General features: G+C 37.6%; 2 protein-coding genes and 1 long non-coding RNA gene across 8 annotated transcripts; 1 reads left to right on the forward strand and 2 right to left on the reverse strand.

The window, feature by feature from the left end:
* Positions 1–47,052: 47,052 nt before the first annotated feature.
* Positions 47,053–50,952, reverse strand: pax1a (paired box 1a). Its single transcript, XM_047345497.1, has 5 exons — positions 50,711–50,952; positions 49,573–50,202; positions 48,514–48,647; positions 47,981–48,194; positions 47,053–47,670 (listed from the first exon to the last, which is right to left on the reverse strand). The coding sequence occupies exons 1-5, from the start codon at positions 50,712–50,714 to the stop codon at positions 47,570–47,572; spliced, it is 1,083 nt and encodes a 360-aa protein (XP_047201453.1). The 5' UTR covers positions 50,715–50,952; the 3' UTR covers positions 47,053–47,569.
* A 126-nt stretch (positions 50,953–51,078) lies between these two features.
* Positions 51,079–108,996, forward strand: nkx2.2a (NK2 homeobox 2a). 6 transcript variants are annotated; one of them, XM_047345499.1, is made up of 7 exons: positions 51,079–51,181; positions 76,295–77,677; positions 80,171–80,263; positions 85,197–85,288; positions 87,201–87,306; positions 106,988–107,338; positions 107,973–108,996. In XM_047345499.1, the coding sequence occupies exons 6-7, from the start codon at positions 107,074–107,076 to the stop codon at positions 108,527–108,529; spliced, it is 822 nt and encodes a 273-aa protein (XP_047201455.1). In that variant the 5' UTR covers positions 51,079–51,181; positions 76,295–77,677; positions 80,171–80,263; positions 85,197–85,288; positions 87,201–87,306; positions 106,988–107,073; the 3' UTR covers positions 108,530–108,996. The 6 variants fall into 6 exon arrangements, with proteins under 6 accessions (XP_047201455.1, XP_047201456.1, XP_047201459.1 ...); XM_047345500.1 differs by lacking the exons at positions 51,079–51,181; positions 76,295–77,677; positions 80,171–80,263; positions 85,197–85,288; positions 87,201–87,306 and adding an exon at positions 97,831–97,945; XM_047345503.1 differs by lacking the exons at positions 51,079–51,181; positions 76,295–77,677; positions 80,171–80,263; positions 85,197–85,288; positions 87,201–87,306 and adding an exon at positions 101,586–101,601.
* Positions 51,722–54,549, reverse strand: LOC124855548. Its single transcript, XR_007035106.1, has 3 exons — positions 54,430–54,549; positions 52,446–52,566; positions 51,722–52,173 (listed from the first exon to the last, which is right to left on the reverse strand). It is a non-coding gene; the product is annotated as an uncharacterized LOC124855548 (long non-coding RNA).
* Positions 108,997–125,597: the final 16,601 nt, after the last annotated feature.

The following is a 125,597-nucleotide window of genomic DNA, read 5'->3' on the forward strand; positions in this document are numbered from 1 at the left end:
AGGTGGGGCAGAGTTAAATAAAACATCCTCTGCTATGACCTTAACTTTCCAATTTGCTTTGCTAATCGCATGTTGTGTAGCTTTTTGATATGTTTTGGTTTTCTTCATTTTGTCAGAGAAGTTGCATTTAATTCATTTTAAAATAATTTAAAATAATTAATATACATGGTTTGGACAGCTTTTTCCTCCTAATAAATGAAATAATCATTTGAAAACTACAGTTTATATTTACTTTACTATTTACAAAGTCATTTTGTTTTACAGTAAAATTAAAAAATACATATAATTTATTTTTTGAGATTTCTGATAAAAAAAACAACAAAACTTTACAAAAATAACATTTCATTATTATGGAAAGAAAAAAGATATTTGCTCTCCAACAACAAAGTTTAAAAAAATCCTTTTTCCATTGGTGTCATTCAGTTGTAGAAATTATAAGCAGATATTTCGTGGAAACACACCAAAACTACAAAAGCAATACTTTTTTTATTTTTTCTCAGCAGTGGGACCAAGTCATTACTTTGCAAGTTACAAGTCTTAAGTCCCCCCCCCCCCAAGTCTTGAGTCAAGTCCCAAGTAAAGACATGGAAGACCTAGTTGAGTCCATAGTCAAGGCAGAACAACAAGCAAGAGGCAGTGAATTTTGAACTCGTTACAAAAGCTGTGCTGAGGTTGCCTTTTACAGTATATATTTACTGAAACAAACAAAAAAAAACATCCAGTGAATTTAGAAAATAAGGAGAACACTGATTAAATAATAATGATTTAAAAAACAATTTCTATTCAAAAAATGTATAAGTCCGCACCATCAGGAACGGACCTAGGGGGGAAGACGTCTTTAATTCGAACCCTAAAATGTTAATTGAAGCGCAAGTCATTCTCAGCATTCACGTCTTCCACTGGGGTCCGAGCGCCAAAGAAATAAACATTCACTAATAAACTTTTCTAATTGCATCCCTGTCTTCTCTTTGTGAGTCTATCCAGGTTGAAATCTCCTTGCAAACCGACTGCAACAGAACAAATCTGCTTTTACAACATAACACGATTAACATCAGATTATTAGAATAACAAGTCAAATTATTTATTTAACCGTATGGAAATAAATTTTGCAATAAAATGTAATTGTATAAGATATTGTAATGGTGCTGCTGTCTGTCAGTTTGGATTACTGACTTTGTTTGTGGTTGAAGTTTAACGCAAAGAGGCTTACCATGTACACATTTGAACCTGTGTCATTTCAAGCTCCAGGATTAAATTATTGAGCATAAAAATCTTATTGCTGGCTGGAAATGAATAAATCTAACTTTAACCCATTCAAGAAATGTAGAAGTAACATTTAATAAAATACTGAGGGTAATCTAAATAATAATAAAGAACATTTATTCTAACCAGGACATTTGCATCTTTGCATGTGGAAAAATAAATAATTACAAATATTAAACTTTTTTTTTAGCATAATAGTGTTATTAACCTAACACTGAAGCTTTCCAAACGTTGCATTTGTGAAATATTCATTAAACCTAAATAAAGAGAAAGAACACATTTTCAGTGGACATCAGGGTTGCTGTCTGTCTTGGAGGATTTTGCGTTGAGTCCATTTCCTAACACAACAGTCACACGTTTATGGCAGCTAGATGTCGATACAGCCACTGGCAGCACTAGAGTCCAGTGTCGGTCTGAGACACTTGCCCCTGCCTGAATTTAAAACCTTACTGAAACTCACTTAACAATATAGTGAAGAGTTTTGCATTGTAGCCTAGATGCTGTTTGAGTGATTCTGTCCACAGCTTATTTTTTCTTTTTCCAACTTTGCTTACACCTCTCTGATAACACTGAGAGGCAGGGACCTCTCTATCATCGCCAGAGTCTTTGCTGTCCTTGTAGAATGCAGAAGAAAAGTAGGTAAACAACACAGTAGATGAAGCATGCTTGTTGTAGCAACAAGAAGAAAAAATTTAGCAAAAAGTGGAGGGGTTGCAGCTGACTGGATTGTGTGCCTAGCATGATTTTATCACTGCGAGCTCCGCATTTTTCCTTTGAAAAACAATTTTTGCTTAATGCAAGACATCAAGTCTCTTTAAGTCAAGGCTTCAAGTCCAAGTGAAGTTATAAGTGGTTGGTGTGAAAGTCCAAGTGAAGTCCAAAGTCTTTTATGAAATCATCAAGTTGAGTCCAACTCTGCTCATTTCTATGTCACTTAGAAAATTATTAAGATCTACTCTGGAGGACCTGAAGAACCACAAGCTGCTTCAGAGCCACAGGTTACAGACCGCTGGTATGCTGTTCCACAATGGAGGCATGGTGGGGCTAACTGATTCGACTTGACCCATTGTAGTGGCAGTTCTTGCACAAATGAGGAGCCCCTCCTTCTGCCACTACCCAACCAAATAGATTAAAAAAATGGCTCTGTTATCAAAAAATGCTGTGCAGTCCAGCGCATAAGCAGGTAAGCTAGTGTCAATACTCTCAGTAACAAGCAGGGGACGCCTACTCAACACATGGTGATGCTCCTCATTGACTGAACATGCATAAAAGCAACAGAAAACTTGTTCAGGATAAAACTGACCGATAAGCTATATTTTTTATCTGATGCTTATGCACCTCATTCTAAGTATTTCTTCCAAGGGTTTTTGTGGCCAAATTATCTACCTATGCATAGTTGTCAGATATTGCTGGGGGATTTTGCTGCAGCCATGCAGACTACAAATTAAACCTCACTGACAAAACACTCAGAAAAACACACAGAGTCGTGCTTTGAGCCATTTGATCAGTCATACTTAAATTGAAATACTCCATTCAGTAAACTATTACCTACTATGGTGTCTATGATTGACGTAATGCGTAAATTTATTTGTGGCAAGGCTTTTATTTAGTTATGATTTATTGCAAAATTGCATAACAAATTCAAGAGACGGCAAACTTTATTTACGGTGAGGTTGATTGATTTTGAAGAAAACTTTTAAAAGAAGAAAAATGTAGAGCCAATTTGGACAAATGTTATGTTTATTATTTATAACAGCTACATGGGTTAAGCTTATTGAGAAGAATTGTTCCTATTCCTTTCAAATTTTGTGTTGATTTTATTTAACAAATTGGTTGCAGCATTTGTCTTCACCAGTAAGGCCTTACAACTAAAATATCTTCTGTCCCAGTCTGGAGCAATCAGGGTGTATTCTGTTTGGCACGCTTGAGTGCTCATTAAGTCCACTGGGTGAAGGGGAACTACGCTGGATGTCAGCTGAGCTGGAAAACTGTCCTGTGTGCAGCTCTTCAGCTGTGAAATGGACAGCCTGCTCTCCTTGCAGCCAGTGTAAGACAAGTGGAAATTTTATGAGTTTAAAGTTAAAATAATTAAAGTGAAGTGTTGTTATATGTTTGTTTACACAGCGATCAGTTGGTTGCAAAAGTAACAGTCAGCTACAAATTATGTGTGAGCATGAGCGCTCAACAAGCCGCACTCACACTCAGGTGGTTTTGATGCAAGGAAGGGATCATGGGACAGCTCTTGGATGACTCTGAAAGGGCTGTGGACTGTGGCGATTTGCTGCAATGCTCTGTGGGTGGGAATGCATACCAGTGTCCTCAACAACTCCAAAAACAGGACTAGCAAACTGGAACATGTAGGTTCGACCCCGTGGCCTGTGACGCAGTGGGCCAATGGCGCCTGCCGGCCGAGCCCAGGACGCCATTTCTACAGCAGATGTATTTCTAAGATTTGGTAGTACAACGACATCAAAGTCAGACCTGATTGTTTTTGATTGTATGATTATTCAATGTTGCCGTCTTTTTCTTTATTTCTGGGGGGAAAAGATATTATCATTCAACCACACTTATTTAATTGCAGCAATTGGAGCCACTCTAATTGGGCCTGGCCTTTCATCTGTAATGGTAATGATTATGAGATTGTGCTTGTGCTGAGCAGTCTAGTCTGTTGAGCAAGACCTGGATGATATGACCACTTTAACTGAGATTTAGCTTTTAAATATTGCATTTAAGTTCCCAATACTTTCATTTTTTTATGTTTCTTTTCTGTAGCTATATATTCTGCTTCTTGCACACATCAAACACATCCTGCGTGCACTCACGATGTTTCCCGACTTGATGTTTGTTGCTGATTTGATCTTCGTAATGGAGGCCTTGAATAAGTAAACAGTAAAGGCCTGTTCAAAATGTCAGCCTGCTTTGTCAGAGCAATGCAGACATTTAAGGACCATGTTATCATGTTGATTTAAGCAATTAAACATGAAGTTGCCCTCTGCAAGCTCTGACTGACTGTATCGTCTTAATTATTATCTACAGAACCTCAAAGCATTTTCTGTGACTCGATAAAGGGGAACTTATCACAGTCATTACGTGGTTAAATGTCTGGATGCTTGAAGAAAAAGTTTGAATTTGGGGAAATGTTTGGCTGTGCTTTTAATGTGTTTAGATATATAGAGGTTTGCAAATGTTTCTGGCTGCATGCATGTTAAACAAAGTAATTATTCCTTAAATGATACCCTGTACTCTGAAGCTTTGTGTCACAAGCTTGCCTCGATTATAAAGTATAAACAGACTGTTCTGTGACCCAGTAAATTGTTAGTGGGCCCTGAAAAGATGTTAAATAGACTGATAGCTTTTACCTTTTATGATGCATGGTTCGAGAGTTCATATGAATAAATCACAAAGTGAAATTCCCAAAAATCTGAAATGATCAGTTTATTTTTAGATTGATAGAGAAGATTCAGATTTTACCCACTAATACGCATTCATCACATGTCACTGCAGCCATTTGCCCCCAAGTCAACCACAACTAGATCATGATCTAGTCAAATGTGACAAAGCTTTGCAGGCAAAGATGGCCAGTGATCTGGACTCTACTCATGCCAGTATGGCAGTTGTTTTGACAAGGATTATCACTTTCATCAAAAGGTAATTTATAACAACCCCTAGCTTGCACAGACCTCATATATCTCCTGAAAAACTGTGCTTACCAATATGAGGGGGATGCTGGTAGCTCGCTTTCTCACCTTTCCTGAAGTAGGAGACGAAAGCAAAAAAGAAAAAGCAAAACATTCAAATATTATGTTATCTCTGGGCCGTATTGCAGGCCTACTCTTGCACAAAAGGCCTGGATGTGAGTGTCTTGGCAGAACAATCGCCTGCATGGTGATGCAAAAGCGAAGGAATTTTGTCCAGATGTCTTCATAAATCATCTCTTTATGTTAAAATAAACTCATGCTGACGTGACAGGTAGAAACGAGGTCGCGGTGAGCAACAGGTTTCTCAATCCCGATCTTGCTTAATTATTAACACAAACCACTGTGTGTGACACTTTCACGAAATGTTCAGATTACTTGAGATTTTTTTTTCGGTTATCTAAACAGCAATGTACAGGTAGCCACAGTGGCAGAGACACGTGACGTGCAGAGGGAAATTACACCAAACGACACATTACACGGCATTTCAGAGCAAGCCCAATCTTGAAAAAAAAAAGAAAATTCAGTTGGATGAACACTATCAGCTTTCAGAACAGCAAAATCTTGTCAAAGTTGACATTTTCCGTACCAGTTAGTTAGGATGAACTGTACTGGCAGACAAGAACATGGAGATTGTTTATAAAAGTAAGAATAGCGTCTATTTACCTTTCATTCACGCACACATTTTCTTAGTTGAATGTTATGCCAAGAATGAAATAATCACTGCCAGTCCTTCATTAACAACAGCTTTGCTAAGGCACCAGTGATCTAAAATGTATTGTATAAAAATTATACAATGTGAAAATAATTTGGTACAATAAATTGCTGCAGAATCTGAATCCTGAGTGCAGACTTTGACTTGGCCACTTCAGAACCTTAATATTTGCGTTTTTATTTTCTAAGACATTTAGTGGTGGACTTTGGATCAAGGTCCTGCTGCACAACCAAAGTCTGAGCTTAAGTTTCATAAACTGATGGCAGGACATTCTCTTGAGGATATTTTAGGTAGAAAGGAGAATTCATGGTTCCTTCATATCTAGCAAGACACCCAGGTTCTAAAGAAGCAAAGCACAAATATGCAGATGGACCTTTTAAGAATTTTTTTTCACAGGACAGCTGTGTAAATGACTAAAGCCACCTTACATGGGTTGCACACTTTACCCCTTAGACCACCAGCGCTGCGCCCTGTGTAGGTGGACTTTATGTTCTTTTTGCTGTCACTTTTTTATTGTTATATCTTGAGTGACTATTCTTGTGACTTTCTAGATGAGTCATTGATGTTTTCTTGGGGTAATTTTGATAGTCCACTCACTTTTAGGAGGGTTCTCCACTGTTCCACGTTTTCTCCATTAGTGGACAATGGCTCTCACTGTGGTTCACAGGGGTCGGTAGATATCTCCAACTATGGCACTAGCAGTTTCAACTTGGGAACATTTTACAACTAAACTAAAAATGCCGTGTTGATGGATAACACATTTCTGTACACCAAACGTTATACACCTGGGAGGTGATTGTAACACCGGAATACGTTTATTTGGTGGTGTGACCCAATAATTTTGGCAATATATTGTACCTTTTAACATTTAACTATTGTCTGCCCCCGTCGTTTCTGTCCTCACAAACTGCATCTAACGTCAAAGATTTGTGCACCCTCTGACGGGAGTAGGCATATCTTGCCGTTTTAGAGAAACATGCCCAGTTTTTGAACAGTTCATGGGTAGCACAAGTGGAGCTTGCCCAACAGGAAGAGCAGGAAGCTAGTTGGAATGCGTGTTTTTGTTAAACCAGCATATGCATATTTAAATATAAAAACAGAGGGTATAATTACTGCTAATAGTTACATATATGGTCAGTGTAGCTAGAGTTGTATTAAGAATGCACTTCCACAATAGACTCTTCTGCTACCAGTTGATGAATACAAGTGGATTTGAACAGCAGTGACATTAAGTGTTTAAAACAGGAACTGCACTGAATGCCGTGCAAATCAAGCGAGGCATTCTTCTCAGCCAAATTCTCTTGAGACATCTGGCGTGAGACGCACTGCATACCTGAAGCCTTAGTGTTTACTGAGGAGGTACTTGTTATAAGTTCGAGAATCATTGCTCAACATACAATCTAAATGCACCTACATTTGGTCAGAACATTATTTGCTGAATTTATGTAAAAAGAGAGGCATACTGGTCACAATAATTATCTCTATGCTCAGGTGAGTGAAACTTCACCATTTCAGTCAGAACATCTGCATATTTTAGCATGAGATTAAGTAACATTGTAATAAGGTCATAGCTTTGATACTTGCATGGCATTACAAACATTTCGGAGCTTTGAAGCATAGGATATAGTGATGTCTGAAAAGTCATGCCACCAAATTTTTCAGCATGCCCATTAAATCTGCTGTAGCCTGGATTGCTGGAAAACACATTACATATGCTTTCATATAATAAGGTGATGCTGAAATGATACTTGACTAGAAATGACATAGTCACAAGCCATAGAAATGCAAGCTAGGATGCAACTAGTAGACTGGGGTTTGAATATCTGGCTTGCATGAGGCCAGTTGGTCATTTTGTGCTATTGCCCTGCATGTGCGACATACAAACTGGTTAACAGAGACCCAATGTGGTCATTCTGTGCAGGATGACATGTATCTGTGTCAGTACCTTTGTGTACCAAAGAGTTACACGTTAGGGTCACTGTGACATCTGTGTTCACCATTTGCATACTGATCACTGGGACAATGTGGAATAATTTGGGACAATGTGACCCAACACAGCAGACAATTCATCCTTAGTGTCAAACCTAAGCAAACCTAATGTTTAACAGTTTTTTGTTAGAGAGTGCATGTATTTGTATTTGCAAAAAATACTACCAACAATGTCTGTCATGTCAGTTAAAATGTTAACATTTGCATGATATTGACCCAAATCTGCTAAACACTGAACAATGAAACTCTTTGGAAAGGAATCCTTGTAGGAATACATGTTGACAGAAAATACCAAAAAGCCATAACGCATGGAACAAAAAAAGGCTCATTCACTACTAGATCAGACTACTAATATATAATAGTATTAAAATGCTAATATATCACAGGGTAAATTACCAGGGTTTGGATTATTACAGATAATTTGGAAAGTGGTGATGAGAAAATAAAGTGAAATGATTCTACAACCTTTAATATGGCCACACAACATGTTCCTCAGTGCATTTTTCAAAATATAGTCCTAAAAAGCCACCCACAGTTCACCACGTTGGGATAACCGAGTCTCAAACTGGCACCTATTTATGGTCTTGGCTACTGCCAGAAAGAAATTCCTTCTTCAAAGAAAAAAAAAAGAACTGGTTACTGTGTAGCTCATCCATCATTCAAAATCCTTTACAACAGAAGCAGCAAGGCTATGATTTGGTGACATACTGCTTTGATTGGTTCCCCACTTATGTTTTTGACATCCCTTTTAAGTTTTCTTCTCTTCAATATAAGCCTGTAGCTCTGTGGTTTATGAACATTTTCATCAGCTAAAGAATCCTAGTGTATATTTCAGTAGTCCTCCTGGCTTGGTCAGGTCTCTTTCAGATACCCTAATACATATAAATGTTGTGGCTTGTTTCGTGTCTTGCAAACTCTTCATCAGTGTGACAGGTTGAGCAGCTAACGTCATGAACTCTGCTTCACCTTTACAGGCCTGCAGCTGAGGTTCCTTTTTTGATGCTAATTAACCAATAGTTTCACAGAGTGAACCAGGTATGCAAACACTGTCTTGCTATCAGTGTGAAAATCAGCCCAATCATCAAAATGATGTCTCTTTAGTGTGCTCATAGGCAAAACAGAGGAGACATTGCTCACTATCTCTTTGTGAGATGTGAATACCACCTTTATGTATATTCAACCCAGTAACGTATTATTAATCAAGCAGTCATTGTTGAATCTGTAAACATGTTATGACTTTAGCATTGATGTTGTCGTTATAACTAATTATTCAATTTAAAAAAAGTAAATAAACTAACCTAACCTGTGCAAGTATACCTGCCAGAAGTTACTCCTTAGTTGGACTTAAAAAAATGTGAGGAACTTTGCTTTGCAAGCCCAGGAAGCAGGAAATTGTGCACACAGACAAAATTTGCAGAAGGAGCTCATTGCTCGGCTGCATCTGCTGTGAATTTTCCAGAAATCCTTTCCGTCACACAAGGTGGCCAAAGCATTTACCTGCAGAGATGACAAAGCAACTCTCATACTTTATTGCAGTCTCAAAGATATACCTACAGACAGTGGAGATAATGGAGATAATGGACACAAAAGAAAGCTGGGCAAAGTGGAACATACAGAGTACAACCAGCAAAAAATATGTTTACTTCTATTTCAGCACTATGTATTTAACAGTAATTTCCTGCACAACTTGTTTTAGATACAGTCTGAAATACAGTTTTTGCAAATAAATCTACTCTTTCCTCAGCAGCTACTTTCAAGCCTAATGGTTTGCTTACTTCCAAGAAAGCTGTACCCTGTGGGAAGCAATGCCCACAACTGACATGATGTACGCTGACCACAAGGCAATAGGAATATAAGACAAGGCAAGTAGAAAGTTTTCAGTCTTACAAGACTTGCAAGAGTAATAATTTGTCTTGTTTATGTTGGTAAATCTTCAATGAGGGAAAGAAATATCTATATAGGGGCATTTTTTGTCATTCAGAAAGCTTGTGAGAAAAAAGTAAAGAACGGCAGCCAAAACCTTGGTCTTGTTAAACCCATTTCCACCTAGTTTTCAAAACATGAAACAAATGACAGTGACAAATGGGGTAGCTGTGTTTTTAGAGTGCAGATATATGCAAGAACCAATGGTCGGACGGAATAAATAGAAGTCTCCTTCCTCTGTTTCGCAACTTTAATAAGGCTGATCTGTATTGACCTGGGGACAAAGTTTAATGGCTCGTTCTTGACTGTGTTTCAGCTCTGTGTGGGTGGGTGGTCTGGCACTACTGGGCAGGGGCGGTATACTCTGATGTACAGTGCAGCAAATGAATGTTTGAGCAGAACAACAAACACTTTGCTTTTCACAGTTTCAGGGAAGTTCCAGATTAGGTCATGTTGTGTATTTTTACAACAATTCTAAGTAGTTTGTTTTTTTGAAGGCAATTAGTTCAGTGATTTCCCACAGATAATACTCTCGCCCCTGGATGTCTGTAAAACTTTGAGATACCTGTGGACTTCCACAACAGCATTGCTAAAGATGCATTTCTTAAGCTTTCCTTTCTCTGGTTTTACAGATTCCTCTTGAATTTTCCAAAATGGACAAAAAGTCATCAGAAGAAAATGTAAAACATTTAGTTTTTCTTTTACCTAGTTGCACTGATATTGTGTGTGACTCGAGGCAAAACAGACACAATGTAAACATTCACAAGAAAGCACTCACTGAAAATAATGTGTAGTTTTGCACCCTTATTATTGGCTCCTTGGTTTCAGGAAGAAAGTCCTAGTCTAGAGCACTTTGCCACAAAAATGATCAAAGGCACCCGATGGAGTAGGTAAATAATATTTAAAATGCTTTTATTTTACATGGCAATTGGAATAAAACAAATATACTGGCTAGCATGTTATGTTTAATGTTGGTCTTCATCAGTGTCGTGGTCTGCTGTGGCATTCTATTAGATTTACCTTAACTTGTCTTGCACACGTCTTTACAGATGTTCCAACATATCTTCTATGGGGCCGAGCTCAGGGCTTTTTGAGAGCAAGTCCATAACATGAACTTTGTTGTATTCAAGTAATTTTGTAACTAAGTTGGCAGTATGCTTTGGGTCATTATGTGGAAGACTAATTGGTACATAGCCTTTCCTGGCTAATACATTGAGATGTTTTTTCCCCACATTATGTTCTTTCCTCATGATGGCATAAATTTTGTGAAGTGCACCAGACCCTCCTGTAGCAAAACTCTCAATATGATGTTGCCACCTTCTTACCTTGAATTGCGTTCTAAGGCTTTCAAGCTTCCCCCTTTACCTTTCAAATGTAACACTGGTTATCATGCCCAAGTACCTAAATTTGGTTTCAGTAGACTACTGCACATTGAGTGCATTTGGAAACTGTAATCTCGCTTTTTATACCACTTTTAGGGTAATGGCTTCTTCCTCTCTGATTAGCCTTTCAGCCCTTGTAAGTGCAGGATTAATTTCACTGTGGATAATGACACTCTCTCATAAGCTTTAATCAACATCTTCACAAGGTGTTTTGGTTTTGTTGTTTTGAACAGATGAACATAGCACCTTCAGGCATCTGGAAATTGTACTAAATGATGGACCAGTTTTGTTGAGGTCCCAATTGTCTACCTCTTGGTCTATTTCTTTAAATATTTCCACGATGTTATCCACAAGTGTGTCTCGATTTAACTCAGGTGTTGTGAAAAAAAGATGCTTACAAAGTCATGTCATCATTATCAGGGGCCTCAGCTGCACGTGGCGCTTGGACCCCACCCACAAATACATATGCAAAGTAGTATAAATAACTGGAAGGCACCTGCCATGTGTCCAAATAACCATGGCAACGGTGACAGTCAAAACACCAAACCGGTTCCTTTTGTTGGAAAAAGCTAAGAAAGACTGCATCTACACACAATGAAGGAGTTTTGTAGTGAATTTCAGCAAACCAACAACTACATGAATGACATCAGCAACTCAAACATGACTGAAAATAAAACGTTTGTTGACTCGAACCCATCTGTTCTACAATGTCTGGATGCATCAAATCCACACAGTGCTGTCCAGCTGCTGCACTAAGCTCAAGACTGTCATCACACACTATGTGAAAAATTTGAAATACAACTATTCAGGATGTCACATAAAAAATAGAAAAATACCTAAAAGCCACCTATCGTGCACGGAGGTTTGTTCCCAACACAACTATTATAATTAGAATTATTGTTATAGTATAAAGGAATCATGGGTTGAGGAGGCCAATTCGATTCAATTCAGTTTATTTATATAGCGCCAATTCACAACACATGTTGTCTCAAGGCACTTCACAAAAATCAGGGTCATACATTCCAATTAATCCTAATCATTGAACAGTGCAGTCGGATTCAGTTATTTATTCAAATTGGATACAAAGTTTTTCTATTTAAGGAAACCCAGCAGATTGCATCGAGTCAGAGATTTGTAACATTCACTCCTCCTGGATGAGCATGTAGCGACAGTGGACAGTCACTGGCGTTGACTTTGCAGCAATCCCTCATACTGAGCATGCATGTAGCGACAGTGGAGAGGAAAAACTCCCTTTTAACAGGAAGAAACCTCCAGCAGAACCAGGCTCAGTGTGAGCGGCCATCTGCCACGACCGACTGGGGGTTTGAGAGAACAGAGCAGAGACACACAAAGAACACAGAAGCACTGATCCAGGAGTCCTTTCTATGGGAAGGAAAAGTAAGTGTTAGTGGATGTAGCTCCTTTAGTCGATTCAGTATAGCTCCTGTCTCACACATGCAATGGTGCATGTGTGAGACAAAGTTGTGCATCACAAATAGGTTGCACATATATTGAATTAAATTTCATTTCATAAAAGGATATTCACGTACAGATGGTGCCCTTATAGCAGTATCAGTGTACTCCATAGATCTGATTACATTCAGAAATCGGCTTCTTGCTACAAATGAGAGCCACAGTTTAGGGGAACTTTATATCTGAGCAACATACAGATGAGGCTGTCCCATATGGCTGGCATGGCCATGCTCAGGGATGACTGTTAAATACCCAACCTGTCAGCCAGCTACCTCTGAAAAGCTCCGGTTGAAAGGAGCACAGCATAGGGAGAACTTCAACTGGCACGGTGATGTACGGTTCCTGCTGGTTTCCCTCTGTAACACTGAGACCGGCTCCATGCAGAGCTGGTTTCAGTGCAATCTAAACCGGCTAACAAGGCATGCATCATCATGCACCTGCAGGTCAATACGATATCTGAAAAAAAAAAAAAAATGCTCCTTTTTGACATTTTGGTGATGTCCTCCACCTGTGCCAAAGTTGCCATTGTTCCACAATTAAGTGCAACTTTCCGCAGCTATTTATGGACATGTGTGATTGTCTCCAGCTACTCCACTGTAGGAATCATCAAACCGGACTTGTTTGGAATTAATCTGCTGATCCGACACCTTTTTCTTTTTCAGTGACAATGAAAGTGTCCATTTGATAATTCAAATGCATTTTATGCTCCTCAGCGCACAGACTGATGCACATTTCCATCTACAGCTGACAACTAAAGAGGATGTTTCACAGTTTGACTGAGGTTGTTTCCATCAGTTTCTGAGTAACTCTGTTATGTTATTGTATGAGGCCAAATGTGATTTAGTTTCATCTTTCATGTTTAAACCATAAACTAAAACTCATGAAAAAACATCAGGTTTGATGCTCCATGAATTAAATAAAGCTGAATGGAGTCAAATTTCAATGTATTTAGGTGTCTTAGTTCTCTGTAGTCTATTATTGTGGACTGAAAAGGTTTGCATGGCTACACATTTTCACGGCAGGTCAAAAATGTATGTGGATTTCCACACAGTTTTACGCAATGTTCATTTTAGTACATGCCGAGTTATGTGTAAAACATTGTGCCACAAGGTTTTTGTACGTACGTATGGTTCGTACATGAGGACCCATGGCTTTACCAAATTGATTAAAGGCACAGTAAGCTTTTGCATGTAATCCTCAGAATTTGAATAAAGTAATAACAAATGTTTTGGCATTTAGGAAACCAAAATAATTGTGGTAATCCAAACTGGCCTTAAACAGAAACTGCTTATTCTGATTTATTGTCAAGACAGTAAAGAAAAAATAAAGATTATGTATTTTTCTACAGTGTAAGTGAATATCTGTTTCGAGTTATATGCTGTATGGCTCGTCTTGTCAGGGATTATCTGTACTTTTCAAAACTAGGAGCACACTGACCACTGTCTACAAGATACTGTTTACTTGTAAGTTTTTCACACTATCAAACTTAAAAAAAAAACTAAAAAAAAACTGAAAAATCCTTTTAATAACCATCAAAGACATTTACAGGGGGCCTGGCGCCAGCCATGCTCATTGCAAACTTTTTTGTGTCATTGGTTTCATCTGCAATTAATCAACCGTCATTTTGTTATGAGTTTGTTAGGTTTGCCTCCTCATCCGTCCCCACAGCTCCTGCTAGGTTTATGGACAACACAGAGCCGTCGCCAGAATTTAAGACTTCTTGCTTTTCAAGTTTTTACACTCTTGTAACACTCTATAAACGGATGACTGAGTAAAACAACATGCCACAAGTATTTTAGAGTGGAATGAATTTATTATATGTATGTCTGCCTGCAAAAATATTTTTTGATTTTTTTTTCAAATCTTCATAAATATTCTACTGAGGTTGACCTTTAGGTGGGGCAGACTAAAAGTAAGATGTAGGTAAATTTTACATTACACCAGGATATGAATAACAACCCCCCCCCCCCCCCCCCTGCAAAGAGAGAAACTTGCCAATAAACCAAAAACTTTCAACTAAAAATACTGGCATACTAAAAATTCGAATAACATTAGAGGAGGGAAGAAAATGTGCATCAACCTCTCAACCAAAGCCATGCTAATTTATTTTTACTTCCCTAATGGAAAAATATTCCCCTAATTACAGTAAACAGAAAGTTGCTATTTCATATGGAATCATTCATGTTTGATGCCTGACCCTGATAAGACACTTTTGAAGTCCCACTGTATATGTTGCAAATTGTTTCTTTGAGCTTACTCAAGTACCAAAATCACCCCTGCCTCTCCCGTGGGACCGCAGAGTGGAGTGGGTACCACTCCAGCACTTGGAATCTGAGCCAGAGGTTTCCAAACATATTTTCCTGGTGCCTAAAATTAGCAGTCTAATGAGGTAGTGGCTTCCTTTTTCTCTAAACTAATACGCCATCCCTGTGGGACGGCATGATGTGGACTAACACTCGAGATCAACAGAAAAATCTTGCACCAACACTTAAAGCTTCAAGACTAAACATTTCCATCTGAACAGAAAGGCTTTTATTTTATCTCAAGAATCTTAAAGGGAAAATATAAAAAAAAAGGTTCAGTTAATTTTGAATAGTGAAAAAGATATTTTTTCAAATGTTTCAAATGCTTTAAAAATTCTATTTTTCTTTAAAGGAGTTAAAATTGTACTTTGCCTAAGTAGATTCTGCTCCACTATTAGGACTATAGGTCACATTTAATTGCACTTGCATTAATCTGTTTTATTTCGGCTAATGAGACCTGCCATAAACTTAACTGAAAGTGAGGAATTTTTATGACCTTCAGCAAACTTTTGATCTGAAGCTGTTCAGAGGGAAGGGAGTTAGAGAATCTTTACTGTGTACAGTACAGTGTCCGATTACACGAGCGTCTGATTTTCAGCTCTCATTAGGGCTTCACCTTTACACATAATAGATCTCTGTTGTGTTTAGGTGGGTGTTTTTCTTTGACGGCTTAGCCTAGAATGAGACAGGTAATCCTACCGAGACAGACTGACTGCCATTATGTCTTATGTGTGCCAGAAATAATAAAAATAAATCTACTAAAAAGTACAGGATTGATATGAATATCTATGTGAATTTAATTTTAAAGAGCTATAATTATTTTTAACATTGACAATGTGATGTTTGACTTTTATTCACAGTGCTTTTCATAGAATTTCATGTGATAAACCAACACGTAGTAGAACATAGTTGTGAAGTGGAATGAAACTGACACATGGTTTTCACAAATAAGAACACAGCAAAGAACACAGCAAATGGCTAGGTGTGGAGAAGTTTAAAGCAGGGTTAGGTTATAAAACAATGTTCCAAACTATGAAGATGTTTAGCACTGTTCAATCCAACATCCATAAATGAAAACAGTAAATCTCCCTAAACTCACAGGTAGAGCAAAGAGAGCATTAATCAGCAAAGCAGCAAAGAGGCTCAAGGTAACTCTGGAGGAACAGCTGAGATTTACAGCTCAGGTGGAAAAATCTGTGGACATGACAACTGCCTTGAAGTTGTCAGATGAGACAAAAAATGAACCTTCCAGCCAACATAGAGACTTTTGTTGCACATCATCCTGAACACAGAATCCATGTTGAAACATGCTTGTGGCAGCTTTATGTTGTGGGAACACCTTTCTGTAGCAGGGATAGGTGGCCTGATGGATGGAGCTAAATACAGAGCAGCTGTGAAAGAGAACCCGTAGAGGCTGCACAAGTACCAAGACTGGAGTGAAGGTTCAACTTCCAGCAGGTCAACAACCCATAACACATCAACCTCTTCCTGAGACTGTCCTACAACAACAGAGTGTCTTCAGTCAGAGGCTTCTTCAGATCTGCTGTAAGACGGAGCGCTACAGGAGATCCTTCCTGCCCACAGCCATCAGCATCTACAACGGCTCTTTGAAGAAACCTTCATAATGAGCTACAACAACATTTAATTTCCCTGTGGGATTAATAAAGTATTTTTGAATTGAATTTGAATTGAATATAACCAGAGCTACAATAGAATGGCTTAGATCAAAGCCCATTTGTACGTTAGAATGGCACAGTCAAGGTCTGGATATAACTGCAACTGATAATCTCAAGTATCTGAGATGTTCAGATATGCTATTCATCCAGTCTAACTGAGCTCAAGTTATTTTTCAAAGAAGGGGAAAAAATCAGATGCTAAATGAACAAACCTGGAAGAGTTATAGCTGCTTAAAACCATTGATTGAAACAGTCAACCTAATGAAGTGCCTTAATTAGTAATTCTTATGTATGCTTCTGTAGGTTCTAGTTGAAAAAAATTACACCAGAAAAAACAATTTCCTATAAATGTTTCTGATGATCCAAAAATACTGTTTTCTGTTTACTGAATGATACATTTACGCAGAGATCACATTTCTCTGTCCTTAGCCTGTCTACATTGGCTGTTGGTGGCACAATTGTTGTCTCATTTATTGTGTGATCATGGAAAAACCAAATGCAGACAGCTGTTTGTAAGCAGACTGGCCAAACAACTAAACTTTAAATAGAACAAAAGACAACAGCAATGCACAAGCAGGGGCTTCCGGTAAATTCAATGGTCAGACAAGAAGCACCAGAAAAACGTATCAACAAGGGAATAAATATAGAATGTAACAAAGATAGATGCTGATTATGACATGAAACCGGAGTAATGCAACAAAAGTCAAAATGGTGAAATATCCCTTATAAAGGTGCAGATATGTCTATGCAATTCAGTCTGTTTTTCTATGTTTTCAGCCAACATGCCATCAAAAAAAAGGGGTATACCTTTCAGCTGGCTGTAAAGAAATGTGCACCTATCAGGGTTTTTGAAGTAGCAAAACTGCTTTAAATGATAGACTCTCTTTTAACTAAAACAGACTTTACAATTTAAGAAACAACTTGAGTTTTATCATTTTTAAACAATAATAATAGTCTACTGAATAGAACTGGGGTTATGTAACTTTACTAAATACTACATACCTTTAGAAAATCACTTGGAGTTCTTTCGGTTTGATGAAAACCAAGCAAAAACTCTATGTGTGGTGGAAAACTAACACATCACTCATCATTAAGACACCATCCCCATGGAGAAGGAAATGATGACAGTAAAAATCAAAAAAGCAAGGTATCAATTATTTACTATATTTTGTAGGGCTGTCACATAAAATGTCCAAACAATAAAATAGTTGTAATGTGATAAAATGTGAAAAGTTTGAGGGGTAAGATCATCTTTGCAAGGCACTGCAGTTGGTTAAGAACATGAGGCACAACAAGGTACATTCACATGTCCAATGCTTGGGGACCAAATTGGCAAGTGATGCCAACTAAAAAAAGGAGCACACTTCCATATATGGATAATGACGTAGCATCTTTAACAACAAATCTGGAAATCTCCCAGGGTAGTCGTGGAATTAATTATTTTGTTTTCAAAACCAGTCTTTCTAACAAGAATATGTGCAATCGATCAGTGGCTGCCTCTTGACAACTAGGTAAAAGGATGTAAGAAGCCCAGAGCTACAAAGTCCATCCATGCAGGAAACATGGTTGAGCTCCATATAGGTAAACAAGGGAAGGGGGAAGGATTTCTCTTCCATCTCAAAAAACAGTTTTTCTGTTGGAAATGCTTTTTGCTCCAGAATTATAAAACATATGGAATCGTTTATTCAAAGGAAGGAACAGGTCAAAGGAAAGAGAACAAAGAACACAGCAAGGACAGATAGCTGGAACAGTGAGTCAGCAGCCAGGCCCCTGAAGGGACCAAGGTGTTGTTTGTAAGTATAAGTTTAACACATAACAAAATACCTTCTTTTACAGCGATTTTTACTTTTTATATGTGCTCTGTCAGTACAAAATATTTGCTGATAATACCATTACTAATACAAAGTAGCTATTCCGGTGGCACAATCGTTGGGAAGAACATGCTAACATATGTCTGTAAACAAAAGAGTAACAATGCTGGTCAGAAGTGGAGCAGAAATTATATTGTGTCTAAGTACTGCCAAAAATGTAGTGTTTTAAATTATAATTTGTCAGTATGGTGAATTACTGGCGACTTGGCTTGCCTCTATACACTTATTATATAGGTCACCAAGCCACTGTTCTCAGACATGTGTTCTGGCTATCTCCATATCACTGAATAGTCAGTCAGTCAGTCATTTTCTACCGCTTATTCCATAGTGGGTCACGGGGGAGCTGGTGCCTATCTCCAGCAGTCTATGGGCAAGAGGCAGGGTACACCCTGGACAGGTCGCCAGTCCATCGCAGGGCAACATACAAACAACCATGCACACACTCATTCATACACCTAAGGGCAATTTAGAGAGACCAATTAACCTAACAGGCATGTCTTTAATATATTAACATAAATCTTTACAAATGTGATGTCATCCTTCATGGGAAACTTTCAACAACATACCTAGCTACCTTGTGCAGTCTTAATTTCATTTTAACACATTTATCAATTTCATTTCAGTGAAGAATTATCGCAATTTAAAACATCAGAAGAAAATTGAAAAAAAAAGTTAGGGTAAAGATGATATATGCCATTTCATATTCCCTTTTAGCTTTTTTACTGAAACTATTATTTACATAAACCCACTAGAACTCAAATTTATAGCATCTCTCTCTTTCTTTAGCCTTCCTCCAGCTCACTGACTCCAGGATGTCATGTCAAGAATCAAGCATTTTCTCAAAACAAACAAAACAACCTGTACAGGACTTTAGGCTTGGACTTAAAGAGCCAGACACTGGGGTTGCTTCTGACAGCTGTTTCCTGTTATGTAACTACACGCAGCTGCTATTTCTAAGAGAGGGCATCTTGGTGCTGTAGACGTTTCTAAGGGTCAATAGGAAGAAAAATAATGCAACTTTAATGGCAACCAACAAAGGACCACCAAGGTTTCCCCATTTTGACCTGCAATGCTCTGAATCACCAAGTACGTCAAGAATTTTTACAGGCATTTTTAGGAGTTTTTAATGAAGTTGTTAACCATTACATAATATGGAGACAGTTTTTTACTTCTTGTAGTGTAAATCAACTCAAATCACATTAAACATTTGCTTTTCCCCAAAATGTGAAAATATTGTGACACTATTTAGATATGATGTAGGCTTTCTGGGTTCCCAGAAAGCAAAATACATTAAGGAGATTATTTTTAAGAGCTTCTGTGAAAATCTTAAAATAACACAGAGAAAATGTTCATACACATTAGTTTCCTTGTCTACATTTTGCTCAAGAGAATAGAAGACAAATGAGGGAGCAGTAACGTCTGGGAAAGAGGCTGAATATTTGGCTGCAATTCTCTCCGTAAATATTGCTCTAGTTTTTTAGGTCGCTCTACAAAACAAACATTTTAACATATTGGATAGATTATCGTGCCATATTCAACCTGGACACTGCATGATGGTATGTGAACATGTCTTTAATCTCATGCATGGCCAGAGAAGAAAAAGAGAGAAGTGGAAGTCACTTCATGTAGACGTTTGTGTCCTTTGAAATGCTTCATTTGCTGCAGTTATCAGATGCAGTTCAGTGAGCATCGCAATCCATCCTTCACTAAGGACTTCCCAGTGACCCTGTCATGCATATATCTGGCTGCTGGCTTCAAACGTGCTCCTGGATCAAAGAATTAATAAACTGATAGGTTTGATTACAGAATTATTATCTATCATCCAACTAAAAGAGTATGAGAAACACAAGACTACAATTAGTAGAGGATTGATGGGCAAATTATGTTAAAATCAAGCCTTGTATGTGTGACAGTGGACCAAAAAGCAAATTTTTGTTTAGTTTTAATTAAGTTTAGTTCACTTTAACATACACATAATTATACACATAATTATAACATACATCTTTTAATTTCCAGAACACAAAATATTTAAAAGATGTATGAAAAACATGTTTACAACATGTATGAAAAAGAGTGCGATGAAGTATAATGGAATAGAACAGAATCATTATTTACTTTATATTGTTTAGTCATTTATTAAAAAATAAAAAATAAAAAATGTAAATATATATATATATATATATATATATATATATATATATATATATATATATATATATATAATAAGCACTTCCAGTTTTCCCAGTGACGCGCCTATTTAGACCCTTGCCAAAAGTGTTTCTGGTGGTCCTCATTCTTTGAACTTCAACATCCCTTACCTCTTAAGACATCTGGGGGCCCAAAAATGATGAGGTGTATTATTTTGAGATCAGATTGTAACAATTTATTTCTAAAATACTAAGTGTTACCTTTATATAGAAACCAGGTTTTTGGGTACCTGTACCATTTGGGCCGATGTTTTTTTAGTCATTTTAAGGGGGAAGTTAAGGGATTAAGCCTCTCACAGTGTACAATCCCTGCTCATCAACAAATAAGCTACCAATTCATGATGTTAATTTGTACATTATTTTAATTGTATTAAAGTGAACTATAGTGTCACATTTCAGAACTCCTGAGTATGAAGGTTTTGCATGATTCTTGTATCAAACCCCATCTAATTAGTGCCCAGTCCTTTTAACAAAATGCTAACCTTTGAATGGGCTTTTCCTGACCATCTTCAAAAGTTTAGGTTTATCTCTTTTGCTTGAGTACATTTTTCTTGTTCACTTTTTCTTGTTCACTCAGCTTTTCATTCATTTGCTTGGATAAAACGTTCTTCATTTAACCAGCTTCTTTTAAAATGACCTTTTGTAACTTACCATTCCTATGTATATTAGCAATCTTCCCCATAATTGAATAGGCCTAACAGTATAATAATCCAACAGCTGCCACTCTATGCTGCAACAATTAAATGCTTGAAATGTATAATTCTGTAATTAATCCATACAAGTAATGTGTTTCCTTTTTTAATGGAAATAAATAAACACTTTTATGATTTTCTAACTTTTGGAGATACAATTGTAGTTCTAGTTGTGTTTCAGTCCTAGTTTTGTTAGTCAAATACCATAAGTTTGTTTTTAACTCATAGTTTCTTTCTGTCAAGGCTTTCTGTCAAATTTTGCTTTTCCTATGTCTTATTCTCAAGTAGACTCTTAAAATAGCCATTAATTGTTGTACACCTTCCAATGATCCATCTTGAACCTGTCCTGCTTTTAAAGACAAACAAAAAAACAAAAAACAATGGGCATGCTGCAGTGAATCACAGGACATGTAAATCTCTACTTATACATGTTTGTTGAAAGATTAAAATGGATAGGCGACACATCATAACTTAGTAGCAGACCTTGTAACAAGAGGCAGGTTGTAGCAACTCTCACACAGCTCCCGGGGGAGCTGGCAGTGTGTGCAAGCTAAGCTGCTCCTTTACCATGTGAGGAACAACTTTCACTGTTTCTCAAACATGTATTCCCAGGATTACACAAAAAACCTTGCAGTTTGGTCAGGTGTTGACCAGCTAGGAAAGCCAGTCTATGACGATACACAAAAAAGGTCTCGATCACATGCAGGAATGCCTCCATGGGTCAGGGGTATTTATTGATAACATCTGTTTTAGGTTAAATGGCCACAAAAGGAACAAGTACATATGGAAGTCTCTTTTCGCAGTAGAGGGGCTTTTTCTTCCATAGCTGCAGATGCACAGAGAGTTTGTTGCCCTTTTGCCACAAACCTGATCAGGTCTCAGTCTCTCCACATGTAAAGGGACAACCATCCACTGAGATTTATCAAAGCAAGATTTATGCTTTTTCAACAGCAGGTAGCCCTTTGCTTCTCAGCAGCCATACTCGCTGCAGGGAGTGTTTTTCTTCCTCTAAATTCCTATTAGTTCAGTTTATTACAGCAGCACGTCTGGTGAGGTCATTTATGGCCAACCACGGTGGAATGACAAACTCATTTATAACTTGGAGACTTCAGCAACTCGGATGAGCATACTTGTTCAGCTATAGCTACATAGCTGATGAAATCACTTGTTTATCTGTATGTTTGTGCAGCAATAAAGCTGACTGGGGATCACTGGCTTGGGAACAATGTCACACACTGCTGACTTTCTTCTCTCACAGGTGCCGAACTCTGTTTAGACAATAGGAAAGTGGCAACAGGTTTTCACCACATGGTGGATTGCAATAAGAAGATGAAAATGAGCAGTAAATGCAGAATCTGTTTGATTTTTTGCATGTTTCTTTTTTACTGTCATGTTTCTGAATTCATAGAAATCATCAAATCTTGGGTAGATGCACACAATTAACCAAGGCACATGTTCATGATATTGAAAATACTAATTACAGTTGTGTTACATAAAAGAAAAGGAGATGTTGAAAGCCAATGATCAGCTCAATGCCACATGTTTGTTTAAGTGCAAGCCTCCTGCTGGTATTGAACTTATGACCCTGATCCCCAAGAGAGACGCTCAGACAAAGACGGAGGACAGTACAGACATTTAGACAGGCTTATGGAACCTGTGTGGTCTCCAAAAATGCAACAAGCAGTCCAACACACACACAGCAGACTTGGCTGAAACTTAGCGCGATTCATACTGAGTATCCATCTGTTAGAATACCCAGCAGTCTTGTGTACCCAACGTCCTGCAGGAAATGGCGCACACCCCGACTAGAGTACAAATAGCAAACTTGTCCAAATATTCAGGACTTGAATGTAAACAATGTCTCATAATCATTTGTTAATATGTGTTTGTTGCAGAATAACTCGATAAAGGGCCTGTTTAATCGTTTTTACAATTACTTTTTCAAATGTATTAAGGCTTGGAGCTCATTCATTTCCATGTCCAAACGCGGGCATCAATGCATAGTCCAGTGGCCACCCAAGACAAAAGATATGATAGCAAAGTCTTCAGCTTTAATTTGAGTTCTTAAAGTGAAGATTTACATGGTGATTTATCCAATGAGGAGAAGGAAGTCAGGAGAAATGTTGTCAGTAGCACAAACTGGCACTCTACACAGGGTTGTAAAAGCAGTCCTTGGTGACCCCAGCCTACCTGTGATTCCTAACAATGAAGAATGACTGCTTGTAACTAAAACTGTATTTCAAAACACTCTCGGCCAATTCAGTTAAGCATAATTTTTGCTGCTATTCAGACTAGGAATGTTACTCTGATCACCACTGGCTCTGGAACAAACTGCATAAAAAACCTGAGATAAACAGAAAAGTTTGGCTCTTTTAAATCAGGAATAAAAACATTGGTGTTTATTGTAACTGACCACTAAAGTCCAATGATTGCTTTATGATTCCCATCATGTCTCAGCTTTTCATTTGCTTATGTCAGGATGTGGTTTTTGGACCTAAGTGCAGGTAGGCAGGCAGGCAGAGGCTTGGTGAGTAAAAAAGGTTTAATAAATAACAGAAAATGAAACTCGCAGCAGGCAGGAGGTAGCAGATGCAGGCAAGAATATGGGATGGACATGGCATAAGCAAAAACATTCGAGGTTATGGACATGCATGGCTTGGCTTGGCTTGGCTTGGCATGGCATAACAGGAACAACATGGCAAACAGTATACTCCCGCAAGGAGAGTATACTGTCAACAGAACAGAAGCATTTAAATGGAGCATGCCACAGTTGAAAACAAGGAGAAACCAAATTAATTAAAAAACTAAACCAAAAAGAAAGAAATTATAAAGTACCACCTGGAGAGCATAATCAATAACAATCAGAGACAAGACCAAAAACAAAACCAAAGCAAAGAGAAGTACAAATCATGACAGCTTAAATGTTTTAATTTTAAAGTTTTTTTCTCTTTATGGGTTAATATCTCTGTTTTTAAACTTTTATGTGATACCTAATTGACGTTTCCCATATATTTTGTTTCTTTTATCTCTGTCCTTTTGCTTTTCATCCAAAGCACTTGGTATTACCTTAGGTATGAATGGTGCAACCCAAATAAATTTGCCTTGCCTTACAGGCAATGATTGTGCAAATCTCACTTTTCTCCATATAACCATCCTGTGTTTTAGCCGTGATGGTTTATCTGCACTATAGTAATGAAGCTTTCAAAACCTTATTCTGAGGACACCACCTGTCACACAACTCAAACAATATAAATCCATCTGCACTTATTTTTCTCATCACAACATGTAATTTCTCACCAAATCAGAAAAAATGCTTTTAAAAATAATCTCCTTTCATAAACAGTTGAAAGGCAATTTATTCATGCTTCATACTTTCAAGACTTTTAGGTTTTCACGCTCTAAAATATGATACATCCCCCGATAAAAAGAATGGAAATTCTGAAATCAAGATATTTACTCATGGAGTCTTTCCTGTTGCTCTCCTTTGATCACAGATTTTAATGGTAGTCATATCTTTGGAAAACAACTTGTTGCAGAGTGGCGAGCAACAATAAGGAAATGTTAATCATCATTTCATTAAAGTGGATAATACCCCAGAGCCTTAACAGATATTTATGTTTTATGAAAAACAGCCTTGCAGGCTTCTTTTACCATTTCTGAGTGAAGGCAGCTGAGGTGGATTAGGCAAAATGTCCTTGGGAAAAAAGAGCTCACCACAAGAGTAAAGGAAAGAATTCACAGCAAAACACTGACAACTTGGTGTGTTCCAACATATTCGAGCAGCCTGTTTGGTAATAGGTATTATTATCATTATAGTACTTGCTTGTACCATCAAAATGAATGTATTACATCAGTGAAGTCATGCTTTTCTTGAGCGTGTTTGCCTTTCTCTTTTCAGAAGATAACTGCGAGTGACTTAAAACAAAGTCTTAGTCTCACCCCTCTCACTGACTCTCTAGCATTTTGAGTCAGTGAATCAGTTCTTGCAAGCTTAATCAGGTTATGTATCTTGAGAAAAATCCCTCGCTTGGACAAGGAAGATGATATCAGGCGGACAGATAAGCACTAACAAGGCTTCTTAATCTGCCACCTCTGGAGGGGCAGCGGTTAAAAGCAGACACTTTCCATCTGCTTCAACCTGGCAGCAAGGGTCACTGGTTGAAAATAGGCTGACTGTTGTGCTTTCCTCACAGACACAGATGTCAAGGTTAGCGCTGATGCCCAGCTGCATTATCTGGAAGACAGATGAAGCACAACCATGATGTCGCTACATTAAAGGAAATATTTTTTGCACAAGGAATTATTGGTGATGAGTTGACAAGAAATAATTTCTGACATGACACAAAACTCTCCACTTGCTTGTTTGACTCATTGCAAGCAAAGAAAAAACGGATAGCATTTTAATCTCTCTCTTTTACCACCCATGTGGATGTCTGCTAGATTAAGATACCTCCCTCCACTGCACACATTCAATGTGCCCTCATGTAGGACAGTCTTTGCACAATCAGCTGGAAGAGAGCCCATACAGATTTGCTGAGATTGGAGAAAGCACATTTGGCAGTTATTTTGTACTGGTCAAGAGGAAGAATGTTCTCTCTTGGGTGGCTTTTCCTCCAGCAGTTTTAATTTGTAATCCAACACAATATATACCTTTCAATCTCTTCACGTAATCACTGATAGCCTTTGAAGGGCTCTGAAATGAAGTTTTCTACCTGCTGTTGCCATAAACAAGTCATGCACATGACAGATCATGTTAAACAACCTTTTGTGGAAGAATTTCAGAAAATCATCAGCAATCATGTTCACTGTAGCCATCCCAACCAGTGGAAAATAAGTGATATAAAGACTTGCTGACATGTTGAAGTTTGCTCTAAATCTCATGTTGGCTAATGTTCCATTGTGGTAGCCACAGAAGAGAATCTTCATTCCCATCTGGCTCACTGAGCATTACTGAGGTGCAGGCCAGCAGTAATTACTCAATGGATAATATTAGAGTAAATTGTGTTGCACGATTTAGGAGGTTTAAAAGCCGGTTCTAAAACCTAATTAGTGAAAAGAAAATCATGCCCTCCTATATTTCTATAAAGTAACGTTAACTAATATAGGCATGCCCGCTAAAGATTTGTACAAGAACCTTAACGTAAGTTGTTATTATGAAGACTAGTTAACCCCAAGCTGCCACACTATGCTGCAGTTTATTAATTTATTGAATTTATTTTGTAGGGACAGATACAAAATAAGAGACAAACTGAGAAAGTAACAGTCTCATACATGCATCATGGTGCCTATACTGTGAGCTAATTTGCAGCATTTGTCCTTCGAAGTGCTTTTATGCACAATGTATCTAAAATACTACAGTAAATAAAATAAAATAAAAATATAGGAGTTGACAGTGATACTAACAACATATTCAAAAAACATGTAAAACATGTTTCACCCAATAACAATACTGATTTGACACAGTCAGGATTTGGTTTGTTTTTTTAAAACGCTGAATTTGTTCACAGACTTTAAATTGACAGGGAATGAGTTCCAAAGTCCAGCACATCTCACAGAGAGAGTACTTTGAGCAAAAAAAGGATTTATGGAAAGGAACCTTACAGTCGTCATCTGAGGCTGCTAGAGGCTGGTAGATTTGCTTTTGACATGCAGTTCATTTACACAGTCACTTATAGTCACTTAGAGGACCGGAAACAAATCTACTGTGACGTTTGAAAATCAGTTTTAAAAAGTAGAAATTAATAAATTTTGCAAAATCTTAAATACTGAACCTAGCTAAAATATTACTTTGTTGGAATCTGATTGGCCTTTGGTTTTAACTTTCAAGGCCTGATTGTAAACACTTTCCAGTGGTTTGAGAGTAGTTTGGTGAGTTTGTGACCAGACAGAAACTCTATAAGACAGGTGTTAAAGAATCATTAATTTTAAGAACAGGTTTGCTAATGTTTATAACATGACTTTTGAAATTTACCGGGGACTCTAAAATTATTCCTAAACTGTTTTCCTCTGATACTTGTTCCTGTTAATCTAAACTTGTAAGGAATTTAAAGAAACTTTTTCTGATTGAAAAGCAAATTTTCTTTGTATTCAGGGCTAAGCAGGAGTCATTAAACCATTCTGATATTTTCTGTAAGCTGTTGTTCAGTTTTTTACTGACTGTTGCAACTTTTTTTCCAGACATGTAAACAAAGGTGTCATCAGCGTACATTTAAAAACAGACTGTGGGACAGATTTCAGGAAGGCTATTAATATACAAGCCGAAGAGGATGGGATCTAAGATAGTTACTCGAGGAATTCCTGTTTCAATTTTGTGAACCGACTTCCTCCCACAGTCCGAAGATATGCCAGTTAGGTTAATTGGTCTCTCTAAATTGCCCTTAGGTGTATGAATGAGTGTGTGCTTGGTTTTTTGTGTGTTGCCCTGCGATGGACTGGCGACCTGTCCAGGGCGTACCTCGCCTCTCGCCCATAGGCTGCTGGAGTAGGCACCAGCTCCCCCGTGACCCACTGTGGAATAAGCGGTAGAAAATGACTGACTGACTGACTGAATTTTGTGAACAGAGGACTTACTATTGCTAATGATGGCATACTGTTTCTGATCTTTAAAATATGACTGAAACCAATACACTGATCGTTCTGACAAATTAAAAAATGAAAGCTTTGAAATTAGTAACTTATGATTCACTGTATCAAAGGCTTTTTTTAAATTGAGGAGCACGGCACCTCATTTCTCTGTCAAGAGATTGTTTAACCTGTTCTGACAACAAACATATGGGTATCTCTGTTGAGCGATTGTATCTGAAGCCAAATTGGCGAGGATGTAAAAGGTATTTAGTTTTTAAATATATTAGCAGTTGTTCTAAGACAATTTTCTGTAACACCTTTGACATGACAGGAAGGTGACTTATTGGCCTCTAGATGCCAACTTAAAATTCCCTGATTCAAAAATAGGCTTTCAGGAAATCACCCTGTTCTGATGGAAATATTAATCACTTAAGCTAAAGGCTCTGCTAAAACACCTCATTTTGGTTGCATACATCCTTAGAAAAAGAGTTGTTCAAATTGTTAATAGCTTTTAAGACAGTAACAGGATCAACCTCTCTAATCTCAAACAAATCTGTTTGAACTTGTTTAAACTGTGATGGGTATTTCTTAATTTGGGATTTTTCCCTATTGGATAAATGGGTTCAATCTAATGGTTGCAAACAAACATTAATCTACTATTTTTAATGCATCTTTACTAGGGATACCAATACTTGGGCGCAGTATATTAAAGCAAGAAGATTTGACCAATCTTAACACTTAGCTAAAGCATTCTGCAAGGTTTTTTTTTTTACTTTAAACATATTAGCCATTGTTACTTGCTTAGATATGAATGTTTTTAAAATGATGTATATAATCTCGTTCCAAACAGTAAAAGGTACTGAGAATTTCTTTGTCTTTCTAAGCAGTTTTATTCCCCCCACCTGCAAGGAGTGTTGATCTCTTAATCCCTTAGATCTGAAGGTAAACACACAGATCTTCTCTCAAAAGAGGGACCCTCACAATATTTAGCTAAGAGATTTCAGACTGGAGGAGGGTAACTCACCTGAGCACCCGGGAAAGGCTTTTAGTGTGGCTGGACAGGTCAACAGATCCATTTTCACTAGCGGATGAGAATGTGTTTGCTCAGGTCTATCTCCGGTCACATGGGAGCTCAAGGAGTTCCTTTCTGAATGAATAATTTGTCTGTGATCATACCTCATGCTACCGTTTTAGATCCATTAAACCAAAATAGATCCCAATCCCAATGATCTGGAAGGTTTTCATGTAGAAAACCTCTTCTGTAAGCTAAGAACCATCAGTCAAACATAGATCTATGAATTCAACTTGATCACACAACCTGTAGGCTGATGTGAGATAACCTATAGAGCAGGCAGTTGTCTTTTTTGTCTTTTTCTACTGCCTGGTATAGTGACAGGTGATATCCGTATCCAAACTCTTTATCTTTTCTTGACACCAATAAGCCAATTTTAGAATAAAGTTATATTCTCAATATTTATTTAGTATAGGGTAAAATATCAGAAATGAAATACTAAATAGAGAAAGTATTTCAAGAAAATCAAAATACAAAATACATGGTCTCAAATTTTAAAAAAATGTAACTTTTTACATGGACAGTTTATGTCGATCTAACTTTACAGCAATTAAGTTTATATTTTGTTTTCTGTTGAACACAATTTAAATTGGTAAATACAGTACTAATCACACTGAATCATCTTAATTTTATTATTAAAGTTTTGTTATTCTTATTATGCTCTATAATCTTCGATGTTTCATGATAATATATGAAAAAATAACCCTCCTGTCCTAATTTGTCCTGTAATCTCAGGCTCAGATTTGTCCATGTGAGTCAGACTGATATGTCTCTGCAACAACATTGTAAATAGGCATGGCGTTTAATACAAATATAAACGGACTGGGGTTGTAACTTTAGAGCTCAAAACTCATATTTGAGAACATTTTTGGTTGTAGTTACATTAGGGGAAACAACAAAAAAGTGCACAAAAGTAAATTTTTTCAGCTTTATTCAACAGTAAACAAAGCACAGAACAGAAGAAATTCCTTGCCAAATATAGACCTCTTATGACCTTTCTGTTTCTGTTTTCTTCATTTCCCTGTTGTTTATATTGCTTTAGTATCACCATGTTGGTGTATTCCCTTGGTTACTTATTTCTGTTCATTCTTGCATTTTTTGCAGATTTAGATTTGGGTTTAATTTCTTTCCATTTAGTTGCTCTGTGTTATTTAGTCTTCTCCCCTCAGCTACTCTGCCTTCTTCTGCTTCAGCTATTATAGGAAAACTGCTATCCAAACATATCAGGCCATCAAAACGTACTTTTTCAGAAATACTGAATTAACTGTGATTAAATATTTTTTTGGACACCAGAGTTTAACTTAAGTAACCACACATAGATCTACTGCCAGACTTGTAGAATCAAAAAAATACTTAAATAGAACCTGTCTGATATCATGAAGTAGACTAAAAGATCTCAAAAATCAATTCAAGAAACAGTGATTGTCGTCTATCAGTCTCGAAAGGATTACAAAATACTTCCTATTTCTTTGGGACTCCTGCAAACCACAATGAGAGCCAATATCCAAATATGGAGAAAACAGGGAACAGTGCTGAACATTCCTATGAGTGTCCAGCCTACAGAAAATACTCTAAGAGGGCATTAAGAGCTCATCCAGGAGGTCATTAAAGGGCCCAGAACAACTTCCAAAGCACCACGAGCCTCACCTGCTTCAGTTGGGCTCATGATTTCACAATAAGAAAAAGAGTTAAAAGGTGGAAGCCACTGCTGACCAAAACCGAACACAAAGGGGTCTCTCGCATTTGCAAAAAAACATCTCATAGATCCCCAAAACATTTGTGAAAATGCTCTGTGGACTGACGAGACAAAAGTGGAACTGTGCGTTTTTTTACACCTGATATAAAACTAACTTGAGTCATGAGGTTGTGTCCGACCTTAATCTATAAAACCAACTGACCAACCTTACTATCGTGAAAGCACCGGTGTGTCTCTGAGCTTTTTAGATTGTTTATAGATTCTCTGCCCATTGCAGTGGAGCTGAAAAAACAGCTAACTATGTTACTATTTGTAATTAAATGTCAGTTCTTCTGAGGTTCCTACCAGTCATTAAGAGATAAAGGTGCAGCTACGATTATTTTTGTTGATGTTTGCACATGCACATCTGTATTTGCTCTGTAAGAGACCAAATGCTCAAATGTAATATAGTTTGTCTCCTACCACAAATATCCTTGCAGCCTAATCTGTTAATTTCACTTGTTTTAACATCAGGCACAAGGGCAGATCCTCCTAAAATTATAGAAGCTTAAGATAGATTTGCTGACAAGATTTATTGCTGTGGTGACAGAACAATCCATGATTACAACAATAACTCAACCAATTACTACATCTTTTTGCAGGTTGGGTTAGAAATAAGCGAACAGTGCCCTGGGTGTTACAACATGCCATATTTGGGCTGACAGTGTGTCAGACTCATCCTTGACTAATTATAGCCCTCATCTACCCCGCAGGGACAAGATAAAACAAACCAGTTTGCTTGTGCTGTTCATGTTTAATTGCTTTGTCAGTACAGAATGAGTAACCCCACAAATATCAGTCAAGTATGACAGCAGACAACCTCTGTCTGATGGTGCAATTTATTTCCTCTGCATATCCCTGTGTGTGTGTTTTTTAAGACTACTAGTTATCAAAGCTTACAAATGTACATTATAAAGCAGAACAGGGCCCCAACAGCTATTAAACCTCATTAGCAGTATCAGCATAGTATTTTGCTAATTATACACAGTCTACTCTGGAATATTGCAGGCGATAAGGAGTCTCCCCTGGGAATGGGGAAATGGCTCAATTTGGGCCTTTCAGACGTACTCACAGGGAGCTGTGCTTGTGCCTTCATTTACCAGCCTCCTTGTGGAGCGCTTAGCTGTGCTGTATCTGCTCCTGAGATCAGACAGCGTCAAAAAAGTCAGCGTTCACATCAGCACATAGTTTCTTGAGCTGGGTTTGCCAGGGGGGATGGGGGCGGTATTACAGTTTTAACACTTGGAGCTGCTGTTGAGTTGGGCAAGAATGCCTTACCAGTGCCAAGTTTTATTTTGGTGTAGGTCCACTGCAAGAACAATCTCAGAGTGTGTGGCATTATGGAGGACATCCAAATGTTCAAGATGGAATTTCCTGATTGCTATTGAGACCTGAACCCCAGCGAAATGATCTCTATCAACCAGCACTCCACACAGCTATTCATTAGAGATGGTAATCGGTGGTCCTGAGGTGAGAACTGGGTTTTTGGGAACAAAAGAGATCATCAGGTAACATCTAAGATATGGCTCTGCTGAACTCCAAGTTCTTTTGCTTTCAAACAGTTTCATATGTATTATTATCTCCCTAAGTGTTACACTGAAAAAATAAAGGCACTAATGAATTTGCATTTATAGGGCATGCCCACAAGCATATGCATTTGCCCCGTCCAAAAACAAATAAACATCAAATATCTTGCAGACGCAACAAACGACCAAGAATGATCTTTACAGGATTTGTCATGATCTACTCCACATGGACGTCTTGTTGCCTAAAGCAACTACATATGCAAGGTTTACATTTTAAAAAGCCAAAATGCACACCGTACAGTGCCTTTGAAAAGTATTCACAACCCTTGAATTTTGTCTTATAAACACCACCAGCTGTAGGATTTATTATCAAACTGTTCGGTGAAATATTCTGAGTTTTGTTAGGACATTCATGAACAAGCAGCATCATGAAGACCAAGGAATACAGCAGACTGGTTGTGGACAACGTTGTGGAGACGTTTAAGGAAGGTTTCGCTATAAAACGATATCACAAACTCATCCCTCGCATGTGCTTGCAAGGGATACAGTAAACATGTGGAAGAAGCTGCTCTGGTCACATCTGACCAAAATTTTACTTTTTGGTTGACATGGAAGATGCTTTGTGAGTTGGAAAACTAACACTGTGAAAAGACCATCCTCACCATAAAATATGGTGGTGGCAGCATCATGCTGTAGGGAGGCTTTTCTTCAGCAAGACAGGGAAGCTGGCTGTGATGAAATGTGTAAAACGTTACGGTTTATTAATACTTTTGCAAGACACTGTAACTAAAACAGACTAAATGTATTCATACATCAGATTGGCTTATATGTAATATTTTGATTCCTCATTGTTTGGTTAAGTGAATACCTATTCAAGGAAGTTGATTAATCACCTACATGGATGTTTGATCAGTACAATCTGATCTGTCAGATCTGTCTTCTTAAAAGCATAGATTGATTTAAATTATGTCTGTCTACAAGCTCTATCTTTTGAAATGCTACACTGATTTAAATTTTTGTTTCATCAAAGGTCTGGAACAGCTTAAACCCAAACTGTCGCATTGAAGTGTTGGTGTTTAGTGCAGTTTGCTGGCTGAACTCAGCAGCAGAGGGCTCTCTTTTCCCTCTCACCATATTTGATATTGAAGTCACTTTTAAGAATAGTTCAAATACCAACACTCTCATAGATCACATAATATTTAAATGCAATAGTAATTAATTTTACATTTCTTTGAAAATGTTTTTCACTTTTAACACTGGATGAACATAAGTTAATGTATAATGCATCATATTTCATTGCTGGTCTCTAAATCCATAAAGAAGTAATGTGCACATCAGATCGGAGTTTGAGAACTGCTTCTCAAACTTACGTTTCTGTTTTAATTGCACGGGATGTTTGCCAGATAAGTGTTTCCCCCACCATTAATCTTATGGACATTCTGAGTGACAGACCAGATTATCAACTAAAACTTTCAGCCACTTGAGACGGCTACCTGTGTTTTGCTTTTAAGAAGAAGAAAGAGTGAGGAGCCATTCTTCAGGTAGAAAGAGAACAGAAGGCTGGTGTAACCTAAGCAATGCGACAACCCTCTGCAGCCCGTAGCATTATCTGGACAAACTAATATTTACTCCATGACAGTGCAAACACACACATTTACTCTGGCTTTATTCAATGGTCTGGCATTGTTGATGGATTAACTCTAACGATGAAATCTAACCTACCTCCTCGGTTTGATCTGAAGGCTTTACTTCTAAGAGTCCTCTGCATCAATCACTCGCAAGTGAAATTACTAGAAGTTCTGAACCGAACGATTAAAGGTCTCAGAAAAAAAACTAAAGATAATTGATGATTAAAGTTACTGAATTGTTAATGCTCTAAAAATCTTTGCTTTTGAATGACCAGTCAGTTGCAGAGCCGAAAATGTGCACCAATGTTTAGAAGAGTCTCTTAAAAAAATTTAAATAAAATCAACAAGCATCTGTTTCTTTTTTATTCTGCTCTGCTTAGAGGGACTGAAGATTTGCAGCAGGCTGAACATGAAAAAAGGCAAGTAATGACTTTGTTTGAAGTCTGACCGCACTGCGGTGAATCTCTGTTTTAGTCAGGGCTGCTTTCAATAAAAAATGATTTGCCTCCCCCACCGAATGTAGTCTTCAAAATTACACACTCTTCAGAGCATTGTTGGAATGCATGAAACATAAATGTCCTCTCACCAGAGAGTTATAAACTACCTGCAGAGGACACTGGTCATGAAGTCACACACCTGCAACGATGAGACCATAGCAGTTAACCTTCCCTTCATCCAGCCCATCAACACCAAGTGAAGAAACCGGATTCCCATGACCTATCTGTTAGCTCCAGGTAAAGAGAACAAGAATGACTGCTTTGCAGCATCAATTCGAAGGAAGGATGGAATGGATAAACTTAAATCAAAACATCTTTTGCTATAAAGAAATGGACTAAACAATTTAATCTAAATTGGTTTTATTTGTGAGCTTTACATTTATTGGCCTGGAGGATAATCTTATATTAAATTAATTATTACTAAATTAAAATTATGAACAAAATACAAATGAAGAGCAGGGGCGGTTCTTGCACAAATGGTGCCCTGGATAAGCTCCTACTTTTGTGCCCCTACCATGCCCAGGCATATATAGATATATGCCTGGATAAATACAGACAGATCTATATATTAATCTCAGGTGAATTTAATAACGTTCCAATAATATATATATATATATATATATATATATATATATATATATATATATATATCTAGATAGATAGATAGATAGATAGATAGATAGATAGATAGATAGATAGATAGATAGATAGATAGATAGATAGATAGATAGATAGATAGATAGATAGATAGATAGATAGATAGATAGATAGATAGATAGATAGATAGATAGATAGATAGATAGATAGATAAAGGGGTTGGACAATGGGGAGGTTTCATGGTTAAATTGGACCAGCCTGGTAGCCAGTCTTCATTGATTGCACATTGCACCAGTAAGAGCAGAGTTTGAAGGTTCAATTAGCAGGGTAAGAGCACAGTTTTGCTCAAAATATTGAAATGCACACATTATCGGTGACATACCAGAGTTCAAAAGAGGACAAATTGTTGGTGCACTTCTTGCTGGCGCATCTGTGACCAAGACAGCAAGTCTTTGTGATGTATCAAGAGCCACGGTATCCAGGGTAATGTCAGCATACCACCAAGAAGGACAAACCACATCCAACAGGATTAACTGTGGACGCAAGAGGAAGCTGTCTGAAAGGGATGTTCGGGTGCTAACCCGGATTGTATCCAAAAAACATAAAACCACGGCTGCCCAAATCACGGCAAAATTAAATGTGCATCTCAACTCTCCTGTTTCCACCAGAACTGTCCATCGGGAGCTCCACAGGGTCAATATACACGGCCGGGCTGCTATACACGAATCTTTGGTCACTCGTGCCAATGCCAAACGCCGGTTTCAATGGTGCAAGGAGCACAAATCTTGGGCTGTGGACAATGTGAAACATGTATTGTTCTCTGATGAGTCCACCTTTACTGTTTTCCCCACATCCGGGGGAGGTACGGTGTGGAGAAGCCCCAAAGAAGCGTACCACCCAGACTGTTGCATGCCCAGAGTGAAGCATGGGGGTGGATCAGTGATGGTTTGGGCTGCCATATCATGGCATTCCCTTGGCCCAATACTTGTGCAAGATGGACAACCGAACCATTCTTGAGGACCATGTGCATCCAATGGTTCAAACATTGTATCCTGAAGGCGGTGCCGTGTATCAGGATGACAATGCACCAATACACACAGCAAGACTGGTGAAAGATTGGTTTGATGAACAAGAAAGTGAAGTTGAACATCTCTCATGGCCTGCACAGTCACCAGATCTAAATATTATTGAGCCACTTTGGGGTGTTTTGGAGGAGCGAGTCAGGAAATGCTTTCCTCCACCAGTATCACGTAGCAGGACTTGTATATGTCATTCCCAAGACGAATTGACGCTGTATTGGAGGCACTACACCATACTAATAAATTATTGTGGTCTAAAACCAGGTGTTTCAGTTTTATTGTCCAACCCCTATATAAATATATAGTGTTTTCACAAAAAAATAAATGTCAAGGTCAAAATAATTATCAGTCTAAGTATTTCAGATTTTGTCTATAAGTATAAAAAAAAATTCTCTACATGAGTTAATGCTGTTGAGCTGCCATAAATGAATACTGTAGAATAGCCCTTTAATTTAGCACTGCAAATCAGAGCTTCATTTTTAAGCTGCAACCTGAGGACATACTGCCAAATTGGGTTGGGTATCTCGAAAACACTGCCAACTATTCATTACATTAAAGATACATCAGAAAAATCACCAATTTCATGCAATTTGATTAACCACTCCACCTCAATTTAGTCCAATATATTTGATTCACCTGAATGTGATGCAACTCAGTTTGAAGTGATACATTAAAATTAATTAAGAAAATGCAGGGCAGTGATCATATATATATATATATATATATATACATTTGCACTATACACTTGCACTTGTGTCATATAAATGCAGTACATGAATTGGTATAGATTGGTTAATCTTAAAATCTATAGTGTATACTATACAAAACAGAGGCGGCCACTAACTCCCCAATGACTGGACTTGCAAATAAGTGCAAGAAAAATCTTGTTAGGGGTGTTACTAACAGATAATATTTTTTGTTTTACCACACCACAAGTTTTGGTGCCCTGGTCAGTGAGCCATATTGCCTATAACAAAGATTGCCACTCAGTCATCCAAGTGACAACATGATGTTTTCACAAGTGCTTGTTGTGTTTAATGTAGAATGTAAGTTGTTAGAGTTTCTCTGCTTGCATTAGCAAGTGGAGGCACAATCGTGCTTCCGTCCAGCATCATGTCTTTTAATGGAGAGAAGCTAACTGTCTTTCGCACACATTGGCCCCTGAACAACACCCTGACCAACTCATAAGCTTGTTTATTTGTTTTTTCTTCAATGTGACAGACAGACAGCTTTAGATTTCACTTGTAGACTGGCTGAAGCTGTCTAAATTCAGTAACAGATATCCCTAATGTCCACAGAGACATTGGCCTATTCATGCTTGGAGCGCTGAAAACAGTTGGAGAAGACAAACACTTCCTCTGTCATCCTGACACTCTGCTTTTGTCTGTCTCAGGTAGCACTCCAGAAAGAGCTGTGTGGAAGTTAAAGGCTTTTCGTTTCCATTTTCCCATGAAGAAAGGCATTAAAAAAGAGATGTGTTGCTTTCTTTTTAGATATTCTTGTTGGATAAGATCACCAAAAATAGACATGTGTTATTGGTAATAATAGGATAAATGTTGACCTGGTAAAAGTTGAAAGTAATTAGACAGCTGAAAAATGTAACAGACAATTTTTTATTTAGTAAGCAAAATAATAATTCATAAATTTTTTTCTTCTGAAGGGACTAAAATAATCTTGTTCAGCTATTATAAATTTTGCCTCAGCAGAATTTTCGTCTCGTTTCACTACATGACATCTGTATGACTGTCTGACTGGTTGCGGTTTTTTTGTGTATGTGTCTTGTAGAAGAGACCCACAGGCTCATCATCTGTCCTCGGATGAGATAACACAAAGTAGAGTGAACCATTTCCTGCAAGGGTACAGGTCTGTTGCATGCAGAACCTGTTGCTCTGTTGAATACTTTATGTGTACATGCAGTCCAGGAACAAAACCTGTCACCGTGCAGTGAGACTGAGAGATAATGCAACAAAGGGTGAAATGTAAACAACAATGACAGTCATTAATCAACCTTTTGACCTTGCGTTGTTGCTGCCACTCCCTAGGCTTTTGCGCCAGCGGCGCCACCAAGAGCTTCCAACCCCTATCACTTGTCAGATTTTAAGGAACTTGTTTGGTGATCACCAGGACAGGCTGCTGTCTACATCAACATAAATCTACGTTGCCCTCTGAACTTGTGCAATATCCGGAAATAAATAAAATGCGTGTTATAGCTGTCCAACTTTTCCCATATTGACAGTGTCAGTAGGTTTGAACAACCAACAGCTGTTTGTGGCATTCAAGAACATGGAGTCCCAGGAAGCTCAGCGTTTTGTGCAGCTCTAAAACAAAGTACAATGGAGGGGGGGAGGGAGGCCCTTTGAAGAACACGAAGTGCAGCCAGTTGTGGAGAACCATGCATGTTGCTGTTATTGGCGCTTCTCACTCAAATGTGCCTCACCTATTTCAGCACTCGCACGCAGCACAGACCCAAAGGGTGGTTGTTAATTTGGCATGGCGACAACACTAATCTGAAACTGAACCAAGGGTCAGATGCAGCCCCTCCACTGGGAGGAACATGCAGCGACACAAAGCGGACCAAATGACATATAGGGTTAATTTGAAAATAAACAAATATGACTGGTCGTGCGTTCAAGAGGAAGAGGAAACTGCAGAAACGTAATAACGACAGCAGAAATGTACAGTTTAATATGAGGCAGATTCACTTTTTTAACCGTGGGAGACAAATAAATTACACAACAACAGAAAGGTCTCTTTCATCTTGCTAGAGCAGCGCATTTAAAAATTCTACATTCCCATGTTAAAATGCCTGTTCTCTATAGTGTAAATAAATGATATCAAGATAAATAATTTCAGAGCCTTTTCACTTTTCATGTGATACATAACCTGTACAACTGTGTTGAAAAACAAACTAAATTCCTATAAGAAAAAAAAAAAGAAAAATACTGTGGTCCATCTGCGTTCAGTTCCAGCTGAAGAAAAAAGCAACGAAGCATGATGCTGCCATCACCATGCTTCAGTGTGGGTGTTCTTTGGATGATGTGTAGTGGATATCTTTGTGCCAAATATATCTTTTGAAATTATGGCCAGAAGGTTCAACCATGGCTTTATCAGACCATGTCAAATTTTCTTAGATGAGTTTGGAAAACTTTAAATGTGTATTTTGGAAAATGTTGCCAAGTTTGGTGTTTTTGTTCGTAAAATGAAAGTTCTTCGGTCTTTTCACTCTACCCCATAGCTCAGACATGTAAGGAATACGTTGTTGCCAGATGCTGTACACAGCCAATATTTGCCTCTTGGCAGCCCCCCTGACCAGTTTTCTTTTTGTCTTTTCAGCATTTTAATGGGATGTCCGGTTATTGGTATTTGGACAGTGCCATATTGTCGCCACTTGACAGTGACTCCCTTCACTGTGTTTCATGGTATGTCAAATGCTTTGGAAATGCAATGAATCCCTCTGATGCTTTGGAAGCTCTCTGCGTACCATCGTTGTACTGTAAGATCGGACAAAGAAAATATCAGAAAAAGGCAACTAGAACAGCTGATCTTTATCTGAGATTATTAGAGGCACCTTAAATTAGGGCTGTTTAAATTATCTAATTATTTTAGTTATTTTTTTCCTACTAAATCATTTCAGATTGTTTTTAATGGGAGAAGAAAAAATGAACTGATCAAACACATATTTCTATAATAACTGTGATTGCTTAAGCAAAAATATTATTAACACAAAACAAATGACCAACACTGTGAAAGATTTTATTATATATTCTATTTCTGTTGTGCTTTGCTTTGAATCTGTTTACAGCATCTTAATGCCATAAATACTCACTGGGTCTCAAACTTAGTATTCATCCTCCACAGCTGAAAATAGACCTTAACAAGTGCAGTATTTGCTTTTCCATGGAAAAATATTTGCTTAAAGCTTCAGTTCCCAGATGATGTGGGAAATTAATTAACTTTTTGTTAGAAAAAGTGAACTATATAGAAGGTTTTGGTTTTTAAATGGAATGAATGGCAGCAAACAAGCAAAGGATATCACAGAGTACTGAAAGATGGACTCCCTCAGTGCTTTAAATACTTGAAATACATTTATCTTGTGGTCTCATATGCGTCGCTTTACAGGATTTGTTGACAGAAGTGACGCAAGCCTGATTATTTAGACTTAAATATTTCAATAACAATTTTATATGTAACTGATAGTAGTAAAGTAAAGTAAAGCCTTCAGTAAACTTTAATTCTGTCTGAACACACAAACATCTAGCTTCTGAGTTGAGAAACCTAGCTGCCAGTGATGATTTTCCTCCTCCTCCTGGGATAGTTTATCATGTGCACTTTTTACAGAAATGTCATTCTCATATTATCACCTACTAATAGTTTAAACCTAGAACTAATTTTCTTGGAGGTAGAACTTATATGTGGGTGGCATATGTTTTGGTACACTTTAAATGAGTCCCACATGGAGGTTCTGGTTGAACATTAAATCTATAATTTCTATTTCTTTTTATAGGATTATTATATAACAATGACTCTTGTCCCTTCTACTAAGTAAAACATTCTTCTAATGTAAATTTGCTCATTATTTTTCCATGATAAAAACTGTATTTTGATAATGAAAAATTGCATGCTACAACTGCAAAGGCACTTAAGTGCAAAAACATACTTTAAACATTTCAATTTTCCAAAAACCTGCCTCCTTTCATTGCAGAGATTTCAAACAGTGAAATTTATTGTGTTTGCAAACATAATTTTATGCTCTTTTAGTCATCTGTGTATAATAATCAAAACTGGGCTCTACAATTCAACTTGATCCTGCGGTTGTGCTCTGCATTGCTGTGCTGCTGTTATACTCAGAGGACCAAAAACAGCGGCAGGATCTCCTGAGAGCAAATGTTAAATGATACGTTTTCATTTAGAAAGCCAAATGCCATCATCATGTCTCTGTCCCTTTTGCTTTTAGAGCATCTGGTTGATGTGGTGAGCTGGCAGAGCAAGTAAGAACATGGGAAGAAGACATTTATCATCCTCTAGACTTCAGAGCTGTAACTCTGCCTACTTGGAAATCCTGTGGACAGTCTATGGAATAAAAGTAGTGCTGATTGAATTACAAGAGTTGCAGAGCCACTGCATTGGTGTTTCAATAATGGGTGGCTAAAACTTGGAAGCAAAATTTCCAAACTAATCTATAAATTGGTGTAACTCTCATGATTTTCTCTTTTAATATTTTTTTATCAAAAACCTCTGATCCTTTCTTGGTTTAAATTTTTCTTACTAGGATTAGTTTTATTGTGTTACATAGTTGATATAGTTGATATCGGGCCAAGACAATCCAACATGTTGGATGATTCGAGCTCGGAGAAGTCCCGGTGTCCATCCAAGCAGACTAGATCATTCTTAACACACCACACACAGCAGGAATATCTTAAGAACCATATCAATTTTGAGGCATATTGGAAAAAGAAGAACGAGGCAAATATTTCAAGTGAATAGAGAGTGGGTATATATATATATATATATATATATATATAGCTCAAGAAGCTGATAAAGAAGGTTTGCTCTGCAGTCTGACCTGATACCTCAGTAGATAATTGGGCAAAGAAGGAAATCGTCATAAAAGTATGGACAGCCTTGAGCATTCACTTCATGAGGCTGCCATACAACAACAGATTATTTTCAATCGGAGGTTTATTTAGATCCACTGTAAGACAAACCGCTACAGGAGATGCTTCCTGCTCACAGCCAAGAACTGCTACTGCTATGTCAGCAGTAAAAAAATCAAGTTTCCATGACAAGTAAATTTATTTCTAATTTCAGACTGAGGTAGAAGTGCTGATATTGGCTTTTTTCTCTAGACTTGAGACTTTGCCAGCCTACCACTCTCTTTTTCTGCTGAATCTTTTTTTTCTCAGACCTGTCTGGTTTTCTGTGTTGCCTATCCTGAGATGCTCTCTTGTTGACTTTGAGGCATATAAAAGCAGTGATGAGTGAGTGAATGACTCGTGAACAGCCTGGGGTAGCGTCTTCCTTTTAAGGGAAAGCTTAGAGATAATACAAATTGCACTAAATCATACTGTACCCAACAAAGTGTCAGCTACATTATTGGTACTTTGGTCCTTTAAGAACACTCAATCCCTCCTGCATACATGGCAGACATTGATGGATTGTCACGGATGAATAACAGAAAATCTGTTTTTGCGTTTTAGGTAGCCTCTGTCATCATTCAGAGCATCACAGATTATTAGTTGTGCTTAATATAATAGCCATTAGCATCAAGAAGGACAATTCTCAAATCTTTCTTTCCATGTAACTGTGGAAGCTTGTGTTATCTGAAATTCCCTTTAGGTTTAAGTTTCCATTGCAATGCTCTCCAAACCATGTAAATGATAGAACAGCAGGGTTTAAATCAAGGATTCCTACACATTTGTGCTGAATTGTTTGTCCTTAAAGATTTGTTCATTTACAGTGGAAACAACTGTGTCACCAGACTCATTTTATTGGCTACATCTGCTTTGCGCCTGCATAATACATAAAATTTCAACAAAAGTTTTACCTAATAAGCAACAAAAGAACTAATAATAATTCTTAAAGAATTATGTAAAAGTTGGACTGTGTGAAAGGACAATATAAAGGAAAGACTAAAGAAGTAAGCACAATTTTGAAAATGAGCTGGCACTGTAAAGACATTTAATTGAAGAAATATTTGCATATACGTGACCAACCTTGGAAAGCACACAGGAAGCCAAAATGTTTATTTCACCTGTGAAAAGGAATAATGTTTTACAAAAACATCATGTGATTTTAACACCATAAACTCACAGCAGGTAACACATTTTTTATTTTGTTTTTAAATATTGTTCCCATTTCCATGTCTATTGTGCTTCTGTATTTGTTTGAAGCACATTATTAAAAAGCCAAACTACCAGAATAAACTCAAATGTAAATAAAAACATAAAACAATAATTATTTCCCTGCCAGAAAATTCATTTTATTAGGGTAGACAAGCTTTGCAAACTAACTTTGCCCTGTGAGAAAAAGTATTTGGCAGTTAAACCTAATACCTATTTTCACCACCTTTGATTAAATCAACTGCCATCAAACATTCACGAAATTTGACAATACATATTTACATCACCAATTTTGGCCCCAATGGTCTTTGCAGAATTGCTTCAAATCAGCCAAATTTGAGGTTTTTTGATCATAAAGGACCTGTTTAAGATCATACCAAAGTCTCAATCAGATTTAGATCCATGTTTTGACTAGGACACTCCAAAACCGTATTTATGTTTTGCTATTGAGACCTTGGTGCATAACTCAAATGCGTTTGAGCTTAAAATCATAAACGAATGTCCCGAAATTCTTCGACAGGATATTCTGATAGAGAGCAGAAATTATAGTTTGATAAATCACAGCAAGTTGTCCAGCTTCTGACCATGACCATGACCCTGCCATCACCATGTTTCACTGTAAGTATGATGTCTTTTTTTTCTGAAATGCTGTGCTAGTTTTACATAAGACACACACCTTGCAAAAAACATCCACTTTTGTCTCTTCAGTCCACAAAATATATTCCCAAAAGTCTAGAAGGTTCAATAAAATGTTTTTTTTTTCATAATATAGGACTTTGTGTTGTTCTTGGTCAGCAGTAGTTTTCACTTCACAACTCTCTCTTATGTGTCATTTTGTCCAGTCTGTTTCTTTTGTTGAATATATATGCTTTTTTAGTACAAAGGTTTACGCTTTGTACTTTTTAGTACGAAGTTCAAGACATATTTATATCAACTCATAAAAGGAAATAGCATCAACAAATAGCTCTCTGTTGCATAGAAAAAATATGAATGCAAATTCTGATATTGACAAACAACTCAAACAAATGAATTCACTGGCACCTGATGTTTCAGTCGTTCCAAAGGATGTTTCTGCGCTTCGTGTCAGTCCCTAAAAACATCTGAAACTAGACCACCTGCTGCCCTCTGAACGGGGAACGTCTGTTGGAGACGCCATGGGGGGTATCACTTGCTCCCCTGATTGATGATCGTGAGTCCCACAGGAAGTAACCCCACCACCATGAAGGAGTGTTTTCCGAACCCCAAGTGGTATCCGGGAAAACATGAATGATTCCAGTCAGGGAGCATGTGTACTCAAAGGCCATCTTAATGTTTGGATATGCTCAGCCAGTTGGGATTTTGAGTAAAAAACGGGAAAAGGATTGGACTGACTTCTGCAAAACAGAGTTCATAGCACCCAGATTGTTTCCAGTGAGCTTAAACCTCAGTTGTAAAATTATGTTATGGCCTTTATGTTGGGATACAATGCTAAAAGCCAACGTTCTAATAAACTACTACCATTCCAGGGGGATCTGTTTTCCTCATAAACATAAATTATATTCTAGATTGGTTTAAGCAATACTCAGTCTGAACTAACAGTAATACTATGTTATACTCCTGGTATATGGAGCCTGATAACAGTAATTATAAAACATTAATGTAATAATTATATTTTAACGACACAAATGGATTAACATTACAGGCACCCAGAAAATCTTCATGTCTGCTTTTTCTTGAGTTATTCAGCTTTTCAAATGTATATATTTGCCTGATCAGAAAACTCACTGGAAAACTGAGGCTCTGCCAAACAGATTCTTCTTCAATGAAGCATTTCATGAAATCTACTTCTATTTCTACAAAATCTCTATATAAAACTAATGTAGCTCTTTTTAAATAAGTAAACATACAATACAAAATTCATAATACAAATTGAACCTTTTCTATTTTCTCTTTCAAGCCAAGGCTTATTTAATGTTTATAATGTTCTTGCTAGAAAATACCAACCCTGGTCTTTTTTTCCCTCCATGATAAATGAAAAAAGATTATGTGTAAAACAGGTTTCATTCATAATCTTATTAATAACCCTGACTCCACTTCACTCAAAAATGTTTCTGCCTCTTCCTGAAACTTATAGCATTGTAAGCCAAAAGATTATTTGTATTGCTTTTTGAATGCTTTCATTTCTAAAAATGAAAGAGATGGTCTCATCCTAAAGAAACTTATGAGGGAGAGTATTCAAGCTTTACAGAAATATTGCTGTAAGAAACAAAATGACTACAAATAAACTTTAGCATCAAACGAACACTCGATAATAAGCTCTGATCTGTGTTCTGCAGGTGAAGTACAAACAAATCTGATTGTTTTCCTTCTTTTCCTTAATATATTTATAACTTCCATCATTTTCAGTCTATAAATGCATCAATCAAAAGCATGTGCATTTATGCACTATTCTGAGTTCAGAATAAATAATCAGATAGCGGTTACAATTTTGTGCTGGAATCCACACCTGCTATTACTGTCAAAGAACTTGCAGCACATATTTCTTCTTTTATGTGTCACAGATCTCAGAAAAAGTCATTTTAAATCATAATTAGCAGATCACACCTAAAAAAGTCAAACTGGTGCTAGCTGCCAAATGTTTGATCAGTGCGTCTATAGATTCAGCAAACCAACATTTTGCAGGAATCCTCCCTCATCTACCATTCTCATTTTAGCAACAGAAGGACCTTGCACTACTTATTTGTCTGACAGTAAATGTTGTTCGTAAAATGGTTGAGACGAAGAGGATTAAAAGCGTCTAAAGAAAACAGTTTATTTTAGTAGCAAAGATGCTTTTTTTGTTTGTTGGGCTGCTAAAACAAAAAAGTTAGAAAGAAAATAAATTTGCAAGGACCTGAGCCTGTACTCAGTTAACTTTTTTTTTTAAGTTTAATTAAAAATCAGATGAAGCACATAGTTTCATGTATAATTGGGATATTTATGTATAAGTCCTTCATTGTTGATTGGATTCAAAATTGCTTCCCGTGTAAAAGGCACTGCAGCACCTTTTCTTCAGTCTTATGTGTTATAGTCCATGAAACAAACTCGGTCAAATTTGAATCAGCAGTTCAGACCTAAAGAAAAATGGAAATGTCTACGGACCAGGAAAAGTCTGATCGGTCTGTCTACAGATTCCTAATAATTTTCCACATAAAATGATGTTAAGCATCACGAACAGCTGTTTTGCATGGATTCTCTATCACGACTCTAACCTGCATTTATTTATAGAAGAAACAATGTAACCTTCCATCTGTTCACTGATTTAGCTGGATTAAATACATGTCTAATTTAAAACATGACAAAACATGGCAATACATGATATAAGAAAAGGGAATTCATTGTATTCTAATTGCAATAAAAGATGCTGTTTTATTTGTTGGGCTGCTAAAATAAAATAAAATAATCACAGAGTAAATTATTTTGAAATCAAAATCGAAGTGTATAGAGAAAAACTATTTTATAATGAAATCTGAAATTAACAATCTCAAACATTATCAAAAAAGAGAAAAAGATAAGAAAATCAATTAATACTAAGGCTGTTTATAAACCTGATCCAAAATCAAGAAGCTCTTTCTAGTAAAAAAAATAGTTTTTTCCTGACAAGTCATGTTTTGCAACCACTTTTCAGTGGAACACAGTGTAACCTGTGAGGAAGAGCATGCAATGAGAAGTCTTTTCGTTGGAGTTGACAGAAAACAAACAGGTTACAGAAATAAACAGTTTACAGAGCAGGATAGAGAGGGCAGAGTCTCATAGGCCTGTATTGGGAAAACCTCCGACTTTATACGGATAAAACGTATTTTGGGGGCTATAGGTGCATATAGAGCCTAAGATTTCTGTTTGCTCTCCAGCACAGCCCTGCTGATGAAGGTGTGCGATCAGCCCTCAGATTTCCATCATGGCGGGTATCAATTACAAGCCAGATAGCATCAGCGGAGGCGCCCAGCCTGCAGATAGCTCCATGGCTGAGTAAACAAAATTCCCACTAAATAGTTGTCTAATCGTTATCGACATTAGGGTCCAATTCCAAATAAAAAATGCTTTCATATGAAGTAAGCCCAAACTTCTTTTTTTTGTTTTTTATTTTGTTTACCCCGCATATTTAAAGCTGCTAGGAAAAGCAAAACGCCGCTCTTAAACTAAAACTTCTGTACCCTGAAATGTCATTTTATTTTCCTAAAATAAAATAAAAACAAACAAAATTGTATGAATATATAAAAAAAATTTAATTTTTGGGATTTTCACTTAACATTAGGCGATCAGCGACCCCTTCTTCAATAAACAATTAATATAGGCTCGAACAACACATGGCATTGAAGACCGCCTTTATTTTTGATATTCACAATGAAATTATAAAAATATATAATTAAAGCTTTGCCATATACTTTACATTTAGACAATTTATAACTTTTGTTCGCATCGTCAAGTCACTCATGGCCACAATTTCGGATAATAATAAACGGCGAATTACAGAATAGATCTTGTCTTTTAATAAACATCGAGCGGATTTACATGTATTCTTTTTATCCTGTAGCCTCAATTAAATACAGCCTATAGCAACATGAAATACCTCAACAACAAAAAGTAAATAAACTATCCACCAGGGAGGGGAAACATCGATACATCCATGCAAGCTTACATTCAAGTGGCCATGAAGGCCGACAGAGCTGCTGTGCGCACTCGTTACTCATGTGGACGGGGCCTGCGTTTTTGTTTTTGACTGTCAGTCACAAACAAGCCGTTGCAGTGATCTCACTTACTGTTGGAGCTGTTGAAATGAGTTCAGTTAAATGTGTCTGGTAATTGGGGTGTGTTTGAGTTCCGGTTAGGAGGATGAGGTAACGAGGCTGAGTCCGTGCACACTGTTCAAGCCTTCGTGTTGCTGCTGTGACTGCTTGCTGAGGGGACTGGGAGGCTTTCTGTCTCCTGAGAGGCACAAGGAAGAAACAAAGGAAAAATATTCTCAACTTAATTAAAAAGATATGAATTGTAAGTTACAGATAGGGTTTTCTATTAGCACCTAAAATTTGCCGCGCAGCACCTTTCGATTTAGATGGTTATGATAAAATTTATCAAATTTAAAATGTAAAATTTAATCTCTAACAAGACTTGATAAGACTTTTTTATAGCCTATTTACAAGCATGATAAACAAATACGCTCATAAAATACATTTTTAATGAAGTGTCCGCATTTAAGAAAAAGATGCAATAATAATAATGATAATAATAATAATACCTTCTCGGACTTGATGCTTGAAGGCCATAGGCGAGTGGATCTCCCCTGCGTGCATTGCCATCCCGCTGCCTGGGTGGGACAAGACCGGGCTCTGGGGTTGCCAGTGGTGATGGCCCGGGGCCACGTAGCCGCCTGCAGGGCCACTGTACACCCCGTACTGGTTGCTTGGAGAATAGGCGCACGCCGAGACGTAACTGGACAGAGTCGAGGAAGGCTGCGGGCGGAAAGATTAGACGTAATTGAGTGCGACTGTGACATTTAGCCTCCAACATGTTCGTGTGGCTATTTTTTACATCGAATAGGCCAAAAGGTGTCTGTTGAATGTTGCTTTCAAAACACATGATGCACATTTAATGACTGCACTTGGAAAATATAGCGAAACAACACTTTTCTTTCACTTTCAAGTGTGTGATCTACAATCTTACCAATAAAATCTAAATCAACACAAAGAACATCACAGTGCAAAAGTTGCACAAAGGCCTAATTTTAGTATGGATATATTTCTTATTATGTCAGGCTGCTTTTTATTTTACCTGAGCATATTTTATGTCAGCGTCGATGGCTGGCTTGTCGATTCCGTTCACCGTGTGCGGAGCAGGGAAAGCTGCTCTGTTCACGGTGCTCCAGTCCTCCATTTTAGTCGGATATCCCTCCGTCCCAGCAATTGCTGAATTGAAAACATTCAAAATAGTTTGAAAGCAGTAGTTTTAGTTGATGCAAGCGCAGTGAAATTTAGCTCAGCTATTATTTTTTATTATAAAAATATTTTGTACCGAAGCCACCGTCTAATTTCAATTCAAACATATAATATATAAAAAAAAAAACAATACATAATACCAGAGGAAATAAAATAAAATAGATAAAAATTGTATATATTATAAAATATTTACCATTTTCATATAGTGAAAATATGCTGTTATTTAACATTAATAAAAGAGATAAATTACACACAAAATATTGTTTTACCCAAAAATTGACAAAAGGTAGACCTTTTTCAGAAATCAACAATACATTATATATCTCCTCTGATTAAAAAACAATTTTAGCTTTTAGGGGAAGCCTATTTCTAATTTATACGAATTCTGTAGTAAATTATCCTAATAGGTATAAATCATATAAATTGGATTTTTCATTTGCAATCCTACTAATGTAAATTATAATAATATATTTATAATAATTCATTTCTTCAGTGCATGTTGAAAATATTCCAAGACGTGACAGTGAAAACACGACTTAAAGAGAAAGAAAAGGAAGAGAAAATGCGTCTAGCCACCATTAAAGGATCAGAGTGGATGTATAACAGGTGAGGAAAGTGTTTGCAAATGCATCATCCCATGAAAAGGCCTATTGAGATTGGCCTTACTGCGTTCTGGCTGAATGGTGAAATGGAGGACTGGCATGACTTTTAATGGATTCTCTGTCCTTCCTGATGCCAAAACAGATTGCACTAGGGTATATGGCAATTAATCATGCAGAATTAAAGAACAATGTGAATCTGCTTGAGTTTGCAGAGCTCTTGATTGGCGACAGTTCAGGTAATCTGTTAAGGTACAAGTTTTGTTAGTCTTAAAAAGGTTGGGTTTTCCCCTCACCTGTAGGATCCATGAATGCTCGTATTCCCAGTATGTTGCTGACGGTGTGCGGGGAAGGCCAGGCCCTGGATATACTCACATGCCCAGCAGTCACTGGTACCCCAGGTGGGGTGCCCATTTTAGTGCCTGTTGGAGACATTGTGTTGGGGTAGGAGTAAGGGTATATGTGGTTGTAAGGGAGCCCGGCCTGCGCGGAGGCTTGCTTGCTGCTCTCATACTGGTTAGGCTGGGAGAGATTTCCGATCTTGTTGCGTAAAATCCTACTGATCGAGCTCACGGACGGGACGTTGTACTTGTCGCAGACGCCATCGGCTAGAAGCCTGTCCCTGATCTCCCAGGCAAAGATCCCGGGGTCGCTCTGTTTGTATTCCCTGATGCTCTTCACCACGTTTGGCGTCGTGACGCGCGGCTTGCTCCCACCGATGGCACCGGGCAAGATGGAGCCCGTCTCGTTGTACCTCGCTAAAATCTTGCTCACGCAGCCATGGGAGACTCGCAGCTGCCGGCTTATGTCGCACGGTCTGATCCCCAGTTGGGCCAGCTCGACGATTCTCAACCTTATGGCGTTTGGCAGGGGTCTCCCGTTCACAAAAACGCCGCCTAGCTGGTTCACCTCTCCATAGGTTTGCTCTGCAGGGAGAAAGGGAATTAAATTTTAACTTTTGTAAAAGTTCGCATCTTCTGCGCGTAGAAGCAAAACATTTATTCAAATGTGCATTAGAATGCTCAGCTTGCATCCGAACTGAGTTTAAAAAGCTGTTACTGATGACCTTTGGTTTCTTTCCGCTATTTTACAGCCGTGCAAAAGCATGCAGATCTTTTGATTAGCTCATCCTTGTGCGCACACAAGAAAACAACATTAAATATGGCGAGCTTCAATTATAGACATCAGAGAGCCCTTTAAAGAACTTCTCTCCTTGTAACTGGTTGATGTGGTTCCATTTACGAGTTAAAGCTCCAAACAGGCATTCAGGGAAAAATCCAATATGAAATAAAGTTGGCAAACTCTCGCGAACGATCTCTCTTCTAGTGCTCTTTGTCTAATGCAAAATTTTTTTTAATTTTTGGTCTTTACTCTGCTGTGGCGAGTTTGTAACGCTTCCACAACATCACTGGAGCATGCATAGTATGGGCTTACCCATTTGCCTATACTGGTGTGAGATGCTGTGAAGTAAACGGTGTCCCTCCAGATGGCTGAAAGCGTCCTACAGCGAATCCAGACGAGGAAGGGGGAGCGAGAGGAATTAACCCAAAGAAGCAGGGGAAAAAATGAACCTCTCTCAGCCTCTCCCCGACTGCAGCGCGCTCCCCTTCTTATATTTGAAAACCTGTTGAGCGCAACGGCACCAAAGTGATCTTCCTTCGATAAATGCAAATTGGAGTTATCCCGGGAAGTCCAGAGTCTGCTGGAATTAATTTGACGCGTCCTCCACGTCAATCTTCGCAGCTATACGCCAAGCCTCCTCTCTGGTCTCATTGGTCGCCCAGCCATCGAGAGGCTGCCAGCCAATACGAATCCCATCCGGTCGGAGCTGTGCAGCCTCCCGTCATGATTTTGCATAGGGGAAGTGGCAGAGAGGGAAACGTTTCGTCCAACATGCAGCCCATGGTAAGAACTTACACATGATATATTTTGGTTTTTGTGGAAGGGAACACATTGCTGGAATTGTGGCCAACATTTTAAAGTAATGTGCTGTGCTCTTTCAGGTCGATTTATTTTGCCTAATTTAAATGTCTTAAGAAATGTGATTTTAAATTGTGATATTTCTTAGATTTGGCTTTTTGATCAAACATACATTTCCAGCCATGCATGTTGGATAAATCCATTCTGTTTTCAAACGTTTTATTGTACAAAATATTAACATTTATTACATGCACGAAGAATGTGTTTTATATATTATATATAGCCTATAAAGTGAAATGTAAATATAAGTCATTCGTTTATTTATTCAGGAAAAATGTTTTTTCTAAACTATATATATATATCTATATATATATAGATATATATATATATCTATATATAGATATATAGATATATAGATATATACTCGTACTCGTACTTTTTCTAAGCTATATATATATATATATATATATATATATATATATATATATATATATGTGTGTGTATATATAATTATTGTTATTATTATTTACATCTCAATGAAATACTTTACTATTAGAGCTATAGGGAGGGAGAACCTTGCACACTTTATAGGCAAGCTTTAGGTCATCAAAGATGGGAATGGTCCTTATGTAATCGATACCTCTGTAGATCGCTGAATATTCCAGACTATAGGATATCGGCTGGATTCCACAGAGGAATATTATCTCAGCGTGCTTTCCGAGTTTCCTGTGCGAGTTTAGAAAGTATCGTTTATAAGCTCACAAAACGTTACTTGTAAAACTTAACAGTCGACCCAATGGTATCAAGGTGCAGTATCCCCACCTCCCCCCCACTCCTGTTTCTTTTCTTCCACATGCTCCCACCCGTTTCCACCCGTCGTCCTGACTGTCTGCTGTAGCCCATCATACAGATCATAGAGCAGGACACATGGAAAGTATCAGGCTGGCTTAGAATTGGCGAGGTTCTCAGAGAAAATCCTTAGAAACATGGAGAAATATGGTATATATTTATATATATATCCCCACCTATATACATATATATATATATATATATATATATATAATATATATTGCGTCATATATATATATATATGACGCAAAATAGACAACGTTTGCTGTATCATGCAAAAGAAATACATGTTATTCTCAATTATAATGATATATGAATGTGAAGTTTTGAGTGTGTGTATATACATATGCAATTGTATACAAATGTCTGTTCTTTCAATCTTTCACCGTCTCCCACTCACTTTCTCATCTGCCTCTATTTTCTCCATCACTTGATTTGTAGACCTCCCTCTTCTGGACAACTATTGAACTGCAGGATTTTAGCAGCTCGCTCCCGTCTCTCCTCAGATTAATGCATTTATTCTGCAGGTTTTTGTGGAAAAGATTGGGTATAAAAATGAGTTGCTTACCGAAGACCAGCTTAAGTCCTTCTAAATTCTCATTTAGTTTCTTGCAGGTTTGAAACAACTATCTCAAATCTGTTTTGATAATTAAGTTTCTGTGTTATGGTCACCTTTTACGGCCTTTTAGTTTCTGTTTCCTTAAGGTGAGGTCTGATTATTTATCGTGGGAGCCGTTTCATGATAGCCTACAATGATATATGTGTGGCACATAAACAACTCTACACTCTATCTCCAAAAACATGTAAGTGCGCACGCATTTTTCTAACCTCGCTCTTAGTTTATTTCATCATTTAAAAACTTCTTTCTAATGATCTGTTATTAAACTGCGCAATTTAGAAGTTACGTTTTGTTAATTTCCGAGATGCAAAACATATTTAAGGCCAGAATAAAGAGCAAATTTTTGTAAATTGTGACAAAGTTACCCCAGCTGCATAGCTGGAATTTTAAACCTTTTACAAAGTGTCTTTCTCGTGTTTGAAACCATTTAGAAAACCTTGCAAATAAAGTAGTTAGAGAAATAAAAGCTATGTTCTAAACTAAATGTAAATTAGGCAAAAAAACCAAAACAAAAAACAATAATAATAATAATAAAATAATAAAATCTGGGTGTCAGAGGCCGTTGGTGCAGGTTTGCGCTCTTCACAACTGCCTGATGTTGCTTCTCAGGCGTGACAAAACAAAAGCAGGACTTGAACGGCTTCTGTCCTTTTTTTCCAGGACAACGGTGTATTCCCACAATACATTCCCCCATAAACACGGCAGCAGAAACATAAATACCAAGATACAGTCCTCAATATTTGATTTGAAGTTTCTAATCTTTTTCACCTATAAGCCAGAGCTCTGGAAAGATTCCCGTTATGTTGTTGATGTTCAAATGTCTCCCTTTGAAACGAGCTTCTTAACTATACATATAAAAAAAAAACTCCTACAAAAGAATGCGCTTTAAAAGCGATAGGAATAGAAACTGAAATAACACTCAGTAAACTTCCAACAATGGCTGATAGATTTGTAATGATACTTGACGCGTGTTGGGATATTTAACAATTAAAAATAGTTTGTGCGCATTTCTTTCATACGTGAATTCATAACCTATTAGTGCTGCCAGATTGATGTGTTTATAAAAAAAAAATTTTTCCTCATAAGATATAATGAAACTATACTTCCAAATGGTGATTATATCATATGGATGGATCACTTATAATTTTATTACTTCACTTTCTTGTGAAGCGAATAGAGCGCTGAGATCTTAGAAAAGCCTTAAATCTTCACTGACAGACAAAACTACTAGAATTTAACCAATAAAATTAGTCTAACAAATTATAAACCTTTTGTTAGTTAGGACTTAATCTCTATTTAAGTTGTGTATTTTTTTCGAGATTTAAAGAGATTTAAATATATATATATATATGTATATATTTCAACCCGTTTTGAAAATGCGCCTGCTCAGCTAAACTAGGCAAAATAAATGTTAAGAACATTTTTGTTCATCTAGTTTGTCCTGTCATGCTAAAAGAAACAAAACAATGTGATTAAGGCAAAAAAATAAATAAAAAAAATGCAATTGTAATTGCTATGCATGTTTTAAATCGTGTCTAAGAGCATTTAAACGTCTTCTCTGACAACCTTAGAGATAATGTTTAATTCTTAATAACTGCAGGGTTAGGAAACTTAGCTTAAGCTGGCAAGTTTGACTTTTTGTATTAGCGCAGTTGCTAAATTATTTAGGCCTAAAATAATGCTGAAATAGTAATAAATCGTTTAAATATACTCTAACAAAACGGCACCTTCTCACTGACATCCAGAGCTAAGATGTGATGCTCACCAATTGCCTCAGGGTTGCTAATAATCCAACCAGGTTTGACTTCAGCATTGGTGCTGTGTCTAAACTAGTTAATGCATAACATGTCACTAAAATAGTAAAAACATTTTTAAATGTATTTTAAAAAGTTAACACGTAAATTGTTTCCCTGACAACCACAACTTAGATGTGATGCGAAAAAGTAACGTCTGCCTCAAGACTAAGAATCTAAGCTTGGCAGCAGGTTTGACTTTAGCATTAGTGCATATACTAAACTAGTTAACGCTGTATACAAACTTCAACTTTTGCTCCAACACAGAAACTTCCCCAACCTCAAGTCTTATGACAGCTCTAAACATTTACTAAGCGGACATATTTAACCCCTGTATAAAGATCAGTGCTACCATTCTCTGATGAACACTGCCCACAAGGAATGGGAACGATGGCTTATTGACCAAAAATGTCAGTTAAATTCTTATGAAAATGTTTAGGTAGGTGGTAACCAAAACAGAAGGTAATCTGTATAGAATAAAACCGTTATTGAACAATACACAAACTAATATACTTGATTAGAATCAAAATAAGTTTAATGACTAATGTTAACCACACTTTAAACCTCGTTTTTATAGTACATAAAAAGCTCAGCCTGAACATTAAGGCCTGTGTAAACACTAATACACTAATTTTGTTCCGAAAGTAATTCATTTATTACATCGAGTTGTTTGCTGTCTTGAAAAGGCGAAACAGAAGTCTTGTGGAAGTAAAAACAAATGTCCCCCCCAAACTCATCCGACCGACACCTGACACTAGCATGGTGCAACGACCCCAGTCAGTAAATATTGATGTTGGTCTTAAGTGTCATCAAAGGATAAACGTCCTCAAGTGTGCTTTGTCTTTAAAGACTAATTTAAACTCCTATTTTCCCTCTTCTCTGCTGGACGGAGAAAGCGTTAAAGTCTGATGGTAGAAATTTTTTTAGTAATTATTCGGTTGCAATTATACTGATGTCATATAGCTCTGCTCATGCCCACAGAAACCCCAAATCTTTCGAGGACGGTGAAATTAAACGGTGAAAATATTAGGGTTCAGCTTGCATCATTTAACACATACAAGAGCGAATTTAAAAGTATAATGGTTCATGTTTTCAAGGTTGTCTATTCCTTCATTTTGGTGCTATGGAAGGTTAACTTTGCCTTCTTTGGAGACCTCAAATCTTGTGGTGTAAACACTTTATTATAAATTGAAAGTTTTATATGGTTTTACTTGAAGTCCATTTTGCTCATTATTTATAAGGAGAGGGTGAAAATCTGTTTTAATCCCCTCAAAGTCAACCATTCCTGACCTGTAAAGAACCACACAGACCCTCCCACCGATAATCATAGTAAAGAAGGTTTGTCCGATCCTATCAGAGGTGGTGTTATGTAGTTTCTTTGTGCTCCTGCTGGGTAGACCTGCATCAGACGGCAGCGAGCTGACTTCTTTTATAGCCATGAGACCCACTCTGAGCTGCAGAACAAGCCTAATGAGGGCGCGCAGTGGTGCCATGTGAGACATGCCAGCTTTTTTTGTTTTGTTTTACCAGGCTGGTAATTGCTTGTGACCTTCCCAAAACATGTCTCGTGTTTCTTTGTGTTTTAAGCGTACTTCTAATTATGACTCAGATCTGTTGTCTGAGGATTGGTGCTTTGGAGAGAAGCAGCGGAAATGGCAAATTATTTACCCCTTTTAAAGTGGGTACACAAAGTACACAGGGTGCATTGGTCGGCCAAGTTTACAGTATTTATATCTTAATAAAAATAAAAGAAACTTCTGGGGAAAGTCTGTGCTTGTGCTTCATGTAATGCTGAGTAAAATCTGATATAATATCTGTCAAAACCTTTTAGGTATAAAAGGTATAAGAGATATGTGCAGTTATGCCTTAAAGTATTTACCTCTAAAACATAGGGTGGATTTTTGTCAATTAATATACTGCAGTGCAAGGTTGGTAAGCAACAATAATTTGGCCCAGGCATTTTTGGTCCAGTTTGTCCACCATGATTTGTCTACATGACCTCTTCAGATGATCCTTATGTGTGCTTACATCGGTATGAGGATGGTAAACAATTTCGCAAAAGAAGTAAGATGTAAGAAGACCCAACTATACACACACTTTATAAAATTGTTAAAACTAAAACATAAATATAAAAACTTTCATGTATGCATACAGTTTTAGGTTTAACAAATGGTATTTGGTGACTTCATCAACTTTCTTGGTGCTGCTAACTATATGGATTTAAAGTTGGCTGTGTAACGGATAAATGCTGATGCTAAATACCACACAGAAATATTTTTATGTTTACATTAATGTTAATAATAAGGTATTGTTAGTAAACAATGTACTTAATTTGACTCACAGTTTATGTCTCTGTTACATGACGGTCTATGATTAATTGCATCCGGTCCATTTAAAAACGTTTCCAGTCGCCAGGCCTTACTACATTTATGCAGAAATTTTAGCCAAATAAGGTTGTGGCAGCCAGTTTCCACTACTTAATTGAAATAACCTTGTTTATTTGAAAACAATTGAAGCACTATAGTTTTCATTTTAAACAGTACATGCAGACAAAATTGCATGTATTCAACCACTGGTAGCAAAAGAGTAAGGGGAGAAGGTGCATTCATATGGTTAACTATGAAGTCTGGCCTCATACGTTTGACCTATAAGCTTATTTTTACAAGGCTATCAAACAGTTAGGAATGATTATTTAATATGTTTTTTTATTTAACCATGTATATGACTGTAAAAAATGGACAGGACTTCAGATACTATCTTGCTCTTCTTCCTGTTTGGCAAATGTCCCTTGCACTAGGCGCGGATCATTAATATACCTATCAATAGCGCAAACTGCTACAAAAAATGGGTATGTGCGCAGTTGACTGAGGTGACTGGCGACACCTCCCCAAAACAGCCCATGCAAGTGTGCTTGTGGCACTAGTTGCCAGAAACAGCGAGTATGAAGCAGGTGTAAATGATGTGATTGGGCCTCTCAAAGTTAGAAACCAATCGAATGAGATGTTTCATATTGGCCAGAAAGTACACCAGCCCACCCAGTCAAACGACAACGATGGTTGAATTCAAACGACAAGGAATCCTTGCTTTTTTTGTAGCATCCGAAAACCAATCCTAGACATGATCATATTTCAACTGTAGAAGTTGATTTGATTAGCTATTTTTGTCATTTGTATCCTCCTTTGTGTCCACCGGAGAATAAGTCTGGTATTTTGACATGTTTTGCATTATGAAGGAATATATCAACTTAGTAAGAGTTCTAAACTCTCAATTGAATTCACTTATGATTAACATATTGTGTGTGTTAGAACAAGAATTTCCATTAGTTTCGAGCTGTTACTAGTTTAGTGACAATGCTAATGCTAAAGTCACACTTGCTACCAAACTGAGCTTCTGTGAGACAGGCGTTTCAAGTGAAGAGCTTATTTTGGCTGCAGGGGAAAGGTTTACTTACCATATTTTCAGAATAAATGTTCAAATGTTTTTTACTATTTCAGTAACATTTTATGCCTTAACTAGTTTAGGAGCATCGTTAATGCTAAATTCAAACTTGCTAGTAAGGTGACCTTCTTGACCCTGAGGCAGTTGCTGCTAATGAATGGTTGTGGTTGTCATGGAATAGTTTTTACATGCTACAATGTTAGACATATTTAAAAAGTTTGAAGCTATTTGAATAACATTTTAACTAGTATAGCGACAGCGCTAACGCTAAATTCCAAATTGCTAGCAAGCTGAACATCTCCCAGATTTTTGTTGCTAATCAATAGCACAGCTTAGCTGTGACTGTCGGGTAAAAGGTTTACATACCACCTTTTTAGAATAAATCTAGTATTTCAGTAATGTGTTATGCCTGTATTTAATAAAAATAAATATTTTTAACATGAAGCAGACTTGGATGACTTAATGAAAGAACTCAGAGAAGATGTTTGTTAATCCTGATTCTGCTACCAAGAAGACCCAACAGAGGTGCTCTGCTACCAAAACATGTTCATGTGCACATGACTGCAGCTGTGAAGGTGTACCCTTATTATACAGGAGTGTTTTGTACAGATTAGTCTGAACATGTTGGGGTGTAAATAAATATTAAGAAAGATTTTTATGAATTAAGACATTTTGCAGACATGGTGCAAATATTTTACATTTACATTTGGTTCACAATACAAATTTAAAAATGAAAGAAAGTTTACAACCTGGTTGAGTATGCAATCAATAACTTTAGGCAAAGGTATCCCAAACATTGCCTAGAAATATATAAATTTTGTAAGTAGATTGTAAAGACAGGATGATATTAAATAATTTGTGTGTGTTTTTAGCAGTGAAAAGTAATTTCCACAATGACATGTTGATTAAAATCTACCCGAAAAAAATGTCTGCAAATTGTTACAACAATTGTTTTGGTTAAATAAAAAAAAACTTCTGTTTTAAAGGCTGCATGGTAACAAACAAAGCATATTTAATTTAAGTCCTTCCGCATATGTACTAATATCAGCAATAACTGTCTACAACAACCACCACCATAAGTGCAGAAAGTTGCTAGACTGGTTAGGGTAATTGCTTTATAGCAGATGTATAAAAATGTTTTTTTTACATTTGGTTTGTCAGTTCCAGAGAAAGAAAACAATTCATATGTATTGTAGCCTGATCTAAGAGCTTTTTTATTCACTTGTTCATTCATTTGCAAGATTACAGCAGAAAAGTTGGCACTAAAATACAACACACAGATAAGAATTACACATAAAATGTGTGCATAATAGGAAGAAATTAGAATGATATGTGTCCTAATCCTTGACAAAATTAATTTAATTTAAACATTTACATCCAGATGTTTGGGCATTAAGTAAAGTTCAAGATTTTCAGTGGTCAGATGTTAGAGATATTTTCCAATTTTTTGAATCGGAAATATAAAGATCTTTTGTATGATCATGAAATGCTTAGTTGTTTCAGTAAGACATAAATAAAGAAAACAGTTTAAATGTACTGTTTCTAGATCAATAAAAGGATAAAGCTGAATTCAAGATGGAGATGTTGCTGAGTCTCTATTGCACCTCTGTCTAATTTGTTAATTCAGTTCAAACTCTGCTAATAAAGAACAAATAAAAACAAACTCAGTAAGTGAAACAATGATACTTTAAGTTCGTTCGTTCGTTCGTCGTCTTCCGCTTATCCAGGACCGGGTCGCGGGGGCAGCAGACTTAACAGAGACGCCCAGACGTCCCTCTCTCCAGACACCTCCTCCAGCTCCTCCAGGGGGAGCCCAAGGCGTTCCCAGGCCAGCCGAGAGACATAGTCCCTCCATCGTGTCCTGGGCCGTCCCCTGGGCCTCCTCCCGGTGGGACGTGCCTGGAACACCTCCCGAGGAAGGCGTCCAGGAGGCATCCGGTATAGATGCCCGAGCCACCTCAACTGGCTCCTCTCAATGTGGAGGAGCAGCGGCTCTACTCCGAGCTCCTCCTGGATGGCCGAGCTCCTCACCCTATCTCTAAGGGAGTGCCCGGCCACCCTACGGAGGAAGCTCATTTCAGCCGCTTGTATCCGTGATCTCGTTCTTTCGGTCATGACCCAAAGTTCATGGCCATAGGTGAGGGTAGGAACGTAGACCGACCAGTAAATTGAGAGCTTTGCTTTTCGGCTCAGCTCTCGCTTCACCACAATGGACTGGCACAGCGCCCCCATTACTGTGGCAGCCGCACCGATCCGTCTGTTGATCTCCCGCTCCATTCTTCCCTCACTCGTGAACAAGACCCCGAGATACTTAAACTCCTCCACTTGAGGCAGGAACTCCCCTCCAACCTGAAGAGGACAAGCCACCCTTTTCCGGTCGAGTACCATGGCCTCGGACTTGGAGGAGCTGATCCCCATCCCAGCCGCTTCACACTCGGCTGCGAACCGCCACAGCGCATGCTGTAGGTCTTGGCTAGAGGGGGCCAGCAGGACCACGTCATCCGCAAAAAGAAGAGACGAAATCCACTGGTCCCCAAACCAGACCCCCTCTGGCCCTTGGCTGCAGCTAGAAATCCTGTCCATAAAAGTTATGAACAGGACCGGCGACAAAGGGCAGCTCTGCCGGAGTCCAACATGCACCGGGAACAGGTCCGACTTAGTGCCGGCAATGCGGACCAAACTCCTGCTCCGCTCGTACAGGGACCGGATGGCCCCTAATAAAGGGCCCCCGATTCCATACTCCTGGAGCACCCCCCACAGGGCATCACGAGGGACACAGTCGAATGCCTTCTCCAAGTCCACAAAACACATGTGAACCGGTTGGGCAAACTCCCATGAACCCTCGAGCACCCTGTAGAGGGTATAGAGCTGGTCCAGTGATACTTTAAGTCTTTTCATCAATTCCTTGAAAACAAGTAAAGAAAATTTTGAATCACACAATAAGAACCTAATAAGCAGAAATGAACTGTAAAGGGAGGAACTTTTTGTTTAAAGCTAATTGTCCAGAACATGGGACCCTTGTGTTTTTCTATCTGTTGGTACCAAATTACCAGAATCTACATCTAGGTTTTTGAATTGTAAGCCTCTTACTTCCTCTTTAACAACATTTCCTTTTACCAGGTGCAAAGCTGCTACCTGTTGAAAGACTGTAATTCAAATGCCTAATAGCAATTCTCTTTATATATACAGCAGGTGCTGTTAATCTCAATGCTTTTGATTCAGTTGATGCATAGAAGAGGCAAACCAGTATTTAATAAAAAAAACAAATCACTGTTTTGGTGTAGAGAGCCTTAAATAATAACCACCTTCTATCAGGATAATAAAGTGTTATGCTGGATAAATCAGACATCAGTTTAAAAGATTAAGGATATTAAATTTTGCACTTATGTCACTGAGGTGAAGGAGAATTTTGTTTTACTTAATACATATCAAAAAATTGAAACTCATACTTTACCATAGAGCAAACATGTTTTAGCATTTTACACCCTTGACTATACATAACTGTTGTTTGTTTGTTTTTTTTGCTTTACTTTTGTTTTTGTTACAGGTTGCATTTTATCTGTATACATCTTCACTAGAGCCCATAGTCTGCACCATATACCCATTTTACTGGGTAATGTTATCTACGGTGCCCCAGTAGAATTCACACCCATATTTTAACATAACATTGTGATTGTTAGAGCTACAGTGCCTAAAGATCCTCCTCAGAAGATTACCAGAAATTCAGAAAGAAAACATAATGGAGAGACTAAAGAATTATACACATGCATATGCATGTTTAAATCTGGTTGTAATGAAAGTTGTGTGGAAAGCAGGTAAATGTCTAGTTTTTTATGCATTTAGAGTATGTTGAAAAAAATGCCAGGCTACTAGAGTAAATGTTTGTGTTAAAATATTGCTAAAAAAGTATTTGCCCTGTGATTAACCATGTTTTTTGATTTTTGTTGTGTTCCAAGAACAAAACCATTGCTCCATCTTTATGATCACAAAGACATTTAGACAAAATATTCCGTGGACTGACAAGATTTTTTAGAAGATGTGCGTCCCTTTACATCTGGTGTAAAACTCACAGCATTTTAAGAAAGGAACATCAAACAAACAGACACACATGGTGATAGTATTGGCAGTGGGATGATCTGGTGCACTTTCACTGCTTCAGGACATGGATGACTCGCTGCAATTGATAGAACCATGAAATTTACTCTCCAGCAGAAAATCCTAAAGGAGAAGGTCCAGCCATCTGTTTGTAACCCTTAAGCTCAAGCTCACTCTGGTTATGTAGGAGGGCAATAATTCAAAGCACACCAACAAGTCCGCCTTTTAATTGCACAGAAAAAATAATTATAAAGGTTTCAGAAAGGTCTAGTTAAAGCCTGGACTTAAAGCCAATTGTAATGGTGTGGCATATGTCTTTAAAATTGCTATTCATGGTTTAAAATCCTCTAATGTGGCTGAATTAAAATATTATTATCATTTGAAAACAGGAGGGGATGGATATATTATCAAAGCTCTATTTTTATAAATTGAGACATCAATCCTGATTTTTCTCATATTCGGATTTTGTGCCCCAGTAGGACCTTCTGTGTAATATCACCACTAAGGTGTTTAATGTCACAAGGCAGTCAACACATGATGAAGAGCTCCCTCTGTGGCCACTGGTAGAACACACCTGCGTGCTGAAAACTTGGAAAAAACATTTGACTTTATCATTTTACAGAAGTGAGGAAAGCCCTCAACATAGAACAAAATGGCTAAGCGGATGTAAAAAATTATGAAGTGTGATACAGTTCATTCATCAAGTTATTTCAAGTAAATCTCACAAAATCCACAAAAAGGAGAAAAATAACCATTTTAATGTCTGTTTATAGAGCATGTTTTCTTGCTACATGGTTAACCCTCTCAGCTAATGGTCTCTACAAAGAGCTATTCCTAGTATTGTTATCTCTGTATACTCTCAAGGTTTTTTTTTTGGCACTCAGGCTTTGCTTGTCTGGATCTGTTGTCAATTAAGAGGACGGCCCTTAATTAATTTCGGAGCACTTCAGACTAATTCATGGCTGCCATAGTTGGAAGTCAGCCCGAGGAGCTGAAAATAGTAGGTCACATGTGGAAATTGATAAAAACACTGCATTTGCAGCTCATTATTCTACAACCTTCATGAAGAACTTTGGATTTTTACCTTTTGAAGATCTTTTTTTTTATTTTAGGAGTATTTTCTCTGAGAAGTAAATGTCTTCCTTTCAAGGCGCCTGTGATAACATGAGAAGTTAGTCTTTCCTTAACTGACCTCTTTTTTTGAGCAGCAAATCCAGCCTTGTGTCCTGTATTATTCAGATCACTGTTGTTGCATGATTCTGTTCTTCATTGCTTAAGTATGCCAGATCCACAAAGGAAAATTGTGCAAGAGGACATTGAAGGCCTTTTGTCAGGCGCAGTGTGATATTGTTTACCGCCAAACCAGAAATCATGGCCTTGGAGAGGCCTTTTCTATGTCAGGGATAGAGATACTATATGTCTTCTGACAGCTCCTCCTTTTAAGATTAATGAGCTAATGAAAACCGTGTGTCTTCTTTCGAGCGCCAGGCTCGATATCAGTCAACATTACCGGCATAATCTTGTTCTTCAAAGATGGATTGGACATTGTTGACATAGCACTGTAGAAACAAAATCTGGGTTTTTTGTCTCTGAGAAGGCGTAGGATCCTGGGAATAAAATATGATTTTTTTTTATTCTAGTCAAAAAATGTCTGTTTATAGTTGTTGTATAGGAAAGAAAAGGTTTAAATTGTGTAGTTCTTTTTTTACATCAATAAACAGGGGTGCAGCAATAATTTCTTGAATGATATCAGCACATTGACATTACTGTACCAGAGCCAAGCCCCCATAAATACATTCCCTTATTTTCACCCTGGTGTGGATGCCAGTTGGGGCGAGAAGTGGGTTTGTTTAGGGTGTTCTCAGTAGCTTATATTCCAGCATGACTTGTGCTTTTCACGTTTCTAAAAAGACAGCTGAGCCAGTTTCCTGAAATGCACCTGAATTCCTGCTTGTGGTAGTCTGTAATGTTGGTGATTCGTTGAAAGCCGTTGAATCACAGGCCAGTGTCCATATAAGGAGACTTGTTTGTCCCCCCCACCACATGTGTGGATTGATCAGCTGGACGTCTCTCTCTCCTTGTTGAGTTGCTGTAGCTTTGGATGCAGGTTCAAGAAAACAAATCCGAAAAACCTGACCTGGGCTTTGGTAAAGCAGACGGTAAATCTGAATCAAGCCTACCTAAACTCAATTTAAGTTTTTAAATATACAAGAGATTTTTTAGTTCAATAAAAAAAGAAAGCAGATGCATTTAATGTCATTAAGCAGACATTAGTCTTAGAGCATATGATACAGACACTTAAACCTTTAGCAGAGGAATGAGTGAACTTCGCTCCATCATACTGGTGCTGAAATGTCTGACATGTTTGCGCTGAGTAGGGACAGACAGGCCTGCAACCAAGCCTGGACTTGCTGGCCAAGAAAAAGTCCCTTAGCTCCCCCATTTTCTCCAACATGCCGCTTCCTGAATGAATGTGCTGCCTATAGAACTGCACACCCAAGCTTTGGAATCATAATATTGTGACAGTGTAGTAATATTTCCAAGTACATATTCTGACTTTTTCTCTTCCATTAAACATGCGTTCACAATTCACAATATGGCATAGTAACCGAACGATGTATATTTTTGTGCTTTTGCAGTTAAGCAAGACATTTTCTGTTGTCAGTGGTACAAATGTTCCAGATTTTAAGTTAATGCAAATTATTTGGAAAAAATACAATATTTAGTTTTTTTCTGTCAGGTAAATATTGTCTTATATAAATATGTGTTTGATCAGAGATATTTAACTGTTACAAGAAAGGAGAAACAGAAGATATCTGTAAGGTGGCAAATACTTTATTTGAAACATCCAAAAAGTACAAGGTTGCCCTGTAATTACAACATTATAGAAAACATTTAAATATTGCACACTAGCTCTGAAATTAAAATTGTTCATACAAAATGAAAGAAAACACTAGTATTAGCACTGTAGCACGGTCAGCTGCAGCAGGAAGTTAGCAGAATACCAGTTAAAAACTCACACTGCTTCAAAGATGAGGCTAAGACACATATTTTGTCAGTTTCATTGATTTTGCCCTGCAGCAACCACTAGGCAAGCATGATCATAAAAATTGTATTCACTGGTGTTGTTGAGGTTTATTAGCCACCATGATAACAAAGTTAGACAATAAAAAAATAGACAAGTGAATAAACACGTTTGAGTTTTTCTGTGACCTAGCATAGCAATTAAGCACTAGCATTAAAAAGCATTCAACTAATGAACAGCCTGAACTAATACGTTTTTTTTTATCAGTTGACTAATAATATGTTATTTAAATAGCTCTTTTGGGTTTTATGTACATTTTGCAACATATATCTATTTGCTATGCCTACTGAATCTGTGCAGGGTTTGTGGGTCCAGCAGTTATTGAGAGAGAGACAGTATACCCTGATGACCAGTCCATCAAAGGGCACACAACACAGAGACACACAAGACAGACAACCATGCACAACAAGAGCACGTCAGAGAGGCCAAATGACCTAACGTGCATGTTTTTTATACTTTTGAAAGCAGCCGGAGTACCCTGTGAAAACATGTGCATGCAAATCAAGAATCCAGGTCCTTAATGCTGCAAGGTCCAGGTACTAACAACTGTTTTACTGAGCCTAGAGTTTTTAGCATGATCATTCAAATAGAATTGGACGTCTGGCTCTTTACCCTTGTGGAACTGCTGAAGAGTGTTAATGGGAGTTTGCTTGTCCCATCCACATGTTTTTTGTGGATCTGGAAATGGTTACAGCCTTGTCCACTGAGGCATTTTTTTGCTGGTTGCTTGGGTAGAATGGATTGTCTGGGATGCTTTTAAGGATCAGGGGTTACTTTTCCAGTCCCTGTATAACCAAATCTGTTTATGTGTTCACATGAACTTGAGCTTGTTCTAAATGCAGGTTGGACTCTGCCAAGGCTGCCTTTTGTCACTGATCTTGTTTGTGAGTTTATTTATCTGAAGGTGCAGTCATGGAGAGGAAGATGTCTGGTTTAGGAACCGCTGCATTTCATCTTTTGTTTTTGAAGATTATATGTTTCTCTTGGTGTCTTCAAGCCATGGTTAGCCGTAGCCTTAAGCTGGGGTTATGCATTAATAAATCATTTATCTTGTGAGAATTTGACCTAGAAGAATATTCCTCTGGTTTTTCTATCTTCATTTGAGCCACAGTTGAGGCCCTGCAGTCAGTATTTTAAAACGGTTGATGCAGATAAAAGTTCCCTGTTTGTACCAACTGGTAACAGAAGAACAGTCATAGAAGATGCATGTTCCTAACAGAACTCTAACAAGAACGTTTGGCCTCATAAGAAGCCTATCAAATATTTTGCAATTATTAGTCCCTCTGTGTTTATACTGAACCATGCAAATACTTTTAAAAAAAAGATGCTTTTAGACTCTACCTTGCTGCTTTCTCTGTTTGGTAAACACCACTTGCACTCCTTGACAGTTACAAAATTCAACGTCCAAAACGATAGATCATGCTCCCAGGATGGCACCTGATCAGGATGCCATCCATCCATCCATCCATCCATCCATCCATCCATCCATCCATCCATCCATCCATCCATCCATTAATCCATCCATCCATCCATCCATCCATCCATCCATCCATCCATACATTAATCCATCCATCCATCCATCCATCCATCCATACATTAATCCATCCATCCATCCATCCATCCATCCATGGAATGGAGACCTGCCCACTGTGTTTTGTGAACCTGAATAGGGTTTTAGGAAGCACCCATGCACTAATTAAAAGTTTAAAAGAAATTAAAGGTTTTTAGCATATATTTTAAGGCAGATAAGGTTTTGGCCCACTTAACCATGTTAGGGGCAACATTCAGCCTGACAGATAAAGAATGCAATAATTTTAACCAGAAATGAATATGGGTCGGAAAACAAATTCAATTCAAAAATTCAATTCAAAAATACTTTATTAATCCCAAAGGGAAATTAAATGTTGTTGTAGCTCATATTATGAAGGTTTCTTCAAAGAGCCGTTGTAGATGCTGATGGCTGTGGGCAGGAAGGACCTCCTGTAGCGCTCCGTCTTACAGCAGATCTGAAGAAGCCTCTGACTGAAGACACTCTGTTGTTGTAGGACAGTCTCATGAGGAGGATGCTCAGGGTTCTCCATAATGTTCTTCATTTTATGAAGAATCCATCTTTCCACAATGATCTCCAGAGGTTCCAGAGGAGTCCCCAGAACAGAGCCAGCTTTCTTTATCAGCTTGTTGAGCTTTTTTAAGTCCCTGGCTCTGATGCTGCTTCCCCAGCAGATGATGGTAGAAGAGATCACACTTTCCACAACAGACTTATAGAAGATATGCAGCATCTTGCTGCAAACACAACAGGACCTAAGCTTCCTCAAGAAGTACAGTCTGCTCTGTCCCTTCTTGTAGATGGCTTCACAGTTGCATCTCCACTCTAGTCTGTTATCCAGGTGAACACCGAGGTATTTATACTCAACCACCACCTCCACTTCTTCTCCCATGATAGAAATAGTTTTTGACTTATTCCTGTTTCTCTTAAAATCTACAATCATCTCCTTTGTTTTAGTCACATTCAAAATGAGAAATACAAATAGAAAATAGAAAAATAGAAATAAATGGAAATATAAATCAACTAGTTTCTCTTCCAATATCTATTTAGATGGTTTACAAAAAATATTATCAAATTCTAATTGCACCTAGATCTAGGTAAACTTTGTAAAGGCCTGCAAGACCAAATAAGAGATGCACAGTCTGAGGTTGCACAACTAGAAGTTTAGTGGTAACAGTTACAAGTAAAATTATGAGTCCTGTCACATAGTGTTGACAGCAGCTGTGATAATGATGGTGCGTGTGGTGGAGCCCACATGTGATGATGTTATTCTTTGGAATATCTTTAGAATATAAAACTAAAATAAAAACTGAGCTTGCTCAATGTCAGTGTTGATGTAACCATATTTGAGTTGTGTACACCCATATTACAGCTAATTACAGGTTTGGCCTGAGGTCTCTGTGAGTTTCCTAGACAACACGTAGAGTTATGAGAAGTCAAGGAGAACGTACCTTCATCCACGGTAATTAGAGGGCGTTCAGCTGTGTTGAAATCTGCAACATCTGTCAGCCCCTTTGCAAACACCATCAATTTATTAACTTATTACACGTCAAAGAATCTGTTCAAGATGATGAATTAAATGATATTTGTTGCTGTTTAATGTTATCTTTGAGGCTGTTTGGTGCTATCACGATGTTTTGGTTATCATTGTTGATTTCTCAAAAGACATTCTGAAGTGAAGGAAACTTGTGCTGATAGATCAAAACCTCCCCTGGTGTAATTCATGGTCCAATTATCTCAAGGAAGAAGCCTTCGTGGAGCTTTTAATGTGGGCCCATATGCTGCAGACCACAACATGCTGCCGCATCTCCAAAACATCTACAGAGATGGGTGTCAGTGCTCAAGTCGAGTGTTTCCTAATACACGAAAATGTTGAATGGATCTCCAGTGTAAAAAAGAAAAAATAAACACATCAAATTAAAAAGAGAGTAGCACAATTTTCAGGTTTAGAAGTTGAGTCTTTACTTGGCAGTGATTTCACTTAAAATCATGGCACGGATATCCCTGTGACTTGGTGCAAAGCTTAACCAATAATGTAAAGGTTTATCAGAAGACGATTTGTATAATTAAGGTCATTCCAAAACTGACTTAACTGTTCTTTTTTTTTCTGTGCAAATCATTTGCATTCACAATGAAAGTTATGAAAATATGTCTATCTTTTTGTTTTGGTTTCTATTTAACTGTGCTGACATAGTTAGATTGTCATTGCAGGCGAAAGACACACAAAGTCCATTCTGTGTTGAAATGGCTGTTTGATTTGGCTCTAAGTCAGGAGACAGAAGCTTGTGTCAGATTTCCTTAAGAGTTTGCATAAATCACCAATATGGTCGGATTGGGTGGAGGACTCACTGATATTTGCATGATGCAGTATGACACAGCCATCTGAAATTTGGCAAAAAAGAGCATGCTAAATATGAAGCAATGAATAACTAAAACAGTGCTGTGAACATATCTGTACTGATATACTAATGAAACTTTTAAGTGATTTGTGTTGGCTTTGGTCAATGTAATCTAATATATCCTTCTCTGTATTTTAACATTTGCTTCATTTTCTATTAAGGCCACTGGAAAAATACGCAGTTGTGACTCTATGTATACTGGGAATAAACTACACAAGGGGGGCTCTAATTACATTTTACGTTACCTTTGAAGGCAACGGATTTTATTAAAGGATATCAAAGTAAAGACGATCCATCCATCCCGATAATGTGTGCCTCACTTTCAGATTTTTATATGTCAAAAATGTTGAAAACCATGAATCATTTTCCATCCACCTCACAATTAAACCTTACTTTGTGTTGGTCTGGTACATTTTGTAATTCCAAAATAATACATGTTTGTGGTTTTAATGTCAGACAAGGTAAAAACTAAAATCAAGGGATATGAATACTTTGCTGTTTTAGGTGTGTGTGGATTGGGAGGTAATGGAGTGTCGGTGATACTGCCTGCAAAGAGGAAACCCCCTGAAACTGATACCCACTCTTCAGTGGCTGTTTAACTAAACCAACCGAGACGTTATTAGCATTCTGGAGCTAAAATGTTTGAGTTAAAGCTAAAAATGGATCTGTCACTGTCTCCTTGTCTTCAGATGATTCATCCTTAGCCTTTCTCAGCTCTCTTTCATTTTCTTCTTTTTTAATGGAGCCAAGACAAGTGGAAACAAGCCCAGGAGGACAGGTTTGATGTGCTCCTTCTAATAGTTTAAACGTCTTCTTTTCTCTCCATGCAAAATTAATGGAAAAAAGTCAGCAGTTTTTCCAGCTGAATGAGAGATAAGTGTAAACATGGGTTTTCAAAGTTAAAGACATGCACGTCCCTCTGATTTTGTTTTAAATGATTATTTTATTTTATTAATGTAATTTATTTAAAACAGGACTAGTCCCATTGCTGTTACAATACAACTATGCAAGGTAAAGGAGGAGCCTGGCAGTCATTTCAACTTTGACCTTAATTGACACACGTTAAAAACATTCCTGTAACTTTTTGTTTTTTCACTTGACAGTTCTATAGGTCATATCAAGTTCTCAGGGAAAGAAAAAGCATCTGTGATCCTATCGACAAGATGGTGCAAAGTGATGACACGTTTGCAGAATCAGCCTTTCTAACAAGACGTGGGTCACAGATGACTGACTACACGCAATTGGTCGTTCATCTCATTATCTGTAAGCACTGACAAAAGGCTTGGTTGCATGGTCTTGTCTTATAAGACATACAGGATACAAAATTTGTTAGAGACATATTAAATAATGCCAATAGACACAATATGTGTCTTTTGTTTAATACTTGCTTAAGGAGGGTAAAAAGAGTAAAAACTGAGTGAAACTGACATTTGAGGCTTAATTTTAATCATCATTTCTTATAATTTTCAGTGAAAATAAAATAAAAATGTATGCAATTTATCTTGGGAATCTAAAGCGGTGCCAGATTAGGATCTTTAATAATCCCTATAACAATAGCAAAAACTCATAGACACTAATAAAGTAAGTAATAAGGAAATATAAACATTCCACAACATGTGGGAACTTGTTCTCTTCTCTCTTAAATTTATATGCAATTTAAAAAAAGACGCATATAAGATTGTCTGTTCGAGGAGGGATGGGGTGGAGGTACAGCAAAGTTATTCAGCCACTTAAAGAATTAATTTGTTATTTTGCATCAGATATCTTCAAATTCACTTGCTGGCTTGCAGCGAACACGAAGTTCAGAAAAGTGAATCTTTTTTAACAATGTGACAGTCCCATTTTTTGTTTAATTCAAACAATGGGACTGTCACTATATTAAACCAAGCTATGGTTTAATATATTGAGTCATTTTGTATGCAACATGCTCAAGAATGACACACAAAGACAGAAGAAATAGGAGGCAAAAGAAGCATGATTGAGGTTCGTCACATGCTGACAGAACAGGGACCTTGGGGTGAACCGACTCGCTTTCGATGGAGTTTACACATAAACAAATCCAATGTGCAGGTGGAAATATGGGCATAGGAAGAGGGTAAATAAATATCACTGCTGTGAAGCTCTGAATATTTTGCCAACAGTGGACTTTTTCCCACAAATTTGGACTTGAATCCTATGTGGATAAAAATAACTCCCTGTTAACAATAAACATTAAATTCCTCTCTCTAAAATATGTGATAGGAGAGTACTTTTTCCAACTTCAAATGGTCAAATAAGGAACAGACTTCTGTTACCTCACATTTTACAGCACATAAATGAAGAAATAAATATTACTTCTTTTTTGAAATAGGTTTTAAATTGTGAAACATCTTTGCACCTGTGTAATAATTATACTCTAATGTCTGTATGTACAGCTTGATATACTCCACCAGAGGGTTTAGAAGTTGCTGGTTCAGTCAAAAAGAGAAGAACTTCTCACATAAACCAAGTCCATTTATTTAAAAATGAACCTTTATTATTGTTATTCTTGGATGCTAGTATGTCTCCGGGTTAAATAAAGGTTACATTTGTCATTTGATGGCTTTACATCTTTATTCCTTCATACTTTCCATATAAATTGAACTCATCAAAACTATGAAGCCAAAATATATGGAATCATGCAGCAAACCAAAAATTGTGAAATAACTTAAAACATCTTTCATATTTTAGATTCTTCAAAATAGCCCCCTTTTCACCGAGGAGAATTTGTCATCTCAAGTCACACGTTGTCGTTTTACTGTAGCGTCCACTGGATGGCGCCATAGGCTTGCCTCTATAATTCTCATTGATCTTCACCCTCTTTCGGCATCTGATTTCTTTTTTCATGTGATATAGATACATTATAAAAATCTAAAAGATGCATCATTTTTTTTTTTAAAGTAGAAAATCAATGAAAAACTCTTTATTGGCATTTTGAATGTTTCCACTAGAATTTTGACATTTTTCTTGGCGATGAGGTCCAAGTCTTTAAGGAAGGGGTCCTTGCCATCACCCTAATCTTTAGCCTCCTCCAGAGATATCAGATTCAGATTTAATATTACTTACAGCCAGAGGAAGTCTGTATATACAATTACAAGATCACTTTTAACCTAAATGTTCTCAGAACTAATATTTCTTTTTATGTTTTTCTTTGGAGATATTGGAAAAGGTTACGGTTACGTGGTTGAATGAAAATAATTAAGTCTAAATCTCACATGTGTATGATTTATTATAGGCTTAAATGTATATACTGTACATATTCTACTCCTGTTAACACTGCTTATCTCCTGTTTTACTTCTACCAAAAAAAAGAACAAGTATAGAAAACAAGAGGACACGCTTCAATGAGTTGCTGGTCCTGTGTGTGAATGCTAGACAGGGCCTTTCTGCTTGGAGTTTGCATGTTGTACTCGTGCGTGCATGGGTTCTTTCTCGCAAAGTGCAAAGACAGTTGCATTTTAGGGTAGTTGACCTTTTACTTATTGACCACTATAGGCCCCCTTAAGAATTATGCAGGGATAGAATATGGATGGATGGGTTTATTTATGTGTTTATGTCTTTTTCCCCTTTATACAATGCCAGTTTGAATTTATTTCACTCCCTCCTGGCTTTGACTCTCTCATCATGATAACAGCATTATGCATTATACAACTCCTGTTGTTTTGGGGGAAAAAAATAGGTTCTAATGTAAAAAACAAAAACGAACACAGTACTTGACCCCTTTTGGACCCACACCCCACCCCCCGCGTACACACACACACACACACACACCCCGCCCCCCGTTTACAACTTGATAATAACACAGATATACAGGGGTTGGACAATGAAACTGAAACACCTGGTTTTAGACCACAATAATTTATTAGTATGGTGTAGGGCCTCCTTTTGCGGCCAATACAGCATCAATTCGTCTTGGGAATGACATATACAAGTCCTGCACAGTGGTCAGAGGGATTTTAAGCCATTCTTCTTGCAGGATAGTGGCCAGGTCACTACGTGATACTGGTGGAGGAAAACGTTTCCTGACTCGCTCCTCCAAAACACCCCAAAGTGGCTCAATAATATTTAGATCTGGTGACTGTGCAGGCCATGGGAGATGTTCAACTTCACTTTCATGTTCATCAAACCAATCTTTCACCAGTCTTGCTGTGTGTATTGGTGCATTGTCATCCTGATACACGGCAGCGCCTTCAGGATACAATGTTTGAACCATTGGATGCACATGGTCCTCAAGAATGGTTCGGTAGTCCTAGCACAAGTATTGGGCCAAAGGAATGCCATGATATGGCAGCCCAAACCATCACTGATCCACCCCCATGCTTCACTCTGGGCATGCAACAGTCTGGGTGGTATGCTTCTTTGGGGCTTCTCCACACCGTAACTCTCCCGGATGTGGGGAAAACAGTAAAGGTGGACTCATTAGAGAACAATACATGTTTCACATTGTCCACAGCCCAAGATTTGCGCTCCTTGCACCATTGAAACCGACGTTTGGCATTGGCATGAGTGACCAAAGGTTTGGCTATAGCAGCCCGGCCGTGTATATTGACCCTGTGGAGCTCCCGACGGACAGTTCTGGTGGAAACAGTGGAGTTGAGGTGCATATTTAATTCTGCCGTGATTTGGGCAGCCGTGGTTTTATGTTTTTTGGATACAATCCGGGTTAGCACCCGAACATCCCTTTCAGAAAGCTTCCTCTTGCGTCCACAGTTAATCCTGTTGGATGTGGTTCGTCCTTCTTGGTGGTATGCTGACATTACCCTGGATACCGTGGCTCTTGATACATCACATAGACCTGCTGTCTTGGTCACAGATGCGACAGCAAGATGTGCACCAACAATTTGTCCTCTTTTGAACTCTAGAATATGCCCCATAATGTTGTGTGCATTTCAATATTTTGAGCAAAACTGTGCTCTTACCCTGCTAATTGAACCTTCACACTCTGCTCTTACTGGTGCAATGTGCAATCAATGAAGACTGGCTACCAGTCTGGTCCAATTTAGCCATGAAACCTCCCACACTAAAATGACAGGTGTTTCAGTTTCACTGTCCAACCCCTGTACACTTATATCAAAATGATGCTGAATAAAATGTCTAAAATGCTTTAAAAATATCATAAATATAATTTATATTCAAATATTACAGAATTATCTGAAAATAAGAATAAAAACAGTACAATTCAAAATAAATTAGGCTGTCTGTGATGTTGCCAGCAGGTGGCAGTCTTTACCCAGATAAATAGGTTTATTGTTGTCTATGAAACGATAGCTATAATTGGTAAATTAGGAATTACTTTAGTCTTGTAAGAGCTGACTGTTTGTTAATACATTATTAACCTTAATTAGAACAATCTTTTTACTCAACTTACACCCCTTCCAGCTTCTTTTTTAACCGTCTATGTATTTTGCTACAAAAGCGGTGCAAAGAGATTATTTTCATAGAAATGAAAAAAATCTAGAAAAAAACATTGTGTTGACTCTCAGATCTTTGTAGTCATAGGCATAGTCCATGCTGCCAAGATCCTGTTCTGATTTGAATATGATACAAAAGATGAAACGTTTGACCTCACATTGTCACCGTTAATTACCCCATGTCCTCTCATGACAATGTCTCCGACAAACAATGTACAGTCCACACGTTGAGTTTGATGAAATTAAATAGCTCTATTACAAATGTCCCTGCAGAGCTGCAGATCAGGAAGTTCAAAGGTGTCCCTGATTGATGTGCCACTGTATGAAAAAAATATTGACAGCAATAGTCCACATTCCTCTTCGGGTTCGGCGGTGTCAGCTTCCTTTTCTCTCCATCCTTCATCTGCTCACCACCCCGTCCCCTCCACGATGAAAGTCGAACAAATCTGCTGACATTGATCCTGTCTCCTTGGCCGGCCTAATTTCATTCCAGCTGGAGAGACGGCTATCTCCAAAGATCTTGACAGACAATTGTATTTACTATTTTCTTTTCACAAGCCAATAAAGGGGGAGCAGTTATTGCATCAGATTATATGAAAAACCGTTTAATGATTCCAATTTATAACTCTAGACTGAATAATGATACAGTTAAGAGCTGACAGGCCATGATAAATGAAGGCTCATATAAAACATATTTGGAGTGAAGAATGGCTGGAGATGAATTGCACTGTGATACAAACTCATGATAAAGAACAGTAAGAGCCACTAGAAGACTTAATAATGTGCTATTCATTTTGAAGTGATTTCGGTGGTTAATAAAGGAGCACAAATTAAAAATATATTTATTGTGGAAAGATGTCTCAGAATATTACCCCATGATGCTGCCATCCATAGCTAATCTAATCGGGGCCCATCTCTTTAGATTGAACCTTTCAACTCCTCACTTTCTCTCTCCTTGACTGCAGACATAGTGATTTTTAATACACATTAGCTGCTTGATGTATATGATCTTTTCAGGAACATGCATTACAGAGATGGGGACTCAAGTCAGCGACCTAGACTCATGTCATACTAAAGTCACAAAAACAAAGAGTTCAGACATCATTTTGATTTGAGTGCTAAAGAGTCAAGGACTCTGCTGAACTTGTATCTTGAGAATAATTTTAATTTTGGTTAATCTGCTTTGAAAGTAACTGGATAATTGTAGATCTATTTGAGTTAATGAAAAAATGTTACCCCCTTTGAGATCTCAAAGTGTCTACAAATGACTGGCAATGTTACACAAAGTATCCAGGGATTTTTTCTGATGTTTTTTGACAGAAGGAGAAAAAAACTTACCACCAGGTCCAAGTTTACCTGTTTTTATCAAGCAGCATTTACAGTAAAACAATAAATCTGATAGTGATACAAGACTTTACGGTTTAAGGGTGTGTTTGATTTACTAAGTAAGCACATTTGCTGCATTCACGGTGGTCTACTGATGGTTAATAATAACCTGTTCATGTTTGTTGTAGCATCAACATATTGACCACTCTTTCAAACTGTGTGTACTGAATGACTTTGAGTCATTTCAGATCAAGATAAACTTACCTCTTACATCTTAGGGTTCTTTCACACTACAACAGAGCTTTAGGTGTGCTTTAAAGGGGTTGGAGATTATTTGCTTGGATAGTCTGTTTCATTTAGAAGTGAAAGCTTGTGAATTCTGGTGCAGGCCAACTCCTGAAAACATAGTTAGGCCTAGTCATGGTAGAAAACAAGAACTGAACTACACACAGAGAACAAAAGAGACTTTAAAAAACTCTGAATCCCAGAATGTACAATATTAACCCATTTTCATGACAGGTCCCTGGAAGGAGGAGTCACAGCTGGAATCCCCATGACATCACCGAGCTTTAAAAGCGAGCTTCCAGCATCATTTCCTCCTCTTTGCCTGGAGCTCTCCGTAGGCTGCATTGGCATTGGTGTCTTGATGTCACTGGCCAAGTAAAACACTACATCTTTGAAGAAGCCCTGGATCAAAAGTGAAGTATGTCTGTTGTCTGTGACTGTATGCTGGCCAAAAAGAAGACTAGCCGCCTGAACCTGACAGCATGAGTTCCTGCAGAAATAATCTGAGAATAGATTCCCCAACAAGAGACAGTGTCTCTGATTACATCAATGAAGAGTTTTTTTTCCCACTGCCTGAAGAAGACAGCATTGAAACCGCAGCTACTTGTACTGAACAAGCAACCAGTTGCGGGCAACTGGCCACTTCAACCACTAGACGGAGAACACCGACCACACAACTCACTCGCCCATCGGACGTGCTCAACCATCCACTGTTCATAAGAACAGTGGATGGTTGTGTCTGGGCAGAGAAAATTAATTTAGGATAAAACAATTTAAATATTGTTTATTTGTTTGTGCTTTGCTTTGTTTGTGATGCTTAACAGATTGAGTGCTAACAAGCCACTGAGCTTAATGTAACAAATTTATTTTGTAAAGTTGATATCAGGTAAAACCTGCGATGGACTGGCGACCTGTCCAGGGTGTACCCTGCCTCTCGCCCATAGACTGCTGGAGATAGGCACCAGCTTCCCCGCGACCAACTATGGAATAAGCGGTAGAAAATGACTGACTGACTGACTGACTGATATCAGGTAAAGCGTCACTTTACCGCTGCACTGTGACCTTATTCCATTATATCTGTTTCCCCTTTATCTCCTCTCACTAACCTGCAGAAAATATGTCCGCATAGTCCTTATAAACATGCTAAATTTTGTCTCTAAAGCACAGCTAATGCTAAGGCAATAGCCAACATTAGTTCTGCTGAGTGAACAACAAAGCTCGTTCTGTTCACACTGCCATGGGCCATAGCACACCGCCACACACATTATTACTTGATTTAGAGGGGTTGCTAAATAGCAATGCAGCTTTTTGTTTGTTGTCAGCTAAACCATTCCAGATGTGACATCACTGCACCATCTATTCGCCATCTTAAATTAAATCATCTTTATTGGTCATTGCACATGTACATTACAATGAAATTTGTCCTCTGCATTTAACCCTTATAGGGAGCAGTGGGCTGCCATTATGCGGTGCCCGGGGAGCATTCTGGGGCTAAAGGTCTTGCTCAGGACTCAGGGACCCAGAGTGGCAGTCTCTGGGATACGAACCCGGCCCCTTGAGTCCCCTCCGGAACGCAAACCTCCTGTTCTAACCACTAGGCCCCCACTCCCTCATTTTGTGACTCCATAAACATTTCTTGGCACCATCTTCATAGTCCATCACTCCATTCAATCAGCCACTGTGATAGTTAAGTAAACCAGCATAAAAATCAGTTGTTATTGATTTCCAATTCAGCAAAGATATTTGAAAGATTATTTTATTAAAACAGTGTTACATTTTCCCTTCTGCTTTGCATTGCGAACTGGTTGTTTCAACACATGGCAACTATATTTTCTGGTAGCTCTCAGAACTCCTAATTCCTGGTTCTTAAACATGCATTTTCAAAGCGAACTATCATCGTTTAATTGGTTATTGGTTTTTAGTATTATTCTTATTTGTTTCTTTTAACTATTTATTTTCCATAGTTCATTAGCTTTCCTTATTCTTTTGATTTTTACTTGTAGTTTAGTTGAATGTTTCTGGCCAAGTTAAAGAGTTTCTTGACAAAAATATTTTAAGTGGAAGTTAAAATATTTTGACAGTAAATTCTTGTATTTTGGAAAGAAATTGTGTTTGTTTATTCTGTATAGGCCACACCTCACCAGGCAGTATTCATAAAACAATAACTGAGAGACTGAGAGCTGTTACAAATTCCTGTTAATCAGATGGTGCCCTGAATTGGTAATTTTGATTAAAATTAGTAACTTTGATATTAACTGCCTTTGGCACCTATTACTAGTTATTCAAAGCCAAACTAATTCTATTGTTGTACAACAATCTTGATTCCTTTGCAAGTAAATCCTGATGCAGTGTGCTTATAGTGGACAGTGCAAATAGACTATCTAGCAAACCAAAGCAAGGAAGTGAATCTGTTCCATCCCTTTTGTGTATACAAAGCACTTACATAGCATACAAGTCTTGTCGGTTGCTCATTCTGGGCAGCTCCTTTTCAAAAAGCATTTAGGTTAGAACAAGCAGGACTGACAACTCAGAGGCATTCAATTCAATTCTATTCAATTCAGTTTTATTTATATAGCGCCAATTCACAACATATTTCATCTCTTGGCATTTTACAAAGTCAATTCAATTTAATTATACAGATTTCAAGTCAGGTACATACATTCCAATGAACCCTAACCACCAAAACAGTGCAGTAAAATTCAGTTTAATAGTCAAATTGGCTAAAAAATATTTATATCTAAGGAAACCCAGCAGATTGCAGCAAGTCAGTGACTTTTCACTCTTACTGGATGAGCATGTAGCATCTGGGTTTCGAAACTCAAGGGCCCCTAGGCACAGATACTCGTTGACACAATTTTAATTTAATACATATATTATCTTAAGCCAATGTGATTCTTTTATAAATTAAAATTATGGTAAAAACAACTTACACCATGTAGCAAATACTAATGTAATAGTGGCCATTAATGTAATACCCTAGGCTATTTTAAATGTAATGAAGTCAAAAGTAAAATAATGTTTTTGAGCCAATAAAAACATGTTGACAACAATGTATTAAGTTATTATGTATTTTACTGGTTATTAAATTATTTACATAGTATTAAATACATCATTTGAAAATGTTATAAGCCCAATTATAACATTTTGCAGTTTAGATTCAGGTGTTAACAGATACACAAAGGTTCTATATTGAGCCGCATTTACCACTAAATACATCTTCAATTGATAAGTACTGTGCACCTTTGGTAAAAAAGCTGTTAATATGATCATTTCTGCAGGTGTAGAAGCAAGCATGGTGTTATCTGGTATTCTCTTAATATTTCTTTCTTTCCTCCATTATATTCTCCTTCTCTCCCCTTTTCCTTTTTGCCTCCCTTTCTCTCTTTTGTGCTTCTTTTTTTTCCTTTTCCATTTCTGTCTCCGTGTCCGTAACAACTGAAATAATCCCAAAGCAGTTTCTAATAAAGTTTCTTTTTATAAATATCAAGCAGAGCTTTAAAGCGTTAGCTGTAATGCTCCACTTGTGAAAGTAAATCTGTTGGGCTTTTTCTTGGCACTACACACAACAATTCTGAGCACTACTCTCCAATTGATTTAACCACAAAATGCCTTATTTTTGATGAGCAAAATATTCAACACTTATTTTCAGTGAGATACAGCCCTAAGTACGTGCTATACCTGTGTTACCTGCAGCTATTACTGATTTTCACATATATATATATATATATATATATATATATATATATATATATATATAATCTTTTTTGTTATGCTTAATTTTACCACGAACTATTTCATTCTGACTTCATCTTAGTTTAACAAATAACATGTTGGAATGTGAGCTGTGTTATTGTACATTTGAGGCTAAATTAATTAACCTCGAACCACTGTGCCTTGCAGTAAGCAGGTCCTTAGGTGTTTCTGCATTGAGTTTGCATGTTCCCCCCTTGCATGCATGGGTTCTTTCTGGATACTCCAGCCTTCTCCCACAGTTCAAAACCATGACTGTTAGGGTAATTTGTTACTCTGAAACTGCATGCAGGTATGAGTGTGTGTATTCACTATTGTTTCTCTCTATGTTGCCCTGTGATGGACGTGCGACCTGTCCAGGGTGTACCCTGTCTCTCACCTAGTGACCCCTGGAGATGGGCACCGGCCCCCACCACCCTGCAAGTACAGACAACAAATGGATAAGTGAACATGGTAAAGATCAGAAAATGTCTGTGTTAAAAACAACATATACCTTATTTTTACCATGATTGTAAATTAATAAAATGAAAAAAACTTAAACAGAAAATGCAGGACTTATTACTTAATAGTGTAATAGATAATTTCTTGTAATAGATCAAGAAATTATTTAATTATCACCTGAGTTTGAGTGCAAAAAGCCACTCTTTAGAAGAAAGAGACTATCTCTAATGAACTTACTTCAGTGTGTTACACGGATATGCAGTTATTATGCAAACAGAATGATATCCAAAGCATAAATATTGTAATGAGTAAAGCTAAATGCACAGACAGCTTAACAGTTCTTATTTTTAGAAGTTGCTCTGTCATGACTGACTCTTCTTTATGTCCCGGGTCACTACAACTCTTCTCACCTGACCCCTTTGGTTGAGTGATAGCAAACATTTCCTGGATCTCACTGCTGCTTCGGAAAAAACTATTTAAGAGGAAGCTGTTTATCCAAGAACCCTTTCACATTCATTTCTGATTCATTTTTTTTCTCTTGAGCAGTGTGCTCTTTTTTTCAGCTGACTTCTTAGAAGGATCAGTTGTCTGACTACTGAACATCTACAGGAAATGCTGGTTCTCATTAAGAATATGGTTGCAATACAAACACTTGATTTTAACTGCTTTTTGCTTTTTTTTAACTTGCATTTGCACACCTTTGAACCCTTTTTGCACATTACTATTTAACATATTATGGATCGATTGCTGAGTACATGGTGCATTACATTGTACTCTTAGGACCCTCAGTCACCAATTCTGTTTCTTCCTATGAAAGTGCAGACTGGGATAACAATAATGCCCTTTGAATCCAGAAAATTATGTTGTTTCCCTTGTTTATTGGCTCAAGGAAAAACTAGTCTGGGGTTAGTAGAAATTATTAATGTGTTTATTGTATCCATCGCTTCGGAACATTGGCTGATCATGATAAAGTAATTTTATTGATCACCACTGAACCCTTCAGATGCAGTAAAACAAAACAAGTGGAACCCTAATTTAATCAAAAAGCAAAATGAAAGCAGCTTTTATTAGATTCAGACTGGTTGAATTTTCTAAGCTCAAATCATTCTTTATATTTTTTGTCCATCAGAAAGGATACACCTGAGAAAATCCCCAATTTACATATATGGTATTTCCAGGCTAGGATTAAAATCCCAAAGTAAAAACAAAATCCCAAAGTTTGCATAAAATTGCTGTTGTTCCATTCTTTTTGTTGTGAACATGCAGACTAAAGGATGGATTCTTCTTCATGCTTTTTTTCCTTTTTCTAAGAATAGCATGTCATCATATACATGTAAAAGTAGACAGACAAATACTTTTGGCAAAAACCTTATTACTGCTTGTTTTCTTCGAACATAAAAGCTTATTTGTATTTTTAGAAAGAAAGAATCAAATGTTACTACATTTCAAGATAATTCACAGCAGTTAACAACAGGTATTTTACATACTGAGCTGAATTCTCTGAAAAAGATAAAGTTGTTAGATGTCAATGTGTTAAATTAGGCTTAAGGATTTGAATTCATAACTCACAGACATGCATTGTTGTATGTCATCAAAGACTAGAGACCTGACCTGGATTTATTTTAAAATTACTTGTGAATTTATCTGATACATTACCAACTGGTTCACTGAAAAGCCATAATTTCTGCTGCTTGCCAAACCCCCATCACTAACTGATACACCAAAGGAAAATTACTCGCAGCAACAGAGTATATTGAGTACTAAGTAATTAATGCTGCAAAGGAAAATGCTTGCATTTCATATGCATTCCACAGCTCTAAGGCATCCTTGACTTGCTGCAGTACAGCCACACATTAAATACAGTTCATATCATTTAAATAGATGGAATGGTGCACATTCAGATAGTTAAATGTTGTGGGAAAAATCACAATAGAGTGCTGAACCTTTTAAAATCATGGTCAAAGACTTGACTTTGTGCAGGCTGTGAGTAATATCTCCACAATTCCCTTTCACTCAGAGGTAGACATTGAACTTAGCAGATGAAATGTTCCCCCATTCTTGAAGACATTAGGACCCTCATTGTAAAAACACCAGTCTATTTAAAGCGGGCTGCCATTTCCTCTCTTCATTGGACACAGCAAATGCAACACATTAAAAAAATAATGAAAATAATTCACATATTTTACTGAGTGGAAAGAGCGGCTTCACCTATAAAAAACATAAGCAGAACCAACATGAACTACGCAAGGTAAAACGAGAAATGGTAATTTAATCAATCATTTATGTGTTTGAGCTTTTCTTCTTGGACAAGGTTAAAGAAAAAATGTACAATACCTCACAAACATAGTTGTGTCCCTTAAACCTTTCGACATTCTGTCATTCAACAACCACAAACTTCAATATATTTTATTGCAATAGTGTGTGACAAACTAACACAGAGTAGTGCCCGTTTGTGAAATGGAAGGAAATAATACATGATTTTATAAAATTGTTACAACCAAAAATCTGAAAAGTGCATTTGCATATATATATTCAGCCTTTTTTACTGTTTTACCCGTAAACGAAATCCAATGCAAACAACTGCATTTGCGTTTCATGCAGTGCAACTCAATCCATCCTTAGCAAATGGAAAGAGTATAGCACAACTGCAAACATACTAAGGCATAACCTTTGGCATCTACAGAAGACAGGCAATTGTTGAATTGGTAAAAGAAAACCATAAAATGCACCCTATGCAGTTTGCAACACGCCTTGACCACAAGTAAATGATGCAAACTTCAATAAACACACAAACATAAAAAAACAAATGCAACAGAAAAACGCTGCAAAAGAAAAATGCTGCAATCACAGAAAATAGAGAGAAGCAAAAATCTACAACCAATTAAACAAGGAAAATGATGTAAAAACCAGTGAAGAGAAGCTGCAAACTTTCCAAGCCAGACCACTAGGGGGAGTCAATCGCTAAGTCATATCCAACCAGACACTTAGGCTATGTTCCCACTGCAGGTATGTTCAAATCCGATTTTTTCCAGAATCTGATTTTGTGGTGATTGGTCATTGGTCATTGCCATTACTTTGAAAATGTTGCCTATATCTGACTTTAATGTGAACTGTTTGCGGTTCCAAACTGACCCGCATGCGCATAAGAACAATAAGTGTGTCGTCAAGCGGAGCACAACAGTAAACACAGCGAAACAGGTGTTATGGTTTAAGTGTACAACAGAAGCTATTTATTGTGTCAGCGGGTGCTGTGTGGGAAACACATAAATTAAAGAAGAGTGAGTGGGTTTTGTGTTTGTGTGTTTTGGAGTTTGCATCAATTATGTGTTTTGCGGGGTCTTTACCAGTTTGCTGCGTGTTTGCACCTGTCAGCGCCATAATTTCCACGGTCAAAAAATGCGAGTGGTCACCTTTTGTTTCAAACCAAAGAAGAAATTGCGCAAAACATGCAAGACATGTTAATATAAGCTAATCAAGCCTGGCAAAAGGCAAACCATGAGTTTCTATTTTCCTTAAAAAAAAAAAAAAAAGAGGATGACGACTGGATATGTGACCCTTTTGGAATCATAAAAATATTCATCCATTCATCTTCTATACCGCTTATTCTATAGTGGGTTACAGGGCAGCTAGTGCCTATCTCCAGCAGTCAATGGGCGAGACGTGGGTACACCCTGGGCAGGTCGCCAATCCATAGCAGGGCACATAAAAATATTAAAAAAATATAAAAATAGTCAAATCTCCAAGCAATGAAGAGAGTCAGCAGATGGGAAGATCATGTGAATACACAATGACATTTGTGGAGGAAAGCCTCTCAGAAAGACCTCAGAGCTGCTTTGTCTACTATAACTACAGACTATACAACTCTTATCAGGAGCAAAAACACCTTCTAATATTAATTTCTGCAATTCAGGTTCTTGATGTTAGTGTCACACTCAAGGTTGATCTTAGTGCTGCTTTAAACCACAATATTTTCAGTCTTTAGCTCCTGATAAGAATGATGGTAGTAGACAAGGTAAGTTTTTGAATGACATTTGTTCACTCATTTTTCTCAGTTTGTGAATAAAGAATGGTAATGAAGAAACTTTGTGTGTTATAGTGTCAGTGAGAGAAGATTCTAAGCAAAAAGCTACATAACTGAATTCAAAAATACTTCTCAGTAGTTCCTCTTTTTACGTTGTTCTTTTGCATCAAAACAGCAACAGTTTGTTAAAATGGTTGCTACTGATATGACTAATTGTCATCTTTATGATAAATGCTTAAAAAATGCTCTGAGTCGCGGCTTGAAATAAGAAGTGATAGTGGGTTCTGCACCCAATCTAAGGGAGAATCACTGAGGTAGAAGACACAACAAACATATGGAAAAAATGGCTTAACATTTTGGTCTACATGCAAAACAACATGTGTGTTTGAAAACAAATGACCTAAACACACAATCCCCAACATGAACATGGTGGTGGCAGCATCATGCTGTGGGACTGTTTTACTTCGGCTGGACAAGAAAGGTGGATCAGAAGTTGATCAGAAGATGGAAGGAGCTACATCTAAATATAGAACAATCAAGGAAGCAAACCTATTAGATGCTGCAAAAGACTTGAAACTGGAGCAGAAGTTCACCTTCTGCAGCCAGTGCTACTACTCAGTTATAGATCAAACGATGTTTATCTGTAAAATGGCCTGGACCTATACTGTAAATCTAACAGAGAATCTGTTGTAATACTTGAAATGTATGTTCATTGATGTCATTCATTTAATCTGACAGATTTTTCTTTCTCTGTTGTTTTTTCTGTTATTATGCAATGATTTGTAGCGCAAAACCCCAATGAAATGTCAGTGGCTCTTTTGTCAGTAAATGTAAAAAAGTTAAATAGAGCGATACTTTTGAAAGGCTCGGTAATTTATTCATGATAGCCCTGGCATTTTACTCTTTTTTTCTCTCTAAATGCAGCTTCAGAAAAGGCAGAAGATGGCGACAGGAACTATGTGGGAAGGAGGTGGCCAGGGGTTGGCTCTGTTTGTTTGGCAACCTTATCTGTTAATGTGAGTACTCTCTGTGACACTGACCCACCATGCACATGTAAAATTAACAGTATTTATTGTTTTACAGGAATTGTACAACTATGTATTTTTTATACCAAATTCTTTAAAATTCCCTTTTGGCAGATTAAATAATTACAGTTTCTTAATTCATTTGACTGCCTTTTTAGCCTTGTTGAATGTATATATCAAACTATTTGAGATTCAGTTAACAACTTCAGTTTGATTTGGTGCTGACATTACGGGCTTCAGTATGATTTTGTCCAGAAGACCATTTTCTAAGGCTGCTTTCAGCTTAACGTGCTTCTGATTCATGCACAGGCTCAGCTATCAGATGGTGATGTTTTCCTTTTGTGCATTACATATGCATCTATTTGTCCTTTCTTGCATGACTATAGATATTATGGACAGGATTTTAATATTAAATATTTCAGCATTTAATAATGCAATTGATGGGTGTCTTGTAAAACCAAACTACAAGTTCAAGAACTGGTTGCCCAAGTTTTAATGTATTGTGCATTTTCTCTAATCCACAAAATATCAATACATCCAAAACAACTTGAATATCTTCAAAAGAACGTCTGTATTTTTTAAATTCTTTCCAGAAAGTGAAACTCATATATTATATAGATTTATCACATAAAATATTTCAACCCTTTATTTCTTGTCCTTGTCATGATTATGGTTTACAGATTAAGAAATCCCAAAACCCAGCATCTCAGATATGACATATTACAGATGGTACATAAGATTAAAAATATTTTAAACAGTAATTTCAGGCTTCTAAAAGGTATGTTTATGTCTGTGCACTCAGTACTCGGTTGGGCCTTCTTTTGCACTAATTACTGCATCAATGTGGCATGGCATAGAGGCGATCAGCCTCCGGCTCTGCTGAGGAGTAATGTAAGCCCAGGTTGCTTTGAAAACGGCCTAAAGTTCATCTTTATTGTTGGATCTCTATGAGCTTCAGGTCAGGCCAATTTGATGGCCAAGCACAGTAACAACATCACTGAACCAACTTTTGGTAGCTTTGGCAGTGTGGGCAGATGCCAAGTCCTGCTATAAAATGAAATCAGCATCTCCATTAAGGTTGTAAGCACAGAGAAGCATGAAGTGCTCTATAAGTTCCTGGTAGGTGACTGTGCTGACTGTGGAAAAACAGTGGATCAACACCAGCAGATGACATGGCAGCCCAAATCATCAATGAAAACTTCACACTGGACTTCAAGAAGTGTAGATTCTGTGCCTCTCCACTCTTCCTCCAGACTCTGGGACCTTAATTTTCAAATTAATTGCAAACTTTATTTTCAACTGAAAAGAGGACTTTGGACAACTGAACAACAGTCCAGTGTCTGGTTCAAGATTGGCTTGACAAGAGGGCTGTGGCATTTCTAGCCCATGTGTAGAAGTTGTCTGTGCTTAGTGGCTCTAGCCTTAGATCACTCATTGTGACTCAGGAAACCTTTGCAGGTCTTTTGAGTTAAAGAGGGTCTGACACCTTGGCTTTTCATAATTTAACTTTTTCAAATTATTAAAATTTTCTGGGACACTGAATATTGGATTTTCTTTAACTGTATGTCACAATCAGTAAAATTCCTTAATTCATTCAAGAAATGAAGTCATGAAGTATTTCAGTCTATGTATAATATTTCTATATGATGTATGAGTTTGACCTTCTGAAATGAGTGGCAAAAAACATTAAACTTTTTCAAGATATTCTAAGTACTATCTGTTTGTGATTTTTATTACCAATGTTATGGCACAATTCTCGCACAATTCTATCAGAACCTTTGGGCATTATTTAAATTGGCTGGGTGGCACTGACCCAACTTTGCAGGATAAATTAAAATATTTTCAGAACCTTACTGTTTAGCCTGTTCTTTCCATTCTCAAACTAGTTTTAATGTGTGTTAAGGATCAATGTCTGGTTGGAGCACTGAACAGCATACAAGTTTCGACTATCTGACCCACGCTTTGTTAGAATGTTCAAAAACAGCAGGGAGGTCACCATCCCCAGTAAGGTGAGTTGAAAATCAATATCAAGTTAAATAGTTTTGATTAAAACATAGATTTCTGTTCTAAAATAAAACACCTTAAACCTTAAATGAAATTCTTAGCTCCTCACTCCTCACTTTTCTTGAGAAAGTTGTATGGTCATAGGAGACAAATGAGGTATTTGGCCATGATCACAAGACGTTTGCTTGAGGGAGTAAAAACGAGGCTTTTAAATGTAAGAAAACTCTAACAATGTTTAAGCATGGTGGTGGTAGTATGATACTGGGGGTCAGTTTTAACAAGGTAGTATTAGTGCATTGGACTAATTAGGTGGAATAATTCTAAAATAGTTTATCCAACAGCACATTAATCAAATACATACGCCAACCACATTGAAAAACTTTTTTACTGTCTTTAAAAGCCTTGTAACCAATCATTTAAAATCAGCTTTAACTGTCCTGGTAAGAAGTGTGATCAAATCAGTTTTGATATCCAGGCTCACATTGTGGATGGCTATGAAAAGTATATGGTTTCTCTGCAATTTCTTAGAGAACATTTAGTCAAGTCTCTATATATGTTTGTAAAAGCCTAAACAGAGTAAACATTTGAACATATTCAGATACAATGGATTGTTTGGAGTTTTCAGTTCTTGAGTTCTTAGGTAAACTCTGTTGCCTCATGTTTCTTACAATGCTTGTAATATTAAAGTGTTTTTAACAGAAATACATTAGACCGAATCAAGTCCTCCATCCCCAGTTTTGATAATCTCATTCAAAGTCAAATAACAGTGCAGGCCAGAGAAAAGAAGGTGAAAGAAATTGTGTTAAAAAGGACAGCAAACCAAAAGGAAACAGAAGTCTATAAAAACAGAGATTCTTCGTTTCAGCAGCCCTGTCCTTGAGATGCAGCTCAAGCGTGATCACCTGACAGTTTAGGACATAGGAAGGGCTAAGCTCTTGTCGACCCCTCAGAGCCAGCCTAGCAACACCCTATGTCCTTTTTTTCCTCCCTCTGGACACCCACGCACTGTCTTTCTCAACTTCTCCACCTCCCCCAGGCCTCCCACCCAGACTCTCAGCCCCTGAAGAAGACCCCCAGACCAACACAGGAACAAGGAGCTCCTGAATGGACTCTGAACTGGCCTTTGTCTGGCTCTGCTGCAGAGTCCCTTTATTTACACAGTCTTTAACACTATATGTTTTCTTGTCTCTTAATTGCATTGGCCTTTGCTGCCCCTTGGTCAATCAATACCTCCTCTCCAATGACATCAACCAGCCTATTCAACAAAACTTTCCAGGTGATGGGAGTTTTGTTGGAAGGTTGGTGGGAATGAGCCCTACAAATCCAGGCTATCTATCTATCTATCTATCTATCTATCTATCTATCTATCTATCTATCATCTATCTATCTATCTATCTATCTATCTATCTATCTATCTATCTATCTATCTATCTATCTATCTATCTATCTATCTATCTATCTATCTATCTATCTATCTATCTATCTATCTATCTATCTATCTATCTATCTATCTATCTATCTATCTATCTATCTATCTATCTATCTATCTATCTATCTATCTATCTATCTATCTATCTATCTATCTATCTATCTATCTATCTATCTATCTATCTATCTATCTATCTATCTATCTATCTATCTATCTATCTATCTATCTATCTATCTATCTATCTATCTATCTATCTAAACTACCAGTCACAAGTTGGGACACACCTTCTCATTCAATGGTTTGTCTTCATTTTTACCTCTAGGAACTCCTTCAATACTGTTGGAAAAGCATTTCAGGTGACTACCTCATGAAGCTCATCAAGAGAGTGTCAAAAGTGTGCAAAGCATTAATCAAAGCAAAAAGGGGCTATTTTTAATTGTCTAGAATTATTGAGCCATTAAATGAGAAAGATGTCCCAAACTTTTGACTGGTTTTGTATATAGGTTTTGTATGTGTATATATATATATATACATTATACTTCTTAAGAGTTGCAGAAAAAAGTTTGATTCATGCCACAATCAGCGCCATCAAAGCAATGTTTTTGGAACTTTGCCTCCATAACAGAGCGCTGCAAAGAAAAGCAGTTGACGTGCCATCACCACTCCTGAATGCGTGTGACCAACACATTAATCATAAGAGGTCCAATCCTCTCCTGTGTCCAATTCAGTGGTGATTCTCTAGTGCAGCACCACGGCAATGTTTAGACAGAGCCGGGCATAATTATCTTTTTTGTGTACTTTAATAAGGAGACATCCGAGTGCTCGGATGACAGAGGCGCGCATGCACACGCCATCAAACTACCGTACAGTGATATTATCCCCTTCATTTTGTGTAATTAAAACATAAATAATTAAATGCCACTAACTAACGTAACTGGTATGCAAATTTAGATGATTTAGTGAGTTGAAGAACACAGGGATTTTTTTTGCCAAATGGGAGCCATTTAAAGTTGACCTTTGGAAATGTTATTTTGAATGCAATGTGATGGCGCTGTTTAATTTGAAGAGGTGCTTATCCCAAAGTCAACATCTTACTTCTGTTTTCCTGATGCATACTCAGTCGCCATATATTAGGCAGTAGCCTGGCAACCACAAGAGTAGAGCCGTACCAAATGGATATGTTTGCAATATGACGGGCTCGCTGCTCTCCTTACTGCTGACCCCACCTGCCATTTTGTTTCTGTCCTGCGAAGGTGTCAGTGATAAATGTTACCTTGTCTCAGCAGGTGTGCCTGTATGGAGGGCCCTGCGGCGCGGAGGAGGTCACCAACCCCAACAGTTTTTTCCCCCATTTATTTGAATAATGGGCCATTAGGACGGCTGGATATCCGATGTTAAAGTAGCTGTACGTGTTAGATAAAAGACATAATTACCTGAGAGAGGGCGGATGTGTTGTACACACTTTTCCTCAGCTGGGATCCAAAGCTCAGAAACTGGCACAAACTCCTGCCATTAGATGGCGACAGAGGGAAAGAGTAGAGTTGCTTTCAGGAGGTGGAAGACCTGTCAAGGATTATACTCACACACAACAGCAAATATGTCCTAAAATGTCAATGGGTTATAAAACTGGAAACTGGAAACAAAAGTTAGATTTTTAAAATAAAAAACTTTAGGATTAGTTATAATTCGTGACATTTACATAAATGTAAGCAGAATGGGCTTGGATTCATCTAATTCATTTTTTGAAACACGATCTTTTTGTGCTTTTGTTTAAATTATAAAAACTAACTAGGGCTCTCACAAAGCATGTTTTCTTAAAACTACAGTGCACATCTTTAAAACAATTTTTTAATCATTTTTAATATTCTACTCATTGAAATTAATAGTATCATGATGAAGAGAGGGTTGGCAATTTGCTTTAAAAGGAGGAAAAGTTGTCCTTTTTGATCGTCCCTTTTGCCTTTCAGAAACCTGGTTCAAGAGAGACTTGCCTTGCTTTCAGCAAAAATGTAGATACAAAATTTAGAGTAGTATTCATATGAACTAAAATGATTGCCAATTAAAGATGAGTTCTTTATCATTTATTTGCCCTTGGGGTTTTTATTCTTCAATTGCTATCAACTTATAAAAGCATCCTTTTAGTGGAAAGAAAAGATGCCCATTTTCATGACCTCCTCTAATGCATTTCCATCCATCTTCACTGCCTCAAAAAAAGTTTTCACCTCTCCACAAAACATGTTAATTGCCATCATGAGCCTGGTATAAAGAAAATATCTACACGTTAATTATCCAAATATGTTGGCAACCCATCTGCAGAAAGCCATTGAAATTACTAAATTGTGTTTTCTCCTTTTCGGCTTTCATATTGGACACATTGTTAATCAAAAGGCTTCAGAAATGTGCAGATGGGTAATCCTTATGTTTGCAAGGAGCAGCTTGGTTCAAGGTGACTGTTTCATGCTCCCGAGCCCTTCTGTTTCCTCCCATTGTGTTACTTTGGTTACATATCCTGATGGGCTGTTCACTGTACCCAAACAGAGACTTTGCTTGCACACATGCAGGCTCTCACATAGAAAAAGAACTCACACAGCTGTAAAAATCCATGCACTCTGCTCTACTTGCAGCTAAAGCTTTAACCAGAGTGTTTTGAGTAATTTATGTTTTTTGTAACATTAATTAAAGTCAGATTTTGAGGTATAACAAGTATTTTCGGGCAAAAGAAGGGATTCTTTGCTCCAGACATGAATAAAGTGAAAAAAGGAGCTCACAGTGATGTTGGTATTTTACCCTCGAACAACAAAGCAGTTTAGGGCTCATGGTTTAAAACTGAATTCTTAACCTTTAGGAAGTTATAGAGCACACTGCTGAGAAAATAGATTTTTTTTAAAACTGCAATACTGCTATTAGAATTTAAAAATGGATTTCAACAGTTTTGAAATCTTGAAAGATTTGCAGTTTTCAGATGAATACAATCATCATTTTTACGTGCACGAAACCAAATATTTAGCAAGTCAAGGAAATGTATTTGAGAAATCATCTTTACCTGAGACATGTTCTGCTCTGTATCTATAAGTTAATAAGGTGTTGATCTTCAAAGTATCAGCATTTCAGAATTACTATTTGAATAGTAAAACTTGTCAGGCTCATTTTCAATTCAATTCAATTCAGTTTTATTTATATAGCACCAAGTCACAACACATGTTGTCTCAAGGCACTTCACAACAGTCAGGTACATACATCCCAATTAATCCTAACAATTGAACAGTGCAGTCGGAGTTAGCTTTTTATTCAAATTGGATAAAAAGTTTTTCTATCTAAGGAAACCCAGCAGATTGCATCCAGTCAGTGACTTGCAGCATTCCCTCCTCCCGGATGAGCATGTAGAGACAGTGGACAGTCACTGGTGTTGACTTTGCAGCAATCCCTCATACTGAGCATGCATGTAGCGACAGCGGAGAGGAAAAACTCCCTTTTAACAGGAAGAAACCTCCAGCAGAACCAGGCTCAGTGTGAGCAGCCATCTGCCACGACCGACTGGGGGTTTCATTTCAAGACCTAATTTGGTCATTTTACATGCGTCACAACTATTATTTTGCACTAGATTACAGAATAATTGACTGAAAAAGGAATGAACTTACAATGAACCCCCGTGCTGCTGGCATGATTTTATGAAGACTTTATCATGTTATGTATACTAACTATTGTGTTTTCTGCATGCTTGTCGTTATTTTAATTTTGTGCTTTGAAGCCTTTTTAAAATGTGTTTTGTAATTTTAAAAATTTATTTGGTGTTCTTTTGACTTATTGCTGTGTTTAGTCAAAATCTGAAGAGTTTGATTCCTTCAAAGTTGAAAGGCTCCTTTCCACATCCCAGGTTTTACCTGTGCAGAACCTGACACTGAATGCCATTTGTGGTACTATAAAATTTGTCCAAAGTAGAGGCATATATATTTGATCACTTTTAGAAGCGTTGTCTCATTAAAATTGCAGCTTTCTATGTTATTCCATCAAACAATAAAATCTGGATATGATGGCAGTTAATTTCTTAGAGTGACCTTGCATTTTATGACATCTTTAATGTCTCACTAAGTTAAGGATGAATCTTGAAACAAACTATATTTTATTGCAGCAGCATGATTTAAAATAAAACAAAATAAAATCCCTCTTTAAGTTGCTTAACAATTGTTTTTTGTTTTTTTCACGCAGTCCCTAGTGTTATAATGTTTGCCCCTTTAAAATTTTCTAAAAAAAGGAAAATAATTTTAAAATTTATAATTTAAAAATTACCAGGTTTACACTTTTACATGCAGTGTATCTTTGAAATCACAATTGACTGTTATTCTGTTCATGATTCAAATGTGGGTACACTGATGGACAACTTTATACAGTGCTTTCCACAAATGTTGGCACCCTCTGCAAAGCTGTGTAAAAAGCATTAAAATACATTCGGCCCTCATTGCCGCTGCATGATTGAACAGTAAAAATATAGAAAAATATACACTTTTTTATTTTAACCACATTTATTCAGTTGGAGAAACAATCCCACAAAAATAAACTGTAATTTTCAGTATACCTAAAACAATTCCTATAATATAAACATAACTGAAGCATTTATTTCTCTTAATCCTTCACTTTTTCAAGCTGTTCGGAGTGTTTAATTACTTCGTATCTAGAATATTCATCACAATTCCTTCGTGGTTTGTGTACATTGATGTAACAACAGAATTAAAAATCTGATTTTCTTAAGTTATATTAGATAGAAAATTGTCCAGTGGCCAGATACTATGACACAATAGGTGATGACAGTGGTTTGTTTACATTTCAAGGTTGTGAAACAGTGTCTCCTCCTAGAAGAGGTGAGAGAGACAAACTGTTGTCATAAAGCGAAGCCTTTTGTACTTAGAATTTACAAAGAGAAAGTCCAAAATGTTTTTCCCTCGATATATAATATAGATCCCTTTCATTTTCAAATGGTGTATTTGTGTTTTTTTCTCCTGTTCTTCATTTTGTAACTGATTCAGCCCAAATGTTTTCGTTAGAAAGAGATAGAGATGTCTGTAAACCAGTTGTTTTTAAATGTGCTGGAGTAAAAGCTGAAGCTGAATCTCTGATTTTTTTGTCGAATGAAGCCATGTATTTCTATGGAATCTAAGAAAAAAACGTCTGTCCCCTCAGACACATAGATGTAATTTATATAAATGCTACGTCAAAGTGCTTAAATGTTCTTGACACAATCTACCTCGGAGCCTTACGATTCATCACAAACCCTAATAGTTTGACTCACCATTGTATGTTGTACTCTACTCTCAGATGATCTGCATTGCCGATGCAATGAAGATTAAACCTTTGACATATCCTTATTAATGAATCTATCCTTGGCCTTCTGTCCTTATATCTAACATCTTACATTAGCCAGAAAAGTGTAGAAACTTACTATTTAAAACACGCAAACATACATAAAATCTGTTCCTACTGATGACGCCAAGAGCTCGTATTGAGTTGGGGAAAAGGCATTAAAGTACTTCGCCCTTTATGCAGGGTATCAGCTCCAAAATGAGCTAAATTTGAAGGAACTTGTTTTTATAAGTGAGTTCATGCAAATGCAATACTTGCATAATATTTTGATTAATGAATAACTGACCATGACTACGTGGTTGAATATGTTATTTGACTTTTTTCTTTTTATAATTTGTTCAGGTCACCCTTGTAAATGAGATTAAAAGTTTCAGTGGGTGTTTCCTGGTGAAATAAAGTTATAATAATAATAATGATAATCAAGCAAAGAAATATGTTCCTATTTTTCCACATTAAACAAAAAAGATTGATCACTTATCTTTGATTAGTAATCCATTATTTCCTGCTTTCTTGGGACATAAGCATGATGTGTCACAGAGGGTAATTTCTCTTAGCCACATTTCAAAAAGGGAAAGATAAGAGATCAAGACATTTCAGTCCTCTTTCAGAACACCATTTCCTAACAAATGTGCAACCATGACCCCTCATTGATGAATAGTTTTGTCATTGTCACTGCTCAGAACAGTCTGCTAAGATCAAGACGTGTGCTCTCAGGGCATGATGTTAGGATTGTGGGACCAAAGGGGCATGGCCTTCATCTCCCAGCATTCACCTGAGGATAATGCATAACCTACGGCTTCATCTAATAGTTTTTAACCCACCACGGCTAATTAGATTTATTGGCAAAATAAAAATTTTTGTTGTTGTTTGCAATAAGCAGATTACCTAAGAGCAGTTCAAATAGGTAAAACTACAATTAGAAGGATCATATTGAAATTCAGCACTAAAACCTACTTTTTAAAAACAAAATTATTCAATTCCTGATTTGAATTCTTTACAAGAGCACATGATCTCAATTGTTCCTGGAAATACAGCTGGAAGAAGAGTTCACCAGTTTAAAATTTAAGGAACAGTGGCTACACCACCTTGGTGTACCAGAAAGACAAAAAAGCTTGTCAAAAACGTTCAGCTGACTGCAAAATACCTGCAGTAATACTTGGTGGCAGCAACCATGAAGGTTCAGTTCCCACAGTAAGCCAAAAACTAAATACCATAGGATCACTGCATGAACTCTACGTTGTATTCCACTACTGAACTAAAAGCACATGAAAGGTCAGAAACAGATTGCTCACAACTAAGTAAAGAAGCCAAAGAGGTTTGGGGACTCTATTCTGTGGAGTGATTGCCTAAAGGTTTTTGGATCAGCCACATGTTTACAGGAGTGAGATAAATGCAGACACTGAAAATAAAACCATGCCTACAATGAAGCATGGCCCTGTCTCAGTGAGTGGCTGGGGTTATTGTGAGACTTGCAGTATGTGGATGACAATATGGATTTGATCAAGTACGAGAAAAGTCTGGGATACAATGTCATGCTGGCTGTGAAGAAGCTGTAGCGCGAGCATCATTGGACCTTCCAACAGCACTATAATCCAATGCATCTCCAAGTCCACCAAGGATTGTTTCCTGACAGGTTTTAGAAATGTATTTCATAGAAAGATACATTCGTAAGAATGAACGGCCTTCACACGTCCCCTTTAGAATTTCAGCTTGTTTTGTCAATCATTGGGTTTCTTTTGAAAAACAAGAGTTGTATTCATGCAGCCCTGCTTCAGTGCGGACACAATGTCAAAGGTAACAGATATTTTTGTGATGCATTTGAACCTTTTCTTAAAAGCCGCTCTGTTTCACTGAAGAGAAGGCGAGGCCAACCTCGGACCAGCTTGCAATGATCTATCCTGGACTCATGCTCTGATTTATTGTTTTATAGAACTGAGATGTTGAAAGATTAAAGTAACTGAACTATTGCTCTCATTATTTCTTAGCTTCAAGTCTTCACAGCGGATTTAAAATATCTTCACGAATTAATATAGGCCGACTGCGTTGGCATACTATCAGAACTGATCCACTTTAATGTGCACCTCAATTGGTTTGTAGATCTTCATTCATCCATGATTTGCTTCTAAAGGTTTTCAATGACTTCTCCAACAGATTATGTTCCTTACTCTAAAGGCAGTGTAGCAATTGCCATCTGCTTTAAATTACTTAAATGCCCATAAACATGTGGGAAGTCACACCTCTCACAGTCGGGCCTTCTCTACCTGATACCCAAACCCAATAACAACACACTGCAGCTAACACTGCCACCTACACAGGCGCACATACACAAAATATGGCTCAAGCCCTGACTTGAAAGACACTGCCTTAACTTTACAAAGTTAGCCAATTAGTAGTGTGTTTATTTGAATAACCAAATTCTTCAATATGTTCCCAAAAGTGTAATTGTGATAATTAGTTTAAGGCAACCACAGTTGTTTTTGGGGTTTTTGAAGCTTTGAATAAACAGCCTAGGCTCGCAAAGGATTTTCCAGTTCTGCACAGTCTTCTTGGTCCAGAAATTTCTTCCAGCACCAGAACTGCCTTAGCCAAATGGAAACTGAAACTAAGTTCATGCTTTCCAGTTTCTAACCATAAAACTGCTCACAAATCAGGGTCTGAAAAACTCCCAAAACTACACAAATATTTTAACATTGCATATCATTTTGTGGTTTAATGGTTTGGAAAAAGGGAAAATAAGAATTTGTGAACATTTTATGTCCCCAAAATGCATTTTTACTTTCCCCAATGGGGTCTCATAAGCGACAACAGCATCTCCTTCAAAAATCATCACTGGGTCAAAGATAAAACAGTGGGCTGGTGAAGAAAACCATTTTTTGTACATTTATTCTTTTACATCGTTATATTGCTGGCCACAATTTTTCTGATTATTTAAAAGTGTTTTTAGTAATTTCAGACATTTATAAAGAACAAAACGTATTATTTATTTATTTATTTATTTATTATCGTTTACCTTTTTCCATCCATTTTTATTTTTAATTATCGTAAAACTTTTCTGGATATTTCATTAAGATAAAATACCTTGCCACTGCCAACCACACTCATTATTTATGAAAAATTTAATCAGTCCCAAAACCCATCTGAAGCATAAATTACACCTTTTTCTATTGAGTAAAGAACTGTGTTAATGAAGAAGTAGAGGAAGTTTGTTATAGTTCAGAATTAATGTCTATTTAAATAAATCTGCATGGAAAATTAAGATTTTATCCTGGATGGTGTCTGCATGCACTCATATCTCAATGTCTACTCATTCTTAATGGACTAAGTTCAAGAGAATACAATAAGGCAAGCCTGATTAACTAAGAAACAAGGCAAACATAGACTAAGACAAACAGCTTATTGCAAACTATGTACTACTTGTTGACTGAAAGTTACAATGAAAGGGAGGTTATTTTCCCACAAAACAAAATAGAATAAAATCTAGAAGTTATCAAGTTTCTGTTTAATTCTCAGATGACATTTGGAAAGCTAGTTGGATAATACATTTTGTATTTGTAATCCAAAACGTTTAGGAGAAAAAAGGAAGCAACTCAAAGATTCAGAAACGTCTTGGACATCCTACGAACTGGGCAATAACTTTGGGAAAATAACAGGTTAAGACAGTGCCCACTGTGGATCAGACAGTCTCAGAACCACTTTTGTTCCTGCTTCACGGTTCTGCCACCCTAATCCTTCTCTCTGATTGCAGAACTGTCGCTTCGGCTCCAACAGTGGTAATGTCTGCCTAGAGGCCACTCCTAAAAAATATGGCTTCTCCTGGTGCCGGCGTTGCATTCAGAACAAGGGTGACTCTTTTGAAAAAAGTAACTGAGAAATTCCGAACACGTCAGAAAAAAACAAAAAAATAACTCTCAAAAGGGACTTCGTACAAGAATTTGATGAATTTAGCGTTACAAATCATGCAAAACATTAATTGCAACCACAGCTCTAGGAACTAGCCTGGTATTGGTTTCTCGGTAGGGTCTAGTTTCTCACTTAAAATAGAAGATTTGTTCTGCAAGTCCCTTTCAGTTCCACTCCTTAGCTGGGAATTTGGCTTCTGACCAGACTAAGTCAGCCAAGACTACTTAATTTGTTTCATAATAAAGAGCCTACAAGTTAAACAAGTTAAAGGGGGTGTAAAGTTAGCCAATTGCAGAGTTGTTCCTGTATGATGTCAGAGAGATAAACAAGTGTGAGATTTTATCCAGCCATTTAATAATAATAACAACACATGATTTCATGAGACACATGATTTATTTTGGCTGAACTAGTTGATTTACATAAAATCATGAAATTCAACTGGTCAGCTGAAATGGGCTGGAGACCAAAGAATTTCTGGAGATGAAAGTTGAAATCCCAAAGGTTGCTTCACACTACAGTGGTCATAACAGTAATTTGATGGTTCTACCTTGAAAGATAGCTGCTGTCCATAGTGTTGGAAACAACCGTTTCTGGAGACCTTTTCGCTTGTTATGAAGACACACAAGTGTATAATAATAAAACTGTCTAAGGTCAAGGCAGCTTCAGACATATACAAATCTGGTCCTTGTTATTTATTTGTTCACAATACTTACAGCTTTCATGTCTGAAGGATAGATACAGTTTCCTCATTTATGTCTTTGGATTTGAGCGATCCACATTACCCTGGCTTTCTGATGGCGTCTGACTCAGTCTGCAAGTTCTTAAATGAAGATTGTGATTATTTTGGTCATCATCATTATTTGTGGCTAAAAGGCTTTCACATATCTTACCCAGACAGGGCTGTTTCTTTTCTAACTGCATGCCACGGGGCCGACAGGCTTACAGAATGGGTCGGCTAGCCTGTGACCTCAGCGGCACCGTTTACAAATGGCTATATGGCTCCTCAAGGCTGAGCACTGACCTCGCACCAAAGGCTTAGCACTGAAAAAGAGGTATTCATGTATAAAGTTATTCATGTCAAGTAATGCCCACAAAACCCTTCAATGCAACCCAATAAATCTGATATTTTGATGGAAAATACCAGACATTTCATGTGTGCCCTTGAAGAACTTTTTTCAGTTAACACTTGGCTACAACTCACCACTTTCACACTCATTGTTCCATTTCTTCACTTCATCTCCAGCATGTAACATAGCAGGGCAAAAATGTTAAGTTTCATCGCCCTGCACTCAACCGCTCCTCAAATTCACAATGTTCGGTTGTCATTTAAGAGATGGGCTATTACACCAGTGTGCAGAATTGGGCACTTTGTTGGAAAACAACTCAGTTCCTCTTACTAAGGGCTAAAAACTGCCATCTACTTGCCTTGATTCTGAGGACTTTGTGATCTAACAATAAACCTTGGTGAGTGCATGTATTTGTGAGTAAAAATTACCCAAGCCTTTCATGCTGATAGGACTGGGTATCATCGTGTATGAGCACAAGTGAGTCCTCAGGTTTAATTAAACTTTTTTTTCTCCAAAGTGTATCTTCACGGCGAAATCAACCTCATCCATTGCTGCATTTGTGTGTCGAGAAGCTCACCCTCTTTTAGTCCTCCTCGAGCAGTCGATACATTAAAACTTGAACTGATTGATTTTAGAATGGCTGTGGCATCAGTGTTCTAACGCAGCCATTAACCACATCTGAAGTATGTTAGTCATCAAGCTGTGGGCCTGGGATTGATAATAGCTTGACCACCAAGGCCTATCTTACCCATCCTTTTTCGGGAGGTCTTGTATTTAGCACCCAGAGCACTTGTGGCACATCTCAAACAGCGTAGGGGCATTCACAGAGCGGCTGAGTGGAAAGCTTTTTCACATTTGTCTGAACCTCATGAATACATTCCAACTCCAACTAACTACTTTGCTTTAATGTGGAATTTCAAAGAAGGTATGAGACCAATTTATTTATATGTATTCTCAGCTTCTCAGTGATACTCTTGAAGACAGCAGCGGTAGGCAGATAATCTCTGTCTTTCATCAGCAAAGTGGCCCAGCACAAAACCCATCAGTAGAGTATTCTCTATTGATTGATGGCCGCTCCTGCTCTACTAGGCAACACCATTATCATCATGCATAGATTCCAGGTTGCCCACAATAAAATCATTGTCTTGATTTGAGGTATTCACTCCCAACGTGTCATTATGACACAATTGGTGTTTGCTTCATATTGCTTTCTTCCTGGATAATTACCTGCATTCCCTGCCATCATCTTTACACACGTGAGACAATGTTCACACCGAAAAATGTAGCCTCTGCTCAGCTAATCTTCACAAGCAACAGGTGTGAAGTTGACTTAAGGAGATTTGTTTTAACTTGGATTATTTTTTATTTCTTTCAAAATATCTATTTACTTCCAAAACTGGTGAATGTGCATATCACTGAACTGGATGAAAATATATTAAAACTGATCCAGTGGGCTGATACGGCCTACATAAGCCATTAAAATCTTTGTTTTAATACATATCATAACACATTGGATGTTAGCTTGCTGAAAACCATTTGAAGTTGTTTTTGTTTGATTAAAATGTAATAACAAGCATTTGTTTGACTGTAAGATACGTGTAGTTTGCATACTTTATATTGGTGAGTCAACTAAAATTTCCAAAATGCCCTGAATATATATGTAAGCTTTTGCAACATATAAGAAAACAACCAAATAATCAAAGAACTCATTAATTAGTATTATTAATATTATTGTTGTTGTTGTTATATTTTAATTCTAATAACGCTATAATACTTAAATTATATTATTATCATTACTAGTACTACTATTACTACTACTATTATTATTATTATGACTATGACTCCTCTTGTTCTCACAGTCCCTGGTGTCTCCATTGTGAATGTTGTATTATGTGTTAGTCGTCTGCCCCTCCTGGGAGCTGACCTTGGTTATCAATCATTGTATCAGGGTATCTAATGTAAACGCAACTGTGGTGTGGATAACATGCCACATCTGCTCCTTTAGACTGCGCCGCTTCTTGGTTACCAAGCGATTTATTAGAGCGCCCTGGGTGAGGTATAATAGTTCGCGGCGTAAAGACCAACCGGCAGGGCTTCCATAGGCGCACAATTATCTCTTAAAACACACTGTTGCAACAATATCATTTACCATCATTGCGCGCCAGATATTTTCGTGCCCCGCAAAAGCATTTCGAAAGGAGGAAACTTGCCGTGTGGGTTTAAAAGCACCTTCCTCTGCGGGTTAGATCCTGTGTTTACGCTCAGGACCAATTTATTGCAGATGAACATATGGCCAATATTTTGTCTCACGTCACACCAAGAGGGAAAACAAACACCGCGCAATGTTTGGAGTCAGCAAGAGCACAGCCACTTGGCCAGCTATGCAAACGCTCTTGGACAATATGAGAAGAGGAGCACTTGCTTTCTGCGTATATAAACCACATCAAGCTTATCTCTGCACGCACTCCTGACTCCCATTTGGAGATATTTCATTAACTCCGCTGCGCTGTCCTAACGCTGCCAACACATACAGACACCTTCCAGTTTAGGTAAGGGCACTGGCTGCTCCACGCAACTTTGCATACTGTCATTTGTGTTTATGCATCGTAACAGAGACTGCTTATTTTCTTGGCCTACTGTTTCTGTTTTCTTTTATATTGTTTCGTATGAACTACATACATCTTGACAAGAATGACCCTGATCGGACTGCTTTTTAATTCTGCCTTTGACTAATCTGTGTGTGGTAGGCCTGTGATTTTAGCACACAGTAGCAGGGTGATCATTACGCACTCACCTGAGCAGTCCATGCTTGGTTGGGTATTCTTGTTGAGATCAGAGTAGCCTGCATCTTCAAATTGCTTCTCAAGGCTAATTCATAACGATTTATGCTGACCTGACGAATAAAAAAATACAATTTTATGCATAAAGAAATAGCACATTTTTTCTGCAATAGCCGAGAGAGTAAAGTTCTTAACAAATAATTTAGATCAGCGTGAGCACTTAAGTAACTGTAACACAATGATAAGTCAGACTTTTTCTGTAATAAATCAAACTCACTTTAGAGATAGATTGTTACCCAGAACAAAGGGCCTTTGTCATTTTTTGGTTGCTGTAGAAAGTATTTATTCAAGATAAAATCTGCCCTCTAAAAAACAAGCACACTCGTCCACATGCATCGAGTTACATCACATGAGGTATAAAGTGATCGAAGAAAAACACGTTTTTTCTTCTTTAATTTTCCTCCCCCTTTACCTGTTTTTATTTGTTTATTTTTATTTTTATTTTTTATTTTATTTTTATTTTATTTTTTTAAATCAAAATTATCCTTTTTGAGAGGGCTGCACCGATTTCTGGGCTTTCTTTTATTTTTTAACCAGAACTATGGTAGACTGGAAGGGAACCAGAATATTTCCGAATCAAGACTTAAATCTCACAAAAGTTTCTCCTTCACCATAACACCAGCAGACCACTTTATATTTTGCACCTGTCGTGATGTCATCGAGTCAGATACAGGCACAAATTGCTTTTTTTTTTTTTTTCTCTCTTTAGCCGACTCTTTAAAAACTTTTGTTAAATCCTGCAGTGCAGACCAATACTTTAAAACCCAGCTGTGTTTGTATGTCAGAGTACAGTTGTTAGAGAAATAAAAATTTAGCAATGGATAGTATCTTTAAATAAATGATGAAACGTTTACAAAAAAATAATGTGGTGAAATGACCATAACATCACTACCTATTGGCTTCTGCGCCTGTGTACCCAACATATTGTTTCTTATTACTTGTTTAATCTTAAGATCACCCCTTGTTGTTTCTTAATTTTGCCAGTAGAGACCGCTAGAGCTCTACAGATGTCAACAGCTGTTAATGTTATTACCGCACTCACAAACAAGACACCTCACAAGGAGGATAAGTTATCTGCAGCTTCTTGTGCCATTCAGAAAGAGCCACATCAAACCCGCCCAAATAAAAAAAAAATTATTTTTTTATTTAAATACTTTGTTCTATAATCCCTTTTTGTGGTTTTAATACCGTTGTCTTATAAATAATGGTTGCCCCCTTTTGATTAGGAAGCCTGAGTTTTCCCCACCCCTGTGCCAGTGCGACACTGAAAAAGGGAAGTGATTAAAAAATAATAAACGTCTTTTTTTCAGTGATTCGTCTTTAACACTGACTGGGGAAAGATTAGGGCGAATGGCTCAGCGTGGCATGAAATTCAGCGTTACAAATATACTGGTGGTTTAACAAATGAAGGCATCTCCTCGGGTCATGGGCGCGACTCTATAATCTCGTAGTGACATGTTTAATCATTATAGAAAGGAAGACGAATAAAGGCGGGTTTTTGCCTGCAAGGGAAGGAAGGTTGAAGGAAGGCTTTCTGAGGAATAAAAATGTAAGAAAAAAATCTTCCCCTGTAACCATGGTGTCCCCGGGCCATCTTGGCCGCCATAAATAAAGCAGGACCCGACTTTACCTTCTTTTAATTTATTGGCTTTTAATCATAGGAGGGCTTGTCGCTCTGTACATTTATCAAGGCTGCCTTGAGGCAAGCGGGGTTACCTTTATCAAAGACCAACTCCCTCCCTCAGGCATCCCAACATGCTGAAATTCAGCGATTAAAGGGAGGCAATGATCAGCAGTATTATGGATCCTCCTGCGGCATTCTCATTTGCGCTTTCAATCTAAAGATGCATTCAATAAGGAATATAAACCCCTTTTCTTTACTTATTTGTGAACAATCGTGGGCATGAATTTTTAGGAGGGAATTGTAATTAATCAGACTGGATTCATTTTTTAAAGGGGGATTTATCCGAAAAATTAATTGTTTTTGAATGAGTATTGTATAGGGGTGAAAAAACTACAACGAGCTTGAACAATGAACCAGTCTGCTCTGCAGCTAACATAAAATGGGAGCACTGGTTACAGTAGGAATGATCACATGAAAAAATATTAGCCTTGTGTATGCACTCCGATCAGCTGGCTGCACAAAAACAAACACTGAGAAATATACAGTTCTGGAGTCAGCTGGACTGAAACAAGCGAGATGATATGATGCAGGAGCTCTGCGCCCCCCTTATTGTCCTCTAAATCCTGATGCATTTGCACCTCAGAGGCCCTTCTTAAACATTATCTTCTGTCCGGCTTCACATGCATTGCACAGACATGCAGATTCAAATTTTGTTTAACTCTCGGACTCTGGCGCAGGCTTGTTTTGCAGTTTTAGCATTCATAATAATAATAATAAATGAAATATAGGCAATAACTGAAGCGTTTGAAAACAACAATGCATCCAAATCTGCAAAAAATAAAACAATGTGTTACTCTGTTCGAACTGAGAAATAATTTCTAAATGCAGCATATGCGTGTTCGATATGTTACATGATATACTTAGTTTTTTTCTGTTTTTTGCAAAACTTGTCCTGTTTTGCAAAAGAAAAGAAAAAAAGAAAACAGTCTGCACACTGCCCACTGTCACAGAGGCGAGAGGCCTGTTTGAACTACCTGCGAAAGTAAACAGGTAAACACAGTGCGATAGGCTCTCCAAGTGGAGTGCGTCCACTTAGCCAGTGCACATTTACCTTTTCTTTAGGAAACCCTCGGCTCAATTGATCAAATAACAGCCTGGTATATCCCCGGCAACTGAGCAGAGTCTGCAGCCCAGTGCCTTAAACCAAAAAACCCACTGCAACCCCCCTCCCCTCCACCTCCTTCCTTGTCACCATCGCGGGATGTCACGGGTGACAACCCTGCGTGCTCAAACATACCCTGATTTGGCTCCAAACACTTTTTAAGGCACTGAGTAAATCTCAGCGAAATAAAGCCCTGCATGGGCCGAGTGAGTTTCCTGATGAGGTGCGCGCATGGAGCCCCCTGTTGACTGCCTGGCCCGTTCCTCCGTGATGCGTGAAGCTCCCTGGGTGTCTGCTGCGGGCTGCGTGTCCCTTCACATGTGGGATTTCGCTGTGCAGTATTACTCGGTGGATCAGGTCAGTAACCTCTCTCTCCCCCAGTATACTGAGGCTCAAGCTCAGCTCCAGATTGTCCATGTAGCCCGTTCAGCTCAAAAGAGTCTTTGCGGGATGTTGATGGTTGTGATTAATTCTGTCAGTCTGGTCAAATATTTACCTCAGGCCTGTGCTCTAGTTTGAAAACGAAATTTGGATGAAAGCAATTTCTAAATTATTGCTATTATTATTATTAAAAACTATAGCATTATAAGTATTACAATGACATATTATTATTATTATCATTATTATTATTAATAATAATAGTGTTAAAATTAATCATTTATCAAATAATTATTGCTGCAACTCTCTAAGTTTGATTGTTTTTTTTTTAGCAGCAATCTGCTGAGCTGCAAGGAACTAAGAAGACACAATAGTTGCTGTCGTAAAGGAGACAGACTGTGTGCTTAAATCCGTGTGTTCGTGCAATGTGTGTGTATGTTGAGATGAAGGACTTTCCTTAATATTGTGGAAGGATCCTGGAATTGAATAAAGAGATAGTCCATTGAAGCAGTTGAATGCCATGACAACTACGAACTATCTCAGATTTATTCCAAACAGTTAGAAAGCATTGTGCGCGGGGCGTCAATCATCCATTATTTCGGGTCCTGAAATAAATGCAAAAACTGCGGCCGGACAAAAGCTTCCAACGGGAGCCGGACATTTGTCTACATTTCCCTCATTGTCTGCAGCTTAGCAATCGGTTTGTATTTGTGTTTGCCCGGGCCCGACCACCCAGGATGCGCAGAGGATCTGCTGAAAAACGCCGCAACATTGTCACCCACATCACATAGCCCTACTGGATGAGGGAGGCTGAGGGAGGAGAGCGAAAAAGGGGAAAGTCTTGGAGGCCGGGAAAATAAAGTCAGCAACAATGATAGTCGGATTTCACAAGGAGGGGAAAAAAAGAAGCAAGATTGAGCACCTCAAATGAAGCTCCACAAGCTGAAAGCAAATATTAGGCTGGGGAGATTTATTTGGTAAGAATGCAAAGAAAAATCTACGTATAAGTTGTTTTACAATATCAACCATCGTGAGTCACAAAAAATTTATTTTTGATAACAAAAAATATTATTTTTATAGACTTGCACGTACTATATTATTAATATTGTTAATATTATTGACTCTGTTTTAAATACCTGCGTATTTTGAATCAGTGCCTAGTTTCAACACAGCCTCTTGACCTTAAGCTGTAGCAAAAATATTTACACAAAAGGTTTACAGAAATTATCCACTAATATTTGAACGACTCCATTTCTTTTTTTCTTTTTTTTTTTCCCTTAAAACATAATGCTCCCTACCCCCACCCCCCAAAAAAGATGCGTTTGTGAGTAATTTTATTTTATACTTTAAAAGTACAAGGAAAAGGCTTCAGTAGGATTCATTTGTTAGAACGGGGCTTTTTAAGTATTGTGAGTATAAAGCTACTTCGAGGTTCTTTGTATGTAAATAGGATGTAAAAAAGGCCCTCCCCGTCTTTGTAATTAATTGACACGTTATACCACTCATCATGCTCTGAAGCACCAATGGTAGAGGCTCGGATCTCCCCAAAACCCACAATTTCACATCTGCAAACACTGTCTTCATCCACTTGACTCCTAAGACCCGCCCACACGTGGCCAACCTTTCGCGTTTTTTAATGCTTTTTCACTGCAGGTTCATGTGTTGAGACCAACCTTATATGGACTGATCGGGACAAGGTAATGGCTTATTTCCCTCTAGCACCCAGCAGTAGCACAGTATCCATGAGCCGCATATAGCACTTCAGCCACTTTGGCATCCTTCCTGGACTTACAGAGACCGAATCCACTGCTTCTTGCTTTGCTCATAGGCGATGGTTATCCACAGAGGCTATTCTGACTGTACTTCAGCGTAGAGCGACACTTACTCATCCAAATTTTTCCTCTGCTGTTTTTTTTTTCTCTCCTTGTTAGTTTTTTTATTCTCACAACAGCGGATTGTTCCGAAAAAAAGCTGCTGCAAGCAACTTTTCCCTGCATATTTCCCCCCCTACCAGAACATGTCGTTGACCAACACAAAGACGGGCTTTTCTGTAAAGGACATTTTGGACCTTCCTGACACGAATGACGAGGACGGATCTATCACCGGAGCGGAGGAAGACACGGAGGGATCGGAGACCGCATCCACGACGAAAAACACTGGAGTTTTGGTGCAAAGTCCTCTAGAAAACGTTCAAAATCTGCCTTTAAAGAACCCCTTTTATGACAGTACTGACAATCCCTACACGCGATGGCTTGCTACTACGGACAGCATTCAATACTCATGTAAGTAAAGTCATATATCCCCTCCCTAATGTGTTATTTTTAACCTATGTGAGTAATTTAAGTGATAATTGATTGCGTGCATGCTCATATTGCGCCCTAACGATGCCCTTGGGTGGCATGCACTGTTCATCCCGATGCAATGTGCACTGCACGTTTTGGAAAATGCATGCAGTGAAGGCTTAATGCAATTTGCTTTTGCAAGAACTGGTCGAATGATTAAAAAACAAGGGGCTTGAGTTAAATTTCATTCCCGGTTTTATTGCCAACTTCAGTTTTTGGAGTAAACCGGAGTGTGACATTGTAAAGTAACGTCTAAGAGGACAATGCACCTTTTACGCTTCATTGGCTCACTGGTTTTTTGAACATGTTGACTTTTTTGCCTTTTTGGAACAATGATCTGCACTCATATTAAGAGTTGTATTTGGACAGATAATTGTCTAATCTGTTTCTTTATGGAGATCTGAGAATTCTAAATCAAAACATGCATGTAAACCATTTTGCGCACTATAGATTTTATGCTAAACGCATCCTAAATGTTTACTCATCACCCCAAAGCATGTGTGTTTGTAAGAAATCTCTCTGAAAACTTCCCGAGATAACATTTTGACAGTGTTTCTCCCGTTTCTTGCTGCAGTGCACGGTCTGTCCGCCAGCTCCCAGGACTCGGCCAAGTCCCCGGAGCCGTCCGCGGACGACGAGTCCCCAGACAACGACAAGGAAACGTCCAGCAGCGGCGGCAGCGACTCCGGCAAGAAGCGGAAAAGGAGGGTGTTGTTTTCAAAGGCGCAAACCTACGAGTTGGAGCGCCGCTTCAGGCAGCAGAGGTACCTGTCCGCCCCAGAGAGAGAGCACTTGGCCAGCCTCATCCGCCTCACGCCGACCCAGGTGAAGATCTGGTTCCAGAACCACCGGTATAAGATGAAGAGAGCCCGGGCAGAGAAAGGTATGGAAGTGACCCACCTCCCTTCTCCTCGGCGGGTGGCCGTGCCCGTCTTAGTCAGGGATGGGAAGCCTTGTCACACTCTTAAAGCTCAGGACTTGGCGGCCACTTTTCAGGCCGGGATCCCCTTCTCGGCGTATAGCGCTCAATCGCTCCAACACATGCAGTATAACGCGCAGTACAGCGCGGCGGCCGCGCCACAGTTCCCCACAGCACATCACTTGGTGCAAACGCAACAGTGGACTTGGTGAGAAAAATTATAAAGACTTGGCTTGGAGGGTGGGCTGTAGGGAGTTTCACCGCAAAGAAAGAAAAAAAAACAACAACAACAAAATGAATAAAAAAACAAAACAAAAAAGACTTTTCATTTTTGCAGCTTGACTCATATAAATACTACCATTTTTATTCGGGGCTCATGTGTGCGCCGTGTTTACATGTTTTCGTTAAGAGAACTGGGTCCAAACCTCTCCCTTATAGATTTTATTAAGAAATGTCAATGCTCTTCTTGTGACATATTTTTTGTAAAGTATGTTGTGTGTTGGTTGTAGAGATGTTTTACTTTTTATTTTATTTTTTTGTTAATTTTTATCCCTTCGTGTTATTATCAGCACGTGCGAACCACTTTATAATTATAGAAAAAAATTTTTATTTCTTGCTTCTTTTATGGACCGAAAAAAAATATTTATGGCCATGAATAAAAACTGGCAAGTTTTCAGCCTTTTTTGTTTTTCTTTCTTGTAAATATTTGCAGCCAGGTGATGCATTTAGAGGCAGCTCGGGATTTATATTTCTAAATTGTATTTTTTGCAAACATGCCACGGTGATGTGTAAAATATTCCGTGCAGACGCCGCGGTAAAAAAAAACAACAAAAAAATAAAAAAATAACCACGTATTTAAGTCATAACTTTTAAATACAAACTGAGTGAAATGAAGCTTTGATTTGGCAAGTGTCCTGTCGGGTTCATTTGAAAAGGGTGGAGACAGCCAAGCACTATATTGTGGCGCAGAATGGGAATAAATCTCCAGCGCACTTCAACTCTTTTTTTCCCTTTTAGTCAAATTTAATCCGAGGAATATTTTTCTCTGTCCGAACACCTCGCCGATAAAGACCCTAAAGTCACTTGTGAAATGGGACTAAAATCCACTCACTTAATATAAGTGGGCTTCTCCACATAAGAAGCTTTTGAGTCAAAAGCACTCCGTTTTGTCAGCACCCCCGGCCTTGGCTGTAGAGTGGTATACGGCGGAGAGAAAGCAATTATTTAATGCAATAACTGTTTTGTTATTTTATTAAGCGCTAAATTGCAAATAGAGCAGGGGCAATCAGTGCGCCTTCTTAGTTTAACAACAGAAATTCGGGGTTTAATCGTTTGATAAAGTTTCTTTTTCCATGATCATGTTTACGCATTAGATTTTAAACTTGACATTAGAATATATTCCAAACTAATAGATTGCGTTTTTTTCTTCTTTTTGCTGTGGCAAGAGCAAATGGGTAACTGTGGAGCACACTGCGGATTATCAGACTCCGCTCCATATCTTGGGTAAATATGGTAACCCCCAGTAGAAAAATCCATGCATTTTGTTGTTTGTCCCTGGAAAAAAAATCTAACCAGCAGATGTTAGGCTCGCCCCTATCATCACCGAACAAACAGCTAAATTAGGCCAGATTTGCTAATTATTTACAGAATCCAGTCTCAGGGGGGGCTACTGCTTTTGTGAAAGGAGGAGGTGTGGGGGGCAAACTCAAAAGGCTTTTCTGTTTCAACACTGGTTGAACTTGTAGGTCAAACAAATCAGCAACTTTATAGGGGGTTTTCATTATTATTAGAAAAAGCCTGATAATATCCGTTATTGTAAGATTAAATTTTTTTTAGGGTGCGCATTTATTAGAAGTGCTTCAAAACAAGCTTAAGATTTGTAGAAAAAACAAAATTACTGTTTAGAACATGCAAATACAAATCACATTTTTATATACAATACAATATATACAATACATTTCTAAAAATAATCTAAAAACTCATGAGTAAAACTGAAGATATCTTGCTTTTCCTCGTTTGATTGTGTCCACCTGACTCCATCTCTACACAATACAGTACACAAGGCAGTAAAAAGACAAAAGCGTACACAGGCCCTGGTTTTGCTGCATGTTAGAGGCGTGCATATTAACTAGCAGCACGAGTGGAGACGCAGACAGCGCAGATAGACAGTTTCTCGGTGCTGTTCAGAGTCAGGGAGATGAATCCTTTGGGCTTTTTGTCCCCCACCTGTCACTTGGTGCCATTGTGATCTTTGCTGCACACGTTGTGTCCCATATGGGCAGCTGGGTTCGGAAGAGGAGAAAAGGATCTCTCTCACAAGCCCCCAAATTGTATCAAGCTCTCAAGTAAAGCATTGTTGTCTCTCTCTCTCTCTCTCTCAAAGAAAAACGAATTCAAAATTCGTGCTATATCTATTCTGGTCGGAGAGGCAAAAAAAAGAGAAGCCCCATTCACGCGTAACAGGGAGTCCTTCTTCCTTGATAGAGCTATGCCAACAACAGCCTTCTTATTTCTCTTTGCCTTCTATCCCCTCTTTCTCCGAAGTGAAAGGCTGATTATTGTCTGACAAAAAAAGTATCGCAAAAAGTATTTTTATTTCTGGACAGTGATCTTCCCTGTTTGCACTCAGTCCCGCTGGGGCCTGGTGGTAGGATTAAGACATGGAGAAATATTTGAAACGTCCCTTTAAAAAGGTGCAAACTATTCTTCTAAAAATAACCAAAATAAATGTTAGAAGTTACATTTTTCTGCGCCTGCTCTGAGTGGCAAGGAAAATATTTTATGTTGGAAGCATTTACATACAAACTGTTAGGAGATTGCGTGTTAGGAGCGTTTATTTGCATTTAATTTTCTTATTATGAATCTACTATTCTGGAAGATGCAGATGTTTTTCCTGAAAAATAAATCTGGGAATGATGACAGGTGTTTTGCTGTTCTCTTTAAAGTTCTGCTAATTATTCATAAACATGTCTAAAAATTGCGCATACTGAATTTTATTGTCTCTATATAATATGAGCCGTAGATTCGAACAATTGCAATCCAGTCAAGCTCTGCATTAACCTAAAATAAAACAAAACATAAACGTTAAACTCCAACTTTCTCACCTTTGTGCAGCTATTAACTCTGCAGAAAATAACCAAACTCCTTCAGCAGCTGTGCAACAGGGTCAGATTTATAGGAAATTGCTTTTGGCTGCTTGAGGGGATAAAGCAGTGCGACTTTAAAACAAGAATCTCGCAGCTCAACCTGCGTGGATAACACTATTATACACCTTGCAATGCAATACTCGAGGAAATATGCACTCGGGACACTCGTGGATCCTCGTCATCCTGCACGTTTGAACCTCCACATGAATAATTTCTCTATCGTGCACATCGCCAAGTAAACGAGGATTTCAAAGCTATAATAAACGGCGCTTTTTTCATTTAAAGGAAGCGATCTGGGTTTTATTGCCTTTAGAGGAGATCCAGATTAGATTCGCCACAGCAGTGCAGATATTAAGGAAGAGAGAAGGAGCAGAGACTGTTGCGGCGGGCTGCCACAAGATGGAACCAGAGGTCTACCATTGGCGTCCTGCAGTTTTTACCTGCAAACGTCCTCCAACATCCTCTAATCCCATCACTGCAAATTACAGCAACTAAATTCCAACTGTTGAAATTAGCGTGCACCCCCCCCCCCCCCCCCCCCCCACCACCACCTCTCACCCCCCTCTCTCTTTAATGAACACACATAGCAGCAAACTTGACTGTCGCTTTAAGTGCATGATTGCGGTTTATGACATTGTTATGGATCTTGAGAGTATAATCATATCGCTCTTCAAAACAAAACCAGACAGGATGTAAACAGTCCACAGGCAATTAGTGCCGTTAGTAGCTCACGATTGGAAAATGTTGGAAGGAGAGAGCAGTGGAAGAGAGGAGCGTCGGGGTTCTCCACGGTGTGGCGCAATAGGATAGGCAGACAAATATGGAAGGGATCATCACAGTTCACCGACAGTGAACAAAAGAGTTGAAGTGAGATTCTTTTTTTTTTTTTTTAAAGAGGCTGCCCTTAGTAAACAAAGAAAATTCATAGTCAGCACTCTTACGAAATTCTACAAAAAAGACGTAGCTTCTAGCTTGGTTTGTTGTTCTTTGGTGTAATTTGTGTCTGCATCTTCATTCAGAGATGCAGAGCCCCATTCAAGGCTTCAAAATGGGTCAAATGACGTCAAAGCAGCACCATCTTTTTTGCACCTTTTCAATTCAGCATCGCTGGGCTTACACCTGCAGGGGGCCTCATTGAGTCATAACGATTTGACAGCAGGAGTTACACTGAGATGCTCAACATGAGTGCAGGGTTGAGAGGAGAGTAAATGTATCCTCTAGTCTCCAACAGCTTCTAACTGCTGTTCTATATTTGAAATAAAATAATATCAAACGTTTCATTAAATTGTTGAAAATAACAAGAGTCGATTGTGCGCAAACAGCACATAAACGATGCCTCCTGACAGTTGTTTTTTAAAGGGCTGGATTGAAACCCAGGGAGTGGGTGAGTGATAGAATTTTTAAGTGTGCTATTTTACAAGTTTAAAAATAAAGCTAATAAGGACATATCATCATCAGGTGATTTGATTTGTTGAATTTTTATGTATCAATGTGCAACTATTTGAAAATGATTATGTCAGAAACATTAGCCTGACCTTCAACCCCAAGGCCGTCAGAAGCAACAGCAAGCTCTACAAACATATTCTTTCTCTGTTTTCGGTGTAAAACGAAAAACACAAAGAACTCTTCAGAAAATATGAATAATCTTAAAAACCTTGAAGCTGATGTGAACCTAACTATCAGTAGACTGTAATTTGGATGCGTTAAAGAAATCTAAGTGGGCAGGACACCAAAACTTGCTCTGATCCAGGGGCCATCCTCCTAAATGTGGCCCTGCTTTGTCAAAAATAGTTGGTAAACATATATATTGTATGAAAGACTGTCTGACAGGGAGGGGAGAAAGGAATGCCAACACTTTTATATGGGTGGTCCCACTAATAATTACCAACAGAACTTTAATATCAAGAAAAAGCATAAAAATATAAAGTTCAAAACCAAGGAGTTGCAAAAAAAAAAATTTAGATTTTCACAAAACAAATTGAGCCAAAGCATAAATCTTGGAGGAGGGAGGGGCAAACTGGACATTTGAGTTTAAAAGAAATAAAAAGCAAAGTGCGGTCTAATTACTGGTGAGATCAAGAAAGTGTGTCTATCCAAGCAGGAAGGCGCTGCGACAACACGAACAAGTGCTTCACATCAATCTTCCATCTGCACCAGCAGGACCCAGTGAGCTGTGAGCTGACTGAAAACATCAGCATCCGTGCTTTAAACAAGAAGGCAACAGAAGAGCTGTGTCTTGACAGCACCTTCCAGTGAAAGACAGAAGTGAAGAGAAGAAAAGAAATCCTAGCAGCATCCTTGGGTATCTGCAGCTTCTGTCATGTTATGTTCATTCATAACATTTGCAAAGAATGGGGCTGCTTTTGCCTGAATTCTCTTGAAGTGTGCCTAGTGTAAAAATTTAGTATCTCCTCAAAGCGTGTTGGTAAAGACAGTTGTGTGTGCAGCAAAAGCTTGTTTAATAATGATACAGACTTTTTTATGGCTTTTAAAAAATAATTTTTATGATTGGTAGCTCTTTTGCTAATTATTAAGGTTTATTTGCAGAAAAAATGCTCATTAATAAAATTAATTATTTTATGTTTATCAGCCTTGTGGAATCCACACACAATGCTTTAGATTTAAATAAGGATTTAAAAATGTTCTGCTCCGGGCAAAGTACCGTAAAATAAAAAAGTGGCAAAAATTCAATTGTAACTTTAGAAATTAGTTATAAGTTAAAACTGCTGGTTTTAATTGGCCTTAGAAATAAGTTATCATAAGGATATGAACACATTAAAAAATACTAAATTTGTATGTACACTAGAAAAAATTATTTTGGAGAATATTAAATATTAGTAATTAAAATGTTTTTGTATTATTCAAACTTGCTCAATAATGATGAAATTCTTATAAAATTGGCTACTTTATTGTGATAACAAATCAAATCTAAATAGTTTGATAGAATTTAAATAAAGATTTTGCTTGAGTCATCCTTTTTTCTCATTCTTTTTGAATGTTTTTCATCAGAGATTAGTAGGGCTGATATCTTTATATGGCTGTATTATAAATAAATATTGCAGTTTAGTAAAAGTTTATAACTGTCATGAGAATTGTGCCTCAGAAGGTTTCTGTGCTGGAGAAAAAATGTAAGTTTGAATCCAGCTGTAGCTAGTTTAGGAATGGTACTAAATTCAAACATGGTAGCCAGCTGAGCTTCTCAACCCTGATGCAGTCGTTGCTAATGAACAGCACATTTCATCTTGTTGTAATGAATGTAAAAAGTTCTTGTCCAGCGTAAACTAGTTTAACAAAAGTGCTAACACTGAAACCTAGCTTGCTAACAAGCTGAGGTTTTTAACCCTGAGACAGCCATCGCAAATTAAACAGCACATCTTAGCTTTTGTCAAGAAAAACGTATACCCTCCACGTCACTTTGTTTGAACAAATTTAAAAGGTTTATTGCACTCATGGTCTTTTTTCTCTTAATAAAAAAATGGCTTCTTATTTTCTGTGTCTTTTTACATGAGAAGTGAAAACTGGCAGAGGCAAAATGATCTTTTAAATTAGTTAGAATTTAACTGATTTAGTTGCTAAGTAGAGTTTGAAAACTGTTTGGAACTTAACTAGTTTAATCTATTTTAGCTTTCCACCTTAAATAATTTCTGTTCCCAAAGCTTCTTGGATAAAATGGTGCAAATAGTTGCATTCATTAATCTTAAGCATATTTATTTTTGGAAGGTATGTATAAATTCAATTTGATATAATTACATAATAGCTTATTAATTCAGAGGATAATTTAGAGGTCGTACTATTATTTTCTATGTTTCTCTAAGTCTAACATTTGAACTGATTTTATTAAGTGGTTGCATATTCACTTACTCAGGTATCCACTTTGAAATTCTGTTACCTATTAGCAAAATGCACAGTTAGGAAAGCAACTAAGAGAAGGCACACTATTACTTCTTTTAATACAGTATCATTGGTCATGAGTCAAAGGACTTTAGCCATGCACATACTCACTTTATTTTTTTGATACATGGAGTATATATTTCTCAGAGAGTGATAAATTGCACAAATAATAAAAAGATCTCCTGCCCACTTGAATCAAGTGATATCCTGAGTCAGTAAATAGGATATCATGCTTCTTATAGGAGTAAATAAACCTGCTGTCTGCACCTAATGTTACATTCTTTGCAGAAAACAAAACATGTCATCAGCATCTACTTCAAGATGCTGAGAGTGCAGTTCTTCCAAGGTAGTGGTTGCATGTTTAAAGTAGTCTTAAAGTGCTGGAAATGAACAGCAGCCCATTCAGTTTCATCTTTGTGGAGAAGGAGCAAGCGTCAAGGTTCTTGACTCTGCTGAATGTGGAGATTAGCAAAAACAGCAGAGCGAGCAGAAAGATGAGGACACTGACCGAAAAGGTACTGCCTGAGAGATTTTTTTCTTTCTTTGTCATCTCCATTATTGTTTGAAACACATCATCTGTCTATACTGAATAAAGGATTTTTAAAACGTCTCTGTGGTCTTTTGTATTGGTGATTTCTTAAGACTGGGTAATGATCATGATTATGAAGAGATTAATTATCCTTCTAATATCTTTCCAAACTGTTTATCAGTGTGACACCATATTTAACAGCACACAGATCCTCAAAACATGTTCTGAATGTTGATGCCTCACAACCTAATACATAAAAAGTGACCAAAGCACTACCATTTAATTCAACTTTCTCTTTGTGACAATAAAGTGATTTATCCCTTATATTTGGCTGGGGAAAGGCAAAGCCAGTCCATGGTTGTACAGGGCCCTCGGCAGAATTAGATTTGGGTCCACCAGGAACCACAGCATCCCTGTCTCTTTTGCGATGTAACATGGTTTTATACAAATGTTTTTTTCATCCTCATACTGTTTTTAAACTAGCTAGTGAGGCAACAATTATTTCCTTAAAGGGATAGTTAACTGTTTTTGGATGGTGTCCTGCTGAGACATGTCACCAGTATAACACCACTTTTACACACTGACCGTGAATAATACAAATTGCCAAGAATTGCAAAAGTTTAGAATTCATAAGGGAATCTTGGGATTTTGCAAATGTTTTGGTCCAATTTGAGACACTCTAAGATTCATTTACGAGACAGGTACGATAGATTTCTGCATGATGTTTAGGAATCAATTAGGAATCAGTTAGCAATATGCTAAATGCATCTAAGAATCAGGTACAATTAAATTTGAAGTCGTTACTGTTCTTGCCAATTCGTGAGATGTTTAGGGGGTACAATGACTTGGTGGTAAAGATAATTCTTCTCGAATCCCAGATTGAGTTAAGAACACATAGGAATGCCTACGAATCACTTTGGAATCGCCCACGATATCTAAGATTATCTATGAATTTATTAAGACTTATCTGAGATGTTTAGGATTTGCGAGTTCGTCACCAAGATTTTGAAGAGCTCAAAACTTTATATTATAACTTATAATATAATTATATTATAAGTTTATATAATATTATATATTATATTATAGTTAATATATTATTAACTTATATTGCTTACACCTTGGGCCAACTCGGGTTAAATATCTAAATAAAAAGGATTATTATTTGGTTAGGTAATCTAGAAGAATGTAATTGTCATTTGTTTAATAATACAGCGATAACAACCTCTACATCAGCAGAGATATATTTTACTCCTCAAACAAGAAATTAAATAAAAAATGATAACTCAGGGTTTTATTACAGTTTCAAAATACAGTACATTTGAATTTTTACACCCTATAACTTTTAGTTTTAAATTCATGCCAAATGACTTTAAGATAATTATGATCGATGACATCAGTGATGCCGTGGCCTTGTATCAGTGTAAAACAAACAATAACGTTTTAATTATCCAAATAAAGATTGAGACTGGAGAACATAATCACAAAACAATATTTTTAGGTATGGGTTTGTGCCATCCAGACAAGATTTGTTTTTACCAGTTCAAATTACATCAAGAAATAAAATGTAATATATTTTCTATATTGTTGTCCTGTAATTATTAGAACACCTTTTTACAATTATTAGTATTATTGTTATCTTTCCGGATTCCATGGTTCTGTCTTTAATCTGTGTGAGTTCTCATGAAAGTTGTGCTTCTATCTTTCAAAGATTCAGCCTTACTCCCACTTGTGTTCTTTTCTTTCAATTTCCCATCTCATAGGACTTGAGCTGTCTTGTATAAACCCATCAGTGTACTGCAGTCAGGTGGGCTGGATGGGGGGCAGTGCCAACAATCAGGTTCCCAGAGTTGAGTGTTTATGCCTTTCCCTTAAAGGATTGTCTCACCTTCTTCAGAGGATGAACACGAGGTGCTTGAGATGCCAGCACTGCAAATGGATCCTGGGGCTTTGAGCGTGATAACGAGCAGCTGTCATCTGTTTCAGATGTGCTTTAATCAGCATGTGTGATGATCAAAGAGCAGCAATGTGGCAGTTTTAACAATTGAGACTGTTTAATTACCTTACTGTTTAAGAAGGATGTAAAGAATATGAAGCAAACTCTGTTCTGTTTTTTCTTTGTGTACTTGAACTACGTGGTGACTTCATCGATTTTGGAGCTGCATTGCGTAGAAAATAAATGAAGTGATTGTAATTATATTTTATTGCAGTCTTTGCTAAATGGACTGGATATTTCTGAGCATTGCACTATTTGCTTCACTCTGTGATTTCTCACATTCTTTAGTTATTTTCTTTGTAGTATGTGATATTGAAGGAATATTTGGTCCAAAGGCACCACTGCAGCTGTTTCATTTCAAGGCAGCACTAAAACCTATCAGAAAAGTTTCATTGCTAGCATCTACTGTACATTCACTGAGGTCACAACATGCAAAAGTGAATTGTTCTTCACTAAACCTGTAGATGTTTCAACATTTTGATCTCAATGTTTTGTGCTCACACAAACTAATGCTGTAAATTACACGAACGCTAATATATTTTTACCCCCAAGACCGATGGATAATTATTCTTTTTTTATGATTTAACATACCAAGTTTCATTGTGCTGCTTGGAACAAATATCTGACTCTACCATTTACCCCCAATTCATCTAAATTCAAGCACATGTTATGTGTATCACATGTAACCTGGATTTTGTTTTTTATGCACTTGTAGTTATAAAGAAAATTTGAAATTCTATTTAAATGTTTTGGAAAATGTCTTTGGTACAACTCAAAATAAAAGGATATTAAAAAATAGTTTTCAGAACCACCAAATATATCAATGCATATGAAAGAATAAAAACAACTTAAGAGTATGATTACAGATAAAATTACGTGTAACCTTCTGAGATATTGCTGAGATATTTATCAATAAACCCTGTTTTGGATGGTGAACATCATTATAGACTCTGAGGTACCTGGTCCTGCGCTGATGGCTGAAAGGTAACATATCAGCAACAGTGCAGAATATTTGAGAATTTGCCTCTTGAAGCTTGGTGGCTTGTAGTGGTCCCTTTCCCCTGGATTTAATATTTAAGATCCATCAGCTCATGTCCTCCTAGTAACTATATTTTGCGCAGCAATGTTGTATGAAACAGAGTATCAATGATAAAGCAAAGTCAAATGTAGAATGTCATTTTTAACTTTTTACATTTTACAAGCCCATATCTAGTTGTGCATGCCTTTATTGTTAATCTTAATAATAAGTGTAGTAAAGACTACAATGATATAAAAACATACACTGAGTTGAAGTTATGCAAGATGCCTAGATATAAATGAAAGTGTTACATTTTTGCTCATTATTAAATAAGCTGTGTTATTTATTTTCATATTAAATAATATTTAAGTTATTTCTTCAGTATGTTTTTAACCATAGATGCATTATTTGTTACACAATTTATGACAATTTATTAACACAAATAAAGGAATTAAAAATGTGTAAAATTGATGTTTTTTAAAGCCTTTTTGGCATATTCTTATGAATATTTTAGACTTCTTTTTTTCAGTTGTTTACTTTTTGTTGGATTTTTGCACTATGGAACAACACTGTAATATATGGAAGGTTAAATGTAATATTTGGTGCAACAAGGTTATTGACGTTGAAGCTACAACCCCACAATGGCTCATAAAACACAGAGTAGATCTTAAAGCAACAAATGTTGCCAATTGCACACATTTGATATAATTGTTGTCTGTATTGCTTTTCATTTATTCTAAAGAAACAACATAAAAGTAATTAAAAGAAAAAAACTGAACATGAGATTGTTTGACAGTTTGTATTGCTTTAAGTCCTTCTTTGCAAGCAAAAGTTTGCTGAAAAGAAATAAAAAAAAACAACAACATGTGGATCATCGGTAGAGGGTGAGAATTAAGTTGTTGCCAGCAGAAGCTCGGACGATGCCCCTCTCCAGAAAGGTGTCACAGGTAGACACAGAGCCAGGCCAGGTGTAGCTTCTAGGAAGAGAAGAGAGAGAACAAAGTTAAAAGCTGAAATAACAGCAAATAATGCAAAATTGGAGAGTAGTGTGAGAATGTTGCGAAGAGGGTGAAAGTGGTCATTATGTCCTTCAGTAGCCTAAGCCTATAGCAGCATAACTACAGAGATAGCTCAGGATAACCTAAGCCACTCTGACTATAAGCTTTATCAAAAAGGAAAGTTTTAAGCCTAGTTTGTCCATCTAGAGCCCACTGATGGCCATTGTTATACTAAAAACCACAACGATTGGGATACCTCTCTTTGTCAGACTGATTATAACCATTGGAAAAGAGAAGGGGTCATACAGGTAGCAGAAATGGAAAGTTTTAAGCCTAGCCTCACGGACTAAAACTGGGAGCTGGTTCCACAAGAGAGGAGCCTGATAACTAAATGATCTGCCTCCCATTCTACGTCTAGAGACTCTAGGAACCACCAGTAAACCTGCAGTCTGAGAACGAAGTGCTCTGTTAGGAACATATGGAACAATCAGATCTCTGATGTATGATGGAGCTAGATCATTAAGGGCTTTATATGTGAGGAGGATAATTTTAAATTCTATTCTAAATTTAACAGGGAGCCAATGAAAGGAAGCTAAAATAGGAGAAATATGATCTCTTTTTAATTTTCATCAGAACTCTTGCTGCAGCATTCTGAATCAGCTGAAGGCTTTTAACTGCATTTTGTGGACATCCTGATAGTAAAGAGTTACAATAGTCCAGCCTTGAAGTAACAAATGCATGGACTAGTTGTTCAGCGTCACTCCTGGACAGGATATTTCTAATTTTGGCAATGTTCCGGAGATGAAAGAAGGAAATCCTAGAAACCTGTTTAATATGGGATTTAAATGACATGTCCTGGTCAAACATAACACCAAGGTTTTTTACTTTATTATCGGAGGTCAATTTAATGCCATCCAGGTTAAGTGATAGACTAAGCAGTTTCTTTTTTAAAGACTCCGGTCCAAAGACGACAATGTCTGTCTTGTTTGAATTTAGAAGCAGAAAGTTTAAAGTCATCCAAGTTTTTATGTCTTCAACACATGCTTGTAGTCTATCTAACTGGTTGGGCTCATCAGGATTCATGGATAAGTAAAGCTGAGTGTCATCAGCGTAACAGTGAAAATGTATTCTATGCTGCCTGATAATTTTACCTATTGGAAGCATACAGGTCCTTCTCAAAATATTAGCATATTGTGATAAAGTTCATTATTTTCCATAATGTCATGATGAAAATTTAACATTCTTATATTTTAGATTCATTGCACACTAACTGAAATATTTCAGGTCTTTTATTGTCTTAATACGGATGATTTTGGCATACAGCTCATGAAAACCCAAAATTCCTATCTCACAAAATTAGCATATTTCATCCGACCAATAAAAGAAAAGTGTTTTTAATACAAAAAACGTCAACCTTCAAATAATCATGTAGTTATGCACTCAATACTTGGTCGGGAATCCTTTTGCAGAAATGACTGCTTCAATGCGGCGTGGCATGGAGGCAATCAGCCTGTGGCACTGCTGAGGTCTTATGGAGGCCCAGGATGCTTCGATAGCGGCCTTTAGCTCATCCAGAGTGTTGGGTCTTGAGTCTCTCAACGTTCTCTTCACAATATCCCACAGATTCTCTATGGGGTTCAGGTCAGGAGAGTTGGCAGGCCAATTGAGCACAGTGATACCATGGTCAGTAAACCATTTACCAGTGGTTTTGGCACTGTGAGCAGGTGCCAGGTCGTGCTGAAAAATGAAATCTTCATCTCCATAAAGCTTTTCAGCAGATGGAAGCATGAAGTGCTCCAAAATCTCCTGATAGCTAGCTGCATTGATCCTGCCCTTGATAAAACACAGTGGACCAACACCAGCAGCTGACACGGCACCCCAGACCATCACTGACTGTGGGTACTTGACACTGGACTTCTGGCATTTTGGCATTTCCTTCTCCCCAGTCTTCCTCCAGACTCTGGCACCTTGATTTCCGAATGACATGCAGAATTTGCTTTCATCCGAAAAAAGTACTTTGGACCACTGAGCAACAGTCCAGTGCTGCTTCTCTGTAGCCCAGGTCAGGCGCTTCTGCCGCGGTTTCTGGTTCAAAAGTGGCTTGACCTGGGGAATGCGGCACCTGTAGCCCATTTCCTGCACACGCCTGTGCACGGTGGCTCTGGATGTTTCTACTCCAGACTCAGTCCACTGCTTCCGCAGGTCCCCCAAGGTCTGGAATCGGCCCTTCTCCACAATCTTCCTCAGGGTCCGGTCACCTCTTCTCGTTGTGCAGCGTTTTCTGCCACACTTTTTCCTTCCCACAGACTTCCCACTGAGGTGCCTTGATACAGCACTCTGGGAACAGCCTATTCGTTCAGAAATTTCTTTCTGTGTCTTACCCTCTTGCTTGAGGGTGTCAATAGTGGCCTTCTGGACAGCAGTCAGGTCGGCAGTCTTACCCATGATTGGGGTTTTGAGTGATGAATCAGGCTGGGAGTTTTAAAGGCCTCAGGAATCTTTTGCAGGTGTTTAGAGTTAACTCGTTGATTCAGATGATTAGGTTCATAGCTCGTTTAGAGACCCTTTTAATGATATGCTAATTTTGTGAGATAGGAATTTTGGGTTTTCATGAGCTGTATGCCAAAATCATCTGTATCAAGACAATAAAAGACCTGAAATATTTCAGTTAGTGTGCAATGAATCTAAAATATATGAATGTTAAATTTTCATCATTACATTATGGAAAATAAGGAACTTTATCACAATATGCTAATATTTTGAGAAGGACCTGTATATATATATATATATATATATATATATATATATATATATATATATATGTATATATATATATATAGTAAAGAGAATTGGCCCAAGTACTGAACCCTGTGGTACTCCACAATTAACCCTGGAGTTTAAAGATGATTTATCATTTACATGAACAAACTGGAATCTGCAACATTTTGTTTCCGGAGGAGCCCTGCCGACAAGCAATCAAAGGACCGACCCTTGAGCTGGAGAAAATGTTCCCAGCCGGCTATTTTTTAAAGAAAGATTCAGTTCTTTTTGTTTCAGATAAATTCTTGCATTTTTACTATGCTTAGTGTGGCTGTGCTCTGTTCTGATATCTAACACATCTGTGAATTGATTGTTTCTTAGTTGAATGAATTTCAAATATTGGCTACACAGCGGGCAGTTGGTAGCGGTGTGGCCTTGAAGCAAGAAGGTCCTAAGATCAAATCCTGGCCTCGAGTCTTTGTGCATGGAGTTTGCATGTTCTCCCCTTGCATGCGTGGGTTCTCTCTGGGTAATCTGGCTTCCTTCAAAAGTCCAAAATGTCAATGGGTGGTTTCACATGAAGTTGCGGTCATATGACCGCACTTTGCGATTGCCATCTTGGGTGGCAGCTGCAGCCAGTTTTTGTTGTTTTAGCATGAGCAGTGAAGCAAAACTCCAGACCATTCATTCCACTATGGGGAAAACTTGCTTAATTGTGGGTTGTGGTACGCGTTGTGGTCAAGACCAACGTTTAGTCTATTGTCTGCCTGGGGTGATACAAAATCAGTGTGAGAAAACAAAAACACTGCGTACACAACATCTACTACTGTGGCTGAATCGGATATCCAGGACGGATTTGGACGGTTTGAACCTCACTCATGCCTGAATGTGCAGTGCATATTTTGTGACAGGTAAACAAATAATGTTCGTCTACATTTATTGTAATAATATTTTGGAAAATAGTCTAACAGGATTGTGAGCTGATCAGTTGATTCTGAGCTGTGTGGCACCCAGCATTCAGCGCTGTGACCTACTTCAGGAAACTGCCCTCTCACGCCTTGACCAGCTAGATGTAGGCTGCAATTTACCTTTACTGTTATACAGTACATGTGTTATCTAGTAATATAACTATTATATAATTATCCTATAAAAGGCAATATAGAACTTAACATGAATTTTTGCCAATTTTGCAGCTATTAACAAATAGTTGCATACTTACTTGTCTAAAAATTATGTGCGGCCAATCGTCCGGATTTGCGCTAAACAAACCAACATATGGATCCACCTTGTTGATGACTGCAACTTTCTTGAGGTACATGGCCTTATCAGGAGGCTGTAACGACTCTAGATACTTATCCATGGTCAAAAGGTATGCAGTGTTGCAATGTTGTGAAAAGCATGAAGTGATACTTAGACACCCAAGATGGTGGACTCGAATTAAGGCTGCATCCTTAAGTGACGTCAGTGAAAACCCATTGATTACTCTAAATTGCCCGTAGGTAAGGGTGAGTGTGTGCATGGTTGTTTTTCTTGTATGTCTCTGTGTTGCTCTGTGATGGACTACCGACACATCCAGGATGTACCCCGCCACCCAATGACCGCTGGAGATAGTCACCAACTCCGCTGCGACCATGCAAGGACACGTGGGTATAGATGATGGATGGATGGATGGACGGACGGATGGACAGACGGACGGATGGATGGGTGGAATACAAATATGCATTTGGAGATGTTTTTGTAGCTTGTTTCTTCCTTCATTTAGTTCTGCCAGCATAACCAGTCACCTTAAAAAACCTATAAAATAAAACCTAAGTCCATATCTTTTAGATCCAAGGTGTTTAATTTTCACTATTTTCAATAGTTCATTTGGGTTTTTATTATTGTTGTTGTTTTGCAACATGGAAACTCAAAGGGCCGAGAGGTAATTGTCCAAGGTTTGGTCTGTATTTTACTCACGTGTTTTACTCAAGATTTTGTAAAAAGGCTATCTTTAATTCAATTCAGCACACATTCCTGCTCATCCAACTCAGATTGAGAGATGTTTTTGTAATTTGTAAATCATTGAAATACCAGTGAAACACTCAAAAAGTTGATCAGCAGTTATAACAAGGGTATGACAGCTGTAATGCCAAAAAAGATATTTTCGCCGATCACTGTGAAGAGTATAAATAACTTGTATCATAACATTTTAATTAAATTGTAAAAACATAAATAGTAATTTCAGTATTGTTTTTTAAGGTATGTCTAATTCATATCAGAGAAAACTTCTTGGTATGAACTCTTTGAAATGCCTGAAAATGTTGATTAACAATCTGGTATAGCCTCTACATGTAAACTGAAAATGGGTCATAATCGGGTCTTTTAACAGGATAACAATAATGATTTGAAGATAGAACATATTGTTGGGCCTAATCAAAGTGAAAATGGTTAACCATAATTCAAATCAGTATCCTTCCATGGCCATCTCAGTCCCCAAATCAAATAAAACAAAACTATGGAGTGATATGAACATCAACGAGCATAAGAGAAGACCCAGAACCTAACTCTCAATGATTGCTCCAACCTTGTGAAGTGTTATGGGGGAGAGTAAGTTCGGTACTTTTAGCCAAAGGGGTTATACAAATTATTAAACTGGGGTAAAAATAGAGTTGCCACAGATTTTTTCAAAAACAATTGTTTCCTAAATTGGATATTTTTCTCCCACTGAATAATGTATTCAAATAAAATTTCGTATTTCCTCAAATTTCCAGTATAGCTTCATTCTATGTCAGTACATTTATATTAAGGCTTTTTGCACAGTATTACTTGGAGTGCCAACAAACGTGTTTGGGTCAGAGGCTTGCTGTGTGTCAATGATTTGGTATTTGGTGAAATTTTAACAATGGAGTTTATTTACTCTTAATTTTACCTAATCTCATGTTAATCGTATCTGTAATTTCAATGGC

Source organism: Girardinichthys multiradiatus, chromosome 19, assembly GCF_021462225.1.
Source record: "Girardinichthys multiradiatus isolate DD_20200921_A chromosome 19, DD_fGirMul_XY1, whole genome shotgun sequence".
Classification (NCBI taxonomy): domain Eukaryota; kingdom Metazoa; phylum Chordata; class Actinopteri; order Cyprinodontiformes; family Goodeidae; genus Girardinichthys; species Girardinichthys multiradiatus.

What these genes read in the sequence shown, in the direction of transcription:
- pax1a (XM_047345497.1), bottom strand. An exon ending in AGCATTCATGGATCCTACAG is followed by an intron (nt 48,648 to 49,572) that starts GTGAGGGGAAAA and finishes TTTTCAATTCAG; the next exon opens with CAATTGCTGGGACGGAGGGA. An exon ending in CAAGCATCAAGTCCGAGAAG is followed by an intron (nt 47,671 to 47,980) that starts GTATTATTATTA and finishes TGTGCCTCTCAG; the next exon opens with GAGACAGAAAGCCTCCCAGT.
- nkx2.2a (XM_047345499.1), top strand. Translation starts at nt 107,074, where the DNA reads ATGTCGTTGACCAACACAAAGACGGGCTTTTCTGTAAAGGACATTTTG. An exon ending in GGACAGCATTCAATACTCAT is followed by an intron (nt 107,339 to 107,972) that starts GTAAGTAAAGTC and finishes TTCTTGCTGCAG; the next exon opens with TGCACGGTCTGTCCGCCAGC.